Below are 144,179 nucleotides of genomic sequence, written 5' to 3' on the forward strand. Positions count from 1 at the left end.
TCCCGCCAGAATTGCCTTACCATCTGTAGGGCAATAATTGGATCAAGGCTTGATTACTGCAATGCCCTCCTCGTAGGGACCTCTTGTAGAAACCTGGCTAAGCTCCAATTGGTGCAAAACAACACCCTTAGGGCTGCCACGGGTACATCGAGGAAAGACCACATTTCTGAAGTGAGGAGGCAGGCTCACTGGCTCCCAGTCAAAGAGCGAATCATCTTCAAAACCCTCTCCCTTACTCATAAATGCCTCTATGATCTAGCACCACCTTACCTTGCCCAAATAATTGTTAAACACACATCCACAAGACCTCTCAGAAAGGGTTATTCTAACATGATTCTCATTCCCAAGACACGGAAAGTCCGTGCTGGGGGCTCTTCCCCACGATGGCCCCCTCACACTGGAATGCTCTTCCTTCTCATCTAAGAATGATCGAGTCCCACCAAGCATTCTGCAAAGCAATCAAAAACAAGCTTTTTGTCTAATTGCTTGTCTAATTCTTATATGCTCTATTATATCTGCTGTTTGCTCACCTGTCATGTATGAATTCACCTACCTTATTGCACCAGTACCCAAGAGACCTCCTTGGTCACCTGTATCAACTTAATCAAAATGTCTTACCAACCTCATGTAACAGTGCCTCGATTGTGCTAAACAAATGCACTTAAATAAATAAAATTGTGATGTTCTGCTGCTTTTTTAGTGATCTGTTTTACCAATGATATGTACATAAATATATATTATTTTACCTTGAGCTAGTGTCTGCCTGAACCATAGTAATTGTTGTCCTTTGTGTACCTTCTGACACTGCTCACTTTACTCTTGAGATAAGTCTGGCTGCTCAGCCATCGCTACCACTTTACGGTGTAGTACAGGCTTGTACCAAAGGTGAATTTGTACTGTTACTTGTAGTCTTAATTGTGTGTGGTGTTCCCAAAGGTTACTGCATATGATTCTGCCTAACAATTGGCAAAGTTAAGAGCCACAGGAAGGAAGCAGATCTCATGAAGAGACAAAAGGAGATGGAGAGGAAACCAACAGTAATAACACTAATGAGCACTCCTGATACAACACTGATGGAGACAAAGGCAAGCCCAGAGAAAATATCACAAGCGCAACTGATAGCAGAATCAATATGGCCGTCATTAGCCAGAGCCAGGATGGAAGCCCAAAGACCTGACAGACAAAGGAATAAGAGACTTTGTGAAGGCCAGCATTCATGCACCAGAAGGAATAACGTTTCTATATCCCAAGAAGCATAGAAATTATGTGGGAAAATGGGTTTACTGCAGCCAAATGGACAGTGTCAACTAATGACTTGGAAGAACACGTGAGAACAACAGGAAGTTTAAAAGGAGTCATAAAGATATGGGGTATCAGGTAATAATATCGCCATATATATGGTCGCCGTAAATAATATCGCCGGGAAAATGTTGTGACAATATTATTTGGGCGACCATATATATGGGGACAAGGGCAAAAAAAAAAAAAAAAAAACATTTTTTTAAAAAAGGAAAAAAATACGTTTGGGGGTTGTAGGGGTGTCCCCCGCATGTTCCATGCAATAATGTCGCCACAAAATATATTATTGCATGGCGAGATATTTGTGGCAACATTATTACATGGAACCAGATATGGACCCCAAAGAGACATTTCTTCAGACCATCATGTATAGACCCAGAAGATGAAGAAAGAATGGACCCAGGTGAAGGTGAATACAGAGGAACAAAAAAAGAAGGATACAAATGAAGAGATGAAAGTGGTTGATGAATCACCCAGAGGGAGGAGAGTAGAGAAGGTCCCAAGTACAGGCCACACTCCAACCGTCCATTTTGAAGTACCAGGAACCTTCACGCCAAAGTATGTGACGTATGACGAGCAAATAAACCAGCAAAGAGCCGCGCTGGGGCTCTGTCCAGTACCCATCAGGAGAACAATGCCTATTGAAGTACCGATACCAAGGAAAACATGGACAGTAAGGTACCCATTGAGAAAACCACATACACAAATGAAACGAAATGAAGATCATCTAAGTACAGTCCCTGAAGAAGCCAAAAAGGTCTTAATGGAAGACGAATGGTGACATCACAAGAACCCGGACTGACTCACATATAGAAGGTATGACGGCCAGAGAATGACATAATGAGACAAAACGCCATGGACAAGGGACATTGTGAACCTAAATCAGGTGAGCATGACGAAATGTTCAACCAGTTACGCAGGTACATATGCTTGGAACTGCAAGAAAGCTAAGAAAATTGTGTGGCTTGCTATGCTTAGTAGAAGACAGATTGCGGCAAGCACCACCTATACATATCTACCTCAAAAGAAGCATGTTATATATGTATACTTCCACTATGCACAAGAAGCAGAATCAACCAAAGCTTACTAGAGGCCACACAAGGAGAGCTTCATATTTAGCAAATCGAGAATAAGCAGCAGAAACAAAACTCAAAGAGGCAAATCGTGCCAAAGAAGCCAAGGTTGTATCAGTTAAATTAGACGAACAGTAGGTACAATTAATTGAAGCGAAGAACAGAATATCCTGCTTCAGAAAGGTCAAGATAAGAAACTGAAAGCAGGTGGTGGATAAAACGCGAATGAAATACACAAATTACATGAAGAAGAGGCAAATTCACAGTGTCTGAATAACGTGACCAGCCGAGTGAAAAGAAGTGAGACTTTTACACCTACGCATGCCAGTGGGCCAGGCGAAGATATCAGAACTTTCCAGACATGAGATGCAGTCTCGAGGCCAACCACAGTGAAGTAATTGACACATGGCCACTAAAGTGATAATTGATTGTAACAATAATTGGAGGAAGGCCGGGGGAGCTAGGGGGCACCCTGCACCTGGCCTGCCTTTCTGCATGCTGCTAACAAAGTGGAAAAGTATGAGTGGGGTTGGTGCCAACCCAATCATAATGGACCAAGTAATCTAGGGTCCTATAGTTAGTAGAACCAATGTGAGGTCATACTTTTAGTGACATCTACAGTAGCCATTTTGAAGGAAGGGCTTAGATGCCCCACCTGACAGTGTTTATCCAATCCCCTTACTCTGTTACCATATACAGATATAGTACCTATATTAAAGTTACTTTCTTAAAACCAATAGAATTGCATGGCAACTTTTAAGCGTTAAACGCCATTGATCAAAAGTTTTTAGTATAAATGTTATATTTTTTATGAAGTTTGTTGGAGTTGTGAAGCGAGAGAGAAGATCACGAATCCCCTGATATTCATATGACTCCCCGTTTTTGTACTTGTCATTAAACGGACTCCCTTTGCCAAACCGTTGAGTTGTCAGTATTGATTTGATGCTTGAGTATAAATCTGCATCCCCATCCATCTCACGGGTGCTGCTATTCCATCTTAAAGTGCTATTGGGCAAACCCCAGCTCTATGGGCTGGTTGGGGGTCCTGCTGCACAAAAGCACAACAACTGAATGTGTGTTGACGGCAAACAGAATAAAACATCAGCCAGATCCACAAATAATGACAGCCTGAGCATAAATAACACTGCTGGCAGGGGTGGTGAAGTCCCTGTCAGGTATGACAACATGACAGGTCTGTGCATGGGTGATGTGAGGTCAGTCAGAAAGGGCACAACTCACAGAGACAAGAGATGTGCGTTGCCACACAGAAACAGCAAACATGGGACACAACTGTATTACAGTGGCAGTGGTGGATCAATATATGAGAGCAGGCAGTGTGTGACTGCACATGCAGGTGGGTGTCTGAGCATGGGAGTGACACAGCAATAAAATTACAAATGTGCAAGTGATGTGTCCAGGCCACCCATCCATAGTGAGCCAACCTCTCACCGCAGCACCCACAATGCCAAATACACACTACAGTGAATAGATTGTGGGAATATACACAATCCCAAGTATGTGCAAATGGAGCACATGAACAACAGTGGACCTGAAATGAAAACAGTGCGAAAGCGTGCAAACACACATGAATAGGTGGCATTCAATCCACAAAGAGAGTAAAACCAAAAATAAGTAACAAATCCACACATCACTTCGACCATATCGTATGTACATCATCACACACACAACCAAACAGTCCATGTCAACCACACTGATGCAAAACATGCAGTGATGCTGCACATGTATTGGAATTTAAAAACATCCAGTGCAGCAACAAGTCGCCTGATGGTCTCACCCCCACATGGCAGACGCATGTGCATCCCTCCACCCTCAAACATCACAGGAACAACATGACACACACAGGCATCTCACAATAGACATGACCTGCAATGACAACATGCGCTGGGTGAAATGTAAACAATGAAATGTGCAGGCACACAAATGACCTGCATGAAGTGTAGAATGTAACCAGATAAAACCTGTATTCAACAAAACTATATACAACAACAACTGGGAAGGAATGTACCCTATACCTAAATAACTATATGCATGAAAAATGGGGAAGCAAAGTCACTGAAGTCTGGGGCAAAAGAAAAATAAACATAAATGAAACCTGTGGGGAAATGACTATATACAAAGGCTGAGGGCTACTGCTCATCACCGATATCTGCCAACCTGTCGACCAGGGCTGACTCAGACACCACATCCTCCTCCCTCAGGTAGGGCCTCCATTGTTTCCTGTAGGGCTTGCAGGTGGAAAACAACTGGTGTTCTGTGTCCCGCACTGACCTGCAAGCCACTTACAGAATGGCAGCCCGCCTCCTTGTCCGACACAGCGCCACCTCTGCCCTGGCCACCGTCACCAGTGCCTCCCTTGCCTGCTGCCTCTCTGCCAGCAGCAGCCTCTCATACTATCGGAACACAGAAGCTATGGTGTTCAATGCCCCCACATCATCTGCCTGCCTCATAGTTGGTATCTGCCTCCTTGGGGTGGGTTGCCCTGCTACAGCCTCCCTCCTCATACCTGGCACCTGCACCACTGTGCCCAGTGCACACTCCATCGGAACACCCTCCGAAGTGATGACAATTATCGGGGGCGTACGGCACCTGCACTGCACTGGCCCTCCATTGCCTTTTCCCCTGTTGGTGCCTGAGTAGGCATGGTGACCACCTCAGCTGACGTACTCTGGACTCCCACCTCATGCAAGGACGTTAGCTCCACCGGACTGGCACACAGAGAAGGAAGACAAAGAGAGGGTTGCAGCAGTGAACAGCCCATGGAGCCCACCAGAGGATAGGCCAGCTGCCAGCAAGGACATGAGACGGCACAGCTTATTGTGATGATGGGCATGCATAGCACGAGTAGCCTGCCCATCATCACTAATTAATGCAGTCCCGTCACATAAGCATGTTCCTGATATAAAATAAAATACACAATGAACAGTATAAACAGAGAATACCAACTTAGATTACACTCATTCTTGTTCAATTTAGAGACAATCACTGAAAGAAACATTGGAAATAACAACAGGGTTTATTAGGCTGAACACAGCCGGAAGTACTACTGCCTTCCCTAACCGTAAAAAACAGTAATGGTACACAAAAGGACGGTTCCTTGGGAGAATGAATATATGTATCTGCGGATAAAGGTCAAAACAAGTGATTGTAACAACTTTGGGATAACCACACAGGGAAACACAAGATAATGAGCTGTTATGGCCCTCAGAAAGGACACCCTGGCCCTAGCGGGGGTGCCTTTCCCTAGACAGCGGATAGTGCAATGCCTATCTAAGAAGGATAGGTCAAGACACTGTCCCTGACTCTATACAAAATGGACAGTTAATTGTGAATCAAACACACTCAATGTTAGAACAAACAGCCTAAAAAAGGGGGGCAACCAACGAAGGTTTAGGTGTCTACGAGAGTGTTATTAGATCTCGTAGTCTAAACCCGGAGTGCATCAACTAGCATGTGTTAACTGGGGTCATCGGGATTTTTTTGTATATTTAATCATCCTGATGGCTCCTACTCTCTGCATGCTGGTGGCTGTCAAAGCAAGGACGTAAAAGAAAATAAACATAAAAAATAGCATAAGAGAATCAAGTCTTCTTAAAAACACTAAGCCCAATCAGAACTATAGGGCTTGCTATAGAGGAAACAAACTATATGTGAGTTATAGTTAGTTTACACTGTGCCCCCTGTTTGTCTATGGGGTATCTGGTCGAGTTGTGGTGGAGCCACAACTAGTATGATCAACCGCTTTCGATGGTGCGCTGGTGATCATACCATCTTCTTCAGGACAACATTTCTTCCAATGTCAATCTAATGTATGTTCCTGCTGGCCTTTGAATCAGGCAGCAGCGGCAGGTTGCTTGGAATCCTGGAATCCTGGATTCATTGGTGTGGTCCAGGAAATGGCATCTGTTTGTCAAGAGGCAAAATGGTCAGATTGCAACCAATGCCTGGGGAGCTCCTGACGCAGTATCCGAGGATTGGTCAGCATCAGATCTAAAACCAGTGTACAACAATATAGGAACTAAATTGTTATTGCAAGGGCATATGCTCCTGACCTATATTTAAATGTACACTATCTACTAACATTCACCAGTCTGTCCTGCTGTGCTCTTGTCACAGCTTTATATGGGGAACCGTTTCCAAACTTGATGAAAATGTATTTCTAACCACTAATGCCCGCGTTGATTTGCGAAAAATGTTTTCGATACAAGAGATGATGTGCAGCAGACATTGTTTTTAAACCTAGCACTATAATTGAATCACCTGTGTTTTCTCATTTGTTTATTGTATTTCGATTCCTTTAACTGGAGAACAGACCTGAGACTTATGCTCAACAACTGTTTACAGTCACCTTTTCTTTATTTGTTGTTCTTTACTCTTCCTCTATACCGGGACACCGTAATTAATATTCAGCTCTCTTGACATGGGAAGTCGTGTGTAATAAAAATTGCACCATCAATAATAAAAATGGTTTCTCTAAATTATAGAGTATACCTTCACAAAACAATTCACTGGTGTTGTTTAAACCTCTAGGGGTTTCTAGAGTATATCACGAATATGAATTAATGGTGTATCCCTGATAACACCACCAATTTAAACTACATACCAAATTTATAGTATGCCTTAACTTTGCTAGGCGGCTACCACTATTGTGATAAACATTCCTTCGTGAGCTGGCTGCTGAGCACCGCAGAACTAATGTAAGAGACAAATTAGTGAAAACACTACAAGAAGTCAAAGAAGCACAATCACCCACTATTTGGCAGAGCAATCCCCCCATCGGACATTCTCTGTGTGGCAATTGTTCTATGTGCTCCCAAACAGAACGCACAAAGGAGATTGATCTTGGATTGAAGAGCCCCTGGATCCAACGACATTTAACCAATTGCAACACAGCAGGAGTAATTTACATCATTGTCTGCCCATGCAAATCGCGCTATGTAGGGATGACCACGAGACATATAAAAAAAAAAGGATGATCGAACATCGGTCCTGCCTTAGGAGTAAAAAACTAACGGCACCATTAGTTACATACTTTAGAACCGAATGACATCGTCCAGAAGAATTCAAGTGGACAATCATAGAAAAAATACAAATGCCCAGACAAGGTGATAACTATCATAATATCCTCCTCAAAAGGTAACAACATTGGATATTCAGACTCAATACACACAACAGAGGACTTAATGAACAGATCCAATGGAATGAATTGGCAGCACTCCCCAGATGAAATCCGAACCCCCAGATACACACGTAGTACTAGGAGATGCCATTCATATGCACAGGCATGATATGTCTCCCTTTTTTCCTGTATGAACATAGAGCGAGACAGTGCCTTAGAGCCACACACCTGCATACACTCTGGTGGGAGATGGGCAGATCAGTAAGTGAGGTTCTTCCAATCTGGACTCAACGGGGGAAAGGAAGACATCCTAACAGCTGTGAAATAACAACTATTATACTCTGTGTGCATCCAGTCACATAATGTCTGAGGGATCAAGATTCCTTTATATTATATACTGTTACAAAAATATCCTGTATTCATTCTGCACTCACTACATCTAGATGGAAACCGGAATATTAATATACACAAATTGGGTACTATAAACAAAGGTATGAAATTTTATGATTTCAGACGTATGCCACGTCTAAGAAAATAACTTTACAATTGTAAGGAATAACAGATATCAAATTACAATATTGAATTAGGAATTGTTCAAGCCACACAGGCCATGCAAGAGACTAGGGTGCCTTTCTTACGAGCCCCGCATCTATCCCTAACGAAGATGGCTGCCTAACAAAACAGGGAATTGTATCAGCTGGCCGTCTAACTGAAATGGCTGCCATATTCAAATAGGAGTATGTCAACACACACCACCATAGAGACGGCGATCTAGACTCGGCAAGCGGCTGTGATAACCTCTACCACGGTAAGGCAGCAATAACAGAGGGGGATAGAGAGACACCATGGGGGCACATTCACTCATGCGCGCTGCCCACTTATATGTTTTTGTATACCGCAGAGATACCAGTACAGAGCCCCCAGCATTTTGAAACACTGTGCATGTAGGATTGAAGCCCCTAACAACAACAGCCGAAAACAGACATCCCACATCACAAGTAAGCACAATGAGCTTGGTTTTCTTGCCGAAATGTATGAACAGGACTTTAACAGAAATAGATCTCTATAAATGTAAGGCACTGATGCTTTTCTTCCAATTCTAGAGGCAGGTCCCCCATGGATGGCACAGTCCTCAAATCCAAAACCATCATCCACGTTGGGATCCAGTGATTACTACTGATCAGTGGTAGGCACAAGTTGCTCCCTGCACAATCAGCTTTCCACACGGGTGTGGTGCCTGTTGAATTTAACCATAACAATGAGAGGGTTTTTATGCTAGTAGTGGGTGACATGAGATTTTCCTCCCCTCCCCTCTTTTTCCTTTTATTCTCACCCCTTTACCCCTCCTTCTTTCCCAATCATGCAAATGGCCAGGCGGATAAAGGACACATATAGGGTTACTTTCGCTTAGGCCTTCTTTACTGAAGCAAAAGCTGTATTAATACACACGTTTGTTTGGAACATAGCATGTTAGTGATATAACTAGTATGTCCCAACAGGGGGCCATCTGCTTACCCCTATCTGTTGTCTCTCCTCTCCTCTAGGGCAAGGAAGCACTGCAGTGGGCACAAGTGGGTTTCCACAAAGGGAGATGATTCACCTGCATTTCCGAACCATTTGTCCTGATGAAGATGACCACAGTTAGAACCATCAATGCAACCGGTCGACGCTATAGGGCATGAGCTGGACTCATGCTATTGATGATCTGTTTACCTAAGCAATTGTTACAGACATCACAAGTTTAGTGTGGCTTGACAATAACATCAGGCCTTTCTTTTTGTTTTTTAGGCCCCTTAGCAACAGGAGCCGAAAATTTTTTAAACACCAGCAAAAGTCAGTTGAGCTATCTAAAAGCTGATATTGCACTGGTTAATAAAAGCGCATACATTCCAGTTAATATTGAGCCTTAGTAACTCAAGATTCAGACATTATCTAATGTAGAATGTCTAGAAATTAGGTACTATTGACTTGTAGCTGGCCTTTTATAGAAGCATTTGTGAATAGGGAAAGTCTCTCCACTCTATCCCTCTTAGATAGGCGTTGCAACAACTGACCCCTAGGGAGAGCTTGTCAGCTCAGGGATAGGGAGAGGGTGTTCTTCTAGCAGGGACAGTCTGTATGTGCGTGTGAATGTATAAAAATAACTGGTTGGTGATACCTACACACTATGTTATTTCTATGTTTTCTCCAGAGACCATTATAGAGTGTTACAAAGTTGGATTTTAACAGTAGGAATGCAAGATAGACCAACTGGTCATTAGTCATACCCTTAGTGTTATAGCCAGTATGTCCTTCCGGATCTGCTTGCATCCTTCCTTACTGCGTTGCTTCGCTGGGTCGAAGAGGGCATCACAGTTCTCCAGGACCTGATCCAAAAGGATGCCAACTTCCTTGGAGCTGAAGTTGGCAGCCCTCTGCCTCACATCTGTGGGGTTGCCACTTTGGTCAGAGGAAGATGGTACAGATATGGTAACGGCTGAGGCAGCTATGGGTGGGCAAAGTGGTCCTGGAGATGGGCCATGGAGTACTGGTGGTGTAAAGGAATGGTGGGAGTCCGACAGGGCAGCTGAGGCGGTCACAGGGCAGGACACAGGAGCATAGGCAGTGGCTGGTCAGCAGGCATTCCCAACACAGTTCAGATGGGCAGCAGCCACTCACAAAGGACAGGCAGCAGTATATAGCAAGGTGGCAGGCACCACAGGGCAGGGGGAGGCAGGTAAAGTGACACAGAGGCAGGATAGTGGGTTTTTCCTTGTCAAGCTTCAAGGCAGCCAAAAACAGATTAAATACCTTAAGCGCATAAGTTAATGCACACAGCATTGACCAGGATATATAAGAGTTTGGATGCGCAACACAGTTATGGCACAAAGCAATGATGATGGACGAGTATCTTTGTGGGTGCTAAGCAAACCTTTTCCTTCAGGTACCACGTACCGTATTTTTCGTTCATGGTGGGTTGCCTCTGCGCTTGCACGCATGTCTCATTTAATTGTTTTTAGACCTACGGAGTGTTGCATATGCATTTTCTTTAGTCTTGGGCTGCCTCTGCATATCGCGTTTGTATATATTTCCTTTTCGGAAGCATTCTGCTATCTTGTATGCATTTTCTGAGTCTCTGGGTGCCTCTGTGTATCATGTACACCTTTTTATGCTCTTGGGGTATATTGGAGCCTGTCTGGAACACACATCTATGTCACACATCACATAGCGATACCCTTACTCATATTGCCCAGTACAATATCTTGGTGTGCCTTCCATTTTTCAGTCACACCTTACACATGAGTAGAAAGGCCCCAAGAGGAAAAGGGGACAGACTGGGTGGGGGATATGTGAGGACATATCTGCCACAGCCCCAGGAGAATCTGAAAGCCCAGGCTACAAGTTACCCGGCACCTGGACACCTACGTTCTCATAGACAAACAGGTGAAGCACCACCACCTAGGGACCCTCAGGACAAGGAGTCACACCCTGCAGAGCAGGAAGAGTCTCTGACTCAAGACATGGCACAGGCGACTGGTCTGGAGAGGAAGAGGTGCTTCACTTATGAGATCCAGATCCTCATTGACTACCTGACCGATCACTACTGTGAGATGTGCCAGTATGCGGGGAGCACCCATACACCTGCACAATGGATGGTGCATTGGCAGCCGTTCACAGACCAGATCCACACGATGGATATGGAGATGCGCACTGCTGAACAAGTTGTCAAGCACTGGAATTAACTCACACGTAGAACCAAGCACAAGCTCAGTGTCAACCTGGCCTCTGCACTGGCCACTGGAGGGGGGCCACCAGAGGAAGAGCAGCTGACACTGCATGAAGATTCCAAGAGTCAATTCATTGTCCTTGAGCAGGTGCAAGGCATTTGAAGCCTGAAGAACTATGGGGACACATCTGGTGAGTGGCATTTCTTGTGCATCATATGTACTGCAATTCATGTCAGACACACCATATATGTCTAGTATTACATCTGCCTGCAGTCGCAAAAAAACCTTGAGTGATGCATTTTTAGTAAAGCTCAGTCTCATGCCACATGGGTTTCAATCAGGGAGCCTCCTGTGTGTTGGGCATGTTTGGCAAATGTCAATGTATTGGTACACCGCACTACCTGCTGGCCAAAACAGCAGTGACAGTACATGCATGCAGGGCATCAATGTCAACTACATGTGCAATTTGACAGACCCCATGACGTACAGTAACAGTTTACATTGCATGAGATGACAGTGGCCGTTTCCTGACAGTGTCATCCAAGACAACTGTTGATAACTGTTGGACACTCACTCATGGCCACTCATCAACTGATGTTTCATATGACAATGTCATGTCATTAGCAATGTCATCTCAAACAATGTGAATATACAATGCTCTTTCATGAGTCTTGCTAGGCATACAGCAGGGTACTCACGTTGACATTAAGCCACACAGAGAGTACTGAGAAACTTGATGGTCACATTAATGTGACAATGCACATCGTAACAGCCATATCTGTGGTCACTTTGCTCACATGCACTGGGTGCACTACACTGAGAGGTGTGTGATTTGCACAGAGTACACATCTTAGCCGCACACATCTTACCACACACATTGTATATGTACTATGCTCGGTACAACAATGCATTGGGCCATGCTGTCCTGGTCAGGGTGAATGATTGCATAAAGCTGACATGTGGCAATGGGTGTGATGTAGTTTGGATGTGGTGGATGACAATGTGGAGGAAGACATGTATGATGTGTCCCAATGCAACCACGGGAGCACTTTTCAAAGGATTTGACAGTTAACCATCTCAGGCATGCAGCATGAGTATCGACTGTGAAAAAAGTTTGTACTGCATGCAAGTGTTCATTGACTTGACATGGTTGTCCACTTCTCAGTTGACATCTTGTCTTGTGTATCATGTTTTGATGGCAGTAGTATATGTGGACTTGCGTGGATCACTGATGACATGTGATGGCCTTCAGAATTTCAATGCCACATGTGCAGTACTTGTCCCTGGGTTTTGTGCTGCCATGAAAGCTGCATGGACCATCAGTCAATGAGTTTGGCAAGTCTGTATGTCAATGTGTCCACTGACAGCATAGACTGGACTGGGGGTTGTGGGGTGCTGAATGTTATCAAAATGCCATACATCCGTGGGTTAATGCTCATAGTGTTGCACCTCACATTGTTAGTTGCTTGCATGACCTGTCATTTTGTGTCTGTCTGCACTTGAATGAAAATTTGCATTTTTGTTTGGAGGAACATGTCTCACTGTGTCATTCTCTGCCCATGTGCAGTTGAGGATGCACCTGATGCTGTGGAGGAAGAGGATGAGCTGTTGGAACATCAGACCACCAGTGGAGGCTGTGGTTTAGTTTTCCCTCAGAACCCACTGGTGCTCCAGACCATCAATAGTCATGCAGTGGCCTCTTCGGACTCTTCTGACTCAGCTGACTTGGATGCAGAACCAGAAGTGTTTGCCTCACAGAGGCGAAAGGTGAGTGCCCCAACGGGCTGGTCAGATGAGGCCAGTGAGGCTGCAGCTGTGCAGCTACCTTCATGAGGCTAGTCAGTGGTGGTACCCACGTCCGCTGTGGTTATAGCTGCAAGGCCAACCTCCAATACATTGGCATCATGTTCTAGGGCTGATGACCAATGGAGGGTTGCAAACTTGCAGCCAATGACAGGGGCACCACAGCAATGGGCATAGTCCCTTGCATAAGGTCACCGTGGTCCCCGCACACATAGTTGATGTGTGCAGCCTGGAGAGACAGTATGGCAGCAGCATATGTTGCGTGCCGCCATCCCACATGGCAAAGTGTTGGACAGGATTGCAGAGGGCATGGATAAAATGGCTAAGACCATGACCCCATCAGTTGCCTGGGATGTGCAACGGCTGCAGGTCATGCAGTCCACAAGCCACTCCCACAGACTGGATGTGGATGCCAACATCAAGGGCTTGAGTGGCTGATCTTAGGTGTCTGCAGGACTCCCTGCAGCAGATTCTCAGGCACATAGAGAGGCCCTAATGCATGAGATGGAGATATCTCGTGTTACGCATCGCCAACAGATGGAGAACTTGAGGACTTGACTGCATGACAAACTATCTTTCACAAGGACACTGCCCCATGGGGAGATGGATGCCTCAAGGCAGACACTGTCTAAACAACTTGACGCCTCACTGGATTGATGATTTGTGCATGGCCCTATGGATTTGTGGTGTATCAGCCACTTCAAATCTATACTAATAGGCACATTCTCATGTGAAATTAGAATGGGAGTACAAATACTCCACTAAATGTATTTTCACTCAACAAAGATTGTGGAATCTTGCACTCTTGCTTTCACCCTCAGAACGACATTGATATGTTTTTCCCAGTGGTGCACATGGTACCACAGGTGTCCATTACTATTACAACTGCCTGATTTTGAGATGTTCACATGTCTCTGTTAATGTCCATATATGACTAGATGCAAAGGAATGTATCTTTAAAAATGTTAATTTCAGTTTTACTGTTTGCACATATTTGTCCTCACGTCTGCATTGCTCTCATTGTTTATGCAACTTATATTTTTCATCTATTATTTTGTAATTGGGAGGACAATACTCCCACTTGCAAGTCTTATGTGGAGCTCTGTTTGTACATGTAGTTTTATGTCTCATGATCACACACATTTTTCTTCGCCCAGGCACACTATCTCAGGGTGTAGTTGTGGGCACAAAGGAACGGCCCCAATTCAGTTGTGGTCTCATTCTGTGTACTTACCAGGGGCTTCTTTTTAGGTGAAGAATGATTGCACCACCTGGGTGTGTGCAGCCTCTCCACGTGCCCTTTGACATGCCAAGGCCATGGGTGGTGCCTGTGGGTGAGGGTGGTGTCCCATCTGCATTTTCGCTGATGCACCACACCGTTTGGCTACATTGTGCAGTTCACATGCGCCAACTATGATTTTACACACTACTGGAGGGGCATGAAGCAAGACCCCACCAGAGTGGTCAAGTGAGCGGAAATGGGACTTTAACACCCTGAATGTGCGCTCGACTATGTCCCTAATGACTACATGTGCAACATTATACCTTACCTCTGCTTGTGTGGCCAGATTCCTGAACAGCGTCATCATGAATGGTGACAGTCGTAGGCACAGTCCCCTAAAATAGCGTACATGTTTGTTTTTGGCAATTATTGTCATGGCCCGTTGTTTAGTCTGTGGCATGCATGCATGTGCATGTCAGCTCATACTCAACGACAAGCCATGTGTTACCATATTTGCCAGATGCCAGGGCCCGGTGAACTGGTGCCTGTCGGTAGATGAAGCTATCATGTGTGTTGCCCAGAAAAGTGCCATACACTTCCCTGATCAGTATATTGGTATCACAAACTACCTGCACATTGATAGAGTGCCAGTGCTTACGTTTGTGGTAGATGTGCTCCGTCAATCTGGGCGCCCATAGCGCTAAATGTGTACAGTCTATTACACCTAGTAGCTGGTGGAAGCGTGCTACTGCATAACATTCCTGGCACGTCTGTGTCTTTCTTCCAGTGTGTGTGGCATATATATGTGTCTGCGCAAACATCCACATGCTGTTATGCATGCCAATACCTGGTGAAGACAGGAGGATTGTGTGGCCTGCGATATCCCACTGACTATTGCTGTGGTTCACTGGAAGGAACCAGTAGTAAGGAAATGGAGGGCAGTTAGCACCTTCCCTTGGGGGGTAAGGGCCGGGGATCAGATGGTGGGTGATGCTAGGTCAGGTTCCCACTCCCTGACAAGGTCTAGGATTGCATGGGGGTTGGGGGAAACGGTACCTGGCATATGACTGATCATCAGGCATCCCAAAAAGCATGGTGCCTTGTATAAGAATCTGGGCCCTGGTCCTCCTCCTCCTCCGGTGTCTGTGGATGATAGCTCCTACTATTGCTGGGTTCATCGTAGCTCTAGATGTTGGTTTGGTGTGCATTGCGTGCTTAATACGCATTTCATCCCATGCACGTTCACCTTTACGCCTGCTTTCATGTGGCGGATGGATCACAAGGTTCGCGTGTGCCTTTTCCCGGCGCAAGGTTCTGCGTTATAATCCTTGAATACGGTTGGGTTTGCAGTGAAATGGGCAGGCGATTCCAAAGTTCCACGTTGATCTTTTGAAGGAACACCTTCTTCTTCTGCATGTTGCTCTATATTTCCTCCCTCCCTCTGAGAACACTCCCCATCTTCACGCCTCCTTAAATTCTCATCTGAAAGCTGTCTGTCGCACTGGCATCAACTCATCTTTGAGTGGAGACATTGCACAGTCTATTCTGGGGACTGAACTTTGGGACCCCTTCAAATTCGTCTTGGTTCAATTGAAGACCCTTGGTTAGTCCTTAAACATCTGCTGTTATAGTTATTCCCGAATGGTCTATGTATGCTGTCTAGCACTCGTCTACTGGCCCAAAGGCATGTTGCTTCCCGAGTTGCTCGCCAAGCTGTGCAACACTCAATCACCTAAAGACATAGTTATTCACCAAGTCTCTCATTAAGATGTCCACAGTTACAGAAGAAGTCGGTGGTGCTCAGAAGGGAACAATAAACATTAATGCATGACTACAAAAATGTCATTAAGTTAGAAGGAAAGCCTGAAAATGTAAGTACATAGACAATATACAACTGTCCTCTCTCAATGTTACTAATTTTCACAACCTTCTAATAATAACAGTCTGAGTGACAGGAAGTATATAGACAGCATATTAAGGGTGATCTTCTTAGATTTTTCCAGTGCTTTTGGGATGAGCAAATAAATTCACATCCCAATTTCCTTAAGACACCGAAGGGTAGGGAAGAACAAAAGGCCAGATGGCCGTCACAATGGCTGCTAAGAAAACCAAACAACAAGTTAGGTTGGGATACAAATAGGAAGCAAGTGCAGAACACGATGGCACAGGGTCGAGGTAGCAAGTCTGCAGAGGAAAGAATGAGTCCCACGAGAGAAGCAAGGCAGTATGGTTGTGGAACCAGAGCTCATCTTATCAACATGCAAATCCAAAATTCAGTCCATCGTGAGTTCATACACTATCCTCGTTTGGTGCACAAGGAGATAGCTCCAATGAAGAGAATCTCAGAACAACGAATGGTGACACAGTTCTGAAACACTGTTCACCAGCCCCTAAGGAATACATGGGAAAGGTCCAAGAAGAGGACCAGGTGTGGTACCCAGGTACGCTTTTGGGAAGATTAAGCCACGAAGAGAGGAGGTAGCTAAGGAGTGGCAGATGTGAGAGGAAGATCGTGGGTTCAGACATCAACTGAATTCACAAAAGAAGGGTCAGGAGCTCACTAGAAGTGCCAGGGGTCTCAGTGTGGATTAGGACTCATTGTTACTTCCTGGAAATAGATGCAGCTACATTTCCTATGCACCAGACCAGGGCTGCTGGCGAAAGAAGGTTCCTTCTTACCAGTTGCTTGATCAGGCAGCCATTCTGCAGTTTCCATTCAGGGTGCAAATATCTCAGGACGCTTGCCCTTTACAGGTGCAAAGGTGAAAGGGATGAACCTTGGCATTTTCTGACAGTGAGAATGTAAAGCCTGCATTTCAATCTCAATTCATTGAGCTATCACAGTAGAATTGGAAAGTGACCTCAAAACCCTAAGCAACAGAGCGACTGTAATGGAACTAAGATGTCATTTATGAATGGGTATATTGACCTACTGAGATATCTTACTTGAAAATGGGCACACAACCAGCCTTTCTGCACATATTACTCAACATGCGTTTAACATACTGAACTATCCCATTGTCACAAGAAAATGATATGCAGATAGTTGTATATGCACACATCCCTGCAGTTGTTTAATCAGTTAGGTGCCAGAGATGTTTATGTCACATCAGTGATATTTGATGCTTGACTGTATCCCCGCCTTGTTTCGCATCTGGCCTTTCCACAACTTACCTCACTCACTGAACTTGTTTGTGGTCTCCACAACCATCAATCTGGATTCAGAGCATCCAGAGGCACGGAAGCTGCTCTTCTGAACACCCGTGAAGAACTGCTCACATCTCTAGACTCTAACTCTCCAGCTGTCCTCATCCTCCTCAATCTCTCCTCTGCCTTCGATGCAGTCAACTATTCCATCCTCACAAAATGGTTGCATGATACCCCTGGTATCCCGGAGAGGGCACTGGACTGTCTGACCTCCTTCCTAACTGACCGTTCGACCCGAGTCATTTTGGACACCTTCTCCTCACCTACTTTCTTCTCCACCCGTGGTTTCCCCCAGGGCTCAAACCTCTCCCCCTGGCTCTTCAACACTTACATTGCTTGTCAGACACTCCTCATTTCCTCCTTCTACACCAACTACCAGTGCTATGCAGCTGGCACACAACTCTTTTTCAAACTTCCTGCTGACCCTCTTGCATCTTCCATCATCCCTGACTACCTATCTGCCATCCCGTCCTGGTGTACTTCAGCAAGGCTGAGATCACTCACATTAGGACCCCTGCTGCTTTTTTTTCCCCTCACTCTGGCCATCCTCTATGGGCTCTCCCCTCTGCTCCTTCATCTGAAGCCAATAACCTTGGAGTCCTCTTCGACTCCTCTCTCACTCCTTCCTCCCGCACACTCAGGACATTGCCAAGAGGTCCCACTTTCAACTCTTCCTTCTCAAACGAATAATCCCTTTTCTAAATTTCCCCTAGAAGCCCCAATGTTACCCATGCACTGGTTGTCTATACGCTTGACTACTGCAATAATCTGCTCCTCTATCTACCTTGTTCCACTTTACGACCCCTCCAGCTAATCCAGAATAGGGCAAAAAGACTTATCCTTGGCCTTAAGCCCAGGAACTGCCTCTCTACTCCCCTAAAAGCTATTCATTGGCTCCCAGTTGCGGCACAGATTAAATTCAAATCCCTCTGCATCATCCACAAGGCGGTCTGGGGCCTAGGACCATGCTACCTGCAACTTTCTCTTGCTAAATACTTTCCCTCTAGACCTCTATGGTCCTCTGGAACCAACTCTCTGCGTGTAAAGCATTTCACTAGCCAGAGGACCGGAGGCCGATCACTTTCTTCAGCTGGCTCCCTCTTACGGGACAGACTCACCCTTCCTCTTCATCTTGCACAGGACTTGCTCAAATTCCAGAAGCTCCTCAAGACTTTCCTCTTCACCTACTCCTTCCCTTCTTGCCTCCTCTGTTAATCTCACAGTCACTGTGATTGGTGACCAGGGCCCTTATGTATACTTCTGGGTCCTGGCCTCTCACACCCAATCACCCCAGCCTCTGCCTACCTTGCAGCACTTGCCTCTGCACCAACCAGCCTCAATCCTTTAGGCTTGCACGTTCTACCCATTGCGGCTCCAGGCTGCATGGCACTTACCATACTATGTACTTCATCTGCTGCTCAACCACGAGCATGGACATTCCAAACAATTACCCCCGCCCCCACTTACCCTCTTTTTGCTGCACTTGCACGTTCTAAATACTCACAAGACATAGTAGGTTCACCTTTATCTTCCACTGTATTCATTGTTTTCAACCTGAATGGGCCAGTGGTGGCCACTTCTGGCACAGGAATCCAGGGTTTACTACCAGACTAGTGTGACATGACTCTGCATGGAATTTTCCCTATTGCCCCATACATCCATGGGATTAGGATATCCATTAACCTTGGTGACTAGGTTTCTTATGGGGAGGTATTAGATCCTGGACATGCTGGGTGCCACCTGTTAAATTGTGTTCAGTATCACGGTTCTTATACATGATCAGGCTCGGACTGGCTGAACCAAAAACAGAAAATGCTAGTGTGGGCCAGTTTTTTGGGTCAAAGTGGGCCACTTTTTGACCAATGTGGGCCACTTTGATGAGCTACTTCACTATGCAGTTAGTAGTTTTGACCAGTGTTGCTGAATAAATATTCTTTAAAATGCACAATTTACATCAAATTTTATTTAAAAACTCCCACTTAGCTACTGCTCAAACAGAGTCACAGAAGTAATGAATAGCCATTTGTAATGAATAGGCATTGGTGCCTGAGAACATTTTATGGTCCAGTGCCACCCTGTCCATAATAGGGAACCTCCACCTTATTTCGTACACAATTTTACAATTCACAAATAAGGTGGTTGTTTGCAGCACAGGCATTCTGTGTTATAAATTAACACACAATCACACCGTATCATTCATCAAAATATTATACCATATTTAAATGTTCTTTAATTAGCCAATCTCGTTCTAATCTTCAAGTTGCTGTGATGAAATTACTCAAATCAATCTTATGAAAAAGAGATTTGAAACCAATTGTGCAGTTGTTTCCCATTTTATTTTTGAAGCAGTTGCATTCGTTTGAGCCCATAATTGCAAATGTACTTTTTTCTACCCCTTTAACCAATACATTCTTAATCTTAATATACATGGGGCCTCATTCCGAGTATGGCGGTAAGGGTTAACGGTCACCGTTAATGGTAACGGTGACCGTTAACCCTTACCGCCCTATTCCAAGTTCCCTTTGCGGGTTGGCAATAAAAACCAACCCGCAAAGGGACCTTGGAGTAATTTACGGTGCCGTAATTACCGACATCCCCATTCCCATTGAGCCCTATGGGGGCGAAAATGGGAATGGGGATGGGCTATGGTGAATGGGGAATTACCGGTCCCTTCAACCTTGGAATGGACCGGTAATTACTCCATTCACCATGCCGGATTTCCATGGAGTAAATAGCTCCATGGTTGCCAACCATGGAGCTATTTACTCCATGGTTACCGCCAGACTCGGAATGAGGCCCATGGTTCAGAACTATCTGTTTTTGGTCAACATTCCTCACTGTAATCAAAAACGGCCGAGCAGGAGTTAAATTATCTTCATGGTACATATTCTTACTTATTTGGGTTTCCCCTCTTCCAAAGTACATGCTAAAGTGGCATCTTTTGGGCTGAATACAATCCAAGCTCATGTACATAGGCAGGCTTAGTGTTCTTACTATGTTGTCCACACATGCTGTATAGTAACCTTTGATTGCTTATTCCTGTAACACAACTAATACAAGTCTATACGGCCAAGTAATTACTTTTGCAGGTTACTTTTGTTAAATTTTATGCTGCTGTCAAATAAACAAAACATAATTATTAGACACGTACTTTTATGATTGACTTATTTGATTTATTAAAACATACTACATAACTCACAAACCTTTCTTAGAAATGATTTGTCAGGTAATAGTTTTCGAATGCATCATCTATCCTCATGTATAATAAAAAATTACTCAAGATAATATTTTGTCACTATACAGCGTGGTTTCAAAGAAAATTATATTCTTATTTTGTTAAAGTTTTTTTTTTGTTTTACTGCTGATCCTTTAGCCTTAACTATAAGCATCCACATGCTTACAGACACTAAGGGAAATGCCAGTGACCATGCAATGTTGGAATTTACTGTAAATTATGATGAAAGCCCTTCACAACTCTATTATACACAAGAACAAATTGTGAAAACAGCGGGTAATAGGGTGGTAAAGTTTGAAAGGGGTGGTCAAACTATTGTTAAGATTTTGGATACTGCAATAAAAGAAAATATCAATCTGACCAGCAGTTGCAGGTTCACTGTAAACCGGACTCTTATGATGATTTTCTATGGGGTCTCAACTGCCCAATAAAGTCAATTTCGAAATCTAATAGGAAGCACAAACATTTTTTTTGACAATCAAATCTATGATAAAAAAAAGGCAGATAAGATTAGAAAAAACAAGAACTAAAAAAACAAGAAAAGACCCTAAAGAATATGTGAATCAAAAAAACGCCTAAATAACATCTATAGAAATTGGGCCAGAACACATAGCTTTATGATGTGTGAGAGGGATGGGGAAGAAATGCTTAAAGCTGTCACTCTGAGAAACTCAAGGAATTTTTGGAACATCATCAGCTCGATGCATACGTCCACACCCTCCCGGCAAGCCTCTGTAATTGAAGAAAAAAAGTGTGTAGACCACTTCCCTAAGGTGTATGTCCTATAATTTGTCGGGGTCGTTCGATTCAATTATAGTCAGACTGGTCAATATATTTTACAATGGAAGACATTGGCCCTCATTACGACCCTGGCGCTAAGGGGTTTGCGCCAGCGTTAGCTGCGCCGACCCCTTACCGCCAACTACGAGTTCCCATAGCGCCATGGTCATTTTTCCGCCCGCTTTTTGCGGGCGTAAAAATCCATGGCGCTATGGGACCTCGGTGTTAATTACGCCACCGTAGTGTACGGTGGCGTAATTAACACCTTCCCCACTCCCATTGAGCCCTATGGGGCCGAAATGGGAATGGGGAAGGGTAAATGGGTCAATGGGGACTTACCGCCCCGCCGACCTCGGAATGGGGCGGTAAGTCCGCCATCCGCCATGGCGTAAAGGGACTTTGCGCCATGGCGGAAAAGTCCGCCGATGGCGGAAAAAATACGCCAGGGTCGTAATGAGGGCCATTGAGTCTTTGGTAAAAAAATCTTCTATTTCTAGGGCAGCAGGCCCAAATGGTCTGTCAAACTCTATTCTTAAGAGTAATCCTTCTTTATGGGCAAGATTTCTTCGAATCTTGTTTGATAATATTATCACTAAAACATTACCAGAATCGTGGAGAAATGCGATCATAATCCTGATATATAAAAAGGGTGATCGGTTGGAGCCTACCAACTATCATCCTATATCTTTACTAGATGCAGATGGAAAAATCTTTTCAGGAATAATTTTAGAAGAACTAGAGAAATGGGCATATTCCAAGGGTATACTCCCGAAACAGCAAACCGCTTTAGAAGAGGGGTATCCACCTCTCTAAATACTCTGATACTTAGATGTATTACCACAAATTTGTTGGAAAAGGCTGGGCAACCTCTTTTTGGAGCCTGCATGGATCTCTCCCAGGCTTTTGACACATAAACAGGAACAAACTGTGGCTGAAATAAAAATATTGGGGTATACCAGACCATCTGTTAACTACTCTAATAGATCTCCATCAAGGCTCAGCCCTTAGAGTTAGAATGTCAAGATCGGGGCAGCTATCCCAATCAATCAAGATAGAAAGGGGAGTATGACAGGGTTGTCTACTTACCCCTTTTCTGTTTATTTTATTTCTGTCGGATTTGTCCCGGTGGTTGATGGAGAAGGGCCTGGTGACACCAAAAATAGGGAACAAAACAATTAACTGGTTGACATATGCTGATGATATTGTGGTCTTGGATCACTCTCAAGTCAGCCTACAGAGCGTATTAACTTCTCTGGCTAACTATGCCTCAGAAAACGATCTTACAATTAATCCTAATAAATCAAAGATTGTCATCTTTAAGCATCCACTGAGAATAACTAAATCGTATATGTGGCAAATGGATAATGTAATTGTTCCTATTGTCAAAGAAGATACCTATTTGGGCTCACAAATAGCGGCCTATCCAACCATTGCCCATCTTCAATCAACCATTGAGACAATTTTGATGAAGAGGTGTGCCCAAACGAAGAGAATATATACCCAATATTGTAGGTTCTCTTTGTTTCCCCTAATAAATTTCAATGTGGGAAAGGTTATCCCCCCAAATACCTTTGGCCTAGAATGAAATCTTCAAGCCTTAATTTAGATTGGGACAGGATTGAAGGAAAAATATGGAAAGGGACGTTGGCAATTCCCAACTCCATACCAATTGCATGTCTGCGGTATGAATTGGGGCTTACATCTCTGCTGTCAACGATGGAATGGAAGTGGGTTTCCTCATACAGATTAATCTTAGTTCCTCCAAAGCTGACACTATATGAGGAGGTCGCACAACAAATGAATTGTAAAAATATTTTTTCTCTCTTCCTTAAGATCTAAATGTAATGAAATATTGGAAATGTCAGAGAGCTCAGTAGATGTGCTAATCCACAATCCAATGAAGATAAAAGAGTTAGTCAAGCATATGGACTGTATAAGAACCATACAAAAAATGAGAGCGGCTAAAATGTTGGCATTATGGACTCAAACAGACATACCAATATCTAGTCTTCTTCAGTATTTAAAAAAATCATTGAATCCAGCAGTTAGGATCAATTTCCTAAGATTTAGGCTAAATCTGTTACAGACTATGGAATTTCGCCATATAAGAGAAAAAGAAAGATATCCAACAGAAAGTGCGAAGTAGGGGCAAAACAAACAGCCTGCCATCTTTTATCTGAGTGCACAGGTACATGGATTGTCAGAGCGAAAAGATTACAAAGATTTGTGCATGATATAAGAAACTTGAATACGGAAATTTTCTGGCAAAGATTTGTACAAGGTAGCAAGACATTTCTTACCTCTGAAGTAGTCCTACTTTTGAAAGAATTACAACTGATTAGTGTTAAGGTTTAGACAAAATGTGGCTTTTAATTTTCTGTTTGTGTTTAAAATTGGGTGTCTGTGTGGTTCTGACTCTGTTTTGTAATCAACTTTTCACTAACTATAATGATGTGATTTTGTACATATTTTTGATGTTTTACTCGTGATAAGAGGGTACTCTCTGTTTACACTTTTTTTCTTTTAAGTGGATAAACGGTTTGAAAATTCTTTCTTTTTTGTGTAAAGAGTCACAATGATGACTAAATCCCAATTAAAAAAAATAAGCATCCACACAGTGGAGTCCAGAAATGTTTTGGTGGGTTCTGTTAGGAAATACAAGCCTGAATTGTTATCAATGTCAGGTTGACAGTTAACAGGATACTATAGACTTGGGATAAGTGAGGTGGTAGTAGGTAGTTATTAGTTGTTAATTTCAAGTCCTGTGGGGTGGAGTTGGCTTAGACTGTACTTTTCCTTAATTATGCTGTCAGCCTGCAACAATTGTCCCAACTCAAGATGGAGAGTTCACTGCACAGCAATGATTGGTCCAGAGACTATTGTGAGGTAGTTTGGAAGCTCTGGAGAGGTTCTAAGCTGCCTTTCATTCAAGTTCATCTCAAGAGAGGTCACAGCCTTATGAAGCTCCAGTGGAACCATTAGAAAATTGAATTTAACTGAAGTTATTAACAACATTTCAAGAATACAAATACCAGGGAGTGTCAGAGAATCAAGACTCAGATAAGTGACTGAAATAGTTTCAAGGAAAATGCAATTTAAAAATAACAAGTCATGGAAAGTGACATATACCGTTTATCAAAGAATTGACTATCAGAAAAAGTACAGTAAGGTTTAGTCAGTATTAGTTGAAGAATGAGTATTTTTGTAAAAAATGAATTCAACAAATATTTACTCAAAGAAAAGTGAAGTGAATATGATTCAGCGTGTGCTCCATAAGAAGCTGTGAAAGGCGTATGCACTAATAAGGCCTTGCGCGTGAATGTAGAAGAATGGTAAGTAGTTAATGCGTTTTCGTTGCCAGCGTGGTATGCATTAGAATTGCGTTCGAGGAAAGGACCCAAATGCACAAGCCAGCGTCACATAAAAATAGACAAGGAACCACGTTGGGCATTCCTTTTAAACCTGCAAGCTGCGCAGAAGAAAAAAAACGGAGGCGGGCAAAGCTATCGAGGCAGTCGCGGATGAAACGGAAGCAGATGTCAGTTTCTAGTGATGCACAGAGGTACTACGCAGTGAGTTTTACAGTGCAAGGTACATTTTGGATTGTGTTTACTCTCGCTTGTAAAAGCTGTGTGTAAGTGATGCAGAGAAAGTAATAATTAAAAAAAACTCAAAGGTGAGAGAGAAATCACATTGATTACTGTCAGTTAGAAGAAGCAGTGAGGCTCAATGTGTAAATTCTTAGACTATGTTTCCAAGTTATGTGACCATGATTGGAGGATTCTTATGAAGATCTCTTGAACTAGGAGAGCGGGGACATTCAAAGAATGAACTCCAAGTATATATGTTTCAAGTACATTGATTAAGATCAGAGAAGTCAAATTAAAGCATCTAATAGTTGGAGCAGCTACAGTGAGCAGAGTTACAGTTGCACCAGGATTCCAATTTCTTTCCCTTTCCATGAGATGCCTCCAGGCTTGGGGCAGAGGTAGTTGGGTAATCCAAGGGAGATGGAGTAACATTTAAAGAAATTGTTTAATTATTTTAAGACGTTTAACCTTAGATATTTATTGCAGGTTTCCTGAATTCTGAGAAATCCTGGAGTTGGAGGTTATGGGAGGAGACCTGAGCTTTTGTTATTTTATCCACTTCCCCGTTCCCCCGGTCTGGTCTGCTCACTAGTTGTATAAAAAAGACTGCTGGGTGAACTTGTTTAGGGGTCTCTTGGACTATTCATCTGCTCCTGCAGGATTTCAGCACTGGAGACCTGATACGCTCCAATTATACTGTGCACAAAATTTCCCAAAAGTACGTCCTCCTTGAAGCTTGATTCGCATAGGTGCAATAGGCCAATCACTGCTGTACACCCCCAGGAGGGGCAGAATGGACACGAAGGCCCCTTCTGGGTCTCTTGGAACCTTAACACAGACTAGTCACATTTTGACTCCCTGGAGGAGTATTGGACTTGGCTCTTTGAATTCTTTTCTAGGTTGGTTCAGTCAACTGGCATCAGTGACTGGATCTCTAGATCCTGGGCATTGATCCAGTTGCGGCTGCATTCGTCTTAGAGCTCTAACCTTTTTGAGTAATAACTTGGGTTACAGGAGTAGTCTGTGAAGCCTCCCAGTTTTTTAGATACTCTGCCCTGGGTCAAAACAGAATATTTGCATCAATGGTGTAGCGTCACCCATGATCATGTAACTGCAAGACATAACAGCATGCAAAGTTGTGGTCAGCTGACTGATATTAATGTGAGCGTGTGGAGCGAGCGAATAAAGCAGTTTGGCCTTAACCCGTACCATGTGTGGACGTGTCTCTATGCAGCACGCACAACCAGGCCCACGTGTGCACCACACATGTCTGTGGATACATTACATTGGTGATGAGGTAAGCCCACGGCCACCACCCACGCCCCGGTAAGTCGACCATCTTGCCGTGGCCCAACACACATGAAGATAATTTCCTCCCCACTGGCCCAGAAGCGTACCAATGCTCGGAGAGGGGGCAGAGCCTCTGCTGACCCATCAAATCTCCCACAGTGCAGAGAAAAGGCTGCAACAGAGTAAGAGAACAGCCAGGGCCTCAGAAGTATCTGGCCACAGCCATCCCCACATGGTGAGAGGGAACCATGCTGACAAGTTGGGATATAATTTGATGGGCTGCTGTGTGGGCCCTCATTGCTTGCCATGTGCCAAAAGCAGGAATTACTGACCCAGTCCTCAAGGCCACCCAGGAGTCTGGGAGAGGTTCGGAGTCCCCAGGGATACTGTACTAGCACGCCCCTGCACACCACAACCTTGTTGGCACACCGTGGAAAAGGCCAGTGTATGCCTGCACATAAATGAGACACTAAGGGTGGACCACCATAACACACTTCCAGTGACATGTCTGCCCCAGCAAAAGGTCAGGACAAGGCTGCACTAGCTCCAAAGAGGGGGGATGCATTCCTGCTAACATCCCTGATGTCGTTTGACACAACAGACACCACCAGTCCACAGTGGACCAGGTGATGAAGGAATTTGATGCTTACCTAGACGTGGTAGGCACGCAGGATGACAAGCACATCATAGGATTACTCACCGTCACAGCTGGCCCAGAGGTGCAGGACATCACCTTTGCATTGCCAGAAGACGTGGAATACAAATACCAATACCTCAAGAAAATATTGAATGAACACTTTGCAGTTTATAGAAACGTTGACTATGAAAGGCATATATTCCATACCACGCCACAACTCCCCAGCGAAAGCATGGACAAATGTGTGACTTGTCTCAAATCCAGAGTAAAACACTTAGAATTTCACCTGTACAACAATGATGAAGCCATGAAATCCCAAGTCATTGTGGGATGTGAGTCCATAATACTAAAAGATCAACTACTACAAGTGCCACATATGCTGGCTGATTTCCTCACTAGCAAGAACAGATCAGCACTGGACCTTCAAATATTCATCTTAAGCAAGACCCACATACCTGCAGCACCGACTATCAAAGAAGAGGACATAAACAAACTCATGACACAATAACACTCTGCACAAGATACCCGGCAGGAGAAACAACAGTGCTTTCAATGCAGCTACAACCTCCCACAAGATGGCCATCTGCCAAATATGCTCTGCCTGTGGAGGTGAAGACCATTTTCGCACCATGTGCCAGAACCCTAATGCTTCAGAACCAGCGCAGGATACCAGAAATCGCACCGACACAAGTCTCCACCTCGAGAATACCGAGAAGACCGTACTGCACTCCAAGAGAGACGATCCTACAAGGAAAGACGTAACATTTGCACAAAGAACTCCCGATCTCCCAACAACCACCACAAGGGAAGAAATGGATGCATGCTGAGCTTCATATCATCCATCCAGATGGGACTCATCCACATACTGTACCAAATCATGGTGGACAAATTCTCTGGGAAACCTCTCTCTTTGTATCAGTTCAATTAGTCCTCTTCCGCTTGTTCATAAGTTCCCTCTTCTGAAGTTATATGCTTAATTCTTAACAATTGACTCAATGGGAGATTGTTTTTGAGATGTTGTGGATGATTACTGGTGTCAGAAGAAGTCTTAACAGAGGCATTGAGAAAATGTGGACTGAAAAATAGGGTTGAGTTACTACAACAACATGCAAAAACGAATCAAGAAGAACACCCATTAATCTACTTGTCTCAATATTCACAACAAAGTGCCCAGATCACAAGAATATTGATAAAAAACTGGAAAATTACGAGACTGGACTCTCAATGGCATATAACAGGGGAAGAACTTTAAGAGATTCATTGATAAAAGCGGAAAGAACAGATAAGTTGAAACAACGATTTCTTGCCAAACCAAAGAAAGGCACATTTCCGTGCCTGAACTGTTGCCATTGCAACAATGTACAGAAGGGTAAAACCATTAGACATCCCTACATAGGACAAAAAATTGAATTACAAGATTAGGCAACATGCAAAACTAAATTTGTCATCCATGCACTGATCTGTCCATGCAGACAATACTATGTGGATCAAACGTCCAGGAGAGTTAAAGACAGAATTAGTGAACATAAATCAAACATACGGACAAAGAACACAAAATCCCCAGTGTCGATCCATTTCTTAACTAAACATCACACCATTTCCCAATTAAGATTTGCAATCTTAGAAACTGTCACCAGACCATCCAGAGGGGGAAATTTACAAGAAATACTATCCCGCTGAGAAATGTTTTGGATACATAAACTAGAATCGTTAGAACCAAGAGGAATGAATGAGGAGTTTTCCTTAAATGTTTTTCTGTAAATGTTTTTCTTTTGACGGATTTTCTTTAAAAGTGTTTCTTTGAAAGAAATGTCTGCAAAACTGACATGAAGTGGGTAGTGTAACAATGATAATGGGCCTCATTACACGGTAGGAGGTAACCATGCCGCTATTAGCAGCATGGCTGCTCCATTACCGCATACCGGGTCCGTGTAGGCGGTATGGGGACTTACTGGGTCATTCCGATCCTGGAGGACCCGGTAAGTCCCCATGCCAAATACCATTTGCCATTCCCATTTGAGCTCCCATAGGGCTCAATGGGAATGGGGAAGGAGCTAATAACAGTACCGCAATTTGCGGTACCGTTATTAGCTCTGAAGTCCCTTAGCAGGTCCTGTCCTTAACACCTGGTCAGACCAGGCGTTAAGGATGGGACCCCATGAGGGACCTCGTAGTAGGGCGCTAAGGGATTACCAGCACCAGTGACCTTACCGGTACCGGTAATCCCTTAGCGCCTACCGTGTAATGAGGCCCAATGTCTGGAATATATTTTTGCGCAATACGACAATCTCTTTAGAAGATCGTCTTCACCTTATGAGAGCCAGCTACTATTGTTAGACTCTGATCCAACGTATGAATCTTATGGAAAGTTGAGTCATTTTTCAGTAATTTTTCAACAACAAAATTGTATATGTTTAGAATCCACGAGCCCATAGAATATCTTGAAGAATGTGCTCAGTTTATAATCTCAGAAGAATGTCAGGGTAAGTATGCAAATATTTTGTAAACATCAATGTGAAGTAGTGGGCACGGATACACGAAACATCTAGAATATTAACATGGAGTAATTCAGCATTATCCACACTGATGATCAAGGCTTAGTAGGGTATCATTGAAAAGAATATAAACATGATGCACCTTCGAGATCTACACTGTATATTAAGAGAATACGTTTTTCAGGCATTAACGGGACCACGGCATGACACTTCTCTGTTGGCTATCAACATGAAATAATGCACCACTCAGCCAGATTGCTTGTAATTGTTTGTAATCACAGGGAGCGCGAGTGAACATTTATTTTTATGTTTACATTTTACGTCATCTACAAGTATACCTCAATGGTACACATATAAAACACACCAATACATAATATTGCACTACAATTCCCAGCAACCTTATCATTGACATAAGGTAGTCACGTGGGATTACACGTCAATATATATTGGGGTTGCTAGGCAACGTCCAAACGTTCAACAACGGTGACCATTCGACATCATGACAAACAGGAGACAGAGGCAGAGAGCCCAATTTGCTTCATTTTTCTTTTCTCTTGAGTAAGTACTAAATCCGGTTCGGTCTGTTGTCTAATTAATATGATAGACTTCAGAGTAGATCTAGAAAGTAACACACATATCTTTCCACCAGATTCCACAAACGTGAGGCAATAGATAAATCTCTTGACTTTTAAAGAAATGTACTGGGAGAGCGCGAAATAGGTGAGAAGCTATTACCTTTAAATCTAATGGTGCAATACTTGTACGTTTTTCAAACTATAGACTTATATGCCTTCTCAAGTGAATTCACACACAGACACCTACATTTCAGGGACCAACAAAGCTAATTGAATCAATTAAAGTGAGTGGACACTTTTTGGTGAAGGTTCGGCTACTCGCCAGAAATTTAAAGTCGCAAGCATCAGCTAAATCAAATGTGTTTATTTATTTAAATAAAAAAGGGTGAAGATGAGTGTAAGAGAGTAGTGTAGTAATACAGCTTTACATATTCTTTCAGGTGATAGACTGGTGAACTCATCAACACATACCATCTTGTATGCCCACTACTCCACATTGGTTAATACATTGGAAATTGAAAAGCAACACTAGATGTTAGAAGAAATCAGCAATTTATTACTGAAAGTGAAAGTATCTCATCCTGCTCCTGAAGAAGAGAGTTATTTTCTCGAAAGCGTTGAGCTCAAACATTTTTGATCTCTTACTGTGCACTTTGTATTAAATTCTAATATGGTAATTGGAAATAATGATGAAGAATCGTGTATGATTATAAGTAGCAATGGAACAAAGACAAACTGAATACAAGAAATTCTAAATTAATGTTGACTGGATTGTCCAGTATAATTAGGTGCACAGGGGACGGGAGTGCTCATGTACTATTAGTTCTCCAATTCTTGCATTATTATATTGACTTTTGATTAAGTTCTAATATGGAAATTGGAAATAATGATGAAGAATCGTGTATGATTATGAATACAAAATATTTTTTTTAAATCCTTTTGAGAATCTTTATTTTTGCAATACATGGAATTTGAATAATTTATAAAATTAAGAAATATTGAAGTATTGACATTTGAGAAATGATTATATGACACTGAAGCATTATATGTTACTAAGCTAGACAACATGGAAATACTAAGTATCAATGGAACAAAGACAAACTGAATACAAGAAATTCTAAATTAATGTTGACTGGATTATCCAGTATAATTAGGTGCGCATGGGATGGGAGTTCTCATGTACTATGAGTTCTCCAATTTTTGCATTATTATATTGACTTTTGATACCAGAGTCATCTTTTTCTCCCCCACACCCTTAACCTTGGCTAAATCTGAGTGAGCCTTAGGAGCTCCAAACGAACTAGCAGCGTAACACAAACTCTGAGTGAACCACAGTCTGCTTTACCTTATTGGCGATTTAGGACAAATACATCTCCCCAGCTGAAAATAGCGACAAACTTTCCCTGACTCTTCAAAGCGATCGGAAAACTGAAAGGGCAGAAGATCCAGCTGCATATGGACCAAACCGTGAAACCAATAGCTCAACATTTCAGCGGTATCCCTTTCAATATTAAACACCATGTGAAAAAGGAATTACTTGTTTATGTGGAGGCCAACATAATTGAACCGGTATCTGGGCCATCTCCATGGGTCTCACCGGTAGTGCCAGTACGAAAGAAAGATGCAGATGTAATGCTCACCTGGTATCCACGGGGACGTCACTCAGCCTGTTCTAACCTCTTACGACCTCGAACCCTTCCCTGGAGTCTACTCGACTGGAGACTGGGCCTGAAACACAGGATTGGTAGAGTTTAACTCCCTATTGTCTCTGTGTGTTTGAACCCCTTCTTTCCCGGGGTCCAACCCTTCCCTTTGATCCACAGCTCACCTTGTTTTCTTGGAAAGTGTGCTCTCAATCTTGCTTCCAGCGCAGGGGCGCGTAGATTGATGCAGGCTTGTTGCTGGCCTAGTTACTTCACTGGCAAGAGTCCGAAAGGTAAGTATAATGAGTCTTTTGAACAGTTCTTTAACTTTGTTCCTTTCCTTCCTTAGATGATGGCCGGCGTCCGGGGATGGCGACGTGCTGCTGAGATGAGTAGCGCTGAAGGTGAGTGAGAGCGCGATGCGCGATGCGACCCTTTCGTATTTGTATTGAACTGAGTTCTTTTTTTGTGTCTTTTAGGTGCTGCGACGTTTTCAGCGTGGATGCCGGTTATGAAGAAGAAATGCGGTGACTAAGTGTGGTATGCAGTGCCTCTAGATGTTTTCACGCTAACCTGGAGTGTATTTTCCTTCTTGCAGATGGATGAGAAGTTCCGGAGACAGAGTTCTCCCAGAGCGACTGGATTCAGGTAAGCGTTTGAATCTCGTACAGTCTTTAAAAATAAGTGAAGATTTGCTGAATGCTTACTAATGCCTTTTTTCTGTTCTTTTCCCTTTTTCTTAGAAAGCAGCACGCCGGGATGGGAATGACACCGCCGAAGATGCCCGCAGAACAGAAGAAGCGATGAAAGATGGGCAGATGTGCCACAAGGTAAGGCTGTTCCCAACAGTGTTCTTGTTCTTGCAGGAGTTGAGTGCAGAAGAAAGATGCAGGCCTACTTGAGACCGATCCAAACACGGTGAGTGTCACGCTGCAGGTACAGAAAACACAAAGCATGTTTCTCAGACTGGGTGTGGCTTAAATAGTCTCAGGGTATCCCAGGTGTCTCTGGACTGAACCACACCCAAAAGACTAGACTGCACATGCATTTCTGGGAACCTTAATATGTGGGGGCATCCATCTTGTCCCCATCAATGCACTACAAGTCCAATTCCCCAATGTTATCCTATGGGAGTGAGTGAGTCTGGTGCCCCAAGCGCCAAATCTGACTCCAAGTGGGTCTTTGGAGGGATGGAGAGGCGCTTGAGGGCCATGTAGGTGATCGTGGCCTGGCTCCAGCCTGACATCTTGGAGGGCTGGCGACATGAGGGGCAGGAATCATGACAGCGGAAGGGCAAATGAGACTGTGTGTAGACATGCAGGCACCTATCCTAGCCATACTTAGAGAGCACCACCAGTCACCATGCATCACTGGCATGATGCATTTGCTCAACAGATCCAGAGATTTATGCTACCTAGACCTCAACAAAGGGTACCACCAAATTGAACTCAGTGAAGAATCACAGTACATTACAACCTTCACCACCCATCTAGGATTGTTCCGTTATAAATGCCTAAACTTTGGGATATCTTCAGCTGCAGAGATATTCCAAGATCCGCAAAATTATTTACCATATACCGCACTTTATCAACTACAGTGATGATATCTTGATATTTGGACAATCCCAGGAAGCCCATAATGCCACCCTAACAAAAGTATACACAGCTCTCAACAACGCCAACCTGACACTTGCGCCTTCAACAAGGTCACACTCAAGTTCTTCAGGCACCTTTTCTCTGAACACGGAATAAAACCTGACCCAGACAAGATCTGCACCTTGACAGAAGCCCTTCGCCCTACGAGCACCGCACAGGTGAGATTCTTCCTAGGCCTGGCAAGCTACTGCACTCATTAACTGCCAGATTTTGGACCACAAGTGCCCCTCTACGGTCCCTCACAAAACAAGACCATCCCTTCAAATAGCCCCATCAGAGCAGGAGGCCTTCGAAAAGATCCGGAGAGAAATTGCTGCAGCCGTCTGCTTGTCCTACTTGGACCCCAACATGCACACCGAAGTGACTGTAGACGCAAGTCCAATTCTTGCACAAAACTCAGGGAGTGACCATGCGCAAAGGAAAATGGTGAGGTACACCAGCAAAAGCCTCACAGAGACAGAACAACCATACTCACAAGCTGAAAAAGAGGCCCTATCAGTTGTCTGGGTGTACAAACATTTCCATCTTTTCTTATATGGAAAACCCTTCACAATCATTACAGACCACCAGGCCCTCGTCACCATTTATGGAAAACCAACTACCCAAATTCCATCCAGGATAGCGAGATGGGTATTTCTCCTACAGGAATACAAACATGTCATCGTCCACAAGCCTGGGAAAGATGAAAACCCAGTGGATTTTCTCTCTCGCCACCCACTCGCTGGGTCCCAGACATCAAACACCCGAGTGTATGGCTGCATTAACTACATAATTCACCACGGTGTACCCCTGCCATCGCAATGACAGAACTTACAAAAAATGCACTGCGGAAGATGCAATGCTGTCCCTCATAACCTCATGCATCCAGAACAGACAGTGGAACTCAGCCAAATCCTCTATATGGAACAACCAGGCATGCAATGGACACCTGTTCATGACCTCCGCCAGGTCCAACGACGAACGGTCCATGTCCCCATCATCCCTGGTACTCCAGGGGGAAAGAATAGTACCACTGGCTGCCCTCCACCAACTTGTGGTTGACATTGCACACGAGAACCACCATGGTATCATGTAAACAAATGCATGCTCCGGAGGAAAGTGTGATCCCCAGCATGGACAAAATGATCTAGACAATGCTAAAGTAATGCCACATATGCCTCAGCCTACAACCCCCACCTATCCCAGATCCACTACACATGACCCCGCTTCCAGAAGGGGTATGGGAGGAGGCCACAATCGACTTCTACGGCCCCTTGAGATCAGGGGAATACGTACTGGTAGTACTAGACAAACACTCAATTTATCGCAAAGCTGAGATAGTGTCGGCGGCAGCCGCCACATCCATAATCTCAGTATTAGACCGAATATTCTCAGCCTTCAGAGTCCCCAAAGTAATCAAGTCAGACAACGGCCTCCCGTTCACCATCAAAGACTTCCATAAATTTGCCACCTACTTGGGTTTCCACCAGCCGAGAGTCACACCACTGTGGCTCCAGGCGAATCCGGTTGTCGAGCAGTTCATGACAAATGTCAAGAGGGCCATCCGCATAGATAACATCACCCACATACCCACAGAGCAATCATTGTACCAGCTCCTATGAGACTATCAGACCACGTCCCACGACGCCACCGGAAGGTGCCCCGCGGAATTGATGTTTGTCCACCCTGTACGCTCAAAGCTGCACCAAGAAACCAAACCTCTGAAGGGGACGCAGAGGAACGTGAGGTGAGGAGAAGAGATGATCAAGCAAAAGACAAAATGAAAGCATACGCAGACCACAAGAACAGGGCTCGATAGTCCAGTGGTAGGATATCATGTCCTGGTACAGCATACACAGTGCCACGAGGACACCCCGCCATTTGACCCGCTACCCCTGACCATCACCCACATGAAGGGGTCCATGGTAACAGCTGAGCGAACCAGATAGACAGTGAGAAGGAACAGCACACTATTCAGAAAGGTATACAATGACAGGCCTCAGGTATTTCAGACATGGAGCGAAGATGATGTCTGCGAGAGGGGAAGAAGACCAATCGGATGAAGGTGAGCAAAGCCCCTGTGAAGGAACGCAGGGCAATGAGGGTATGTCACCCCAAGCCAAGAGCAGACAATGCCACACCATTCGGAAGTCGAGACGATGAATTGAAGAAATGGGGTAGGACGATGTTATTTTGGGGGAGGTGTAACGTCACCCGTAATCATGTAACTGTAAGACAGGACGGAACGCAAAGCAGTGGTCAGCTGACCGATATTGAGAGCTTGCAGAGCACGAAAATAAAGCAGTTTGGAGCTAACCCGTACCATGTGTGGACGTGTCTCTACGAGGCAGGCGTAGCCAGGCCCACATGCGCACTCCACGTGTGGCGACATTACATTACATAACAAGTGGCTCAAACACCAGAGCCCGAGCAGCAACCATAGTGTTACTAAATCCCTCCTGGGTCTTTAATTCAGATGAAAAAGGTAACTATTGCCCCATCCACACCCAGAGATCTCACACTTACATACCCTATCACCATGCACACTTACTTCACCTGGCGCACCTGCATCACCAACAGACACATCTCACGCTAGCACACCTTTGTCACCCAGTATACCATGATCATGCTCACACATTTAGAAACCGAGACACCAACAGCACTGTGCACACTTTCATTCCTTGGCACACTCTGCACACCCAAATCAATTCTCATGGCCAATAACCCTGCCAATTCCTACAGCACTACACTGATTTACAGCACTTCTCACATGTGTAGGACACCACACAGTGCTGGTTCTTTGATTGTGATTGACTGTGATTTTCTGTCCCTTAAAATGGAGCCAGATTTGATGGCAGCGGTATTCAAATTTTTTCATACCAAGCCAGCCCCTCCTCCCCCGTTGGGTAAAAATATTGTTTCTGCCCCATCCCCCACCTAGGGGTCGACCCCTTTAGGTGGCCCAATGTATTTCCAGGGGGGTTCCAGGCTCTGTAAAAGAGGAGGATTAAAGTGACTGATTCTAATAGAACATATAAGCAGTAGAATATATGCTTTTATATTATAGGAAAAACAGTCATCTTAAACCATTTTTTAAGGAGTCTTCCCCTCCAGACATCCTTCGGGCACCCCTGGGTGGGCAGCCCCCAGATTGAAGACAACTGATTTAGGACCTGAATCACTGGTGCTGATATAGGTATCAAACAACCACATAATAATAGTAATAATAATAATAATAATAATTATTATTATTATTATTATTATTATTATTATTATTATTATTATTGTTATTATAAGCTGTGCAATATTGTTATTACAGTGGCATTGACACTTCACACTTGCACAACTCTGTACACCACCAACTCGCAGCACACCAGCACCCCCTTGCAGTCATTTAGCACACCAATCACTTTGTTCTCAAACAATCAAACAGTCAATACTTCACCTACTAATATATGGAGCATCGCTCCCATATTCAAAGGTAAGTTCCACACTCACAGGTCTGGCATTTGGAGTTTAAATTGTCAGGAGGTCCTGACCAAGCAATGACAGATGAGAGAAACAGCAACAATGATCAGAAGGAGCTATAGGTAATGAAGAAGTTAATCAACAAGAAGTTGGACTGCTGTGAGACCAACAGGTCGATAGTGTTACTATGGCTTCATTCTGCTATTGGTAATGTTGTGTTATGTTATATTAAATGATTCTTGTTAAGCTCATAAATCACCAGCGAAGTGATATCCTGGTACTGAATAACTGATCCAAAGAATTAGAGTGTTTCAAAGACTTAGAATGCACAGTAAATTGTCAAGTCTTGCAGTTTGGAAACAAGTGGGGAACCAACCTATGCATCAACTCAAGGGTTGATATTCATCCATGCAACCCATGGCAGGCTTTCCTTGGCTGGAGAAGAAGGTGTTACTGGTTGTCACAATGTGAGAAGCAGGCTAGCTTGATTGGACCTTGCTTTTTGCGTACCCCACATGTTTCTTATGACCCAGAACACAGATTATGTGGTATTATAAGGGGAAGAATTAAGAATAACAGAATTTTCTCTCACTTTCTTTAATGGCTGTTGATGTGTGTCTATCGGCGTGGAGACCTCATTCTGGGCATCTGCTGGGCATTTGTTGACCTGACCAAGCATCAAAGTTGTCCAGAAATCTGCTCCATTCCACCTTATTCCCTTTTCAACCAGAACATAAAATCCAGGGTCATTGATAATACACGTAAATCCTAATGTGGATTTCAAGCTTTAGGACCAGCACCAAAACACCGAAATTTGGAGGATGTTCACACTTTTTGTATTAAGTTGAAAACTAGTCGATTAGTTTCTTTTGGATTTCCTCATTGCAATTATACTTGCATGGCTGGCTCAAGCTCATTCCCCTTCATTGGTATGAAATTGTATAACACAGTGGCAGATATCTGAAAAGATGTAAGTTAAAATGGAAGTCATCATTGTTGTACACATATACTAGGAGGGTTACATAATTTGAATGATTCAATTTACGAATAATGAACAGGCGTTTTAAGATTGTCTCCTGGAATGCAAAGTTCCCAACAGCCGTGCATAGAAGACAAATACCCAAAGTAGAACACTGTTGTTTATATTTTAGTTAGTGGTTTTATTTACATACCGGTGCATTTTTACACAGTTTCCAAAATGTTTTCAATGGTAATTACACTCTGTAATTGTCCAGCTCTATTGACTCCAAGATAAGAGGCATATACCTTAAATTAGCACATGATTTTGAGATGCTCAATGGTCAGGTGTCCACAGACGTGGAAGGCTAAATACTTTGCATGTAGATCAATGTTACAAATTAGCTACAGATTTTGTGTGCCAATACTGAATGCTGCTCCCAAGTTCAACAAAATGTAATGAGTTTGTTTTCAGTTTGTGCGGATGAATTAAAAGTTGCTGAAATGATCATAGGTGTTGACATTCAGATGTCTTTCAAATACATCTTGATAGATAGTCAAAAGCCTGTCGCCAAATCAGCAAGTTGGCATAACCTATTCTGAATGTTTTGCAATATAAAGAGCCTCATTACAAGTATGGCAGTATGCGGTAAAAGAGGAGGTAAAAGAATTACTGCCACTCTTTTACTGGACCGCCGAATCAGAGATCCATGAAAATGGTGGCTAATTCCTCTGTTGGATTAGCGGCGACAGAATTCCAACAAGAAGCAAAATGGTTCTTCCGCTGCATTACAAGTTGAAATACTGGCAAAATCCTGATGAGAATGGGTGGTAATTCAACCAAAAACACAATGCGGTTACCTCCAGCTAGGAGGTGGAGGTAAACACATACACATGATGGAAATCGAGTCACTGGTGAACCCAATCCACTCGGAAAGACTGCAAAACGGCCACATCCGACCCCAACACACTTCCCAAAACCATGCCGCCACTAGCTGTTGCTAATTGGGACATGCAGCTCCTCCTGCTCCACATTGAGTTGCAGAGGCAGGAATAGCAGCACAGGGCACATATCGCAGAGAGGAGGGATAAGGGATGCCTTGGAAGGTGAGCGCCCATTCTGTGGGTCAGTCTCTCATCCTGGTCATTGAATGATGCCCAGCTCATTACCCTGTACCGGCAGAACAGAGCGGCCATTGCAGGGCTACGGGCCATCACCTATGACAACTTCCAATGCAGGATCAATATCAGGACAGCCCTACCTCTGCTGCTAAAGCTTGTGTAAGTGCTACTTGTTTTGCCAGTGGCACCTTCCAGCATCCTGTGGGCATGCTGCATGGCATGTCCCACCCCACTTTTTCAGTTGTTCTCAGACAGGTGCTCGAGCTATTCCTGTGCCATGCATCCCACCATAAAATCCCTGCCCACCACTCTGGTAGAGATACATTCCACAAAGCCATTTTTCTACACAGTAGCTCACATGCCAAACGAAACTGCAGCACTTGACTTCATCTATGTGGTATTGCTTGGCCCCAAGCCATCCAAAGAGGCATACCACAGCAGGAAGGAGTTTCACTCCATGAATGTGCAAGTTAAGTGTGCAACGTGGACCTGACAGTAACACACTGCTGTGCCAGCTTTCCTGGATCCACCCATGATGCCATGGTCTGGCGTAACAGCACCCGGCCTGCGTAAATGGAGAGCCACAGAGGGCAACAGCCATGGATGCTGGGTGAGTACAAGTGTCATCACACAATATAGACTTGCAGCACCTGTTAAATGCCATGTGAAGGGGGGGGGTACATTACTACTACTGATCAATGAATGCCCTGTCAAAACCCTGTACATGTAAGACCATCTCTCTCAAAGCTCACATGACATGCACCAACCCACAGGAAAAGGGTCAGCACAGTTTATTTATTTATTCATTTATTGGTCATTTGTAAGGCGTTTATACATGAAGAAATTGAGTTTCAAAGCACCCACAGGGCAAAGTAAAAGGAACAAGGGAAACAGTAGGACAATGGAATATGATAACAGAGATGAGCAAAACATTGACGCAGTCCTACTATGCCTTGTGAACATTTGGATCATGAAAGTACAGCAAACTAGAAGGGGAAGGGGGTAAGTGCTAGAGGTTCAACAGAGGGGTGAAGTACCTGGGAGCCAGTTGCAAAGGCAACATGTAAGTGCCAGCACTGACCACTAGTTGTAGGAGAGGTCACCAGCCAATAGAATAGGTGCAGCATGTGAGACAACACAGGCCAAGTGTCAACTGAGCCAAGTGAAGGATAGATGGATGCTGCAGGAGCTTGTACAAGAGGCCAGGCCCACAAGGGCCCAGGCCAACTATCACAGCGACGGCAGCATTTAGCACGGGAGGGAGAGTGGGAAGCAAGAGGAGAAGAGGAGAGTCTTGAGGTATTTGCAGAACTTGAGGAGATCAAGCTCAAGAGGGAGAGAAAGGGGGAGGCTGTTTCAGAGAAGGGAGCCAGCTGAGGAAAGGGAATGGCCGACCACTCTCTGCTTAGGGACTGACAGCAATGCATAATGTCCCAACCAGTAACTCATGCACAGATGACTCCAGGAAGAGCAATGCTAGGGCACACATACCTGCACAGCCAATGCAACAGTTCAGCACTGCACAATGACAATGCAACACTGCCAGACATGTTGGCATGTACACTGCAAACCATGCATGAAAATCCTTTGTGGCAGGAATGCACACATCAAAAACGTGCACAAGAATAACAAAGTACCCAGCAGGCCTCTTCGTGACAGAACAACACACCACAGGCCCAACACAGATAACATGCAAATTTGAAATCTATCACAGGCCGTGTATGGCACAACATGTTTGTGAGCTGTGTGCACAGTGTATCTATAAGTGACAGTGTTCATGTTTCCCCGTAGTATATCACACATCATTGAATTACTGGACATGAAAATCATGTGGTACAAATGCAGCATAACTGCATCAAGAGTGTACCCATCAACAAGGCATGTAACATGCTACGAACACTCAATGCACTGTGACCGACATCTGTGCCCTGTTCTCTTGCAAGCGATTCTGGCTTCCCCCAGCTCCTCTGGCTGATGACACCTGTGAGTAATCCACGTATGCCACATGAGGTGACCTACAATCAGACACACGTCAGGACCCGACTCTGCATTGAGTGGACCTTTGGTCTGCTGAAGCCACATTTCCAGTGTCTGAACTGTACCAGAGGGGCCCTGATGTACAGGCCAGAGAAGGTTGGCCAGATATTTGTTGCTGTTGCCATGCTGCACAACATCTGCCTCAGGCAAAATGTCCCCCTGCCTCGTGATCTGGACATGCTTCCCCCAGCAGACAATGATTCACTGTCCGCAGCTGAAATACTGCTGCACATTGAGCGTGAGGAAGCCATGGATGGATGACTGGTGTGGCAAGATATAATTGAACATTATTTCTGGGCGCATTACGTTTCACATACTTCACATATATACTCACATTTTGAAGTATATCACCTTCACACAAAAAGTATTGTCCTTGCATTTCTTCTAGTGGACTTTCTTTTTTATTAACAACTGTGGTGAACACCCATCACCCAGCCCTTAACAACCCACCTCCCCAACCCGCAAAGCCCTTCACTCCCACCTCTGTCAATCCCAACACCCATGCCCTCCCACATCCTGCATCCCCAAAAACCATGCCCACCCACCTCCCTTGTGCCCAGTGACATACTGTCAAGAATTGTCAAAGCTAGGACCTCTTGACCTTGCCAGACTGTTCTGGTTGTGGATGGGCTGCCAGGCAATGACCCCTCAGTGGGAGTGACTGAGATGGCTAGGTCAGACTCCTGGCCCCAGAAGTACTGGAGGGTCAGGAGCATACTTATGTGAATCGATTCAGCAAATGCTGATATGCCCTCTGAGGGCTCCTTCGCCATCTGGCCCACAAAAGGTAGGGCAGCAGTAGCCACTGATGATTCCCAATCCTGCCGGTCCAAGGACCTTGCAATTCTTTGTGACGAGCCCAGCACTGAGTTACGGATGGCTTGCAGATGAAGCACCTGTGTCTCCACAATGTTCTCAATGTGATCTGCAACTGCTCTATTGCATCCAACCTCCTCCAGATTGCATCAATGGAATTCTGCTGTATGCACTGAGGTCTGTGGGGAGGGCTGGGGCTGACATAGGGGGACCCATAACCCCTGTCACCTGTGCCACAAGGTCCACTGGCATCAGTTTCAGACCTTGTAACCAGGTCACACTGCAGACGTGCCTGGTTGTCTGTCTCAGGTGATGACAGGGATTCAGGGTGCAGATGGGTGAGTGCGGGTGTAGAGTTATGGGTGCCAGTGGCTGCATGTGGCTCCTCAGTCACAACCACATGGGCTGGCTGTGGATTGGTGGTTGCAGCTGCTGGGGGTGCTTCACCTAAAGCTGATTCTGGTGTAATACTATCAGGTCCAGACGCATGTGCACTGCTGGTGGAGGGGCCACTTGGTACACTTGGGTGCATAGTGGCAGTGTCTCCACTTGGCATGGCTACCATGGCACTGCTGTGCTCTGTCACTGGTGCATTGCTCCTGCTCTTCCTCCTGATTTTCCCATGGCTAAGCAGTGCAGGCATGGAAGTCAATGTGCTTACACCGGTGAACGTTCTGGGATGTTGATGACTCTGCATCATAAGCCTGAGTAGACTGTGAACCTGTTTGAGTTGACAATGACATGCTGTCATCAAATAAGGTATACTTGTAGGTGGGCTTACAAGTCACTCATGCAACATGATTGATTGTCCTCCTACACACATGGGGTCTTATGGGTTGGGTTGATTGCAGGCCAATACATATGGCTAATGCAAGATGGAAGTAGTGCCTGTTGAGGGTCTACACCTAATATGGATGGACTCACTGCCTGTTGGACTAGCAATGTGGCTTGACATGTGGTGGCACTGAGGGTTCATTTTTGCTGCATGGGTGCTTCTCATGGTTGCATGGGCTCACAATCATATTTCCCCTACAGTACGTGTATATTTGCGCAGTCCCCCACCTTCCTTTGCACACACATGTTTGTTTGTTTGTTTGTTTATTTATTTGTATTGCGCACCAGACCCAGGGGTATTCGGGCACGAAGGCAAAAAGAGGGTTGTTCAACTTAGGTTACAGTTACATATTAAACAAGGAGGTACAGCTATGGTTACAAGGCTGTAGACATGTATAGTCAAAGAATTGCAGATGTATATACAGTAAATTTACAAGAATACACGTGTGACACATAAATAAAGCAAAACAGATATACAAAATATACATAATATCCCAGGTGTCAGTGGGTGGAGGTTAGGCATCATGTTCTTTTAGCCGTTGAATCAGATTGGATCTAAATTGCCGGTAGGGGAGATTGTTCCCTTAGAGCAGGGGGAAGGGAGTTCCAATATTGTGCTGCTTTAACAGCAAAGCTGCTCCCATCAGATTTAGTGAGTTTGAATCTTGGTACTAACAAAAGATTGGAATTAGCTTTTCTTAGGGGGCGAGAGGTTGTTTGTCTGGTGAATCTGTCTATAAGGTATTGCGGGGCTGCGTGGTTAAGACATTTGTGTGTGAGAGATGCTGTTTTAAGGAGGATTTTGTCTTTTGTGGAGAGCCAGTTGGTGGATCTCCTAAGGTCTGATATATGGGCATTTTTAGGGAAGTTTAGGCTGGCTCTCAAGGCATTATTTTGAAGTGTCTGTATTTTGGCGGTGATGTGTGTGTTACTACCTATGTAGAGGGCGTTGCAGTTATCTAGCTTCGACAGGATTAGTGCCCTTGCTAGGGTGACACAGTTATTGGGTGAGAGGTAAGGCTTGGCTGCTCTAATTAACTTGCAGGTGTAGGAGGTGGCTGAGGCCATGGCACTCACTTCTTTACTAAAAGCCAGCGTAGAGTCTATGTAGAAGCCGAGTGTTTTGACTACTTTGGGCACAGTAATGATATTATTGTCAATTATGAAGGAGTCATAGTTGGGACCTAGTTTTTTGATGTTGGATGAGGTGCCTAGAATGAGGAGTTCGGTTTTGTCATCATTCAGGCATAGTCCGTGGGAGGCCATCCATGCCTGGATGATGAGGTAGATGCTATTTACAAAGGCCAAATCCTTTTCATAATCTCCCGTCAACGGGATGAGGATCTGTGTATCGTCTGCATAGTTAGTGTAGGTGATACCTAGACCGTCTAGGTCATTGAAAAGGGGCTTTGTGAAAATATTGTAAAGTGTAGGAGATACACATGATCCTTGGGGTACGCCGCATGAAATAGGTGCAGGGTCTGCAGCTGCTAGAGGAGAGAAAACTCGCATTGTCCTGTTATTCAGGAAGGACTGGATCCATGCGACTGCTTCATGGGAGAAGCAGGCTGCCGTGACCAGATGTTTGCAGAGTATTGGATGGACGACCAGATGGAATGCGGCAGAGAGGTCAAGGAGTAGCAGGAGTGAAGTCGTACCTTTGTCTCTTACGGTGTCTATTTGTGCCTTAAGGTCTAGGAGTGCAGACTCAGTACCATGCTGTGGTCTGAAGCCGGATTGTCGAACTCCTAGGAGGTGGTTTAGTTCCAAGTGGTGCTGAATTTGTAAGTAAGCTACTTTATCTAAGATTTTCAGTAGGAACGGCACAGTGGTTATGGGGCGGTAATTGGTTGGGATGGAGGGGTCCAAGGTTTGCTTTTTGAGGAGGGGGAGGACCCAGGACTGTTTCAGGTTGCTAGGTATGGTACCTGATGTGAAAGAGGCGTTCATGAGTTTAGTAATGAATGGTGAGAGTTCGCGGGCGGCATCTTTTATGATTTGGGCTGGACATGGGTCGGTCGCCCTGGCAGTTAGAGGGTTTGAGAGTGAGGATGACTTTCTCGACTTCTTTGGTGGAGACTTTGCGAAAGTAGAAGGGAGGGATGTCCAGTGTGGGTGGTGAAGGAGTGGATTTCAGAGTTGGTAATGAGTTAGTAGTCGCCTTGGATGGGGTGCCTATGTTGACAATATTTGGGACAGTCATGGAAGCTTTTTTGTTATTAATCTTCGTCTGAAGCATTGTTATCTTGTTGGCAAGGGCATTTTGTATGCCTGTGCACCAGTTCTTATCCTTGATGCAGGAATCGGGGGCTTGGATAGGGGATTCTACTTCCTTTAGGATGGCAAACAATTCTTTGATGTTGGATTTGGCTTGGGTGATGCGGGTGTTGTAGGATGTTCATTTCGCAAGGATGATTTCTTTTTTGTAAAGGGTGGCTAAATTCTTCAGGTTATTTTTATTGATGTCTGAGGGGTCTGACCTCCAGGTTTTTTCGCTTAGGCATTTCTTTTGTCTGATGTCTTTCAGTAGGGGTGTGAACCATGTATTTAGGTGTTGGCGGGGTTTGCTCTTCCTAATTTTCAGTGGTGCGATAGCGTCCAGAGAGGCAAGCATCACTTCATTGTACTTTTCTTCCATGGAGGCAGGGTCGGACTGTTCTGAAATGGAGTTTAGAGTGGGGAGAATGAGGGGGATGAGATTTTCATGGGTAATATTTTTCTTGTTTCTGGTAGGTGCTGTGGGAGCTAAGACACTGTTGTTCATGGGTGTGGTGGCTTCTAGGGTGAAGGATATCATGTGGTGGTCAGACCATAACTGAGGCATTATGGAAGTGATAGTAGTTGGGCAATTATGTTTGGCAATCCAATCAAGGGTCCTTCCTTTGATATGTGTGGGATCTGTAATCTTTTGAGTAAATTCTAGTTCCTCAAGGGTGCTGTTAATTTGTAGGGCATTGGGATCACGTGAGTCATTGAATCCGAGGTTGAAGTCGCCTAGGATGAGACATTGAGTAGAGTTTTTTAAGTTGTCAGATAATAGGTTCATGAGGTCTTCCTCAAAGGAGCCTAGGGGGCCTGGCGGTCGGTATATCAGGTGGATGGTGATGGTTTGTTTGTTGGCAATGGAAAGTTTAGCTGTGAGGGATTCACAGGAGTTGGTATTATGAGGTGAGGAGAGTCTTAGGGCTAGATTATTTTGGACAATTATAGCAAGGCCACCGCCTCTAGACGTGGTGCGATCCATGCGTATAAGAGTGTAATTGTCTGGAATAGCTAGCATGATGGCCGGTCCTGCTGCTGGATGAAGCCAGGATTCCTTGATGGCCAGGAGGTCTAAGTTCTCGTTTTGGATTATGTCCGCTATTTCGGTGGCATGGGCTACCATAGAACGGGCATTTATTAAGCCACCTTTTATTCCATGTAGGGTAGATGGGGCAGAGGGAGGTTGGACTTTGTGTTGGCATTTTGGGGGGAGGTGGATTCTCTAAAGATTCGACTGTTAAGTTGTAGTCGGTGTTGGGCAATGTTATCTGTGTGTGTTGGAATGTTAGTGGTATGCATGGAATGCCTATTGTGGTTCGAGGCGGATTGGGCATTGGATAGAGAGTCCTTGCGCAGAGTCTTAAGTTTCGTTGTTGGAGGCTGCAGGATTTAGTGGCCATGTTGGCTTGCTCCAGGGATACACTTCCGTGAGGTAGCTGGTTCTGTGGTTGGGATAAGTTCATGTTGTGAAGGGTGGTCAAATAGAGGATGGTTCTGAGTAGAACTGTGTAGAATAGTGGTATATACATAGTCAGCTAATGTAGGTGGCTTGGACTGCTGGCAACCTAAACTTTGATCGTGCAGGCGAAGATAGGTGAGCGCTGTCTAATAGCTTTTGGGCATGTACAGGTAGCCTAAAGTGCAGATTTACTAAATCAGGCCAAAATAGGTAGGTTGGTGGCTAGTGGACAGATACAGGCAACCTAAAAGCAAATTACTAAAACAGGCAATCTAAATACGAATTTACTAAAACAGGCAAAAATAGGTGGGTTGGTGGCTAGTGGACAGATACAGGCAACCTAAAAGCAAATTACTAAAACAGGCAACGTAAATACAAATTTTACTAAAACAGGCAAAAATAGGTGGGTTGGTGGCTAGTGGACAGATACAGGCAACCTAAGAGCAAATTACTAAAACAGGCAGCCTGAATGCAAATTACTAAAGCAAACCTAAATACGAATTTGCTAAAATAGGCAAGAATAGCTAGGCATAGGCTAGTAGCTAGTGGGCATTTGTAGTCAGCTTAAATGCATATCTGCTAAGGCATGCGGGTAAACGCTAAGCATTGGTAGGCAATTATTATGCATGCACAGGCATCCTAAATGCAAGTTCACTAAATCAGGAAGAAGTCAGCAAAGGAGATGCGCATGTTAGCAGAGTGCTGCTTGGCTGTCTATGTATATCAATGGATGGATACATGTGATCTATTGGGTGGGCGGGTTGGTTGCACAAGCAATCTTACATGCGTTTCCGTGAAGTTTTACAGTTAAAAACACAGGTGAGTGGGCAGGGTAGTGAGTTAGCAATCTTTGTGCAATACTAGTAGAGAAATGGGCGTATGATAGTTAGATGCATCGGAGAGGTTGAGCACAGCAATATAGGCCACACATTGTATAGTCAATATATAATCACCATGCTCATACGGGATGAGCACTACTTAGGTACCAGAAGGTGCGTAGCGCTATATAGGTGACCAAGCGGCGGTGTCAGCAGATCTTGTAGATTGGTGAAGGTCCAGACTGATTTATGTGCAGCAGTGCGGATCTTTAGATACGTCCAGGGAAGGGGGCTGGCCCCACGGGCGCCACAGTGCGCAAACAGGGGCAAACAGGTTCAAATGGCCTTAAGAGGCCTTCGGATGGCCGCCGGCTCTTCCGCCTGCCGGCGGATGTTTATATTTAAATATTAATACAAACACACGTTGCCTAGCAACGAGGAGGCGTCTCAGCCTCGTTTCCATCCCGCATCGCGCCCGACATTTTTTAAATGTTGGATGTCGGCGCGTGCGGATTTTAGGCGATATTAGGGCCCAAGGGTGTCGGGGAGGCAACGGGGTGCCCAGGCAAGGCAGGATGTGGCATCAGCTGGTGTCTGCAGGCAGGGAGGGCGGGCTGCCACTCGGATGCAGCGTGCTCCTCGCAGGGTCCTCCTCGCAGGGTCCTCGTTCCTGGTGAGTGTGGGGGCTCCTGCCCTCTCCACGAGTGGGGACACAGATGTGGGGCAAACAGGTTCAAATGGCCTTAAGAGGCCTTCGGATGGCCGCCGGCTCTTCCGCCTGCCGGCGGATGTTTGTATTTAAATATTAATACAAACACACGTTGCCTAGCAACGTGGAGGCGTCTCAGCCTCGTTTCCATCCCGCATCGCGCCCGACATTTTGGAAATGTTGGATGTCGGCGCGTGCGGATTTGACATGTGGTGGCATTGCCTTTGCACACATTGCCATATGGTTGAACATTCCCCATTCATGCTGAGGGACACATTCATAGGATGGGCAGGCTCGGCTGCAGGCTCAGAATTCGGCACTCCCAACACCCTCAATGTCTTCTATATAGAGGATGCTGCTTGCTTTTTCCTCTAAATAGGGTCGGTACAAGGGGCTCCACTGTACCGCCTCCTGCGACAGATTTCTTACGTCAGTGTTTTGCCAGGTGGCTTCAGATCCTGGCCTTCAGGTCGTTCAATCACTTGCAGGAGTCCTCACTGTCCCATGGGACCATGCCCACGGCCACAACCTTATCCCAATTGCTAGTCGAGATGGCACACTTGCTCTGACCCATAGAGCCATGACCTCATCTGTGAGGACATGAAGCTCTCACCAAACTTCTGTTTTTGCAGCCTCATGTCTGGCACCTTTCCTTTGGCTTTCTCCTAGGACATGTTTTCTGGTACTCCTGTGTTTGGATAGCAACTGGAAATGGAGGATTCAGTGCACATTGGATCTTTAAAGATGGCCACCACCAGTATTCCCATTCCCACAATTATGTTATTTCTACTAACAGAATGTGTGTCGATTTGCCGGGAAGGTAACGGTAATTCCACCATAAGTCATCGGAATTGCTGTCTGAAGTTGCTTTTTGGCGGCAATTCTGCTGAATAGAATTGCCATTAACCACGGGTGTTGCTAGGTCTGGAAAAGATCCGGTGGCTATGCTAATATTGGGAATATCATAATTCGGGGCTAGCTAGCCTTTTGGTTGTAGGCCCTGAGCTTCTATCCGGAGCTACAACCAAAAGACCCGGGGCTATAGCCCGCTCAGCCCCCCCCATAGCAACGCCTCTGTCATTACCGCCGATAGCTTGTGCACACTCCCATCACTTTGTGATACAGCAGTAATTCTGCTAGACTCCATGGTGGTAAATGTAAATCCGCCCCACAGAATTACCTCTGTGTTCACTTGAACAAACTACAGGTCACACAGAACAATGCCCTTCGGGCAGCAATGGACCTGGGTAAACACACCCACATCTCTGAAGCTAGGAGATCTGCTCTTTGGCTCTTCATCATAGAGAGAATCAAGTTTAATACTCTCTCCATCACCCATCATTGTTTATCCAACCACGCACCGAATTACCTCTCCCAGAAGGTCAAAGGACAAGCTCCCATGAGGTCTCAGCGTGCGGCTTACAAACATTGCTTGGTCAGAAATAGATACAACCACAAAAGAGCAGGAGGTTCCAGTTTCCAAGTGCGTGCCTCTAGCCTCTGAAACAACCTCCACCTCTGCTGGGGGCTGAGCCATTATATCTGTCTTTCAGAGAGAAGCTCAAAACGCACCACTTTAATTAACAGCTTCTCTGTTTTTTCTCCCTGTTTTTAACATCTCTATGTAACTATCTCCCAGATGCCTATGGGCTTTGTACGCTGTTATAAATGAACAAATACAATTGCCAAACTCGTTTAACACCGCCCACCTGCAGGCAGACGTGGAAACACCGGCACCATCACGAGATGGTGCTGGTGTTTCCATGGTCCCCATTCCCATTGAGTCCTGTGGGACTCAATGGGAATGGGGATTTACCGAATTCCGCCTCAGGAATTCCCTCGTTACCGGGGTTGCAATGCCCCGGTAATTCTGGGAATCACGGAGGCAAAATGGTAAAACGAGTCCGGCAGTAAGCGAGCCGGAAAAACCGGCAGTTTACCGCCGGACTCGTAATGAGGCCGAGGTGAACAATACAATTCAATGGACACTGCACACTTCACTTTTGACTGACATGCATATTGTTCACCTTTCCAGAGATTCTGGTTTCTTGGCTCTTAACCATGAAATGGTGGTCCACTGCTTGATACTTTTCAGGCTTTGAGAGGTAATATTAGTGGATAAATACGCAAGTTTGCTATATATAAATACAGGTGTCTGAACAAAAGAACCTAGATTGTAAAATTCCTACAATGCTGAACAAAGTGTGTAAGAAATCCATTTACGAAGATGAGTTGAACTGAAATTCCTTCAGAATGCTCAGGCTAAGAGGCTTTTTGCATTACAGGGCTGCACTTGTTTAGATGGGCAACTACTGGCAGCTCCTTCTAGCCAGAGGGGAAAAAACAGATGTTTTTTTAAAGAGGATATTATCTCTTGTTGATAATAAAGGTTGTGCAATGACGAAGGCAGGGCTTTGAAGTGGGCTGTGATTAGGAGGGGCATAGCCCCAGCAGTATCCAGAAGCAGCCCTTTAGCCAGACATTCTGCAGTTCTCTGGTGGGCACAATAATAACTAAGTACACATCAAGACTCTGAGAGGGCACTTATAAACACACTATCAATATAGGATTGCAGTGAAGTAATGTGCTGCTAATGCGGGACAACCAACACCTGACTTCCAAAGGCTAAAGCGATCCAACTCAGTATATCTGACCAATGGTTTGCAGTCATGTTGCTGTTATGCTGTTATTATAAGAAATGAGAGGTGCAGACCAGTGCGCATTATGTGCCCAGAAGGGTTACAGTCATGAATCCCTGTCACATATATGTCAAATATAAAGATGCTGTATTCATTTGTATGTTACCAAAATGTTCTTTCATGTTATGCAAAGCAGCAAATTGCTTACATTGGTTCAATTTGTCATCATCCCGTTTCTGACAGGTGAAGATGTGTAGGTGCTCACTGGTAGCCAGTTTCAAAATGATGCCTGAGAGCCCTCCAACCCCCCTGCTGCTGCAGGTTTGTGGTGCATACATTATAATGCACATGTTGTGTAATGCCAACTCCAATGCATACCTTCGCTGTTTATAGCATTAAAATGGCATAACATGAGCCCCAATTTCAATTTAATTATTACCCAAGCATATTTCCGGCCCCACACCAAGGAACCTGAAGCAGTTTAAAGAGGTCTATCTTTGCTCAGCAAAAACACATTTAAGGTGACAGGGACTTTAGTTTGAGAAGACTGGTGCATACCTACTGAATATGCGTATACAAACAGCCCTTAGTTGTGCTTCATACTGTGGCAGATTATTGCAGATTATCATAGAACAGACTGCCAGCAAGGGAGCTGAATCCCTAACTGGGCATTTAAGAACAAATATTACTCACACCGGCCATCAGGAATTTATTTACTAAATGAAAATAATATACCCAGTGAATAAATTGATTACTTACGGTGTCCTCTTTGTAACAAACCAATAAAAAAAAAAGTAAATAATTTACTGACAGCAGTACATTTGAAACTTGAACCAGAGGGAGCTGTATTTATAGTATGCAGATGAGACAACCAGAAACAATGTTGAGTGACAAGAAATGCATCTTCGTAGGGCTCATGATGTATTGTTTGGGATAGGCGACCCTTGCCTAGGCCACCTGGTCCCCCTTTAGGCCACACACAGCACACTTTGGCTCTGTCCTCTTTCCAGAAAACTCTCTTGATTGTATATCCCACTTAAAGCACTGGAGCAAGGTTAGTGAGGTAAACTTGGCTTTGCACGTTATTATGAAAACTTTCTTTCTAAATGAAAGATGTGGCTAATTTCGATTTGAAGGTGTGCTTTGAGGGATTGGAACACCTGCCCCTTTCAATGGTTCAAGGGCCAGATCATAGAAATGTTGTACTGGTACAAGTGCAAAGTTTGCACGGTATTAGCACTAGGGCAAAGTTTGTTCTATTTTTAAAAACACTGGCACACATTAAAAAAAACATGGACCTTGACAGGTGCAGTTTGGCACATTAAATGCACCAGGGCTAAAAGTGCCCTTATGCTAAAAAGATACATTTTTGGTGCATTTTTTCACCTGTGCAAAGTTTACTCTAGGGCTAATACCATTCCGTATTAGCAGTAGGACAAACTTTGCCCTGGTGCAAACATGTAGTGAAAATGCATCTTTTTTGCACTAGGGCCATTGGTGCTTTTAATATGCCAAACTGCACTTGTCGAGGTGCAGTGGTGTTTTACTGTGTCCCAGTGTTTTCAAAAATGGGGGAAACGTTGCCCTAGTGCTAATACCGTGCAAACGTTGTACTTGCATCGGTGCAAAGATTATGTAATCTGGCCCCAAGTGGAGTGGAGGCTGAAAGTGGTGTATATACAATGGGCCTGATTCACAGAGCATTTTCCAATGGGATTGCACCACTATACAATGCTTCTGTAAATCAGGCCCAATATGTTCTATTTAGAAAATGAAAACGGAAAAAAGTCCGGGGTTAGACAGATTTTTACAATATTGAGTTTTTTCTGAAATGTATAGCTACTCCCTAACTGGTCTTGACTCCCATTCTTATTGACATTATGAACAGTGGGGTGTAGTTTGAACCCATGCATACCACCATGATCAAAACATGACTAATCAGCATGCATTTTGGAGATTAGAGACCTGGGTTTACTTTATCACTTCTAGCTTTTGCATTTTCCCCTGAGCAGAATACTTAACTGATGAACATCCATGCTATATATAAAAGGTTGTTCAGTAGGTTTAAGAGTAACTGAATTATAGGCCCATTCAAGGGCCTTTTCATTCCTCTATTTTCTGAGTCTTTTAACAACGATTTAAGGTAATTTGCTTTCAAGGCTGAATGATGCTTGAAATTGTGCCATAGTTTCTGAGATTGGTCATCGCACAAACACATTGTGACAGAATGCCATCTGCAGCTGGTAAGAAAGCCTTATCTTTTTTATGTTTTATTAATATAAAGGATGTAGGAGTTTGGTATTCGAGACCCCCACATTTTGAAGTGCTCCGTTCCACAATCGAAATGCAAACAGGTACCTTTCCTTAGCTAGTCTACTGACATGACAGCACCAACTCAGGTTCAAAGCTGACGGCAGAGGTAGCAATTTAAGTTCTGGACCTCTGATCGAAATCATAATAAGTGTCTGCCTTAATCAGTCTGGTGGCAGGTAAATCTCTAAATATAAGCCATGCCTTTTTGAGGCATGGTGACAGACAAAGATCACACAATTATGAAGCTACATCAATTTGCTGTCAACCAGAGTAAACTCTGTAATCAGAGTTTAACCATGACAGGTCTGATGTTTGTTGGTGTCTATGCTAAATGTCTGCAAAGCAGCCTTATGGGACACTTTCCTGGATGCTGCCTACTTTTTTTCTACAGTAGGGAGGAACAAAGATTCCCCCGGGAAATAGAAAATTCCCCCAGTGCACTCCTGCCAACGGTGCTTCAGAGGCAGCACGGATATGACAAATCCAGCCTCACCACATGGTGCTGATCACTGGAATGCCATTTACGCCAGCAGGCATGGCAAGGGGCTGGGGTTAAACTAGCCTCATGAAAGGCCCCACAATCTTGCTTTTGATTATGGTTCTTATCCGTTTCCTGTCCTCTCCATTTCCTACCAGCAAACCACTCTCTGTGCAATGTTATAAATCAAAGGGAATTTGTTAAAGAAACAGGGATTGAACCACCTACAGCAGGCTTGTTTTGGACAGTTCCCCTGTAGCCTTTTAACTTTACATAAAGAGCAGCACTTTCTCATTCTTTGTTTCATTTCTGGACTCTAACAACATCAAGAAGAATACACTTTAGGAACTCTGTTGGGAGTGCAGACCATTCCAGAGTCCTCTGCCATAGAAGTAAAGACAGAAGGCCTTCGAGGAAAAAAGGAAAGCTCTGTCACCTAATCATCTTCTGGGAACAGTGGATGTGAATTTCTGTTTGACCAAGGCCTCACTTTGGCTGCACTGGAATGAGGGCCATGTCACTGGAAGTGAGGGAGTCCATCAAGGTGCCAGCCAATTTCCGTGGATTGGAGTATTGGGAGTGTGCAGGAGTGTGTTTCCTGTTACTGGCAAGTCTGTTTGCCATTGCTGTTACCAGGAGGTGGAGCCTATCTTCAAAAACCCCCTTGCTACGCAGAGCGTAGCGGAGTGTGCAGGAGTGTGTTTCCTGTTACTGGCAAGTCTGTTTGCCATTGCTGTTACCAAGAGGTGGAGCCTATCTTCAAAAACCCCCTTGCTACGCGGAGCGTAGCGGAGTGTGCAGGAGTGTGTTTCCTGTGTTCCCTGTGGGGCCCTGGGCGGTCCGTGGCCCTCGGAGACCTGTTGGAGACTTGTCCGGGGAGTTTTGCAAGTCCTGCTTAGTCTTACACTCTACAACCTGGGTTCCTCCCGTGAGAGCACGGTAAGAGTCACCTGCGCGCGTTAAGTTTGTGCTAAGTTCTGAACATTGAGCGCGGCTAGAACATGAGGACTGGTACCACAGCGAACACTCACGCGCAAGTGAAACGAGGGCTGAACGCTACAAACGCTGTAAATGCGGCGCACAATAAGCACATTTTAAATGCCACCAAAAAAAAGCCACAAGATGAAGTGAGAACAGAAGCGTTACATGCCGCCCCTCCTATCTTACCACGCCTTCTTTCTGAGCGCTTGGCTTCCTTCGGGACTCGGAACTCGCAAGGGGGAGTGTGTTCTACCAGCGCGAACAGCAAGAGTGGACAGTGAGGCAGGCGAGGCCCGAGACATTATGAGTGAGAGTGAACGAGAGGAAGAGGACGAGGAAATGGAGGAGGAGGAGGAGGAGGAGGAAGAAGAGGAGGAGGGGGAGGATGTGAGGGTAGGAGGTGGAAAAAAGCTGGCCTCAGCAGAAAATACACCCACGCCTGAAAAGGAAGCTGAGGCAATGGTGAGGAATAACTCAGGCGGGGCTAGAGGGGCTAGGGGTTTGGCTAGCGATTTAGCTGAAGAAGTGTGTTCTGCGCTGATTCATCGTGGCCAGGCTGAAAGCACGCCTACCTCCCTGACCTCTCTAACGCCCCCAACCTGGTACGAACAAATGTCCAAAATCCCCACAGAATCATCGAAGGAGCATGAGAATAACAAGCTGGAACCAGAACAACTCCATGCACTTCCAAAAGTCCAAAGGAGGCAAATAGACAATGAGAAGCAGAAGGAAAAAATGTCAAAACCCAGGAAAGGGGTGCCGAATGTAGATATGGATCATGCAACTAGAGATGCAAGGGAGAGTAACCATCAATTGGCAACAAAGAACATCTCAGAAAGTGACACAGAGGATGAGGACCCGCCCAGAGATCTGCAAATGGCGCATGTTCCACTCCCAAGGAGCGTGAATCCAAACAGTGAACCCCTACGCCAAGCATCGAATATGGAAAAGCGAATACAGTCCGGCCCTTCATTAAAATTACTGGCATGGCTAAGAGTTGCGGAGATGCACAAGCCAGAGCCAAAAAAAAAAGAAAACGGTGAATACAAACATAAAATCAGTTGTCCAAACCCCCAATGTGATGCGGGCTCTGGTGGTAAGCCCCTCCCAGCCAACAGTGAATGAGAGATCCAGTTCTGCCTGCACAACGGAAGAAATAGTGGAGGTCTGGGCGCGTTCTGAAGGATGGAAAGAAAGAATTGCCACTCAAAATGCCACCAAACCAGCACGTCTAAGAGACTCACTAGCATAGCCGATCAAGTACTAAAAGACCTGGCGGAGATGAACTCTAAATTAATGCAACCGCAAAGAGCCTCTCAATCAAGCGCTTGCGGAAGAACAATGCCCCAAGCTGAGTGGTTATACCCTAAGAATAGAAGTATTTGCGAAGTGATGAATCTGGAATCTAACAACCCGTCCTTTGAGACTAGAAACGAGGAGATTGGGGTGTCACAAAAGAGGATTAGACGAGCAGCAAGTTCTGAGTCTGAAACTGAAAGTTCGAACAAACGCTTTAAGGGCTGGGTGAAAAGAAGCAAAAAGGGTAGAAAAAAAAGCGGATGATACACTAAAGCCTAACAGGCCGATTCATGGAATTAATGTGCGCTGAAAAAATCGGCGCACGCGTGCGAAAACAAGCGATTCGCAGTGTTACTTGAAAAATAGCAGTGCAAGTGCGAATATCGCAGGGAAACCAGCGCACATCTATTCATGGAAGTCCGTGCGCAAGTAAAATGTGGGATGTGCGCTGAAAAAGTGCACGGCCCACGCCAGCGCACAGGTCATCTAATGGCGTGCGCTAAGGCCACAGCGAAATCGCACATAGCGCGGCGCACATAACAAAAGTAGGCGTTACACGGGCGTTACACGCAGAATGGGGAACAACTCGTGAAAATGTGGGTGTCACGGGGGAAGTACAGGAGGCAAGTGCGCGGAACGCCCACACGCTCACCTACAACACGTATTCATGGAATCGAATAGGGCAAACCAGCGAACGGGAAAAGACGCGCACAGGGCCATACACGTCCGCCACACTAAAGCAGGTGGTAGCGTCCCTGCGCAGGGAAAAAATGTGCGCCAAAATGTGCGCTAACAAAAAGCACGTATATACAGCTATGATGAATGTCCCATACTGTGGCCCTCTAGGACAAATGACGTGCAAAGGGGTACGCAACAAACACAGACACCCGCTGTGTCAAAAATAGCGTGTGCGTGTATTCCTGGCATGCACGGGAAGTATTATATGCAATCGGGCCTGGGGGAGCGGGTACGTGTATTTCAGGGGTGCGTGAGAAGTTTTACACGCGATTGGCCTGGGTACGTGTATTTCAGGGGTGCGCGGGTGTATTGACACACGCGATCTGGCCTGGGGGAGCAGGTACGTGTATTTCAGGGGTGCGCGAGAAGTTTTACACGCGATTGGCCTGGCTACGTGTATTTTAGGGGTGCGCGGTTGTTTCCACACGCGATCGGGCCTGGGAGAGCGGGTACGTGTATTTCAGGGGTGCGCGAGAAGTTTTACACGCGATTGGCCTGGATACGTGTATTTCAGGGGTGCGCGCAAAGTTTTACACACGATTGGCCTGGGTACGTGTATTTCAGGGGTGCACAGGTGTTTTCACACGCGATTGGCCTGGGTACGTGTATTTCAGGGGTGCGCGTGTGTTTTCACATGCGACTGGCCTGGATACGTGTATTTCAGGGGTGCGCGGGAAGTCTTACACGCGATCGGGCCTGGGGGAGCGGTGTACGTGTATTTCAGGGGTGCGCGGGTGTTTCCACACCCGATCGGGTCTGGAGGAGCAGGTACGTGTATTTCAGGGGTGCGCGAGAAGTTTTACACGCAATTGGCCTGGGTACGTGTATTTCAGGGGTGCGCGCAAAGTTTTACACGCGATTGGCCTGGGTATGTGTATTTCAGGGGTGCACAGGTGTTTTCACACGTGATTGGCCTGGGTACGTGAATTTCAGGGGTGCGTGAGAAGTTTTACACGCGATTGGCCTGGGTATGTGTATTTCAGGGGTGCGCGGGTGTTTTCACACGCGATCGGGCCTGGGGGAGCGGGTACGTGTATTTCAGGGGTGCGCGACAAGTTTTACACGCGATTGTCCTGGGTACGTGTATTTCAGGGGTGCGCGCAAAGTTTTACAGGCGATTGGCCTGGGTACGTGTATTTCAGGGGTGCGTGCAAAGTTTTACATGCGATTGGCCTGGGTACGTGTATTTAAGGGGTGCGCATGAAGTTTTACACGCGATTGGCCTGGGTACGTGTATTTCAGGGGTGCGTGCAAAGTTTTACACGCAATTGGCCTGGGTACGTGTATTTCAGGGGCTCGCGCGTGGTTTTCCACGCGATCGGGCCTGGGGGAGCAGGGTACCACTCACCGTCTGCCTTGCGTGTAGAAGAACGCGTAGCCAACACCCACCCGCTTTGAAGTAATAGCGGGTGAACCCCAACTCCTGCAAAACACACGCACCGCACCCCACGAAAAGCACTTACAGAGCAATGGAAATCCACGTGGGATCCTCAAGCCCTGCCAGGGCAACGCCCGTGTGCGATACGTCACAGGCGTGCTTACACGCTAAGGGCCTTTGGTCCAATGGAATCGCGTATGCGTGCTGACGCGCTTACGCGCTAAGGGCTTTTCCTCGAATCACACGCTGACGTGCAGAATTTTCACGTGCCAAATCACTCCGTATCAAGCTGGCCACGCGTAAGCACATGGAAGACCACACTCCTGCCCAAAAGGCCGAATTACTGCCCCCCAGAACCCCGAGCAGCCTCCCACGAGCCATCTGCTGCTGCCTGCCTGCCTGCCTGCTGCCACCGTGCCCTGCCATTTGGTGCCTGCACATCAGCCATCTGCAGGGGTCCAGTTTCTGTGTCCACCCCTGCTGGAACAGAAGACTCCCGACTGGGATACCATCGCTCCACAGCCCAGCCCCAGGACCCAGTTGCCCACCCACGCCTGCCTCGGGGGTCGCCATGTCGGGGCAAACACCATCCGAGACCAATGACGACCCCCAGCCAGAGGGGCAGAGGGCAACCAGCTTCAGTCAGAAGGAAGTTGGTGTCCTAGTGGAGCATGTCCTGGGGCATTATGATGCCCTCTTCGGATCATCACGCGCCGACAAGGAAGGACGGGACAGGATCTGGGACGGACATCGTGACTGCCATCAACGCGGAGGGGGTGGCAGTCCGACTATTCTATCATGTCAAGAAGCGCTGGGAGGACTTCAGGTCAAGGACCCTCAACAAGGCCCGGCCCCTCTTGAAGGCAGCGGATGCTAAGGGGCGCCGTGGCCACTTGTCGGAAGATCAGATGAGGGTCCTGGAACACATATACCCAGCGCTCCACGTCCAGGTCCTTGAGAGACAGACCCGTCTGGAGTCGAGCGGTAAGTGGCCAAGCATTGCTGTGTGAGACAGGGCATGTTGCAGTGTGCTGGTTGTCTGATACCTGCCTGTATGTGTGACATAGGCCATGTACGCGTGTGTGTGTGCAGGGACATCATGCTCAGGCATGTGTGACCAGTAATGTGTGAAGCACATGGTTGGTGTATGTGTTTAAATGCTACATGGGGAGCCCTATGCGGAATGGACACATGAGAGCATGCCAGTCTCTGTTCCTGGACATGGGTGGGGGTGAGGGATGGGTGATGATGCCATGTACATGTATGGTGTCCATGTCTGTGTGTCTGACCTGCGTGTCTGTGACTTGGCAATGCCATGGATGCATGACACATGTCTGTGTCAATGTTCTGATTCACTGATGCAGCCTAGCTATCCTTGCATCCACTGTGTCTCGGGTGTACGAGTCCAGATGGATGAAAGTACGGTGAAGTGTGTGAATGTGATAGGCATGACCCATGATGCATGTGAGATCCAAAACAACATTGTATGTTTCAAGAGTCCCTTGGACATGTTTGCTTATGTCCATAGCATGCGCCATGCCTGTTACTGCATATTTTTTGCCTGCACTGACCCATGTGTTCTGGAGGGACATGATGGAAGTGATCTTTGACAGTGCCACTCATCTATTATTGCTTCCTGTCTAGGGGACCATTGTACAGTACCCTGATGCTTGTGTTCTATGTCTCCCTCTACACAGCGCAAAGTGAAGAAGAGGGCGGAGACAGCGCTGTGGAGCAAAGCGGCGGGGATGCCCCCACGGCTGCAGCTGAAGGGGTGGGTGAGCCCCCACATGGGCTTGCAACGGCGGAAGACGGTGTGGAGCCATCCAGGCTGGTGGTTCCCACAGAGGAGGAGGAGGCCGCTACTGAGCCGCACATGGGGCCTGGTGGGGGCATCCCTGCTGGTGCAAGTGGTGCAGTCCAGGGCCAGGGGCAGGAGGCAGCACAGGTCAACGTGGAGGTGCCTGTGCATGTCACTGTCCCTGACACTGTGACTGCACCACCATGCACCAGCAGGGATGCCCCATCCCAGGCCCGTCCGCAGGTAGCGGGGATGTCCATGTCATCTGACTCCCCTCAGTCGAGGGGACCCCTGGCCGTATGGAGAAGGTCCTGATTGGTGTCACGTTGCGCACGGGTGTCATTCGTGATGAGGTGCGTGCTTCCCGGGGGAGCACGCACGTCATCACGAAGAGCACCGTGCCAACGTGGCCCAGTTGGGAGCGGTCATGGTCGGGCGTCTCGTACATGTGTTGGGCACTCTGGCGACCCTCTCCTCCTCTGTGGAGGCTATGCGCCAGTCGTACTCCATGCCGTCTTCCGGCCCAGATGCCACCAGGGCACCCTGTGGACCTGCCCCGACCAATGCAGCCACCTCGGTGGGGATCCCATCCCTGCCACAGTCGGGAGTCGGAGGTCCAGCAGGGGTGGACACACCAGCAACTGGACCCCAGCAGATGGAGGATGTGACGGCATCATCGGGCAGGGCACGTGCATGACGGCGTCGGTGGATTCCATCAGCCTGGATGCCGTCGTGCTGGCACAGGCAGTTGTGTCGGAGGCAGCGGCAGGCTCGACGTGGGAGGCATCATGGTTCGGGGCCATCAACATCAAAGGTGCAGGAATCGGCCGGAGGGCAGGAGAACTCTGGAATGGGAGTGGCTTCCGTGTGGGAGCAGTTGGGCCAGCAGATAGGTGCGGAGCGGCAGCGGGCAGAGGAGGAACGGCTCACATTGGTCAGGGCGGAGAACTCCATGCGGAGGGCGCTGAGGCGGGCTAAGTGTCTTCGCAGGGAGTTGGTGCTGGACACTGCATTATCCCTGCGAGACCTCGGGGCCGGGGAACATGCCCGCCTCCAAGCCATTGAACAGGAGTTCGATGATGCCCTGGCCCATGACAACAACCAGTGAGCCGTCGGACTAGCCTGCTGCCCTTGTAAATAGTTATGTAGTTAGTGTTAGGTTTCCTTTGCTTTTTTATTTATTTTGGACCTTTTGGACAATGGACCACATTTTTGTATATAGTTTTTTTATTAGGTAGTATTTTTAGATAGGTTTCATTTCTTCAGTTGGGATCATGGACCCTGGATGGTTTATCTGTATATAGTTGACTGTTGGATTTTAGTTTTTTTTTGGGATTTACCCATGGAGCAATGGTTTTCGGTTTTGTTTTTACCTTGGATTTACTTTCTTGAACTGTGACTTTGGATACCTTTCCTTTGGATTATGATTTGTGGTTTTTCATTATTTTACAGACATGCTGCTTTTGGTTTTTGATTCCCATTGTCATTTGTTTATTTTTAATTCCATTTATGCTGCTTTTAATACATTTTTTTCATCAAACTTCAATGTGTAGTATCATCTCATTGGTTTCATGCATATCATGATATGGGCTTTGACATTCACTTACACACATTGTGTGTATGTGAGGGACATGTGTTCATTTACATACTTGCCATTGGGGTTGTATCATGTAATTGGCATTTCTAAGTGGGTGGATGCAATACTTGGGTGGGTGTTTGCATGTGGAGGCTGCCCATAAGGGACAGGGATCTAGATTGTGATGACGTGTTGGCTGGGGGACATGTGTCAGGGCCTGCTGGCAGGTGCCCCGCAATGCTGGGGGGTGGGGGTACAGGGGGACATTAGTGGGACATGAGTGGGGGCCTGCTGGCAGGTGCCCCGCAATGCTGGTAGGTGGGGGTACAGGGGGACATGAGTGGGACATGAGTGGGGGCCTGCTGGCAGGTGCCCCGCAATGCTGGGGGGTGGGGGTGCAAGGGGACATGAGTTGGTGATCAGTAGTGCAAGGAGACATGTGCCTTTGCTGGGGGGGAGGCCCATGTTGGGTGGGCTGCCTGCGGGACATGACCAGGGATGCAGGGTAGTCCCCTGTGGTGTTGGCTGCCTGCAGGGGCCATGGAGGGTGTACAGGGAACACCTGGGAGGACCCACACTGCCAAATCACATGTAGGACTCCCCGGCACCCCCGAAATACACGTACCCTGCTGAAATCGCGTGTGAAACTTCCCGCGCAACCCTGAAATACACATACCCAGGCCAATCGCGTGTGAAAACACCCGCGCACCCCTGAAATACACGTACTTAGGCAAATCGCGTGTGAAAACACCCGCGCACCCCTGAAATATACGTACCCAGCCCAGTCGCGTGTGAAGACACACGCGCACCCCTGAAATACACGTAGCTAGGCAAATCGCATGTGAAAACACCTGCGCACCCCTGAAATACACGTTTCTAGGCAAATCGCGTGTGAAAACACCCGCGCACCCCTGAAATACACGTACCCAGCCCAGTCGCGTGTGAAAACACACGCGCACCCCTGAAATACACGTACCCAGCCCAGTCGCGTGTAAAACGTCCCACGCACCCCTGGATTAAACGTACCTAGGCAAATCGCGTGTGGAAACACCCATGCACCCCTGAAATACACGTGCCCAGCCCAGTCGCGTGTGAAAACACACGCGCACCCCTGAAATACACGTAGCTAGGCAAATCGCATGTGAAAACACCTGCGCACCCCTGAAATACACGTTTCTAGGCAAATGGCGTGTGAAAACACCTGCGCACCCCTGAAATACACATACCCAGCCCAGTCGCGTGTGAAAACACACACGCACCCCTGAAATACACGTACACAGGCCCGTCGCATGTGAAAACACACGCATACCCCTAAAATACACATACCCAGCCCAGTCGCGTGTAAAACTTCCTGCGCACCCCTGGAATACACGTACACCGCTCCCCCAGGCCCGATCGCGTGTAAGACTTCCCGCGCACCCCTGAAATACACGTATCCAGGCCAATCGCATGTGAAAACACCCGCGCACCCCTGAAATACACGTACCCAGGCCAATCGCATGTAGTACTTCCTGCGCACCCCTGGAATACACGTACACTGCTCCCCCAGGCCCGATCGCGTGTGAAACTTCCCGCGCACCCCTGAAATACACATACCCAGCCCAATCGCGTGTAACACTTCCCGCGCACCCCTGAAATACACGTACCCAGGCCAATCGCGTGTGTAACTTCACGCGAAACCCGTAATACACGTACCCGCTTGGCGTTTGCTGTTTGGCAGTCCGGTAAACTTGTTTTGGGTTGTCGCAGACCTTTGCGCTGGATTGGGGATTTTGATGCATTTTCCTTGCGGGAGGGCGTTCTTGTGGGCGTAAATGGAGCTGCTGCAGGGTCGCTGCGCCACTCCGCGCCACGGCTGGTTTTGGAGGCTAAAATCCATGAATACGCTGTGCACTGAAATGGATTTTATCGCACGCGGATGGCGCAGTCTATTGCACGGGAACACTGTGCGCCAGCCGCCTGCGCCACTTTTGTGTGAATTTCCATGAATTACCCTGTAAGTGTATACTTCGATCGTCATCCCCTGAGTCAGAGGACGATGACCGCACACCAACTACAAAAAAAGAGAGCCGACAGACGGCCCAATCTGCAATTCCGAGAGAGCTAAGAAACACTGAAGACATCTCGGCTCTCTTAGAGTCGATAATCGCAAAGTTAAGTCCTGTCTTGATGTCAGCGACTACGATAGCCGTGGCTCCTCTGATGAAGTTATACGAGAACTTAAATGAGAACTTCCGAGACCAAACTACTCTGATTGCCCTACTCAACTCTAAAATGGTGAAATTAGAGGTTGACCTGAAGGAAATGACATCACAGGTCTCGATGACAAGAAGAGGTAATGATATTTCGCTAACAGCTTTGAAGGAGTCCTTAAAAAATAATTCTGAAGATAAGAGACTCCTAGCAGAAGTCACGAGACAAGCTCTTATGTTGTTACAGAAAGAACGTGAGGGCAAGAGTGATTTGGACCAAAAATGTACTTCTCCCAAAACCCGACCTCCTATGAATTCAGTGATTGACTTAGATCCAGCTGAAAACCCAGAAAGATCCAGAAGAAACAAACAACAGCCTGCGAAAAGGGCAGAGGCTCATAAGTCGAACTTACATCAGAATTGCTGCTACGAAAAGGATCTGGTAATTAACCCAGAGGACATTGATAGTTCAGTGAAAGAGACCTCTGATGAGGATATATCCAAGGAATCATGGATGCCCAAATCCATCACAACGAAGACGGTCCCAGCAAAAGTGGATTTACCAGATAATCCTCAAATCGAAGAAGGAAGTGAACATCTGCCAACTGACCCTATTCCTGCACAGGAAATCAATGATGCTCGAATAGCGACACCGGAAAACAAATCTGTATCTTCTGCGACAAAGAAAAATGATGGGGAGTGGTTTGATATATTTGAAAACCCAAAATCACAAGCAGGAGCTAGCAAAACCAACAAGGTGAAACTGAAACAGAGTAAATGTAAAAAAAAACTGAAAAACCAACAAGTTCAAAAGAATAAGAATCCTCAAAGTTCAGCAAATTTCTTTAGGAACATTAAAGCGCTGAACATCACAGTAAACAATACAGAGCAATCAGAAACACAAATGAAAAACGTAGCGAGGATCCTACGGACTTGGTTGGAAAGGATCAACCTGAAATTCAATACGAGGCCAATAAAATGCCAAGGGATAACATCGCTCCCGTGGTGATCGAAGTCGAGGACGATGAGTCAGAGGAGTTACTGAATATGTCAACTTACAGTACACCCGTCGATGACGAACTTGGGGAAGGAAATGTGGCAGATGCAAATCAGAAAATTGATGGGAACACTGAACAGGGTGAATCCGAAGTGGTCACAAATCTCGCTCGATTACCTACGCAAGAACGCGAGAAAGGGAGAGAGGAGAAATCGACAGGTAAAATAGTGTTTTTATGGCCTGAAACACCAAAAAAAGACCAGTCTTCAAATAAGAACATAAACGAAAAAAAGGCGGAAGAACCTCAAACCTTCTACACTCTAGAAGAGAAATGTGTGATTAGCATGCAGAAATCTCAAATTAAGTTCAATAATTGTGCTGAACTACAGAACACACCAAGGGAAGGATTGCCGAAAAGTAATTCGGGTGTCGAAACTTAGAAAGAGAAACCGTGCACTTAAAAAAAAACAGAAGGGGCACTCAGCAAAAAGTTAAAAGTGCCCGACCACCAGCAGCATATCCCCCCGAATACTAACATCAACACACTGGCAAGGCCACAATCTTATAGAGTACTGGTGGAAAAAATTGAACAAAAAAAAAGCGATGCCCCTCTAAACAGATCATACTACAGCTATTTCAAAAAATCCCGGTAAAGAGCCCTCAAATTGATCGGGTCGAAATTATAGCCGACATGAATCAGAAATTTGTGCTGTTACACATCAATGACAAGAAAGATGTAGAACTAGTCATGATGTGCGAGAGACAGCTGCTGGACGCTGGATATCAAGTGTATGAGGTCGCCAATGCCTTGGTGGTAAACGAACATGAAAAGTCAAAAGACAAAAAAACCCCAGCAAAAATGGGTAAAGAATCCCTGTTGAATGAGTCACCAAAAATGAGACCAAGATCAGAGTCTCTGAAATATGACAAATTAAACCTAGAGGACTGTGATGTGGAAAGATATTGCTCAAACAACGAGATAAGACAAAAGAAAATTAAAATAACAGTGGAGAATCTCCTGTATGTGAATCCAAAGGGTACAAAGAATGTGGAACCGAAATCCTGCGAGGATGAGAGTAAAAATTGGGCATGGTTAGCGAAGTCGCTAAATGCACCAATGAAGAGCTAACACCATGATGAGAGGATAAAATTGGTGATAGCCTCTTGGAATACGAGAGGCTTCTCCCATCTTTTGGGAGCAACGCCAGAAATATTAGCAAAGGAGGACCTGATATGTATGGAAGAAACATGGCTCACAGGAATGCCATGTGTTGAGGGCTTTGAAGTTGCAAAAAATCCAGCTATAAGCAAAATAAAAGGGCGCCCGAAGTCGGGCCAATTGATTCTCATTAAAAGAAATTGCGGCCTGAGAATCAAGTCAGTACAGAACTTATCCCCCTTTCTCCTGGAGGCTTGTATCGAACCAGTGAATCAAACGGCGATGAATGCTCAAATTCTCCACTTACTAAACGTGAACTGGAACACAACTCTAAAAACTCATCAAAAATTTGAGGATGACCTCTTAGAGGCTATCGACAATATACTAACAGATGACCCGAAGGCGCCGATTATACTGTGTGGAGATTTCAATATGAAACTAATTGAACTTGAACAATCTAAAGCATCGACAAACCACAAAGAGAGATACAAAAGCAAATGTTGGTTGGAAGAAATGACACACAGAAACTTAACAATGCTGAATGGAGTAACAAGAGGAGACATCCCTGCGAAGCCTACATGGGAAAGAGGTTGCCAAAAATCCATACTGGATTATATCTTTGTCTCGGATGGATTATCACAAGAAATAGAATCATTCAGAGTTACCAAGTCCAACCAAAGCGATCATAACATTGTGTCTATAGAATGGAACAAGGGCCAACCTGCGCAGCGTAACCAGTGGAGACAAGAAATTTCGGTGGTACCTGGTCGGAATAGATTACGACTAAGGAACGCCGACATTATGGCAGTATCAGAACTATTGAAATTGAATCAGGAGAAGGGTAGGACGGATCCAATTGAATATCAGCAATTCCTAGAAATTTACAAAATCAAAAAGAGGAATTATCTAAATAGACATAGTTACCAAAAACACCAGTACGACCCTGAGGTGGTAAGAAGAAAGAGAGAGTAAAGGAAGACTCTAAGAGGCATTTGTGCGTCCCAAGCGTTGGATGTCAAAAGTTTGTCAAAAAAAGCGAAAAACAAATATAATAATTGGTGTAAACAGCACAGAGCGATGATGGAACAAAGAGATGCCGAGATAATGCTGAAGGCCTTAAATCAAAGAAACATTAGAGGATTCTGGGCCATAATAAATGAATCTATGAACTCTGAAAAGGCTATATTATCAAATATGGTAACAGAAAATGACTGGGAAAGTCACTACACAAAACTATTTAAAAAAAGAAAAATCCCATGTATCACAAATCTTCAGCCAAGACATCATGGGAAATTAAACTAGATTGAGAGGATATTCGATCATCAATCTTAAAAAGTAGTGCCTCCAGAGCAGCAGGGCCTGATGTCCTTTCCAACGCTGACCTAAAAGAGAACATTGAAGAGTGGTCGGAATTCTGCGACATCCTGTTCCAATCAATAATAAAAGAAGGACGGATCCCTTCGACCTGGAAATCGGGGATTATTGTGCCAATATTCAAGGAGGGAATCCGTACTGATCCTGCAAATTATCGGCCAATAGCCTTACTCGACGTAGTGGGGAAAGTGTTTGCAACCCAGCTACTGGCACAACTCACAGCATGGATCCGAAATGAGGAGATCTACAACGAACGCCAGTCCGGGTTCGTCAAAGGAGTAGGTTGCAGCATAAATCTCCTTATCTTGAATTTGTTGAAAGTTGAAGCCATCAGAGCAGGCCAAAAAATCTATTTAGCAATTCTTAATATGGCAAATGCATTTGATGGAGTTGACAGAGAAATGCTTTGGTATAAACTCAAGGAAAAGGGGTGCAGCGAGAGTCTAATCCACGCCATTAAAGAACTTTACTCTGATACCTACATCCAAGTACATCTAGACAGAGACGGAAATTTATCAAATCCAATACCTATTAAAAGAGGTGTGAAACAGGGGTGCCCATTAGGAGCCACCCTGTTCAACTTCTATATATTGGAAGTAGGAACAGCTCTTGCAAACGTGACATCATTTCCACCGCTTGTGAATGGAGTTCACTTACATCATATCTTGTATGCAGATGATATGGTTATCTTAGATCGCACACCTATCGGCCTACAACGAAAACTGACAGCATTAAGGAACTACACAGAAGACCTCGGATTGGAGATTAATGTGGCTAAATCGCAAATCCTAGTTCTGGAAAGCAAAAGAGGAAGGAAGTTAAACAAGTTCAGATCAAGTTGGTCCCTGGGGAGGAAGAAACTGAATAAAGTGCCTTATACAAGATACTTAGGTACAATCATCAATTCCAACAGAAATGATGAACCTATGATGAAAAAACTCCTGAACAGCTGCAAACAATTGACCTCCCAAGGTATCATAATGCAAAAAAAATATGGGAAATTCTCGTGTGAGCCGGTAAGAAAATTTTACCAAAGCAAAGTCACTCCAATTCTAACCTATGGAGCAGAGAATATGTTCGGTTGAGACCACAAGATATGGTCACGTTGTGAAGGTTTGTTTTGGAAGAGAATTCTTCAGATCCCGCAAAGCACGCCGACTGCCTGTGTTCTATACGAAGTGGGGATTTCCACTCTGAACACGAGAATCACATGGAACAAACTAGCGCTGTTCAGAAAGACATATGAAGAGGCAAATCTGCCACCCCTTAAAATCCTGATGGAAAGGAAGCTGCAAAGAAAATCTGCTTTAGATGAATGGAAACAACAATGCAAGGAGATCTTAAATCAACTGGGGACAGAAAAACTAACATTATGGTACAACCCAGAGTTAGTGAAAAGAAAATTACTAGATCTTGACTGGATCGAAATTGGAGAGAAAAGATCATCCCAAAAATCCATGCAAAACTTCCCCACAGAAGCAAAAAAACGCAATACGCTTCCGAAATATTTGATTATTTCACCCTGTAAACGCTTAAGAAGACTTTACCTAAAGTTCCACTTGAACATCTTTGAAACAAAGGACATTTTGAGAAATCGACGGCTGATTCCATCAGAAAATGTAATGTGTAGATTCTGTGCAAAGGGATAAGAAAATGTAAAACATCTTGTTCTGTGATGCACCGAATTAAGATACCAACGCGAGAACTGCCTAGGGAGGGTGATGAAACAATTCCAGACTTACAATTCTGAAGAATGGTGGAAACAAATGCACATCAGTGAAAACAAAACGCTGTTAATTGCAATGATGAGATTGCTGGATCAACTGAAAATTCAACTGCAGTCGACTTCAGCTCACATTAATAGAGAGGATTCTCCGGATGTAGGAACGGAGATCTGATGTACAGTGTAAGAGTACATGTAAGAGTTAAGCGATACAAATCGCATCCTCATCGAGTAAAGCGTTTTTGATGTAGTGATAAACAAGTGAAAAAAAGAGAAAACTCTTTAAGGACAGAAGTAGAATAAGTAAATGTGATGAGTTTTTTATATATCAAAAAGTTTGTATAAACTAAATGAAATAAAAAATAAAATAAAAAAAGTACAAGAGAAGGACTCACCTTGTCCTAGATCCTCTGGATTGCAACCTCTTTTCCCACAAGTCGATACCATAGCTGATTAGTGCTGCATCAGTTGGACCTGCTGCTGCTGATTCACATCTAATGTCAAAAGCGTCTAGACTTCAGGTCAGATGGTAACATGCCTGGCTCGATGCTGTTGATCCCCAAATACAAGAATAAGTTACTGTCAAGAGGATCTGTCCCCAGGACACACTTTTCAGACATTAGTGAATGTTAAGCCCCCCTCGTTTCTGCATTTTTATGAAACTACATTTTCTGAACACTGACATTGTGCCAGTTGAGTGCCTGACACCCTTGCTTTTCTGCCCAGTGTGATATTTTCGAATGGCTTGCATTTACTGTTTTTCTTTACAGGTGTGGGTTTTTGTATGTGTTTTACTTTGTCATTTGCATCTCTATTTTATTTCATTCTAATTGATTTGTGTAACTTGTTTTCCTAAATATGGCAGTAGTCTCCTGGTAAGCGCTGGGTGTTAGTTATTTGTTTTGCCATGTTGACCACATTTACATGGTATCTAGAGCCTCCTGACTCTTTCCCAGCCCACTGCCCACCCTCCTGAAGCAGATTGGCTGGTGAGCCTCCACATGGGACTAGAAGGTCTTTGGATAATGTCTTGTTTTTGTAAGTTGAGCAGAGCACCATCAGGAATGTTAACTTGCTATACTGAAAGTAGATGCAGCCTCCTGGTAAGGGCTGTGTGTTAGTTATTTGTTTTGCCATTTTGACTGCATTTATACGGTATGTAGAGCCTCCCGACTCATTCCCAGCCCCCTGCGCATCCTCCTAAAGTAGATTGGCTTGCAAGTCTCCACATATGACCAGAAGGCCCCATTTCTGGAGATCCTCCAGGACAGCCCCTGTCCGGGCAGCCAGTCGGAGAAGGGCCAAAAGACAAGGGGCAGCCCCTGCTAAGCAGCCCCACCAGTGTTTGCCCGTATTTGCCTAGGACGCCTGAAGCAGACTACCTACAATGACTGCTAAGGTAAGTCATCATCATCAACATTATTACGGTTAATCAACCCTAAAAGTGCATATGCATAAAATGAGAAAATGGAGTAGGACAATACATTAATTTAAACAGGATAAATTAACTTCAATACAACTGTCCTATCACAATTAATATATCAATAAAATACAGTACAATACATCTAAAAACAGAGATAAAAATCTGCAGCAAAATGCCTGAACATAATATGATTAAATCAGTAATTATGACAATAGATAAAACAAATAGAGGAGAGTCAACAGCTTCCAGCCTCACTTTCATGACCACAATAATCTCGAATAATAGCTGACAGTTAGGCTTCAGACCTGGCTCTGAGCATCCATGCTCTGTGAATATAATGTTCAGTTGCTAAGGTAAGTGTGCTGTGGGTGTGGAGTACAGCCATTACTCTACTGCAGTGATCCCCAATGTGTAGCTCAGGAGCAACATGTTACTCGCAGCACCCTAAATTGTTGCTCACCAGTTGCAGTGGGTCATGGTGTGGAGGCCTTGAAGGAGGTGCTCAAGGGATGAGACCTCAGTAGCAATATAGCCAGGACAGAGTCCTGGACTGTGCGAGCATGTTGGCCAATGAGTCTGCTATGATTCCAGATGACTTATTTTTAAATATGCAAGATTTGAGTTTGTTGCCACCATGCAAATTATGTTTCAATTAATGTTTTCCTACTTATTATTTCAGTGTCATTGTTAAAACCTTGTCCTGTGATACCATGCCAAGCTCACAAATCTATTAATGAGCAAAAGAAAAATGAAGTGTGTTTGTGTCCTGGATAAAATTGTCATATTCTGTTCTTTTGTACAGCTAGTAGGAGCATAATGGACAAATAAGTGGCATCCATGCCCAATTTACCTTTCATAAATAATTTGCATGCATTGTGTTTTGTACAAGTGAGTTTTTTGTTTGCTGCCACCATGCATTATATTTACTGTAAATATTAATTTTAGTTTCACCAATATTTATGTTTACAGTGTCCTAGTGGAAAAATTGTCATAGTTAGATTCTCTGCCCATCTAGCATGTGGATAATGGGCAGATAAGGTAAACAGCATGCTACATATTTCATAATTAATTTGCCCTATATTCAAATCTGATTAAATAACTGTTAATACTGTTAATACATCATAAGTGGCCTACTACCTTCAAACTGAACACCCCCATTCCAGCTCATAAGGCGCTACCAGGTGTATCTGCAAGGAGACTTGCTATTTGGTACAAGAATTTATTTTTCAACCCCTTCAGGACATGACAGTTTGAACCACCCTAGATTTCGCTGCCATAAGAATCATGGAACAGACCTTTGGCATACATTCCTCTAGGAACTTGTCTAATCAGAATGCCACAAACGTGAAATAAAAATGTAAAAAAAAGTCCTTTAATCCTTAATGATGCCCTTTCAGCTGTCTTCTTAACATGATTGACCCAAGTACTTCTCTTTGAGAAGAATAAGCTGAAATAAAAATGAGACTGCCACCTCATCTCTACATTCATTTAAAGACTAGCTACAAGTTTTCACCCTTTTCCCAAACACAATCATTTTTGTTTTTATCATATCAATTTCAAACTATATTTCCATAGTCATTTGTGTTTAGCAGGCCCTGTTTGAGACCTACCAGTGTTACGTCCAACATAGCCCTGTCTTTGGCATAAAGAAACAAGCTATAAAATGTACCCTTCAAAGAGAGAGTGGATTAAGAGAAGTACTAGAATCAACGTCTGAAAGGAATACATTGCGCCCAACTGATATCCCTGCTTTTCACCTTTATTGATGGGGAAAAACAATGTATAATTCTCCGTTATTGCATATCGGACATATGCTGAGATGTCTGCGTATGATAGTTGGATAAGATTTAATAAACCATCAGGGACCACAATAAAAACCATTAGGGACCACAATAAAATGTAAATTCTGCCACAGTACGTTTTTATCAATCAAATAAAAAATGCTTTCTTCAAATCTAAAAAAAGGCAAAAATAATCACCCTCCCTTAACGTTAACGTATTTCTCCATGATGGTGCTCAGAGTGAAGCAGTGGTCCACTGTACTAAGCCATCCCCTGAAACAAGTTTGGGAGGGCTTCAAGATATTGTTACTTTGAGTCCAGTCTGAGCAATACACAGTTTGAGAATACCTTACTGGCAATTTCCAGTAAGGAAATGGACATATAACCATGGAGGGCTAGTGGTCCAAGGACTACTTCTCCAAGAAGATGGCACAATGCATGTCTCAAAAACTGCATTAAACATAACACTATTTGGTGTCCTTTAAAGATGCTCCCATTGTTTCTCAATATTTTCTTTTTTTGTGTGTCTTTTGGCCATTTTTATATGCCATTTTGAAACTATAACTCTTACCATCTGTGTACACACCACTCATTAAATCATGGTTTTCTTTTTGAGATTCTACATTCTGCATCAAGCCATGGGGCATGCCTTTCTATAACCTGTACCACCTGAATCTGAGGATACTGTTTGCCAACAGCTCTGGCCGGATAGTTCCAACCAAAGACTCAAACTAACTGACACTTTCCTCTGTGGCCACTGAACTGTTTAACAGGTTTAAGAAAATATCTTACTTTCTTGTGAATTACTAATTCTTTACAATGCCTCCTTGTTGAATTTAGGCATCACCAACCATCTGATCTTGTATGCTTGGGAATGCAAAATGTTGCACTAACTATCCCAGAAAATCCCTGGGCAGAATCCTAAAGTACACCTGGAATTCAGTGCTCCATTTGTGACCAATTTTACTGTCCAAACATTTGCACTACATTTTCAGAAAATATTTCACTCAAGAACCTGAAACCCCCGGTAATGTTTATTTGGTCCTACTGTATTTTTTAACAACTTGACTGGTCTTATGTGTAGAAGAATTTCATACTGACCACTCAATTTCCTCAACATTTCCTGTAAACAACCACTTAATGTCAAATTAAGTTAAAGGCCTCATTATATTTCTAATTTGTGTCGCAATAATTTTTCCGCCAACTGAGCGCTGATATGTTTTTTTAAAAATGGATGTTGCTCAAAATTTTATTTGAGGTACACATTTTGCTCACTCCTCTCAAAAGGGTGGGGACCCCTGCTCTATTTCATTAAAACCCTACCACTCTTACTACCTAATACCATTTAGCCATGTGCACCTAGCGTAACTAGTCATCGTCACTCACGTAAATGTTATCTTTCCTTAGGTGTTTTTCCATTAAATGGGCCAAAGTTAAATCTAGATGTTTCTGTTGCTGTGCAAAAGTCATATTTGAGTGTTTTCATTTGCTGTTGCCAAAGTCAAATCGAGGCCTTTCCCATAGCTCTACCGAAGTTAAATCTAGGTGTTTTCCTTTGCTGCTGCCAAAGTCAAATCTTAGTGTTTTCGTTTGCTGTTGCCAAAGTTAAATCTAGGCTCTTTCCCTTCACTCTACCAAAGTTAAAACTGAGTGTGTACCTTACTGTTCCATAGTCAAACCTGCGTGTTTTTCTTTGCTGTTGCCAAAGTTAAATCCATGCATTTTTTCCACTGCTCTTTCTAAGTTAAGTGTAGGTGTCCCTAGTGCAGTGCCAAAGTTAAATCTAGGTTGTTTTCAACTCCGTCGACCTAGTTGAATCTGAGTATCTGTAACGCTCACCTGATTCCCGCAGAGGCGCCGGTCTTGACTGGGTGAATGCCGTATCTTCAAAGGTGATGTGTAACACACGGTTGGCTCTTTGGGCTGGACCTCTGTGCACTGTATGTCTGACTCGAAGAGTAAGATGTCTTAGGTAAGTGAACGCCGAGCTCTCCATCTGCCTCGGGGCAGGGTGCCGTAAGCAGTTTCTTCACTGGATAAGGGTGCAGGCCTCTTGACCTCAGAGGACTGCTGTCCGTCGTTAACTGCACGAACGGTAAGTTCTGGGCACTTCAAATGTCTTAAAAGTCTTTTGTAATGATATCTCTTGTTTTGCAGGGTTCCGGCAATGGCGGATGGCGGGCTGATGAGAGTTGAAGATCGAACCCGCGTGAGGAATAGAAGCGCCTGGAAGCACGTAAGTAAGCGCTTGTAGCCTGCTTCACGATGCGCACTAACTGTCCCTTTTATCTTGCAGGTACAAGTTCGGAGCTTTAGAGAAGCTGAAGGGTGCTGGAATACCCACTGGATTCGGCGCGGGAACGAGTAATGGCACGTGAGTAATAAAGTTGCCCAATGTCTTTAAACGCACCTTCTTTTGTCTTTCAGATGCGGGATGCAGCGCCGAAGGCCTCGGGAGCGTGCAAAGAGCTGGTAAGCTTTTGTCTTTCAGATGCCGGAATGCAGTGCGAAGACCTCCGGAGCATGCGAAGAGTAGGTAAGCCTTTGTCTTTCAGATGCCGGAATGCAGCGCGAGGCGTTGGTGACAGCCGATGGACCAGGTAAGAGATGCGCTGCCACTGAAGACCGTAGTGCTAACCTGTTCTTTCTTTGTCTTTACAGGTGCTGCTGAAGACTGGATTCCAGGATGGTAAGCCTTTGTTCCCTTAGGCCCAGGATCAGAAGCAGAAGACACAATGAGCGTTCTGCTGCAGAGAATGCAGAATAACGCAAAGCAAGAGTCATCCATCGGGTGTGGTTTAAATAGCCTCCTGTAGTGCTTAGGTATCTCCTTCCACAGCCACGCCTAGGTAAGAAAAGAGTTCCTGCTTTCCAGAAGAGTTCCAGTGTTCTGAACCTAGGGAGTGGCTCCTGCCCCACCCAACAGGAAAAGTAGTCCCAAACAGAAGAGGATCAGGGGTTCAACTGGCAGGTAAGTAAGCAGCATGGTCTGTTGCAGGTAAGTCCACCCAAGCATTATGAGCCCGGCGCTTCCAGCGCTGGGACTGGGCATCTTTATGAGCCTGGTGCCACTGGCGCCAGGACAGGGACCAAAAGGTCCCAATTGGGACTGGCTGGCACTCGGAACCGGGGTTATGGGTCTGCTTCCAAGGGAGTCGGGCAAGTCCTGATCTTTTGGAAGCAGAGATCATGACAGTATCTTTCCATTGCTGTACCAAATCTAAATTGTTACCCAATTTGAATCTAGGTGTTTTCATATTTCTCTACCAAAAGTTGAATCTAGGTGGTTTTCAACTCATTCGAACTAGCTGAATCTGAGTATCTTTCCATTGCTGTACCAAATCTAAATTGTTACCCAATTTGAATCTAGGTGTTTTCATATTTCTCTACCAAAAGTTGAATCTAGGTGGTTTTCAACTCATTCGACCTAGTTGAATCTAAGTATCTTTCCATTGCTGTACCAAATCTAAATTGTTACCCAATTTGAATCTAGGTGTTTTCATATTTCTCTACCAGAAGTTGAATCTAGGTGGTTTTCAACTCATTCGACCTAGCTGAATCTGAGTGTCTTACCATTGCTGTGCCAAATTTGAATCTCATTGCTGTGCGAAAGTTGATTCTAGGTGATTTTCCATCGCAGTGCCAAAGTTACATGTCGATGTTTCCCATTGCTGTGCCTTAATTAAATCTGAGTGTTTTCCATCATTGTGTCAAAGTTGCATCTGATTGTTTACCATTGCTGTGCCAAAGTTATTTCTAGGTGTTTTCACACTGTTCTACCAAAGTTCAATAAAGGTCATATTCAACTGCTTCAGAATAGTTGAATCTGAGTGTTTTCCCTCACTGTGCCAAAGATATTTCTAGGTGTTTCCACTGCTGTGTCAAAGTTGATTCTAGGCAGTTTTCCATTACTATGCCATGTTAAATCAGAGTGTTTCCCATTTCTCTTCCACAGTTGACTTTGAGTCATTTTTCATTGCTTTGCCAAAGTTGAACCTGAATGTCCTTTGACTGCTGTGCCAAAGTTGACTCTAGCTGACTCTAGCTTTCACTCCTCGCCCTGCCATCCCTGCCCCGGGTGTACCACACCCATCCCCACTCTTACGCTTTCCCCACCCCAAATGTCTCCCCTCTCTCAGCAGCCCCCTCATGCAGCTAACATTTCATCATGCCAAAGATGACTCAGGAAGCTCCCTAGTGTACCGCTCTCTAGAACCCCTTCAGTACTCACCAGCCCCTACTTCACACAACTCACCCCACCTGTCCAACACTACCCCCAACCCCGCCCTACACCTGCACAGAAATAAGGCAGCTCGGGCAGCTCATTGGCACGTGACCCCCTCAAAGCCCATCTTTACACTGCAGTATACATTTCACAAAACAATAGCACCCACCTTCATTGAACCCACCCTCACCCATGGCAATGTTGCATTGCCCCATGGCTACTGCATCACTGCACTCCATCCCACCCACTCGGACACCTAACTCTCCCTTCTCCTCCCTCAGCACAGCACTAGCCTCCCTGGCCAACTGTGATGCTGGAAATGCATTGGAGGGACAGGGCCTCCATATCCTTGTCCTTTACTGCCTTTTTATCGTGTGTTCTGTCGTGTTTTCCGCGCAGGAGTTCATGTGGGACTCCTGGCGGTGCAGCTCTCTTTCTTTTGGTTTGGTGAACAGACCCATGGGATACCCTTTACTGCACCCATAGGTGGGGGTACAACCCTGTGTCTCTAGTGTATGTTTTTGGGCACCTGTGGGTGGCCCGCAGAGCAGGGTATGGGCTGGTAGCAGCTCCATGCTGAATTTGACAGGTGCTCTGAGTATCCTCCATTTTGGGATACCCAGGCCCTGCCATTGGAATCAGTTGATTCCTGATGGAAAACAAGATGGCCCCTGTGGCCTCTTGCTTTCTATTGCCTGTTACCTTGTTTTCCCAAAGTCCTGGGAAGCCCTGACTCTGTCCCTTCCCCCTGACTGGCTGTTGGGTGGAAGTTCCATACATGGTGTTGTTGTGAAGTCCAGTCCAGACTGGATGGAGCCTTCCCAGTGACTGTATGTTGTGGGTACGCCCTGTGGGTGGGACCTAGGTGAATGGAGTGTGTGACCAAAATGCACTTCTTGTTGTGGCTGTCTGGTTTCTGGTATGAGAGACAAAGACTGAGACAGCCCTGCCCAAAACTGGCCTGAATGCAGTGTGTAGTATTGAATGACTGGGTACTTGTCCCAATTCACATTCCTGGTTGTGAGTGTCTGAGAGGGAGGAGGATGGCCTGAATGCACTGTGTGCCTGATTGGCTGACTGACTGCATGAATGCCCTTCTGTAGGATGGGCTGCTGCGTGTGACCCAGCAGTGTGGATGAGAGACAGGATAGTATATCTGGGGACCTCTCACCACTGGAAATTGTTCAGAAGCTGTGTCTACACTTGAAGAGTAACTGGAACTGCTGATCCTCAATGCCCAGCTGGAAGAAGAAGACTTGCTGTTGCAATTGCTTCATCCTGATTTGAAAGTTGCCGAATTCGTCGAAGACTGATCCGAGAGAGGACCTGATAAGGCACACTCTTCCCGTGCTCCGAGGGACCATCGAGCACCGCTAACCTTCGCCGAAGCTCCCTGGAAATCAGACCCTCGAAAGGCTGCTAACCCGAGATGGGACCGCTGAGGAGGACGAAGCAAAGCACCCGGACTTCGTCGCTGTCGAAGTCTATTGCCGTCGACCAGGGTTTGCAAGTTTGTGTAACAGCTGGAGGCCCGTCGAAATTGTGTTGCCCAGCCGTGGGGACCACTTGACGCCGTGCCACTGACGACCAGAGCCGCCCACTCCTTTGCCTATGAACATTTGAATCGAAGGACTCCCTTGTCCGCAACATCGACCGCTTTGTCCCGCCGGAGAAAGTCAAGGACGACCAACGCGACAAGGAGAATCCGCCGGTGGGTTTCCCGCCACCTGAAGGCCACAAAGACTTTGATGACTCGACGCCCTTGTTGGGCCACAGTACCTCTGAAACTCTTTGCGGTCCTGAACAATCCATCGCCGTGTTGCCCCGCACACCTCATCCTTGCAGGACGTCGCTGATTCGCACGGCCTGGTTCAACGTCGTGGTCTCGGCACCCTTGAACTTCTCATCGCCGCCGTCGACGACAAGTTCACCTTCTTCGACGCCTCTCGATGATCCGTGGCTCCTGCTTTAAAGGGAGTCACTCAAGAAGGATCCCTCGACGCGTCTTCGAAGAACTCTATTGCACCAGGTACATTGGGGGGGTAAAACATTATAGGATGAAATAAGACTATTGAACAATATATGGACTGGGCTTGTGCTATATATCTTTAATTTACAGGTTGCCCAGGTGGGGGTTCTCCACACAGAACTGTGTCTAGTGGTAGGGGCCAGAAATCTGCCTATTGTTTCAACCATCTGGCGTTCCTGCCTATCTCTATTGCTGGTTTCCTCGTTATTGATCTGTGTGACATTTTAACCGTACAGTTGATGCACTTTAATGAGATTTGATAACACTGGTGGTACCACTTTAGAATTGTATATATTTATCATTGTTGATTTCCGAGTACAAAGTGCGTTATTGTGATTGTGTACATACCTTTGAATATTAATTATATAAAGACTGTGTTTTCAGTAATACAGTGTGTGGACATTCCTTTGTGGGGGTTCGGGGACTACACTGTACTTAAGAACCAGCCCGCATCACCTCCTGAGAAGCTAGGCCTTGATTGCTCGTCCATTGCTACCGCTTGAGAATATTGGCTGGGGTCCTCTGTGCCTCTCCTCTACCATATAGAGAGCGGAAGTACAGGCACCCCCCACCAGTATCCTCACACCAACACAGCCCCATCAGCAAACCCTCCTACCCTCTTGCACACTCATGTGCCCCTCAAGAGCCCCAGAAATCACACAGGCCATACTCATCACAGACCACCACCAACACATTGCTCTCCCCTTCTTCACCCCTGAGAAACACCTGCTCCCCAGCCCTTCTCTCCCCAGCCTTCCCCGCACACTCCCAACCATGTCCTCGCCCTTTTCACCTCCCCTCCAAAACGCCCTTCCCAGACCAATATTCCTCTAAACATCTCTCCATCTGAACTTCTCACCATGCACTCAGACATTTGTACCACACCCAGCCCTCTACCACTCCCAAAACCAATCAAACACCAGACTTCTCTTACACTATCCTGCGTACTCATCAACGCCAGATTGATCGCCAAAGATAAACACAACATATTTGACCTCATAGCCACTGAAAACCCAGACATCCTATTCATCACTGAAACCTGGTTCACTGATGACTTCAACCCCATCACAAGCGAGGCCTTTCCTCCCGACTACTCCCTGCTCATACATAGCAGAGGATCTAGCTTTCTTCCACAAACAACACTTTTCAGTAATGTCCACCGAGAATCTACCTTGCAACACTAAATGCGGATCTTGTCTCACCAAGTAACACCTCAGCCCTTCCGTCACCCAGTTGCCTTCTTTGAAATAGGACTCCCAGCTACGACTGAAATTTCACCAACTCTCTTTGCGACTCACTCTCAACCACACTTATCCAGCACCCAGCGCTCAAGAGACTTCAACATCTGGTTTGATGTTCCTGCCAACCCCATGACCCGCTCCCTCACTGACAATCTGCAGGATCCTGCCTTACACAACTGATTTCCCACCTGACCAACACTGCCGGACACACCTTCGATGCACTATTCTGCACATCGGGTCTAGTCTCCCCATTCCTGCCTCAACGCCTCATCTGGACTGATCACCATGCTATACCGTTCTCACTTCAACACCACTCCCCCACTTCACACACTACCTGCTCTCTCTCGCAAGGAAGGCCACCCCTCCATCGACCTCTTCAGCAAATGGCTCTCCAAAGCTATAACCCCCTCCCTACAATCATGCCGACAGCAAAAGTGGTACACCCCTTCCCTAAAACCTCTGAATTTGCTCAAGAATGCCCAGAGCAAACTTGGAGGACCAACTCTACCGCACAAACAAAACAGCCTTTGCAAGACTGAACAGGTACATAGCTGTACAAAATCAAGAAAGCCAAAAAGAACACTATGGAAACAGAATCTCTAATTCCAATAGTCCATGCAGGGAAATCCCAAAACTCCTAGGGGAATGTATTTATTTATTTAAGTATTTATTTATATTAAATATTTATTTATTTATTTATTTATAGTAGTATATACTTAACAATGTCAGCATTCAATACTTCACAGTTATGAAACAAACTTCAAGCATCAAACATACAAGAGACACTTACACCTTCAATTTCAGCCTACCTTGCATTGGCCAGTAGCATTGGCCAATTGAATTCCGTTAGTTGCCTACCCCCTTACCTCTACCTCACAAGCTATCTGCGATGAATATTCCAACCACTTTCATAATGCTGCGTTTAAAAGACATTTTACCATCACCACAAGACTTGCTTGGATCCTGCCATTTACCTCAGGCCCTTTCCCAATCCTGAACCCTTTGTCACCTTCCCTACCAACTTTCTTTTCATTCACACCTCTTTCCCAGGCCAATGTCTGTAACCTACTAGCATGTACCAGCACTTAGCCAACCCTCAGGCTTGCTTGGAGATCCTTACTCACATATATTTTTTTTAATTTTCATTTAGATTATTTAGTTTATTACAAACTTTTTGTTAAAAAAATGGACAAGTTTACTAGTTATGTTTTGCTGATTCCTTCAGTTTGTTCGTCAGGCCGCTTCCATCATTTTACTTTCGATCTGTTTCAGAAATAATGTAAGAGCGAGTGTCAGCATTTTATAGTTGCTGCTGTGCATACATGACCACCATTCTGAGCCCAAGTATTTGGATCTTTGCACTTTTAGTTCTGAGCAGAACAATACCAAATGTTTCAGTGTTTCATCTTCTTTTTGGCAAAAACAGCATTTGATGTCAGCCACTAGCAGGTTCCTTCTATGTCTTTGGATTTCTCTTGTTTCATAGAGGCTTAACCTGAATTTTAGATAATTTCCCCTTAGGAACTTGCACGGAAATGCTTCCATATATTGCGATATGCTATTAAATCTCTTTGCTTCAAATGGCGTGTTTTCCATTCATTTATGGGTCCTTCTCTTCTCAGATATTTCAATCCAATCAAGTTTGAGTAGTTTCTTTTTTACTGCATTCGGATTTGATGTTAAAGTCTTTTCATCAGAACCTATGTGATGTAGGACTGTCTACAAGTTTGTCTCCTTTTTTGTAGTATCGGTTGATTCCTCTTTATTTCATGCTCAGCCAATAATTCAAATTGTGGAGACAAAATTTCAATCGTTTTGCCAAATAATGTAAGCATGTTCCATATTATTCTGGCGTTCAAGGTCAGCATAATCACTTCATATAAGACACAAGTGGTTGGGCAGCCTTGGGGAATTTGAAGTATACGCTTCCAAAACATGACTTCACACCGAGACCAGATCTGGTTTGAGCAGCCAAACATACTTTCTGCGCCGAAAATTAATGCTGGTACCACCTTACTCTTATAAAAATGTATGACAGGCTTATATGAACATTTCCTGTATCTTCTTTGTATTGTGGCGGCTTGTGCTGTCAGTTGTTTACATTTGCTTAACATTTTATTTACCATAGGTTCGTTGCTTATACTTGAGTTGATATGGGTTCCCAAGTACCTGCAGCAATCAACTTGCCTTAGTTGTTCTGCTCCTAGAGTCCATCGAAATTTTCCTTTGTTGGCAGACCTTCCTTTTAAGTTTTCTAGCACCAGGATCTCGGATTTAGCTGTGTTTATTTCTAACCCAATTCCCTCAATATAGGTCTTCAGTGCATTTAGTTTCCGTTGTAACCCTATTGGAGTCATGTCTAATATGACTATATCGTCCGCGTATAGGATCCAACTGATTTGCGTGCCGTTCAGCTTTGGTGGCGAGGATCTTACTCTTTCTAAGGCCTCTCCAACTTCTGAGATGTAGAAGTTAAATAGCGTCGCACCCAATGGGCACCCTTGTTTCACACTGCGGGCTGTTGGTATTGCCTCGGAGAGATGTCCTTCATTGTCTAAGCGGATCTTTACATTGGTTTGCGAATACAGTTCTTTTATGGCCAATATTAGACTAAATGGACATCCTCGTTTTATTAATTTCGACCATAAGGTTTCTCGATCCACGCCATCAAAGGCGTGGGCTAGGTCGATAAATGCCAGGTAGACTTTCTGGACTGCATGAATAGCATCCATTTTTAGGAGGTTAAGTAGGAGGAGATTCAGGCTAGACCCTACTCCTTTTACAAACCATGAGTGTCTTACATCCATTGCTTTTGTTGATCTTATCCAGTCTGATAATTGCGCTAATAACAGGCTTGCAACTATTTTCCCCACAACATCTAACAGGGCTATCGGCCGATAGTTTACTGGGTCCATTCGGCACCCTTTTTTGAAGATGGGTACTATTATACCTTCTTTCCATGTGGTGGGTATTGTTGCTTCCTGTATTATGTTCTTAAATAGGATGTCACAGAACTCTGACCACTCTTCGATGTTGTTTTTCAGAATATGGTTAGAAAGGCCATCCAGCTCAGCCGCCCGAGATTAGCTACATTTTTGGATGCATTTCTTAATGTCTTCTCGTTCTAGTGTTAATTCCCACAGTTGTAATGTTGGTAACTGCGGGCACTTTGAGGCAATTTTTTTCTCGAACAATTGGCTGTAGTGGGCTACCCATTGGTTTTCATTGACCATATTCTTCGTCTGTACTCACATACTAAAAAAGATCCTTACCTCCACCTGTGCTGGCAGCGTAGCCTGCTCCATCATGATAAAATCCTTCTCATCTGGAACCTTCCCAGAGGCTTTCAAAACCTCTCATGTGAAGCAGCTACTGAAAAAACCCAGCCTCGAGCCTCTCTATGCATCAAACTACAATAAATGAAATGTGGCACATAAGCAACTTGGCCTCTTCACAGAAGCCAACAGACTCCTTGACCCAGCAAAATCAGGGTTCTGAGACCTCTGTAGAACAGAATCCTCTCTAGTCTCAATCTGGGATGACCTAAAAAGAACTGCTGATTCAGAAGGGTGTGCTGCACTCACCCTCCTGGATCTATCCACAGCTTTAGATACCATTGACCACACTACTCTGGAACAGGCTCCTTACCCTAGACATCAAATACTCCACCCGTAATTGCATTGCCTCTTTTATTTCCAATCGCTCGCAAATCATTCTCCTTACACATTTCACCTCTCCCCCTCGCCAAGGCACAAAAGAGGGGGCCACAAGGAACCTCCCTTTCTCCCTCCTCTTCAACCTCTACCCAAGCCTTCTGCCTGCTTGCATCCACTGTCACAACCTTACCTGCTACAATTACGCAGACAACATGATTATTTTCAAAATTCCCAAGACTCCAGCCTCGCCACTTCGTGACCTTGGCTCTTGCTTCTCAGATATCGACCTATGAATGATGACCAACCACCTAATCCTCAACCCGGGCTAACAGAATTCCTAAAATGGGTGAAAACTGCTCTGATTTCCCAACATTTACCATACCCAATATCCCTTGGCACCTCACCTGCCAACTCCACCTCCTTTAAAAACATTGCATCAAACATGGACAAATACCTATCTCTCTTCAAGCACATCAACTTCATATCCAGAATCTGGCACGTCCACTTATGCATCCTAAAACAAATCTTTCCCTACCTCTCCTACCTCAAAGAGTCTCTGCAATACTGGCCATCATCATGTCCCGCCATGACCAACTCCCTCTGTCTCGGTGTCCCAGCTTGCCAGCTCAGGAAACTCCAACAAATTCAAAACTCAGCAGTCAAACTGCTCCTTGCCCTCTTGCCCAGAGAACCTATCACCCTTGCACTCAGAGTACTACACTGGGTCCCTTTATGCTTAGAGTGACTTTTAAAGCCATGTGCATCACACAACAAGCCCTTCATAATACAGGACCGGAGTTCCTTAGAAATAAAATCATAAGCTACCAACCCCCCAGCAACCTCAGATCGGACCCAGCTCTCCTCCTTACTAGTCCCTCTTACCACTACACCACAGTTGGTGGCTTTGCCTTCTCTATCCCGGCTCCCATCATTTGGAACAATCTTCCTCTGCACATCCGCCACACCGAGAACTAACTTTCCTTCATAAAAGTCCTCAAAAGCGGGTTATTTGCCACATTATTGTGAAACCTCTCCCTAAAACTTCCAATTCCTGGTTCCAAACAGAGGAACACTCACCACCAGCAACGCCATCTGTATTTGTGGCAGCCCTGGCCTCGCATCACCTGGTGGTGCCATCCATTATCGTGCCACCCGGGACTACACGCACTATTAAACACAAATCCTGACCCTGGTTTCTCACAAGCACCACCAGCTGAAACACAGCCCTTCATATCTTTTCTCACACTCTGAAATGTCACTGCACCTGGCATGTAGGGGAAAACAGGCAAATCACACTCAAAGTGGTTGTGACAGAATCACCATCATCCCAATCAGACAAATTGGGATGTACTGCAGGGAATTGTCATGGGAGGAATTGTGCAATGGTCATGTTTTGTGCCAGAAGGCCAGGTGGGAGTTTATCGTGCACTACTCCAGGAAGGCAATCAAGAACTAGCCCTGAAATTGCATTGGAAGGACTTGTGGGCTTTATTTATTTATATTGCGCTGAAGCTGACAGGTATCAAGGTGCACAAGGACACAAAAGACAAAACATTAAGCATGAGACACAGCTGAGGGAAAGACGTATGCTGCTGATGTGTATGTGAACAAAAGTGTCTTCAGATGGCTCGAAAACACAGAAAATCGTTTTCCTGCCAAAGGGCCACGCTAAGGGTCAGGTGTCACAAGCTTTAGGGGCTAATGTTATGAAAGATCTTCCATTTCCCATAGTCTGTCTGACTTTAGCACACATGGGTAACCAGGTTCCTAAGGACCTTAATGTTCTGCTAGGTTCGTATTTGATCAATCTCTCTGAAATGTAACGCGCTGAACCATGCACACACAGTATCAGGTAATATAATCCCCATATATATGGTCGCCGTACATAATATCGCCGGGAAAAGGTTGTGGCGATATTATATGGGTGACCACATAAATGGGGATAGGGGCAGCCAAAAAAGGCTTTGGAGGTTGCGGGGGTGTCCCCCGCCTGTTCCATGCAGTAATGTCCCCACAAAAAACGGCCATTTTTTTCGGCGATATTTTTGCATGCCGATATTTTTGTGGGGGACATTATTACATGGAACCGCACACACTTGTGTACCAAAGAGAATGGGCCTCATTACAAATGTGGCGGTAAGGCAACAACAGCGCCGGTAGTGCTACCGGCGCCGTTGTTACCATACCGCCACATTACAAGTTCTGCTCGCGGATGCCGCTCTGCACGCCAGCTCAGACCTGGCGTGCAGAGCGGCACCCGCGAGCAGAACTCGTGATTGCATCGGCACCTATGGGGCAGAATGGGGATTGGGAGCCCGCCCACATCGGCACCCGCGAATGGGCAATTACCGGCCCATTCATCTTGTAATGGGCAGTAATGGCCCATTTGCGGGTGCCGGTGCAAGTAGCGAGTTTGGCGGTAGCCGTGCCCTTAATAAGGGCACGGCTACCGCCAAACTTTATGAGGCCCAATATCTTGAACTGTATATGAGATGCAACGGGCAGCCAAGGCAGCTCTTTCCACAATTTAGAGACATGAGAATTACGCTGCTGGATATTTGCAATCCGAATTGTGGAGGACTTGTACTTTTTTAATACTGCTTTTTTGCACCTCCCAGCAAAGCGTTACAATAGTCGATTCTTGTAGAATAATGGCTTGCACAATAGATATGAAGTTTTTTCCGAAAGAAGTGGTTTTATTTCCCTTGGTAATTTTAGATGGTAATGAGAGCTTTTTAAAGTGTAGTTAACATGGGCTTCCACACCCAAAGATGCTCCCGGGATAATTCACAAGGTTTTCAGTATATTGAGAACTGAGATCGCACAGTCCTGCATCAGAAAGGTGGAATAATCTGACGAGAGCTTAGTCCTGGATTGGTGAAGCCAAGTACCAACAGCTCTGTCTTGTTATTATTAAGGCACATCCAATTACCCGACATCCATTGTTTGATGGTAGCATATATCGACTGAAGGTTGCATACATTTGCCTCATTGGTCCCTTCTAGCTCCAATAGTAACTGGATGTCATTGGCACAATTGTTAAAAATTCACGCCCCTATCATCCAGAGTATTACAAAGTGGTTTGATGTAAATGTAGAATAATACACATGAATGGACACATTTCTGGACGGCTTGAAGGTCAACAGTTTGATTCCTGAAAGGGTCAACACACCCTTTCACCCTTTGCTAGTTCAATTAAAAACGAAAACCAGAGGGTTGGACATTGGTAAAACTGATGCAGCAGCTAGTCAGAACATACCCTCTATTAGCTATTTTTGTTCTACAAATACATATGACTACTTTGGAACTATCACAGACCTTTTTAGATTCTGCAGGAAACTCAAGTTGAAAAAATGCTTTCTACACAATACAGGCAAAAGGAAAGTGACCCCTGCAGCTCTCTGTTCAGAACTTTCATTGCAACATGTGGAAAACACCATTAATCTTCTAAACTTATCTGAACAACAAGATACTCACACAGTGACAACTTTTGCACAAGAACAGGATATTACTTTAGGCCAAGCCAAACACTCCAAACTCAAACCTCAATCTCGCTTCACTCCAATTCTACCACTAGATAACATTATAGATATCTTCCAAAAAGCAGTCCAAAGTGATTTAAGGCAACTATATCTAACTAACCAGAAAATCAAAATAAATCACAACCTTAAGCTACAACAAATGCAAGCTATTACGAAATTGAAGGAAAACTATGACATCACTTTAAGAACTGCCGACAAAGGAGGGGATATTGTTCTTTTGAAGACTGATGATTATATCCAAATAGCAATGAACCATTTAAATGATACAGAATGTTACCAACTACTTACAATGAATCTCATAAAAAAACTAACAGCAGATTGGAAATGAATGAGCTCACACTGGCACGAGAAAGGTCTACTATCAGATGAAGAACATGAATATATGAATGTTACGCATCCAGTACTCTCAACAATTTACTTCATGCTCAAAATCCATAAACCATTTACTGTTCTACCACAATGTAGACCAATTATTAACAGCGTTGGATCTATCACTGAGAGGATTTCTGAATACCTTGATCATTACTTACAACCGTTGGCCTCCAGTCTGAGCTCTTTCATTAAAGATACCACACATGCTCTAAACCAGTTGGAAAATATATTTTGGGAAGACAACTATTGGTTTGTAACACTTGACGTAACAGCATTATATACAAGCATTATTCATGGAAAAGGAATTAAAACAACTGAACACTTTCAGAAAACCAGATCCGTTTCACTTCAAGAACAAAACAGGATGATCTTAAAAAAGATTCATTTCACTCTTAACAATAACATATTTTCCTTTGGAGACAGAGGGCCTTATTACACGGTAGGCGGTAAGGGTTTACCGGTACCGGTATTTTACCGGTACCGGTAAACCCTTACCGCCTTACTACGAGGTCCCTTTGCGGGTTGGGGAATTTAACGCCTGCTTTTTGCAGGCGTTAAAAACCAACCCGCAAAGGGACCAGGGAGCTAATTACGGTACCGCAATTTGCGGTACCGTAATTAGCGCCTTCCCCATTCCTATAGAGCCCTATGAGGCAAAAATGGGAATGGGGAAGGGCAATGGGGGAAGGGGGAATTACCGCCCCACCAACCTTGGAATAGAGCAGTAATTCCCCTTTCCACCAAGACGGTGCCGGTATTTTACCGGCATGGACCAAGGTGCTAATAGCACCTTGGTCCACCGCCATCCGTGTAATGAGGCCCAAAATCTTTAGACAAACTCAAGGCACAGCAATGGGGACACAATTTGCCCCCGCCTATGCTAACCTTTATATGGGCCATTTAGAAACTCAATTTGCTTGGCAACACCCAGACTTCACGATCAACAATAGAATTGCTTTTTGGGGAAGATACATCGACGATATTATCATCATTTGGAATGGATCAGAACAACAACTGCTAGAATATCATGAGTTTTTTAACAATAATGAGTATAATTTGAAATTCACTATCAATTACAACCAGGATGCCATCAAATTTTTGGATCTCCATCTATACATACAAAATCGGACAATTCACAGTACATTGTATACTAAAGAGACAGCTGTAAACAGTATTCTACACGCTTCAAGCAACCATTCCCGTCATATAATCCAGAATATTCTGTTTGGTGAATTTCTACGTATCAAACGGAACTGTACATCAGACCTGGAATGCGATAAACATCAATCAGTATCTTTCAAAAAAATTCAAAAACCGTGGTTACAGTCCAAAACACTTAAAGGCAATTCTTCAAAAAACTAAGGACAGATCAAGACCAATTTTATTACAAGAAAAAGATACAACTAAACATTTTTCAAGAAATACCTAGGTTCATCACTAACTAGAGTACAAACAACCACTGTATCAAGAAAATTCTACAAAGGAATTGGAATATTCTGAAAACTGATGCAGATCTAAATATGTTTTTGGATAAGAAGCCTAAAAGTATCTTTTACAACTGTATCAATCTTAAGAAAATAATAAGTCCATCGTACTTTGATAACAAAAAATATGAGAAATACAAAAGAGAATCTCCAACACACACTCAATCCTGGCTATTAGCCCCCACCCAAGGGATCTACAAATGCAACAACTGCCAGATTTGCCCACACATGCTCAACGCCATAAAGGAATTTGTGCAACCAAATGGCAAATTAACAAAAATCAAAGGACACATAAACTGCAACAGCAATTTTGTTATATATACCATCATTTGCGTATGCAACAAACCATATGTAGGAAGTACAATCAGGAAATTCAAAGTCAGAGTGGGTGAACATCTGAGAGCGATAAAAAACAAGGACATGACATCCCCTCAGGCATTTCACTTTCATCAACATCATCAAGTATCAGACTTAGCAAAAATTCAATGCTATGGGATCGAAAAACTTTCACCTCCAAAAAGAGGCGGTAATTTGGAACTGAGTCTTCGAAAAAAAGAAGCCTACTGGATTTGAGCTATGGACTCAATCCATAGCGGGCTTAACGTTGATCATGAACTACACCATTTTCTACACTGATTCAAACATGTTTTGTCTATCAAGACACACATTGTGAGCCTGAAAGTGGCGAACTCTATTCATGCTAATCAGACAATGAGTGTTTCTTTATGTAACAAATTTGAATATGCATTTGTTGATCTGGCAGTGTTCTCCCAAAATTGTATTGTTCTACTGTTATTTCTTTTCTGTGTTATACTAGAGCCAAGTGCTTTTTGAGCATGACGAGATATCACATCTGATCTGTTTTTGTCTACCTCCATATCAGCAACCTCTAATTGCAAACAAATATTGAATCACTTAGCCTTATAAATAACACACAACCGAACGCAACATGGGTGCTTGTTTAGGAATTTTGAACCACTAGTCAATTGGAGACAAACTCCTGTCCATATACAGTTTTTTTCCATAAGTCATATTCATCTAGTTCGAAAACTGAAAGAAGACCATTACGACACCCCATTTTGCATATGGTGTGCTAACAAACACACATTTGCAAATGACTTTGTTTCTTAGGCACATGGATATTTTTCGAGACCTAACTTATTTAGTTCTCCATTAACACTAGGCAATTTACAACGCAGTTCGAATAATATATATTATATTCATCTTTTTTGTAATTTTGAATAGGTGCATCACAGCCCAGTACGATTATATATACTATATTTATCTTTTTTGTAATTTTGAACCACGAAAAATGGCAAAATATCTATGTATAACAAGATCACTACTGCACCCCATTCCAACATGGTGTGCACTCACACGTATACCTTTATATACGTATATGCGACGCTCACGCCACAGCGTCCACTCTCTCTTTATACTTCCGGGTCATAGCTCACGACACTGACACACGGCAATCGGACCGAAGAATGGACAAAAATAGAACGTTTTGAATACTCCGTGCAGCATACGAAGGTAAGAAGGTCCATCTCGCAGGTATTTTTAAGCAGTTTAAAACTTTGTTATGTGCGTACCTCAGAGTATGCTACTTTCTGCCCCATATAAGAGGTACCACTGACATAGAACGTATATATTGTCTTTACCCAGGGATTTCTCCGAAAGCAGCAACAAACAGCACTAACAGTAGACACCTCGAACGCTTGATACTTCACACGGGCAGCTTAAGTAAGTTTTATTTATGCACTTAGCGAACTGTATTTTTCACATTATATCTCCTACAATCACCCATTTGTTAGTGGTTGAGTAAAAAGTAAAAAAGAACTAACAAAACCGAACAAACAGGATATAAGAAATTTGGGAAACCATTATTTTGTCTTCTTAACAAAAAGTAATTTTTCTTTCTTTTGGTTTGACTCTCATTTGGTATCACAGCAAACCTACAATACTATCGGCAAAACTCAACACAAGCGAACTAGTAACTCCTTATTTTTCTTATATATTTCTTTTCGAACTATTTTCAATTTAAAATCCCCTGATGAACCGCCAGAACACCAGACGGTGAAACACGTGTCGGGTTCAGATTTAGAGGGTATAGACTTGCAACAACTACATTTATGCAGCAACAAAACTGAATTGAAAGAAACCAATGTTTCAGATTTAGAGGGTATAGACTTGCAACAACTACATTTATGCAGGAACAAAACTGAATTGAAAGAAACCAAACTGTGAAGCAACAGTATATATTTGAATACAATCTGTATTTAAACAATAACACATTGGATTGAATGGAACTCACAAGGAAATGTAATTTGTGGTTCAACTTAAAAATGTATAAAGTCCACAATACAATCAAATACGAACTTTGAGAAAAGCTAAATTCTGTGATGCAACAGTTTTTGCTTTGAATGCAATTTATAATTTAACAAACCCCCTTTTTTTCTTTCTCCTGTTTTGAATAAAACAAAGGCTAAGAAAACAGAGAAACCATTTTGATTCAAGTTATTATAGAAAAAGATTTTGAAACCACTATATGAACCATCTTTTCTTGACAAATAGCCTTACTCTTAGCAGAGCGCTAAACACTACAAGGTCTAAAGGGTAGTTGTACAGATTCATTTCCCTTTACAGTCTAAGGGTAATAGACCTTTGTTTCGCCGCTTTGCAGTTACTTCAATTTGACATAGTGAGGAGCGCCGGAATCAGCTAGAGACTGTTTCAATCAGATGTACAAGTTCTATTTAGTGCATGTTTTTATGATATTTGGCAAATTGTCACTTTAGTCAAAATTGATCTGCCACTGGTTTAGGTTGACAATACTGTGAACCTTTAGATCATGATGTGTTGCTAACATAAAGTATAGTCCCATTCGTGAAACATAATTGGAGGCAATATGTGAACACACTGCATGTCATGGTAGATGCTCCTCCCCTCAGGAGTGTTTTTAATAAGGACTTCTAGGCGCTTTAGTCCACAAATATTTAATTTCAGAATTTCTGGATTATTTGCATGTAAAATGACAATATTCCCAGCTTTCTGACGGCCGCAACCTTGACTGTCTCTCCCTCAATTCACACATATATCCATATTTGCTTAGTCCAGCTAACAAGGAGATGGGATATGAGGATGGAAAGACAGCTTGTGGGTGTTGTTTTTTTGTGGGTTTATTTACACACCCATTCAATGCTTGGGCCATGCTAATCATTGTGGCAATTTACACCATTTCCTGTCCCTCCTTACCCAATTTCCTGTCCCTCCTTACCCAAAACCCAACCTCCTGGGAACTCTTTAGCTTGCTTTTTCAAGAAATAACATCAAACTTTGTGTTGTAATGGCCTGCCAGTGTTATTTCAAAGCACATCTATATCCAAATGTTGCTTGTGAAAGAGCGACTGTTGTGGCAGGCCGCCAGCTAAATTTGTGACTGGTGTAATAAAAATGTCTTAACTAAGTGTGCCATCAACCACTTGAATTATAGACCCCTTGAATCTGTATAGGTTTACTTGCACTGAAGTCCTGTTAAAAACAAGCACTGGGAAAGCCAACAGTTTTGACATTGGATAGATATTTGCCAAGTACTTCTGTTATGTGCCCAGGTTCTAGCACCATTTGGCAACTGCTACCATGTATGCCCTGTTAATACATTATGGACGTTTCCGGTAATTGCCTACCCAAAAGACGAAAATGTTGTGTTTTCCAATTCTATATTTTTTTAATGTTTGAAATGTCACCAATTATTGGGCTTCCTGGTCACTATGGAAATAGAAAAGGGGCTCCTTTGAGCCACATTTTCTTTTTAGTTTGGACTGTTAGGTGTCACTTGTGACACCTAAAAGCCAAAACCATTGCGTTGGAGTACAGATAGGAAGGAGTGGCATATGAGACTCTAGGTGTTGTTTGGTAATGTGCCCACCCATTGCCTGCCCACGGCCATGCTAATCCCCAAAGCCATTCCCACCCATCCCTGCATCTGCCTACCCACAACACCAACTCATAGTATCTCTTTAAGCTTGCTTTATTCAAGCCTTACCGTCAAGCTTTACATTCAAGGTGCCTGCCAGTGTTTGTTCAAAGCGGTTTTCTGAGAGTTAATGACTAATGGAATTGTAAACATGCTACTGGTATAATAAAAATGTCTTACCAGGCATTCCTTAAGCAACTCGATGTATAAACTCTCTGCATGTCCCTCACTGAAGTCCTGTTACAAACAAGCATTAGCAAAGCCAACGTTTTTGACTTGTATATAAGTTTTAAGTTTTTGCCAGGCATTGCTATTAGATGCCCAGGTACTTGCACCATTTTGCAGCTGCTCCCAACTATGGGTAGTTAATATCACTATGTCTGTGCCTTGCAAGTGCCTTTCTATTGCCTATACAAAAGCCCAAACTGTTGGCATTGCCTATGCTTGTTGAACCTCTTGTTCCATTTCGTGCCTGATTTTCCTCCCTGCTAATTATCCAGAGTACTGCATGTTTATAATCTGCATTTCTCTATTTTCCTTTATAGGGGTGGTTGTATGATAATATATTCGACAGTTAAGTGTGTACATTATTCATGTAATTAAAGTATACTTTTTTTATAGAACCCCGATTGGAGGTTATTTGATGTTGGCACTGTGTACTGTTGCTGTTTGGTTTGCTAATGGGTCAGATGCACACCCCTTCTGAGAGTATAGCCTTTCCTCAGCCAGCCCACCTTACACAAAAGGTGAAGGAGGTGTGTCTCTTACCAGTGCCTGTTTAACATTTTATGATTGAGATCACTGCTGTTTTGTAGAAATATGGGGCTGAGCATGCGGTTTAGCCACTTCTCATTCGTTTACTCCTGCACAGGAAGTCATTTCAACACAACAATGCAACAAGACAACGGTTTGTCAGCATTATAACTCATTAACAAATGCATGTTGCATGAAAGATGTGTGCTATACCAACTTAAGCTGCTGTTTCTTATTTTGCAACTACTTTTAACCTTTACAATATATATTATTTAAAATTGCTTAAAGTTAAGTTTTGTTGAAAGGGGGTTTTCAAGGAACCTGTGATCGAAGCTAGCAAAACATTGAACATTTCGGACGTAATAGCAATTCTATGGAAAAACAAGTAATTCACATAAAAATGCTCAGAGAACTAGCCTGGTATTTTATCTTTAATACATGTACTGCTCTGCGGTACACCTAACATTGCCATAGAACAAAATGTTTCTGATTCATAACACGAAATGTCCAGAACCACGTCAATTAACTCACCCAGATTGTCTTGCTCTGCAGCCTGAGATCAATGCAGACCCTCGGATTTCTAAGGCCGCCCTTTTCAATTCTTTGACCGCATCTCAAAGAGGGCACCGTCAGCATGTTTCCAAATCCGAGCAGCCGATTTCATTTTTAGAAAAACACATGAAGAACTGATTTGCATTCAAAGTGCTGACACTGGTGAGGGATGTCATATTGCAGGCTTTCATTACATAAAGTATGTCGAGCATGTTTGAAAAAATGCGAATTCCTGCCACTTGCATGATTTATTCATTATTTATTTCTTCAAACATGTATTGGAACGGGAGCTGTCCTGTCTAAAGTTTTTAAAGCAAACGCAAAATAATTTCCACTGGCATATTGAGAGTCTGACATCACATCTTCGTTGATTTCAATTGCATTAGATTCCAGAGCCAAGGGGACAGGGTTGGTGGATGAGATAAATATCGGTGCAAGCTAATCTTCCCTACACTCTGAGAATACATTGAAACAGATTGTCCATCATGTAATGTGTCCAAACACAAATGTCACACGATAACAACACAAATCACGAATGGTGAATGCCCGATCTGGGGACCACATTGTCACCAAATATGTATCCAATCCTTATGTATTCAAAAAATAAAAATTATAAATGGTAGCCTAGAAAAAGACCTGTTAGGTCGAAACACGTGTCGGCACCACCTGTTATATCATCATTTGATGAATTCCAGAGAATAAAAGATTGGAAGCAATGAAAATTACAAACCTTGTGGAACTGCATTTTTCGGCAATGGGGTAAATCCCAGCATAAGAAATCGTACACGCGCCCAATGAGCGGAAACTATAACAATTCTCTCTGGTTCCAGTACACTGTTTCACAATTATATGGCACCTTAGGCAATTAGTCAGAACCATTGCCTGCTCTTTCTAACCTCATTCTTAACATTTGTATGAAGATTCAAAACGGAATATGATAGCATGGTAACAGTTTACTAAGAAGGAGTTTGTGGTTCTCCAAACTAATAATTACTATTATAACCTGGGGGAGTGTTGTGGCACTAAACCATTGTCTATTTTCTGGGACATAATAGCAGGTATGGATTGCAAATCCAAAAAGACCGAAAATTGGCCAATGCATGATTCCCCCAACCACCACCACCGGCAAGGCTCTCGGTCTTGTGTTCAGCACAGCAGTGATAGCCCCGGTGCCCACCCTACTCCCCTTCTTGTCTGGGCTGCACCTAACAGACCCAGCCCTGTCACCAGAAAAACACTAACCCCAAACCATTCTCCTTACCATGATGGGGCTGGGGCAGATGGCTCTGCTGCCTGTCTTAATCTTCGCTGGGTTGTACCTCGCAGACGGGGCCTGGCTTCTCCCTTTAACGCCCCACATCACCTCAATTACTTTACTGGGCCAGATCTGGCAGAGGCACCCTGGCTGTTTACTAAGCTCCGCTCTTCCCTCCACATCACTTTTCTACCTGGCTCCTGGAAAATAGACAGTTTCCAGCTACCACTCCAGGTGATTGTTTTTTTTTATTACCCCCTCATCCCATATTTGCACAGGTCATAATACCTTTGTAGTCCTCGCCCTCGGTCATACGTGGAGATATTGGCCCGTAAACCTTGTTAAGTGGTTTTGGTGCGTTCAGACCTTTACCTCAGTCTTCGGGCCCATAACTTACTGTGGCACTCCCCATTGGCTAATTTAAGGGCCAATACGAGCTGGAGGAGAAAAGAACATGTAAAGAGGAAGGCGAGATAGAGCAGAGAGAGAGATAGAGGAACTAGGAATATGGAGGGGGAGCAGAAAGAGAGAGAGCAAGATAAGGCAGAGGGAGAGAGAGAACAAAGGAGGAGAAACAGAGTGTGTGAGATAAGGGATGAGAAAGATCAGAGAGAGAGGGAGATAGAATGTGAGACTATGGAAACAGCATCCTAACATCATTGAAACCCACATTGGGGAAACAAATTAGGGAACACTTAGGAAGTCCTGGAGGAAGTAAGGTGGATAGGCTACTACGGACTTTAAGTTCTCATTGAAAGACCAAAGACTAGGTTAGAAACAGACTATAGAGGACGACCCAAATGCCTCTACCGGTAGTCCACCCCCCAAATTTGCGGTGCCGTAATTAGCACCAAGGTCCCTTTGTGGGTTGGGTTTTAACGCCTGCAAAAAGCAGGCGTTAACTTCCCCAACCCGCAAAGGGACCTCGTAGTACGGCGGTAAGGGTTAACGGTCACCGTTACCATTAACGGTGACCGTTAACCCTTACCGCCGTCCATGTAATGAGGCCCTATGTAATCATAAGCCTGGCTATATGTAGTGAATAGATTGCAGTGGGTGCTGCCAATATATACATATGTATAGAATCTTGATGTTCCATGTCTTGTTTCAAGCAAATTAGGACCCCATGAACAGAAGGGGTGAAAGTGTGGTGCAGTAGAGTAGAAAAAAACAGCTGACGATGAGGGAAGATTTGAGAAAGCTTGTCGGGCCCGGTGTCAAGGGTTGGTGTAGCCAAGAAACTGGTAATCTATTCAAGAAGATACGATGAACGTGAGAAGCAAGGCGAGCTACTGTTGAGGTGTAATGGAAAAAAAACTAGGGGCGCCAGGTTTTATTAATTTAATAGTGTTTAATAAGAAAGAAAGAGCTCAAACATGGTCTCCTGTCACATAGTCAAGATGAAAAAGAGACTTTGGGCAAGCTGCACTGAGACTTGAAGACCATGTTCACACTCCCTTCTATTCTCAGGTGCAGTGATACTTTGGAAGGCCAACTTCAAAGACAATTTGAATTGCAGACAGCAGGAGTGATGATGGATGATGGGCTAATTGGGTGGGTAGGTATGACCAGCACCTGGGGTACCAGCTTGCGTGCTGCTGGCGAGTGGAATATTCCAGAAAGGTACAAGTGTGCCAACCAATCATAGAGGGCTACATAGTGATGAGCCCTATAGTTTGAGATCCAAGGAAACATTGTGTATTTTATGACACAGAAGATGACTTAAACTAGGGGTGGGCATAGCTGTCCACCTGACCTTAGAGACCAAATCACAATCCTATCCCTCATAAAAAGTATACCTAGATGTTCCCCTTATGCCTATCACAACGACAAGTAGGTTTTCTTATTTTGCCGTGTAGTATGATGTCTGTGATGACACATTTTTGATATATAAATATATTTTTTTATGAAATACTTTGAGAACTCTTGAGATCGATTGAGCGAACGTCCGTTGATGTCCGTTGTACTTCCTGTTTTAGATAATTGCAATTAAAACAGTTATGTTTTTGGCAACTTCCTGAGTTGGTCTTATTATTGGTGTAAGAGTAAGATCTGCATCCCCATCCATCCCATATTGCGCTACCTCGCTTAAAGGGCCCACGGTTTTATGTGTTAGCAGAGGGAAGATGGTTAAAGTGCCCATCGACCAGTAGGTTTCCAGTGCCTTGGAGAGATCGCACACCCTCTGTCATCTAGTCGGAAGATTGCAAGGTTTCCTGTGGAGAGTGGCTGATATAGAAAACTTGCAAGAAGATTGATACAGGTGGGTCGGTTCCCTCTTTGATGAAATCCCTCCTTGTTTCCTCAGGTGCTGAGCATACGGAAGGCGACGGTGGTTGATTGGAGGAGGGGGGACCATACCAAAGATCTTCAGCAGAAGGGCGAATGGTGAGTAGATTGCGGGGACTAGCAAAATAAGGGGATGGGATTGTGGTCAAATAGAAAAGTAACAGGGGGTTGTCTAGTATAAACGAGGAGCATTTTATAGAGCCTGGTTTCCTACCTCAGGGCAGGTTTAGAAGGAGTCATTTCAAAACCCCAAAGGAGCAAATAGGCGGTACATAAACAGGTTTATGATAGGAAATGACTCAAACCCCAATCTGGGTATTTTAGGGGCTGGAAGAACAGGAGTACCATGTTGTAAATGTGGAAAGTCGACTAGTCTGTGTGTTTGTGTATTCTGTAATTGAAAAGAGGTGTCGAAGAGCGGCGAAAATAAACTGTGAGTTTAAAGAAGAGATAAAAAGTTATTGTCTACTTTATGTCATTGTCGGCACCAACTGAAAAGGTAGATTGAGATAATTGTGAAGTAGAGGTTTTGAGCGGCGAGGGTTGGAGCACGCTCATATGTGTTGGTTTTCTAAACCGTATCTGTGTAACTAATGGTAAGTATTGACAGTCAATTGAGACTTGTCACAATGGGGGAATGTCACTCCACTGATGCATCTGTGCAAAACGTTGCCAAAACATGCACCCAAGCTCAAACAGTATAGTGCGGAGTGGGTAAAGGGCACAGCAGATACAATGTTCGTGGCATGGCCACAAGGGGAATCGCTGTCAAAAGCGGTATTGCAACACATGTCCACATACGTGCATGCTGTGCACACAGGGAAGAAATTGGAGAAGAGGTTAGCTATTTTAGAGCTCTGGAAGATGTACAGGAGTGTGGGAGCATCCGCTGCCTGAGGATTGAATGCTTAATCAGTGTAAGGCGGAAGGTGCTGAGCCTTCTGCTCCCCTTGCATCACCTGAAGTAAAAGGTGTCAGTATAGAAAGCAAAGTATTGTATCCATTGAAGGAACTGAAAGCAGCAGCAGGGTATGCTAATCCAATAAACAAACCGCCTGCTTATAATAGTGATGATAGTCCAGAGGAGACTAGGAGAAGAGACCTTTGAGGTCATACAAAACAGGGATGAAAAGAGTGAACGACCGAATACATTAACAGAGAAAGAACTCCATGAGAATAGTATTGAAGAAGTCAGGCAAAGTGAAGATCAAGACGAACAGGATAAAAAGAGAGGGAATGAGAGAAAAGACTAAAAGAAGATGAGCATAAGAGAAAGAGTAGGCAACATTGAGAACAGATGTGTCAGGAAGAACAGTAAAGGAAGGAATAAAGGGCAGAGGAGCAAAAGAAGTGTGAGAACACCAGAGAGCAATCGAAGAATGCAATAAGCAAGAAATGAAGAGAGAAGAGGAGGAAGCGCAGAAATTAAGGGATACAAGGATACAAAGACGAAGGGAAGAAGAAGAGTGAAGGGCAAATGAAAAAAGGAAGCAGAAAAGACAAGAAGAGGAAAGGGTTAGATGGGAAGCGGGAAAGCAAAGAGAATTAGATGAAGAAATTGAGCAAAAAAGAAGACAAAGGGAGCGGGATATTGATCGCATTCAGAAAGAATTAATGGAACAGAGTCCAGTAATGCCATGGGGCAATATAGAGGAGTTCCTCCCATCACAGGGAGCAATGACAAGACTGTCTAGAGTAACCCTAGAGGAGAATTTCGATATAGGGAGCATTGGGGAGAGGATCAATAAGGCCTATCAGGACCAGTGATCAAAGTGAGCGGGAGCGATTGGGAGCGGTGCTCCTCTACTTGTTTAAATTAAGTTTTACTGTTCCTATACTTTTATTTTGAAAAGTAACCATTCCAGAATGGATTATTTTTAAAATAAAAGTGTAGGAAGAAGTTGAAACATGCACTTTCAGTGCCCTACACAGAACGTCCCCTTAAACAGCATGTGCATGTGTTTGGGGGTATGTATTGTGTGTGGGGGTGTGGGGTGATGGGTTTGTGGGGAGCGGGTGCAGGCCAGCAGTGAACATAGCTCCACTACTTATTTTTGGACACTTCAACCACTGATCAGGACTTAAGGGAAAGCAGCAAATTGGGTAGCTGAGGGAAGGGAGAACAATCCCTTGTCCTCCAATCACAAAGCGAGGAAAGAGACCTGTTTAGTCTTGAGCATAGTGCCTTGTCCTTAGACAGGCTGACTTTAGATAAGGGTGAAAGAGAAGAGAGCCATACTAGTTGGAGACTTGATATGTCAGACAAAGAGAATCTTCCAAGGGGAAGAGGGAGAAAGTGCATGCGGTCCTGAGGGATGTCTGCAGACAGACAAGTAAGTAAGCTAGTCTGATCTAGAGCAGCCTAAGGCCAGGACGCCAGATCCCATGGCATATCCAGAGTGACCAAAAGAACAACCGCATAGCGAGAAGTAAGAGTAGCCACCATATGTGAGCAGGCTGAGGTCATTGCCAGGCAGAAGGCGAACAGGAATCATTGTCCCCACTATGGATAGGCAGACAATGGGAGCCAATTGCGGATTTGGGGTCACACGGTTCTCTTATTGGAGAAAGGAGGGGCCAGACTGCAGTAATTCCATGGCCTCAAATGGATAAGGATAATTTAAGCTGTAAACTTCCCAGTTTAACGGCAGGTGCAGCGAAATTGATTATGAGCTAGAGAAAATGACGGTGAAATACGTTAGCGATAGGGGACATTAAGGGTTTCCCAGTAGCCATTCTTGGGGAAAGGGCTGATGACATTTGGACAAGAGCAGGATATCCTAGTGTCATGGCACGGAACACAGCACACGATGGAGTGCCATTTAACAATTGTCGAGCAGATGTCTAGAGAGTGCTTAGGGTGCAGTATCCATACATGTCAGATATGGGTGCACCTATGGCACATAAGATGAATGATGTTGAAAATCCGCTTGTTTATATTCAAAGTATTCAGGAATAGTGGACTCTTGAAATGAGGGAGCCGTGGGGAAAATCAGTGGCAGTATTCTACCATATTTTATGTCAAGAATTGCCAGAACATGTACAGAGACAGCCCAAGAAACTAGAAGGAATGGAAGCAAAGCCATGGGCAGAAATAAAGATGACCATACTGCATCACTGTTGGCTGTTGAAAGAGAAAAATAAGAAGAAGGAAGATGCTAGAAAACTTGAGGAAGCCAAGTTAGTTCGGAAAAAATTGTCAAAGTGCGCTATAGAAGCGGCGGTACTGAAAAGTGGAGAAGGATTGGGAATGCAGCAAGTGGTGGGTGCATCACAGGCAAATAATCAACGCCAAAGGAACAAGGAGAGAATGGGTTTATGCCACGAGGCAGAGGAATTAGTTACAGAGGAAGGGGAGGATTTCAGAATAACCTAGGCAGGTTTCAGAATATGCAGAATGATAATCAGAATGTGCAAGGAGGATTCAACCAAGGGGGACTTGTCAGAAGAGCTCCTCCTGTATGTTGGACATGTGGGATGACAGGGCACATTGCGCGCACATTTGGAAACCCAGGGTATGTACAGAATGAGCAATTCTTAAGAGGGGGGACAGCTTATCCTCCAGCATATAGCTCACAGGCTAGGGATAGGTTTGCCCAAGATCAGACAGTGTATCAAGCACAAGCGCTACAAATACAATAGGTTTTGCAGCCACAGCAAGCACCATTGAATCTGCTGCAAGGGCAGTCACAACATGCACCCATGCAGATACAGCAGAATGCAAACCCGGGGCAGCTACTGACACCTAGAGTAGGGGGTGTTACTGTGGTGGTAGGAAGTCCTTTTATGGGTTTGGGGATAAGTATGTATCCACAATAGGACAGCTCACAGGGCGACTTGATGTGTTCAGTACTATCAGTGACACAATACCCCCAAGAGCAACCAAGGTTTGATGTGACGATAGGAGGCAACTATTTTTCTTTTCAAGTAGACACTGGGGCTACTCGTTCATGCATACGAGAGGGAAAATATCCAATGTCGGGAAATACCATTAATGCTCAAGGTTTCTCTGCAGCTACAAGCAGAGTTCCTTTTACTGATGAATTACCTGTCTCTATAGGAGAGTGCGACTTGTTTGTTCCATTAATGTATTCAAAAGCCAGACATTGGTAAATATTTTTGGGTGAGACTTAATGACAAAACTTAGCATGACAATTTAATTTACTGATGAAGGTATAGTGTGTTCGACTCCAGAGATACATTATATGAACATGGACAAATTAAAATTGCCATTTACAGAGCAAATGGCTCTGCAAAGAATGCCACTACAGCCAGATGTCTTTCTCTATGGGGTATGCAGTCTAATGACATGGCTACCCGGCTTAGTGGGAAAAATTATGATACCTGCTGAGTTATTGTTCACACAACAGATACTTATGGACGAAGGGGGGGACATAATATTCCCTTAGAGGTAAATGCAGCCATAGCACATGGGGAAATGCCCATGCTCGAAGGAACCAATGACGAAGGAAGGCCATAGAGGACAGTCATTGCCATTGGGGAAGGGTATAGATTGACTGATTTCACTGACAAGGATATGTTCAGAGATGATCCATCAGATGATGAAGTGATATTCGAGATGAGTTTTACATATTGGATCCGAATACAAAAAAGAGAGATCCCACGGCGAATTAGGACAGTGCAGCAACGCCCAACATTTTTCAATGAAGATTTGGAAAAGGTACCAAATTCTTCATGGTCTACAGGTGTAACGCTCACCTGATTCCCGCAGAGGCGCCGGTCTTGACTGGGTGAATGCCGTATCTTCAAAGGTGATGTGTAACACACGGTTGGCTCTTTGGGCTGTACCTCTGTGCACTGTATGTCTGACTCGAAGAGTAAGATGTCTGCAGATAGAAAATATGGGATTAATGAACTGGGGTTATTGGGTGCCTCTCTCCTCTTCCCTTTCTCTTCTCCTGTAGAACCCCAAAGGTTAACGCCCTCACCTTAGGTAAGTGAACGCCGAGCTCTCCATCTGCCTCGGGGCAGGGTGTCGTAACCAGTTTCTTCACTGGATAAGGGTGCAGGCCTCTTGACCTCAGAGGACTGCTGTCCGTCGTTAACTGCACGAACCGTAAGTTCTGGGCACTTCAAATGTCTTAAAAGTCTTTTGTAATGATATCCCTTGTTTTGCAGGGTTCCGGCGATGGCGGATGCCGGGCTGATGAGAGTTGAGGATCGAACCCGCGTGAGGAATAGAAGCGCCTGGAAGCACGTAAGTAAGCGCTTGTAGCCTGCTTCACGATGCGCACTAACCGACCCTTTTATCTTGCAGGTACAAGTTCGGAGCTTTAGAGAAGCTGAAGGGTGCTGGAATACCCACTGGATTCGGTGTGGGAAGGAGTAAGGGCACGTGAGTAATAAAGTTGCCCAATGTCTTTAAACGCACCTTCTTTTGTCTTTCAGATGCGGGATGCAGCGCCGAAGGCCTCCGGAGCGTGCAAAGAGCTGGTAAGCTTTTGTCTTTCAGATGCCGGAATGCAGTACGAAGACCTCCGGAGCATTCGAAGAGTAGGTAAGCCTTTGTCTTTCAGATGCCGGAATGCAGCGCGAGGCGTTGGTGACAGCCGATGGACCAGGTAAGAGATGCGCTGCCACTGAAGACCGTAGTGCTAACCTGTTCTTTCTTTGTCTTTACAGGTGCTGCTGAAGACTGGATTCCAGGATGGTAAGCCTTTGTTCCATTAGGCCCAGGATCAGAAGCAGAAGACACGATGAGTGTTCTGCTGCAGAGAATGCAGAATAACGCAAAGCAAGATTCATCCATCGGGTGTGGTTTAAATAGCCTCCTGTAGTGCTTAGGTGTCTCCTTCCACAGCCTCGCCTAGGTAAGAAAAGAGATCCTGCTTTCCAGAAGAGTTCCAGTGTTCTGAACCTAGGGAGTGGCTCCTGCCCCACCCAACAGGAAAAGTAGTCCCAAACAGAAGAGGATCAGGGGCTCAACTGGCAGGTAAGTAAGCAGCATGGTCTGCTGCAGGTAAGTCCACCCAAGCATTATGAGCCCGGCGCTTCCAGCGCTGGGACTGGGCATCTTTATGAGCCTGGTGCCACTGGCGCCAGGACAGGGTCCAAAAGGTCCCAATTGGGACTGGCTGGCACTCGGAACCGGGGTTATGGGTCTGCTTCCAAGGGAGTCGGGCAAGTCCTGATCTTTTGGAAGCAGAGATCATGCCAACAGGCCCCTATGTCATAGGCCTATTCAAGGGCATAGGGGAGGCTAAGATTAAATTGAAACCCAGGAGCAATTTTACCTCGAGCAATAGCTGCTGCAAGGCTTTACCTAGTTACATGCAAAGGGTAGTGCAGCTGTTCGAAGCGCTACCCTTAACAAGGCTACAGGAATCACCGGCTTTACAGTGCTGTCCTGTTGCCACAATGTTTCAGAGGGGGATAAAGAACACCCCTCTCTGCTTCCATGATTCTTCTTCCTCTTCCTGTGGTGCAGTGCCTTGAACCAAAAGTTTTGAAGACCTGACAATAAAGAGAATCTCCCCCCTGCTAAAACACATTTTCCTTTGCGCGCAGGACTCCTCATAGTTAGCGGAATCATGCACATGCTCTCCCTCTACCACAGGTTTAGCTACAAACTAGGCAGGGTTCACTATTTTACACTTGACTATTTTGATATCTGGATTCAATATAACAACCTCATATGCAGAAGCCCTCTGAGCTGTCAATGCGTAACTTCACAAGGAAGTCACAAGATCTCTGTTTTAGTGGTCCCTATATTGTTGCGAACATTACTCCCTCAGGAGTAAAAGTCCAAGAAAGACACGCCTGGATCCACTTAAACAGCGTAAAGCCTTATGCTGGTGAGACCGACGTAACCCCAACCATTGATTCAGAAGCAAGACAAGAAGAACAAGTTCAGTATGTGCAGACCCGATTGATGATGAGGAAGAAGGACACTAAGGTTGCCGATTAAATAAATGCAAGTGTGCATTTGGACTGTGACTCACCACAAACACTCTTTATAGATATTATAGCAGTAGTGCAAAAGCTAAGTTCTGAGTCACAGGAATCTTTGATTTGGACTTTAGAAAGTGTTGAAGCATTACATATATGCCAAACCTAGAGTTCACATTTGACGACTAGAAACGTGAACAGTTTCCAGATTCATTCCTCACTGAGTTTCTCTTTGGTTAGTTCAAATGGACCTATCTGATGTTGATGCCCATAGTATCCTTCTTGCTGTTTTTGTTTACATATTTAGAGCTTACCCTGCTCTTGTTGGGAATAGTACTAATATATGTGTTTTTTCTGAAAGATCCTAAAAACGGCCCTGCAATTAGTAGGCAGTTTGTGGCGATAGTTGAACAGATCCTGCAGTTACCTGACCATTTAATGGAGTTGCCTGATTAAAAAGGTTTTGTCCTTCCTTAAAGCAGTAGAAAGGCATAATGAGGACTGTCCAGAAAGGCAGAGTTTTGGAAAAAGAGCAACTCAACGATGAGTGGAAAATCATAAATGGTGGGGATTAATGTACTGGTGCATAATTTATGCATGCTCAACATGTATTATTGTTTTTCTGATTTTGCTAATTCATACTGTCTACTTCATTGGCCCAAGCAAGGCAGAAATCCCTTTGATTCTTCCCACTCCAGTGATTTTTGCAGATATATCAATTACTGAAAGGCCAAGACCATTTGTGATTATCCCTACACCAGTGACACATGTAATTTACCCATTTCTCTGACAAGGGTTCCTATGATTTCCCCGGTAGGATGGACCGTTATTGATATACTTCATTAGCATTTTGCATGCACCATCCTTGCAATAGAGAGACACCGGAGAAGTGCAAGGGAAGATGATTATGAATTAAATAACTATCTAGACAGTACATCACATGTAAAAATTAGGAGATATAACCTCTAAGGAGAGTTGCTATGTCTGTGCTCACATACCTTATGACATGGGGAATTCTAAGATATTCATAGCTATAGAAGTAGCAGTCCAGAAAGCTCATTGCCTGATGCACCTAGCACTCTGCATACGAGAAGTCAGTTCCCGGGTTGAACAGCATCCTTGCCATGGGTGACCAAAAATACAGCTCCAGAAGAAGATGATTATGTGCAAAATTTAGAGACAAGAGAGAGAGCCCATACCAGATATCATGTGATAAGTTATGAACACCCTGGAATGAATGGAGCAGGAATCAGATGGGACGTAAACAAAAAGCTCATTTATCAAGGAAAGGATCCTGAAGAAATACTAAGATGCAAGATAGAGGTCAGCTGCAAGTCAAAGGAACACTGCTTACTCCAAATGTTGGATGGAAGGCCTTATTGTGTGTAAAGCACCAGCACTAACCAGACAACCGGAAGAGATTGTGAGGCTTGCAGAAAATGAATGTAAGCATCATTGGCCGAATATTGCAAAGTTGCTGACATGGCTCGATGATAAAGGAGGACTGTTGCAAATAGTACCTCTAGCAAATGCATCCTTGTGTTTCAGAAACAATGGCACCAGGAAGGTTGTAATAAATCAGCAGTGTGGCCAAATTTTCAATGTACCAGGAATGAAACATGGAACAGTAGCGATAATGGACCACTATTGAGCCTGCGGATCCAGAGCATACATGAAGTTGCTCAAGGATTGGGGAGGAATGTGTTCGATAGTGACGGTCCATGTTCCAGCATTAGTGATTCCGAAGAGTGATCTAAACATTGGAAAGTTCCCAAAAGCAGATGCTCACCTGAGAAAGAGGAGATCAGTTAAATTTCTCAATCGTACAAAGAGGGAGAACTACTTTTCAGCTAAATCGATAGAGGCCTTGGAGTCCATTTCGTATGAACACAGGTTGTTCAGTCAGACTTCGGCAATATTTGCAACAATCTTTATGCCAGGAATCCAGATGATGGTGAATGCCAAATGGGTACTTATCACCAGATGGGAACTCCTGCAGATGATCAACACTATCATTAATGGATTCAACGTGATTCAGGAAGAATTGAAAGCCATTAGATGACTCTCCAGAATAGATGTGTCTTGCACATGATTACAGCTATGGATGGAGGTATTTGTGCCAAAATCGGAGAATCATGTTGCACATTCATACATTCTCATGATGATGAGAATGGAACCTTGACAGAGGCCATAACGATGATGACGAATCTTCACATCAAAATGGAAGACGAAGAAGAAGACATTGCAGAGGACAGTTTGTTTGCATCAATGTTCTCATGATTCCACAATTCTGTGTGATCAGAATAATAATCACACAGTGCAAGAAGACAGCAAAGAAAGCAGTAGGAACGAAGATCATGATTGATGTTGAGTCTGGGCCTGGACTGAAAGAATTGAAAGATGAAGAAATCAGAAAATATATAGAGGCCAGCTGGCAGCAGCCACGTTCGCAATAGAGAAGTCTACTAGTATTGTGATGGGGTGTTCTATGACACTATTTGTTGAACATGGTTGCTTGCCATTTTGGAGAATCCTAAGGGTACATTGATATCTCAGAGGGCTTCTGCATATGAAGTTGTTATATCGAATCCAGATATCAAAATATTCAAGTGTAAAATAGTGAACCCTGCCACGTTTGTAGCTGAACCTGTGGTAGAGGGGGAGCATGTGCATGATTCCGCTAACTATGAGGAGTTCTATGAAGACATCCTGCGCGCAAAGGAAAATGTGTTAGTAGGCGGGCAGATTCTCTTTATTGACAGGTCTTCAAAAATTGTGGTTCAAGGCAGTGCACCACAGGAAGAGCAAGAATCGGGGAAACAGAGGGGGTGTTCTTTATCCCCCTCTGAAACATTGTGGCAACAGGACAGCACTGTAAAGCCGGTGATGCCTGTAGACTTGTTAAGGGTAGTGCATGAACAGCTGCACTACCCTGTGCATGTAACTAGGGAAAGCCTTGCAGCAGCTATTGCAGTGGACTGGTTTGAACCGAACCTGTTAAAAGATATTGGCCCTCATTACGACCCTGGCGGAGATCGTGGTGCAATATGCACCATGGAGCACGGCGGAAAGCTGCCGATACCGCCATGGGGGTTGGCGGATTTACCGCCCCATTCCGACCTTGGCGGGGCGGTAAATCCCCATTCCCCATTTTACCCTTCCCCATTCCCATTTTTGCCCCATAGGGTATAATGGGAGTGGGGAAGGCGTTAATTACGCCACCGTAAAATACGGTGGCGTAATTAACAACAAGGTCCCGTAGCGCCATGGATTTCTCCGCCCGGAAAAACCAGGCGGAAACCGCTCCATGGCGCTACGGGAACTCGTAGTAGGGCGGAAGGGTCCGCCGCGAATACCGCTGGCGTAAACCCACTCCGCCAGGGTCGTAATGAGGCCCATTGCATTTTATGTAGTAAATTGCATTGTATGTCAAAAGCTTACTGCTGGGCGTACACTGTAAGTTATTAGAGAAGTAATTCCTCGACCGAACAGTCCTTTTCAGCATTTATATATCCATTATGTTGATATGCTGCAATTATGTAGCCGACATAGGTGTATGATAGTGGTGGTGTGTCCCTTTTCCAGGTGGATCCTTTACACACCCTGATGCCACTTGTGCAGTGAAGTTTTTAGTCTGAGAAGTCTTTCCCAGATGGGTAGTATGTGAGGTGCTGAGATCTGACAATGGGCCCCATGTTGTTAAAGTAGTATTTGAACAGATTAGCATATTGCTTAGTATGAAATATAAGTTTTCTTCTGCTTATGAAGGGAAATGTGAGAGACGCAACGGTCTCCTTAAGGAGAGAATTGCAAAATGTAAATTGTCATTGAAGAAGGGATGGCTGTACTGCCTGCCCCTTTCATTATATGCATTGAGAAACCAGACTGGGTCGGACCATCACCTCACACCCCATGAGTTAGTGAAAGGGAAGCGAATGAGAATGCCTTTGTCTCCTCCATCGAGGAGCAGAAGAGATGCCCAGAAGATTGCAGAAATGTTAGGAAATGAGTTAAGTGCTTATTTGAAATGTATGCCCGCTAGTATTTCTGTCATTTCAGATCAACTAAAGTGCAAGGGACGGGCGGTCTCAGGACATAGATGAAGACCATTCAGCAACCATACCTCAACAACTTTTCCTTTTACCCAGACTCTTTGTTGGTTACGCAGTTATGGTGCATAACCTCACAAGGAAGTGGCAGGATCCCCGTTTTAGTGGTACCTATATTGTTGAGAACATTACTCCCTCAGGAGTAAAAGTCCAAGAAAGACGCGCCTGGATCCACTCAAACAGCGTAAAGCCTTACGCTGGTGAGACAAAACGCAACCCCAACCATTGATTCAGAAGCAAGACAAGAAGAAGTTGTACAGTATGTGCAGACCCGATTGATGACAAAGAAGAAAAACACTAAGGTTGGCAATTAAATAAATGCAAGTGTGCATTTGGACTGTGACTCACCCCAAACACTCTTTAAAGATATCATAGCAGTAGTGCAAAAGCTAAGTTCTGAGTCACAAGAATCTTTGAATTGGACTTTAGAAAGTGTTGAAGTATTACAGATATGCCAAACCTACAGTTCGAATTTGACGACTAGAAACGTGAGCAGTTTCCAGATTCATTATTCACTGAGTTTCTCTTTGGTTAATTCAAATGGTCCTATCTGATGTTGATGCCCATGGTATCCTTCTCGCATTTTTTTGTTTACATATTTCGAGCTTACCCTGCTGTTGTTGGGCATCGTAGTAATATACATGTATTTCTGCAAGATACTAAAAATTGCCCTGCAATTAGTAGGCAGCTTGTGGCGATCGTTGAACAGATCCTGCAGTTACCTGACCATTTAATGGAGTTGCCTGATTAAAAAGCTGTTGTCCTTCCTTATAGCAGCATAAAGGCATAATGAGGACTGTCGAGAATGGTAGAGTTCTGGAAAAAGTGCAAACTCAATGACAAGTGGAAACTCGTAAATGGTGGAGATTAATGTACTGTTGCATAATCTATGCATGCTTAACATTTATCGTTGTTTTTCTGATTTTGCTAATTTATACTGTCTACTTCATTGGCCCAAGCAAGGTAGAAAACCCTTTGATTCTTCCCACTCCAGTGACTTATGCAGATGTACCTATTACTTAAAGGCCAAGACCATGCGTGATTATCCCTACAGCAGTGACACATGTAAGGTCACCCATTTCTCTGACAAGTGTTCCTATGATTCCCCCTGTAGGAAGGATCCTTATTGATATACTTCATGAGCATTACGCGTGCACCCTCCTTGCAAGAGGGAGACACAGGAGAAGTGCAAGGGAAGATGATTATGAATTAAATAACTATCTAGACAGTACATCACATGAAAAAGGTAGGAGAGAGAACCTCTAAAGAGAGTTGCTATGTCTGTGCTCTCATACCTTATGCCATGGGTAATTATAAGATATTCATAGTTATAGAAGTAGCAGTCCAGAAAGCTCATTGCCTAATGCACCTAGCACTCTGCCATATGAGAAGTCAGTTCCAGGGTCGAACGGCATCTTTGGTATGGGTGACCGAAAAGACAGCTCCAGAAGAAGATTATGTGCAAGATTTAGAGACAAGAGAGAGAGCCCTACCAGCGATCATGTGATAAGATATGAACAGCCTGGAATGAATAGAGCAGGAAGCAGATGGGAAATAAACAAAAAGCTCAATTATCAAGGAAAGGACCCTGAGGAAATACTAAGATGCAAGGATAGAGGTCAGCTGCAAGTCAAGGGAACAGTACTTACTCCAAAGGGATGGATGGAAGGCCTTATTGTGTGTAAAGCGCCAGCACTAACCGGACAACCTGCAGGGATTGTGTGGCTTGCAGAAAATGAATGCAAGCATCATTGGCCAAATATTGCAAAATTGCTGACATGGGTCAATGATAAAGGAGGATTGTTGAAAAATAGTACATATAGCAAATGCATCCTTGTGTTTCAGAAACAATGGCACCAGGAAGGTTGGAATAAACCAGCAGTGCAGGCAAATTTTCGATGTACCAGGAAAGAAGCATGCTACAGTAGTGGTAATGGACCACTACTGGGCCTGCGGATCCAGAGCATATATGAAGTTGCCCAAGGATTGGGGAGAGCTGTGTTCGATAGTGATTGTCCATGGTCCAGCATTGGTGATTCCGAGGAGTGACCTAAGCGTTGGAAAGTTCTCAAAAGCAGATGCTCATCTGAGAAAGAGGAGATCAGTTGAATTTCTCAATCATACAAAGAGGGAGAACTACTTTTCATCTAAATCGATAGAGGCCTTTAAGTCCATTCCGCATGAACACAGGTTGTTCAGTCAGACTTCGGCAGTATTTGCAACAATCTTTATTCCAGGAATCCAGATGATGGCGAATGCCAAATGGTTACAGATTACCAGATGGGAACTCCTGCAGACGATCAACACTACCATAAAGGGATTCAACGTGATTAAGGAAGAATTGAGGGCCATAAGACTGATGACTCTCCAGAATAGATATGTCTTGGGCATGATTACTGCTATCGATGGAGGTAATTGTGCCAAAATCGGGGAATCATGTTGCACATTCATACATTCTCATGATGATGGGAATGGGACCTTGCTCGAGGCCATAACGATGATGACTAATCTGCACATAAAAAGTGGAAAACGAAGTAGAAGACATTGCAGATGACAGTTGGTTTGTATCAATCTTCTCATGGGTTCCACAATGGATGGTGACTATTTTCCAGTTTCTCTGAGCAATGTTAGTGATGATAATGTTTGGATTCTGTTTGATCAGAATAATAAACACACAGTGCTAGAAGACAGCAAAGAAAGCAGTAGAAATTAAGATTATGATCAATGTCGAGTCTGGGTCTGGATCCAAAGAATTGACAGATGAAGAAATTAGAAAATATATAGAAGCCAGCATTCTAGCAACTGAGGGAACGAAGTTCCTGTATCCGAGAAACCACGAGAAGTATGTGGGAAGATGGATCTACTGTAGTCCGAATGAACAATATAGCCACATGACATGAAGTTTTGATGAACATGTCAAATCAGCAGGATCTCTAAAAGGAATAATAAAGATATGGCCTCCAAAGAAGCACTTTTTCAGACGTGAATGTCTGGATGTGAAGACTGATCGGAGAGTGGTCAATTAATCAACCAGATGGGGGAGTGTAGAGGAGGAGCCAAATGTCTCTACCAGACGTCCCGCCCCTATTTTTCTTATATGTTGGAAACCAGAAATTGCAACATGCACAATACCAGTAATGGTTCCTATACCACAAGGAATCTTCAAAACAAGGTATCCATTGAGATAGCCCTATATGATGTACCCGCAGAGAAATGACAGTCTGTTAAAGGAAGTTCCAGAAGAAGTTTGAAGATGAAGGAAAGAGAAAACTGGTGACGTCACACGAAGCAGAAATGACGCACCCAGCTGAGATGCTGAAGAAGAAAGTACATAGACCTTATAGAATCTGATGATGAAGTAAAGAGTCGAGTAACATTTCATGTGCGACAATGAAGATTGTGCGTGTGAAGAGCACTGAAGAAAATGCAAACACTCTATCACTGTACAGATGCTGCAACACAAGTAGACTAAGTAATCATAAGCTGGCTAAATGTAGTGAATAGATTACTGGTGGTGCCGCCAATATACATATATATTTATAGAATCTGGATGTTCCACGTTGTGTTTTAAGCAAACTACAACCCCATGAACAGAAGGGCTGAAAGTGTGGCGCAGTAGAAGAAAACAGCTGATGGTGATGGAAGATTCGAGAAAGATTGTCTGGTCCGGTCAAGGGTAGGGGCAGCCAAGAAACTGGTTATCTATTCGAGAAGATACAATGAATGTGAGAAGCATGGCGAGCTCCTGTTGAGGTGTAATGGAAAAACACTAGAGGTGCCAGGTTTTATTCATTTAATAGTGTTAAATATGAAAGAAAGAGCTCAAACACGGTCTCCTGTCACATTGTCAATATAAAAATAGAATTTGGGCAAGCTACACCAAGACTTGAAGATAAGACCATGCTCGCACTCCATTCTATTCTCAGGCACAGTGATACTTTGCAATGCCAACTTCAAAGACAACTCGAAAGACAGACAGGAGGAGTGATGATGGATGATGGGCTAATTGGGTGGGGTGGTATGACCAAGCCAAAACCTCCAGCACCTGGGGTACCAGCTTGCGTGCTGCTAGCGAGTGGAATATTCCAGAAAGGTACACGCATGCCAACCAATCATAGAGGGGCACATAGCGAAGAGCTCTATAGTTTGAGATCCAATGAAACGCTGTGTATTTTATGACATGGAAGGTGACTTGCACTAGAGGTGGGCATAGCGGTCCACATGACCTTAGAGACCCAATCACAATCACAATCATATCCCCTATAGAAAGTTTATGTAGATGTTGCCTATCATAACCACAAGTAGGTTTTCTTATTTTGCCACGTAGTATGACCTCAGTGATTACACATTTTTGCTATATAACTGTCATTTTTTATGAAAGGCTTTGAGAACTCTTGAGAGAGATTTCAACGAACATTCCGTTGATGTCTGGTGTACTCCCTGCTATATATTGGAAGATTGTTGTATTGAAAAATGGAGAAGGCCAAGGGGGTGATGAAATGGAGGAAGAGAGTTTGTAATATAGGGTATTGGTTGGACTGGCTTACTACGCATATATACAAAAGTGGAATTACATTGTTCAACTGGTTTCAAGTAGTCAATTAGAGTCTGTCACGACTATCTCCCTTCCTGATATAGGTCAACTAAGATTCTATGTGTACTGTGCCTTGGCTAACTTTTGTACGGCCCTCATGTTTCTAATGCTTTTAGTTGCCTGTGTGATAGTCCTTCTATGATACCCTGTCACTCATATTTAATTCGTCAGTTTAGGGGTCTATCTTCATTGATGTTTGGTGGTTCTGCCACCTTACTATATACTGAACGCTGATTTATTTGTTCATTTTGAGGGTGACCAATGGGGCTTATCTGCCAATTATGGCTGTGGAGAATTCTCTACTTGTCATATATTCAGTCATTTTGTGGGTTGTAGTTAGGATATTATAACATGAAAATGTAATGTAGTTTTGCTGATGCAATCTGATTTTATAAGGTCTTGCTTTCATTACATGTGTCCTGTTCTGCTTCTGCTTTGCTCATCTTTTCTTTCTTTACTGTTTGGATCCTAGCTTTATTTTCCTCTTCTCTATTATGTTTTAAGATGCAGTTGTTTGTGATCCTGTTTTATTTTAATTTTTATTGATTTATTTATTTATTTTCTTCTCTCTGATTTTTATTTTTATGATTTATACTTAGTGGAAACATTGTTCTGTTGTTCTTCAGAATGCTTTGGAATGTGCTTCACTTTTGCTGATTCAATTTGGAAATATGGGGAGAGTTTCAATAATACTACTACAATGTGGATGCAGGTTTCTGGGTGGTATGGTTAGGATTTGGCCTACGTATGTAAATACTTTTTCTTTTAAGGGGTTTGGCTTTAGTCAGACCCAGTTGAATTGGTATGTGGAATTGTTTTCATGTGATGTCCTGTTTTGTTTTGTTTGTCTGGGTTGGGGATACTATTAAATTGTTTATTCTGGCTCTAAATGTCTGTGTTCTCTGATTGTTCATTCTATACTTTTTAGGGTTGTGTGGTCCTTTTTGGAGGTTTCTGATACTCGAATAATTTCTTTGCCATGGGATTGATTACGGTAGGAGCATGGAATGTGAAAGGGTTGAATTGCCCAATTAAGAGGAAAAAAGTGTTGTCTAGACTTTGGAGGGAGGTGATTGATGTGATTTTTCTTCAGGAAACTCATCTTATGGAGGGTGCAGAGAAACTTCTTACTAATTCAAGATACACGAAAGTGTGGCTGAACTGCTTCTCTTCTAAGTCGAGGGGTCTTGGGCTTTTGATTCAGAGGGGATTGGGCGCAAGTGTGGAAGGGGTGGCAATGGATGACGTGAGTCGTGTGATTCTGTTCGATTTGAAATATGAAGATAGAGTTATTACTATTGGATCCGTTTATGGCCCATGTGTCTGTGGTGATTTTTTGGATTCTCTGACTAAGCTGTTGAGTGGTATGAAAGGGGAATTTATTGTCTTAGGAGGGGATTTTAATTGTGTTCTAGATTATAAATTGGATAGGTCTTCAAAATGTCATTTTACTGGCCAGAGGTCTAGTAAGGAATTTCAAGAATTGATTGAAAAGTTTGACCTGATTGATTCTTGGAGGACTTTACATCAAGGGGAAAGGGGTTTTTCTTTTTATTCTCCTGTTCATGACTCGTTTTCCAGGCTTGATTATGTGTTCATCTCTGACACTTTAGTTGAAACTGTGGTGGAGGCAAAAATGTGTGAACAGTTCCTCTCTGATCATTCAGTAGTTAAAGTCAAACTGCATTTTGGGATTTTGAGACAAGAGTCTGGTAGATGGAGAGTAAAACCTTTCATTTTGGAAGAGGATGATGCTTTACTCTCGCTGAATAGATCTATAGTGAATTTTTTTAATGAAAATACTGGTTCCGCTGATAGCCTAATAGTATGGGACTCTTCTAAGGCCTTGATAAGAGGGGAGCTGATGAACAGGACTGCTAGGATTAGGCAGAAAGGGGAAAATAAGTTGAAAGAGCTGGAATTGGAATTACGTATACTTCAATCTACTTTTGCCCACACTAGGACTACGGAAGACCGTATTAATATGGATAAGGTAAGAGAATTGTTGAAATGTGAAGTGGAGGATCAGGCTGATCGTGGTATCTTCTATTCAAAGCAGTGTTTCTGGGAGAGTGGAGATTGTAGTGGTAGGTTGCTGGCGAGATTAAAAGGTTTTACTGAACGCTCTTTCATCCGCAAGCTAGATAATGGTTCAGGTGATATGTGTTTAAGAGGAAAGATATTGGTGAGTGTTTTCGTTCCTTTTACTCTACTCTATATGCTGAGGGCTATGGTCCATCAGTGGATGAACTTGAAGAGTTTTTTGATAAAATTGACATTCCCTGTCTGTCTTGTGATGCTAGGGACTTTATTAATTCTCCGGTAATGGTTGAGGAGGTCCTACGAGCTATCCATGATTTAAAAATTGGAAAATCTCCGGGACCGGATGGCCTGTCGACTGAATTTTATCAATCTTTTAGTGAGCTGCTTGCTCCAGAACTTTGTGAACTTTATAATAGATTTTTGATGGAAGGTACTCTATGTCCTTCAATGAGGGAAGCCATTGTTACTATAGTTCCAAAAGTAGGGAAAGATGCATCAAAGTTTAGTAATTATCGTCCCATCTCCCTTCTGAATGTGGATATGAAGATCTTCACTAAGATCCTGACTTATTGTCTTGATAAACATATTGGTGCTCTGATAGATAGTACCCAGGTTGGTTTTATGAAACGGCGCTTTGGGTACGATAACATTAGAATACTATTAGATGTTTTGAATCTTTCTGGTGCAGAATCTGAAAATGTACTTTTTATTTTTTTTGATGCCGAGAAGGCTTTTGACAGTGTAAACTGGACCTTCTTGAATTTTACGCTGATGAAGATGAGTTTTGGTCCATTGTTCATTAACGCTGTTGGGGCATTACAATTAGATATTAGTGCTAGTGTTTGGGTGAATGGGTTATTGTCAGCTTCCTTCAAATTATTCAAAGGTACTCGTCAAGGATGTGCTTTATATTCGACAATCTCAGAACCTTTCAGGATTTAGGATGGGAGAAATTGAGATTAAGGTATTGGCTTACGCTGATGATGTTACGATCTCCTTGGTAATTCTGAAATGGGTGGTAATATACTTCTAGATATGGTTGAGGAGGTGGGTAAACTCTCAGGGTATAGGATTAATTGGGAAAAAACTATAGTTTTCCCGGTCTATGACACTCCTCTATGTGATCAATTGTTAAATTGGAATTGTAAATGGGAAAATAGTTCTGTGAAATATCTGGGGGTATATCTCGCTAGAGATATGAAGAGGATGGTTGAGTTCAATGTTGATAAAGTCATTGAAACCCTTCGGAAGGACATTTGTAAATGGGAAAATCTACCATTGACGGTTTGGGCTAAAGTTACTGCCATCAAGATGGTACTCTTACCTAAGGTTTTATACATTATTCAGTCTCTTCCATTAAGATTTTCTAAAAAAAACTCTTGGTCAGATAGATAAAGTATTTCAGGAATTTTTATGGGGTGCTAAGAAAAGGCCCAAGATATCTAATGATTCGGGGGACTTCTGAAGGTGGTTTTGGATATCCCATCCTTGAGAATTACTTCAATGGCTTTCTTTTAAAGAAATCGGCTGTGTATTTCTCTATGAATAGTCCTGTGGTTCCGCTTTGGGCTCGAATTGAAGAAAATATATTGAGTCCTTTCCATATTGGAAGTTTATACTCTTTTGGTAGGTTGCCTAGGCAAGTGGCTAAATTGCAATCTGTGATGGTCACTAAAGATGCTATTATCTCTCTGATTACCAGTGGTGGACAAGGATTATATTTATATGAGGAAGCTTCTATCTGGCAGAATCCGGGTTTGCAGATTAATAATCGGATGTTGTGTTGGAGAAGCTAGATTAATAAGGGCATTTTACTGTTTCGAGATATCTGGTATGATGGGGGTATGAGGTCTTTTGAGGATTTGAAGGTTATGTTTGATTTGCATCAAAAGGAACTACAGAGATATAATTTGTTGGCTGCTTTAATGATGGAGAGGAGTCAGATGATTGATTTGCCTCTATTGCAGAGACCTGAGAGGTGTGATTTTCTCTCTATTGTTCCTCATGGGATGTCTAGTTTTTTAAAACTCTTTCCGACTGAAAATCGTTCCCTAGTATTCTGGGATGAATTGAGATGTACATGGTCTGAGGAACCTGGAGAGGTTATACCTTTGAATGATTGGGAAAGTATGTGGAAGGTTCCTATTAAGGCAAAGGCTGATTTGAATTTGCGCTTTATTCACCAGAAGACTTTAGGACGTCTTTTTTGAACTCCTAATAGGATGTTTAAATTGGGACTTGGTGATACTGATAGTTGCTGGGGTTGTTTGAGAGATAAGGGTACTATGCTACACATGTTATGGGATTGTGAAAAGGTAGTGGGGTTTTGGAAAGAAGTTTTGGATAGGGTTGATTTGGTGTGTGAGATTGCTTTTCCTAGAAACCCATTAGAGGTGATATTGAAATCTTGGAGTTGTGTGAGACATCTTGAATATCTGATGTTGTGTTGGATTAATAAAGTCTTTCTAGTTGCTGTCAGACTGATATTATGAGTCTGGAAGACTAGGAAAAAGCCATGTGTAGATGATTGGTTAGTTCAGTTGCAAATTGTTTCTCGTTTTGAGAAATTGAAATTGGGTAGATTACACAAAGAGGAAATTTACAATGAAGAATGGAGTAAATTCAATGAGTTTTATGACTGATGCTTTGTCAGAATGTGTTATTTATTTATTTTTATTGTTTTGGGCAGTGGGTGGTGGGAGGGGAGGGTTGATGTTTGTGGTGTCTTTGATGTTGTATTTTTGTTAGTTAAGTGTAAAAGTGCTGTTTAGGATAATTGGTTAGTGGTGAATTGGCAATTAAGATGTGTAGAGTTTTTGTTTTTCCTCACTGTATTTGCCTTGATTTAGTTATCACAATTCATATTTTGTTATGCTCTATTTGTTCCATTTTTGATTGCCTGTTCTGAATTGTTCTTATTTTTGAATAACTTAAATAAAGAGTTTAAAAAATAAAAATAAAAAAAAAGTTATGTTTTTGCCAACTTCCTGAGTCAGTCTTATTATTGGTGTAAGAGTAAGATCTGCAACCCCATCCATCCCATATAGCGCTACCTTGCTTTAAAGGCCCACGGGTTCAAGATAGTAGGGATTATCTTTCTCTAATTATTCATCACATCCTGTTGGAGAGTAGGGATACTGAGTGGGGATGCTTTGGCTACGGTAGTTGCAGCTCAAGAAAGAAAGAGAGTTAGGGTAGAAACCGTTAGTGTAGGCTTCCTACCATCATTCAATACTTGAGCCATGGGCATCTAAAAAGAACTACCTAAACATTATATCTGCATCCTCAAACTATTGAAATCATTGTGACAAGTGGTGTCAGCATTGGATCTGTTGACAGGTAGACAAATAGATCATTCATACTCACTGCCCCTCCCCCACCTCAATATCCCACAGGTGAGAAACATTTCTCATTAAGGCGACCGTACTGCCCTTATCCCAGGCAGGTGCAGCAGTAAATTGACTTAATGTAACTAAGGATGGTGGGAACAAACAAGGTCACAGTGAGATGACATACATCTATTCAATAGGCACAGAGCAAATATGCACTCACCATGAAGAAACACAGATACTAGGTTAAATATGCATTTATACACAAAGAATATCACGTGCAATCATAAAGACATGTAGAATATAATATAAGCAATGTATAAGCTGAATGTAACATGAAGAACACACGTATTTAGCTCATTAACATAAAAAAGAGATAGTACTGAGCAGCAGTCTTTTTTCAAAATGGAAGCAGCAGCACGCATTGAAATGAATGAAATGCCTGGAAACTTCATTAAACATTCAAACTGGTGAATTTACTGAAATACAGGCCAGGGCACATACAAAACCTATGTGGACCCAACAAAGGTTACTGAGAAATTAGGGAGGGTTTGGACGGCTCAGAGAGAACATGAGATAATACTTCCCATGGCACAAGACATATTTTTCAAAGATTAATTAAAGAACAACCAGTCTTTGAAAGGCAGGTGCAGGACAATTACAAGCCCAAAACATTCATAAGGAACGGATCGATTAAGTCTCTAGTTGTCAGGAAAGTAATAACACTCATACTTATATTAACTAAAATCACAGTAAATGCAGGATGAACTAATTTAAAGCATTGTCCTCTCACACGTGGACCATCATTCAACAACACAGTCTATTCATTAGCCTTGGACACAGATAGGGCACCTGACTTGTCTCCCCACATAGTTTCAGAAAATAGGCACCTTAAAAGGTTAACTACAAGGAAGTCAATCTGGCTCATCACCAAGGAATAAGGGATAGCATATTTTTAATTGAAAGGAAAGCTGTTCCTGGGCATCTCTTGTCCTACTCCTGTCTGGCTCATGTGTTGAAAACCTGTCAATTGTCCAAAGTTGGTCAGTAATATGCCAATTACCCTCAATGATAGGCCACCCCGTGCATGTGGTTCTAACCTATCGCATATTGTAGAAGTGACATGTAATCATTATTATCAGTTTAGAGGTGGTCTCATGTGGAGCCATCAGATATGTTATGTCCAATTTGAAGACTAACCCCTATATAATGCATCTATAGTCAATCCTTTAACCATTCCCATAACACTGTATGTTTTGTAACCAAGGTTGTACTATGACATCAGTAGTGATGTACTTTTGTTTCATAATCTGTTGTTTTGCATGAGAGCTCTGAGAGATACGATAATTCAATGCCTGTATGCTGTCCCTGCTTTATGCTGGATTGTTAATAAAGCAGGTTTTGCCTTTCACTTTGACTATTTCCGTTACTGAGTGTGGGATTTCCCGGCCTCTCATTTCTGCTTAAAATTTGGTTTTCCAGGCCATCTTAACAGAATGTTAAGGCCTGATACACAGCACAGCACACCCATGGGGAAAAAGACAGACTGTAAATCAGATGTTGAAGAATAATGGGTCAATAAAGGTACTGAGCCCCTTGTATAAAACATTCTGGGAGTTGTGGGAAGGCTGAAGCCTGTGAGTCCAGACGAAGTGACACTGTTGCATTCCAAAGTGGAGAGGTCCCGACCTACGAGACAAGGCCGGAGAAGACTTCAGATTTCCCTTTGGACCATCGGAGGAGGACTCAGAAGCCAAAGGAATAGAACCAGGAACCCAAGTTATGCAAGATTTACTGTAAGCCTTAGTCGATTTTTAACTGGTGATGAGACAGCAATACCAGGAGATTATAACGGCCGAACAAAGAAGCAGCACTAGAAGACAAAGTCAGTTAGTGTTTCCTTGGGAAGAGCCCACCACCTTCTTTATAAACCTTGAAGGAGTAACTGAGACCACTGAAGGGCATCAAGATAATTAGGCTTGCTGCATAGCAGCCTTTCTTACAGCAGAAGCTCAACTGGACTTCCAAGCACTAAACCCAGTGGCTGATACCCACTATGAAGACCTGAAACACGGAATACTGGAGAGAAATGGACATTCCAGAACCAGTATTGATTAAGACTTGAAGCAGCTGGCATAATGAGTGAGGGACATGTTGAATAAGTGGCTTTGCTGAAGGACATATGAAGAAGTCATAGAGATGATTCATTAATTAATCAACTAATTTCCCAGACACCTCCAGATGGTAGTGTATCAGCTCCATGAGACCTCACTCTAGGAAGCAATTCAGAGTTCAAATGCCTACCAATGAGCAATGCACTCCAGGGATCCTCCCATCAGAATGAGAAAACCCAGGGAGGCCAAACCTACAATCCAGACAAGAAAGGGGCGTTTCGCAGGAGAAAGGGTCAGCTCAGCACACACCTGCATCACAAAGCAAACTGAATTCCTGATCCAGGATGACCAGACTAACTTGAAAACAACTCCGTAACTAGAAATCCCCTGTGTACCAAATGCTAGTAACTGGCTCCACAGTACTGCATAATTCCACTGTGCATAGATTAAAATGGTGACTCAGCCCACACACCCACATCAAAATCCCCCTCAGCAGCAGATATTTGTCAGGATTTTGTCGTGCAGAATGGAGTGCCTTACTCCCTTAACAAAACAGTAAGTAGAATACATTATATCAATGCACTACACACGTTTGTGAAAAATAAAGTGCATATTCATTGCCCTGTGTTTTAATGGAAGCAAAAAAAATTGGTTATTGCTGGAAGGTTCTGAATCAATTACAACCTCTAACATTGCTCTGGGCAACCCTCCAGACCATCACTTTTCAGGCTGCCATACCATCACAGAAGGAGAAAGTCCATATGAAAATCAGTCTTGGTGCCGCGCCAAAAGAGGCAGCCCAGCCTGAACTGCTGTGCTTCACCTGAACATATTGACGCACACGCAAAATGGCTCAAATTAGTTTACTTGTGCCAAACTGCACAATGCAACCATGTGCGGTAGTGGGCTGACGTGGGCTTGTCTGTCACACAGCAGCATCATTGATACAGTGACTGGAATTATAGTGTTCTGGGAGCTGGCAATTAATCCAACAACTTTTTACCATGCACGTTAGACAACATTTCTCCCAGGAAGAGCCTAGTCTCCGCATTCAGACAGTTTTGGGTCCCTACCTTTCGAAGATTTCTCAGTAATGCAAATTGCTCTCATTCAGTTGAGATATCCTTAATCACACACCACGAGACACATTTCTGTCCCTGAGAAAGTTCCAGCAACCCACAATAGCACCGAAACGTGCCAGGCTTGGGCTTGTTTCTTTAACTGTCCATTGTAAAATTGGACTTTGCACAATGATGTACCACATGACAATGTTGAAAATTCAATTCATCTTTGTGACTGCATTGTTTGCCTTATTTATTGCATGATGTGCATTTGTTAAAACCTATGATATGGTTTTGTAAATATTGTCTCTTTGTTAACGATATAATTGAAGTATTTTCTGTTGCCCAGAGGTCTATTCTTTTGATTTTGATTCTACTGAAAATCGTGCATTTTACGGCCTTTTTATAGATATTGTGAGTTGTCCATGTTTGCACCCCTGTGTGTTTTTTTCTTACACGAGTGTGTATGCGTATCATTGGTCTAGTTGAACCCTTGCCTGTAGTTGCCCCCTTTATCTTGTTTGATTAGGCATGTCTTCCTGCCAGATTGTATGGCACCACAAATGAACAGCCTGACGTACAATAGCCACCTACATCCAATCAAGCCAGTCGTAATGCCCTGCTGTGCACCAAGTACTGCTACCTGGCAGTATTGCACAATGTCATGGTACAGAGATTAAAATGGCGGCATAGTTATGCACCTCAGCTGCACCCCATGCCAAATATGTGTCACTGTTTGGCCAAGCATCATGGAACAGCATGCTACCTTTGGAAAAGAGTAAGAATATATTTAAATGCAGCAAATAGGTGCACTACTCAGGGTAAATTGTAGGAGCTACTACTGGCAACATTCTTCAACCATAGCCTCAAATTACACAGAGGCAAGTCTTTTACAAACTAGTAAATGCTTTGCACTCAGAAGCTGTTATATACACATTTTTCAAGGCGTTTCGGATGTGTTCTTCGCATTTCACATTTGTCTTCTTTAGCTTAATCAGCTGTTGTATTTATTTGTTTACTTTTACATTTATAAATCACGCTTAACCTGACGGCATCTAGGCGCTTGTTGCAGAACAAAAGCATGGTCAGAATGAGGAAGGTCTGGTGACAATATGAGCAGTCCGCTCATATAAAGAGCCACGTTTTAAATGTTTTCTGGGTTCTATGCGATGTCCTCGAGATTTTTTCAATGATGGAGAATTCATTTTTTTTTTTGTAGGACATTTTACTGCAAATGTATGCAGGGGGAGACCCCACACAACCTCCCCCTTCTACTGCCTCTATCTTTTTGTGACCTTGACTCACCCCACACATACATGGTGGGAAAATGATTTGAAAAGCATTCAATGATTTCACCCTCAATGGAAAAACCCGGGATTGTATCTACCTATCGTATTTTCTTAATGTCCAGTAAGACGGTTCAGAGTGAAGGGTGAGCAGCAAGGAATTCCAATGCTTGCTTCCTTAGAGGCAATGGCAGAGAATCTGGAGCCACCTGCACTTGTATGCTTGAATCTGGGAACAGTGAGGCAGTGGCAGTTGGATGAGTATGCATCTCTCAGTTGTGGGAGTGATGGGAAAGGAGAATGGACATTAGAGGGGGCGGGGGGCATCATTGATAACTGCAAAGTGTAACCTATGTACCATGTGTGCAGGTGCAGCTAGAGAAGTCTGGTGGAAGATTGGGGCAGTGCAACCCAGGCAGGCATGCAGGGATATGGATTTGGGGCAGGGGATGAAGTGGTAGTACAGTATAATATGAACCTCAGAACTGTCATTTTGGGGCATTGGCTGCAGGTAAGTAAACCACTTGTCTTTGCGAAACTCACATGAGTTTTTGGGCAGACATACATTCCTCGAGCACTCAGTCCTAGCAGTGTGCTGGGATAATGTTGAAAACAGGAAACCGTAGTCACTGGGAAATGGGTCCAGCCATTACTTTCGAGGTCAGCGAGCCAGGCACCTGGGCGCTCACTGGGAAATGAAGGGATTCAACTAAATGAATACAGGCAAATAGGAGTAAAATCACAGTGGTGTAAGCAGTTTCAAATCTCCCCTTGGCAGATGGGCTCGGGAAGAGGTTTGTGGGATGAGAGGGTGAGCCGGGAAAGAACCAATCATTGAGAGAGTTTTGGTGTCCTTGCCGATATCAGCGGGGAACCTCATTGGTTGGATGCCATGTGAATGTCTCCTCATTGCCATGCTCAGGTTGTTTTTGTGTCTCAGGAGAACTGGTCACTCACTGGCAGAATAATAAAGTTCCAGTTGTCAGCACAATCTTGTAATGTAATGAGCGTCATTTTGGGGAGGTGTGGGAAGGTACGGCACACAACGAGGGGTGGTGTTGGACAGCATGGTTAAGGAGGGCCTGCTCCAATCATGAGTAGGTAATGTATGTTTAGCTATGAGGGAAATTATGTAGTCCTTCCAATAAGCTTTGTAGGATGGTTTTACTAACTGCTCCTATTTCTGTTATGTTAATTATGTGAGCAATGAATAAAATGATTGCCTGCAGTAGGTGGTGTTGACAGCTCCCTTCATTCAGTTCTGTTCCGCCGTTCACTCAGTGCTGTTTGAATTGTGCTCTCCCAGCTACGTCTGGGTCTGTAATACACCTGCATTACTTCCTGTTGGTGTACACTTCTTTTTGGATTACTTTGGTGTTTCAGTCATTACTTGCCTCTGGAGGAGCCATGATACAAGTGTGCGGGCCTCATCAAATATTTTTTTTCGACGCTTTTTGACAGGTATATTGGGGCTGTGTAGGGAAAGCATTGGTGGATGATGAAAAGGGTATTGAATGTAATGTGTTTGCGAATTGGCAGCCAGTATATCTTTCTTCTGATAATTGAAACATGATCTTGTTTAGAGAGATTGAGGGCAGAGTGGAGGGAGTTATTTTGGATATGTGTCAATGTGTTGACATTCCTTTCACTGGTGCCTGTGGGCAGAGCACTGCAATAGTCTAATTTAGACCCTGTGATAGCGTGTGCGATAGTGATACAGTTGTCGATGGAGAGAAAGTGTTGCTCGCATTTATAGGTTTCATATGTGTGCAGTTGGAGATGCAATAGCACTTACTTGTCACCAGGGGCCAAGTCCTAAAAATGTAAGTGGGGGGACTGATCAACAACATAATGGGGTGTGACGTCATCAGAAATTAGCATATCAATATGAAATATGCACATTTAATTAAATTAGCTTTGCATAACCACCCCAATTGCACAAGACGAGTGGCATTTGCCTTTCATAAAATCAACACACACACAAAACCAAGAGAGCATATTTTCTTCTAATTTTGTTTTTGAAAACAATAAAAGGTGTGCATGTTTTAAACTCCAGAACCAATACAAATGTTTTCCCTGGAACTTGCAGGACCGAAATGGGACATTTCACCTTTAGCTGTTGCAATTTTTCATCAGGTAATATAGTGCAGTGATCCCTGAGGTTGGGTTTAATTCATAAATTCAAAGGTGATGTTTCTCATTTTAGTTGGGGGGAACTGAGTCCACCCTCTGAAAAAAGTTGGTGGACTCCGCCTCCCTGCGTGTACCCTCGACTTGAGCCCTGCTTGTCACGTCAAGTCAAGGGTGGCGTCAAGGTAGATTCCCAATGTTCTTACTACCGGTGAGATTGGAATTGTAATTACGTCTATCTCAAGTGATCGGTAGGCTGGGCAGGCTGGGTCTAGCTTGTTGAGAACGGTTTGGGTGCCGACAAGTAGGATTTCAGTTGTTTCATCATTTAGGCATAGCAGACGAGATGATCTCTTAGATGGTGTTGAGTGAGTTGTCTACTGTGAGGGGAAGGAGTATTTGTGTGTCAAATTCATGTATGTGATGTCAAGCGTATCCAGGTGATCAAATATAGTTCTCGTGTTAATATTATAAAGTGTGGCCATCATGCGAGCAGCAAGGATCTGAGTCCCGTGAGCTCCCTCTGGCCGCCCGCGATATCCTGTTTAAATATCCTTTCAACGGACCGAACCGGCCTGGAAAGACACCCGAAGTGACCTAAAGCGGTCTAGCACCCCTGGGGAAAATCCTGACCCCCGGACGAAATCCGCTCGGCATCTACTTCGACAAACCCGGAGGCCCTCTGAACGCGAGGAAATGCCCACCAAAATAGCCGCCGCGACCAACGACTGAGGAGGACACGGGCCGCCGGAGCACTACAAAGTGGGGAGGAGGGACCCAGAGCCAGCTCCTCCGTGCGGGCCTGTGGAACACAAGCGTACACTGACCCGGCGGGACCCTAGCCTGCCAACTGGACCTCTGCAGTGCCGAGAGGTGTGACAAGCGTTGCTGCCCCGGACACATCCTGTTGCACCACAACCCTGTATGGTGCTTCCCCACCGTGTGAGATGAGCAGAGGGTACCATGGGCAAGGAGAAAACCAAACGGGGTACCACACAAAGCACCATGGACCAATACGCAACTAGCACCCCCACCACTGCAATGGAGGTGGAACCACCAACGACCTCATTGCCCGAGGCTGGAGACCTGATGCTAAAGGACGTGATGGCCGCCATCTCTACTTCTCGCTTCTCAATGGAGAAAAAAATGGCAGCATCTCAGCAGAGGTCTCGTTCCTCCGACACAACCTCCAAAAGCTATCCTCTCGCACAGGGGAAGTAGAACAGAGAGTCTCAAACGTGGAGGATGATCTTAGTGGGGTCCACCTGCAACTATCACAGGCAATCACACGTCTAAAATCCCTGGAGGCACGTGTGCAGGAGGGAGAGGGCAGATCACGCCGTAACAATATTCGCATCTTGGAACTGCCGGAAGGAGCAGAAGCCCCCAGTATGGAGCTCTTTCTCGAGCAATTGCTAGCGGACCTGGCGGCACCGAAATCCTTCTCCAATTTCTTTTCAATAGAGAGAGCCCACCGAGTACCATCAGAGCGTCCAATACCTGGAGCCCCCCGAGGACCATCATCGCAAAGCTATTGAACTACCGAGACAGAGACGCGATACTGCAGATGGCCCGATCCGGAGGCCCGACTACATACAATGGCTCCAAAATCGCGTTCTTCCCGGATTACACCCGGGAAGTGCAAAAAGCCAGGCAATCCTTTGAACATCTGTAGAGGAAACTGCACTCTTTGATCGTCAAATATGGACTGCTTTTCCCGGCACAACTCAAGATCCAGCATAACGGCACCACGGTGCACTTTACGGACCCAAAAGGGGCCTGGAAATGGGCCGAGACACACATCACCGGGTACTTGGACTCGGGGATCCCGGACCCTGGGGGCAGGCCCAGACTCCCGGGAGACAGAGGACGAAGAGGGTGGCTCCCTCCTCGACCGGAACCGAATGTTCCGGCTCAAGGAATAGAAAATTGATGCATTAAACCAGGATGTATACCCAGCGAGGCTACACCAGGGCACGCGCCAGATACGCATACAAAGGTACTGTGAAATCCTGTCCACACTTGGCCGTAAAACTGTCAAAGAGACATGTTGTAAACAGCGGGCCCCTAAGAGCCACCACCTACGATCCCGAACTCTGTGTGGATTGTGAACAATTTGGGTGGTGTGGCAGAACGAGTAGAGAAAAGAACATTAGGTAATAGTTATTAGTTAATGAGTTGACTGTCCTTTTGACAGTGTGTTGAATTTGTTATATTGGGCGAGAGATGCTTCAAGTCGGGTGGAGTATGGGGTGGGGGTGGGGGGCTCAATGTTGTAATGTTAAACGCTACACCAGTTCCAACACATGCATGGCACCAGCTTCCTTACTAACAAGCCACTCAAAACACAGGAGTACATATGTCCCGGCAGATAACCACCTTACGCACGACAATGACCAATCACTGAACGGGCCGCTGTATCACGCGGCACCTCTAGACACTCAACACAGCCTCACTATAGTCATACAGCTCAAATGGCAGTGACCCCCAACATGAACAGAAATAGAACCATCCGGCTGATGACCTGGAATGTAAACGGGCTTAGTAATAGCATCAAAAGGCGACTGGTCCTGCAGGCACTGAACCGAAATTCCCCAGACATAGCTTTCCTAACGGAGACATATCTCGCTGGCACAAAGTGCACACTATTTAAACGCTCGAACTATAGATTGGCACTACATGCCGGTTTCACAATGGGATTGCGAGGGGTATTAATCCTAGTACACAAGAGACTTCCATATGTTCCCATCACTGTTACACAGGACACGGGAGGCAGATTCGTACACACAACAGGAACCCTCTGGGAACGCACGGTATCCATGACCGCTGTATATGCACCACCCAATCTGCTAACCTCTCTGACCAATGACATTACGCCCCTACTTGCTACCAACTCTGCAGATATCACACTAATTGGGGGAGACTTCAATGAAGTAATGAATATAGACATTGATAGAACGCATGTAAGGTCCAGAAACCCAGAATCGCGCACTAAACTCGCCACATTCACTAATGCTCTGGGGCTGCAAGAGGTATGGAGATCACTGCATCCCAACGAAAGAGAATACTCGTATCACTCTGGAGCACATGCCTCACTGTCCCGGTTAGATTATTTCTTCCTACCATTAAGCAATATACATGAAGCATGTGAGGCACACCTACTCCCCAGAGGCATATCGGATCACTCTCCACTCACAATGACGATTAAGACCAACAGATCAACTCCCCCACCCAGTTGGAGATTAAATGGTTACTATCTAGGATTCCCAGAACTGGTAGAACATATTCAAAAGGTCACCGAATCGTACTTTGAATTGAATACTGGCTCTGTAGATAGCCCGGTAACACTATGGGAGGCTCTAAAGACGGTATTAAGAGGAGAGATCATAGCCTGGACCTCAGCCCACAAAAAGAAACATCTAGAAGCAATACGTGAAGCCGAAACAAAGGTACAGAATGCTGAAATTGAACATATAACCCACGACCAACCCGCGACGCACTGAACGCTACAGTTAGCGCAAAACCAGCTGCAACACATAACTTTAAATAACGCTAAACAAGCACACGCAGCGATGCGAGCAAAGGTATACGAGACAGGGGACAAGGCCGGGAAAATACTAGCATGGCTAGAACGTAGGGAGCTGGGCCTTACCCAAGTCAGGCAACTAATGACAGAAGGACCAGATCCACTGGTAACAGACCAGGACATAGCCGAGGGGTTTGCAAAGTACTATACAGAACTGTACAGAGCACCATCCTCACCGCTATCGACTGACATTCTGGATGAAATCACTCTCCCTACTTTAACTGTGCAACAGCTCAACATATTAGAACAAGAAATCACCAAGGAAGAAATAACCCAGGCTACGCCTTTTTCAACACTCACATTCACTGGGTTGCCTGCCCCCAGACCTTAGACCAAGATACTTGCAAAGGTACTGGCCAAACGACTACAGCAAGTTATACACACACTGGTACACCCAGACCAATGCGGGTTCATGCCGGAGAGACGAGACAGAATATATACAGATTACATATAGCACATAAGGCACTGGAAAAAATACCTGAGCTGCAGAGCCCCCTGGCCTTGCTTGCCATACATTTTGAAAAGGGTTTTGACTCTGTTCACTGGGAAGCAATTTGGGCAATTATGCAATGAATGGGCATAGGACCGTACTTTATGAGCTGGGTCAAGCTGCTATATCATCTTCCTGAAGCGGTAACCAAGGTAAACGGGCATGTCTGAAATCCTTTCCGGCTATGTAAGGGCACAAGACAGGGTTGCCTTCTGTCAGCTTTGATATTCGCATTAGCGATCGAACCTTTAGCAATCCTAATAAGGTCCACACAAACATGGAGTGGATTCAGATGGGCAGAAAACTGGGAGGACAAGGTGTCCTTATACGCAGATGACCTACTATTATACCTACAGGACCCATGTGACTCTTGCCCTATCGTGACGCAGCTGCTAAAAAGATGCGGCAGGTTCCGCGGCCTCCGTGTCAACTGGTCGAAATCCATACTGTTCCCAGTGAGGCAGATAGACCACGCAGTACCAGATGAATGCCAATACCGCATAGAAAGAGAGCAATTTAGATAGCTAGGCATACAAATTACACATAAATTGTCAGACTATGTGCCCAAGAACTTACTCCCTATAACGTTAAAGTTCAAAGATGATGTCCAACATTGGATGTCCTTACCACTTACATTATTAGGACGGGCTGCACTTTTCAAAATGATGGCCCTCCCCCGCTTTCTTTATATATTGTAAAATGCCCCACTGCCTGTTGCGACCAGTGAGTTTCATAGAATAGATCAAATACTCAGGAAATTGCTATGGAAAGGGGGAAGCCCACGCCTGTCACTCACAACCCCACAAAGATCCATATGGGAAGGCGGAATCGGACTCCCCCGTCTGCAAACATATTACTGGGCCAGTCAAATGGCAATAATAAATGATAAACTACACGGGGACACCACACTACTGCACAACAGAATGTCGGATTCCAACCCACAAGAAAGACCTATCATGAAATACCTCTATTGCCAAAAAGACCAGGCTGCAGCCCCATCCATGCAGACACATATAACTCTAACATGGTCAGATACTCATAAATACTTAGGCTGGGACGGGAAGCTAACCCTAGCACAACCACTATGGAAAAATAAACACCTCCCAGAAGTGAACAAGCTCCCTAAATGGCGCTCCTGGTCCCAACTAGGTATTATGAATATAGGGGACATAGTGAGAGAAAACAAAATAATACCATTTGAAGCTTTAGCCACCACTTTTACGCTTCCCCCCAATGAACAATACCACCATATGCAACTTAAACATGCGCTACAGGTCCATCTCCCCGATATGATAGACATGCCAGACTACTCTCCGCTGGAACGCAACCTGTTCCCAGAAATAATTAGACACAAAGTCACGTCTACCTTATACAGTGCCATAACCTCCTTCTCCACGAAAGAACTATCAGGTTTAAAGGCCAAATGGGAGAGGGATGTGGGTGCCATACTTCCTGAGGACTGGGTGGCTGCATTAATGTTCCCGAGAGAGGTGGCTATCTCCTCCAGGTTCAGGTTAGTACAACTGAAGGTACTGCACAGAATTTATTACCCAAGGGTAGCACTATTCAACTGGGGGAAAACCACCGACCCGCACTGCCTGAGATGTAAAAGGGAGGTAGGCTCCTACTATCACATACTGTGGGAATGTACCGTCATCAAACGATACTGGCAGCAATTTTGCAGCGAACTGTCAAGAGTAATGGGCAAAAGAATTCACGTGAGCCCCAAACAACTACTGTTGGGAACAGAAGAGGACATCGAGCTAACACGTTATGAAAAAGCATTTCTATCTACCACCTCTGCAATATTGAAAAGAAATATAGCGCAACTCTCGGACTCTGCAACAGCACCGACTTATGAGCAATGGTTAACGGATGTGGACATTTGTATTGCGATGGAAAAAAGAGTGTATACAGCCCGGGGGTGTCCTGAGAAAGCTCAGAAAATATGGCAAACATGGGAAGACGCACACTGAACAGTAACCTGCATGGACAGACTGTGCTAAAACCCAAGGATTCGTAAGGGAATCAGTTTGCGTAATATTAATGTGGTTAAATGTCCAGTTGTACCAAGCTCCTCTGTAAGTGGAACAAGATGTGAAACTACGAATGGGCGGGAAAGGGAAACATTGGATACCCCGTTGTTCGGGGCTGTATGTTTTTCTTTGTGTTTTTAAAAAAACAATAAAATGTTATATTAAAAAAAATATTATAAAGTGTGGGGGAGATGCAAGAACCTTGTGGGACATCGCAGGCGGCTGGCATGGTATGGCTACAGATTTATCGGCGAAGACTCAAGAGCTTCTGTCAGCAAGGAAGTAGGTGATTCATGTTGTTGCCCTGGGGAGTTGATGGCAGCAGTATTCATATGGTGGCAGAGGGTCTGGTGGTCAATGAGGTCGAAGGCAGCAGAGAGGTCTAGTAGAAGCAGGAGTAGGGCAGCTTGCCAGAGTCTCTGATGATATTGAGTTGTTTTTTTACGTCTAAAACGGCTGATTTGGTACCATGTTGTAAAAGGTGGTCGGGCTCTCTAGTAGTTACCCCAATTATATGAGAACACTTGAGCCTATCAAAAACTCCCCGCCACAAGAACGGAAGACTCAGCCAAGGGGCAAAGTTAATGTCTTTTATTAGCAAACAAAATGACAGGGATCACACCAGAAAAACCAAAATTCTCCAGAGCTCTCATTTTCTAAGCATGTGTCATCCGGTTTTAGCCCAGTGTGACATCACAAATTCATGCTCCAACCCAAAATCAGCTCACTACATTGGTCAGTTTGAGCGGCTTACAAATAGAGAATATATAGGTTAGTCCAATGATTGGATAGCCATGTCTAGGAGCCCCTCCTAAAATTTCCCCTACTATCAATCTACAATGTTGCTAGGTAGCAGAGAGTCCATTGGCCATTGCAACAAATTATCCCCACCTGAAAGATTAATCTAGATTGGTCAAAGTGTGTCCTCCTATCCCTGGGACTCTGGATAGTTACTAGACTGAGTGTACCTTTTCAAGGCAATGGGAATGAACATGGAGGTGCAAAGTGTCCCCTAATGTTTCCAATCTCTGATCACCTAAACCTGTGAGATTGCACTCAGTTGAACACCCAGATGCAACACTTGTAGCTTCTTCTCCCTTCATTTCGATGGGAACGGCTCTCCTCGACTACCTTGTTTGAATCTGCATTGTCCTGCTCAGCTGGGTCACGTGTGCTGAGACTACAAAATGAAGCCCCCTCACCTGTAATTATGAAGATTGTATCCCAACTTTCAGCTGGTGGCTTATTGTCTTGGTAACTGGAACTTTTCTGTCTCCACTTGTCCTTGGCTGAGTGCCTTGTTTCTGCTTGCTTCTAGCTGTGGCGATCGTATCAGCCTTTCCATGTGCTCGAGGTCTGTCTCTCCTTTGCCATCCATCTCAGAGACCTATAGTTTCTGTATCATTCTGTATGGATTCTCCATGTTAATAGCAGTCAGGCATGTGCAAGCTAAAATTATGAACTCTTTGTATCTTGCAGTTTCATCTTTGGCGAGAGATATGAACACAACAATATGTACATGTATCTGTACTCTTACCTACATGGGTCATAAGCATGTGCTTCGTGCCTATATGCAAAAAACTTGTTAATGGATGAATATGTACTTCATGTATAATGCAGCTATGTTTTTATGTCAGTGATGATGTCATTAATTTCAGGCTTTGCAGTCAGTCGACTTGCTAGATCAATGTCATTTTCATATCGTCCAAGTCATCGATTGGGTATGGGCTGAACGGTTGTCTGAGCGAATGGCGCTTCTCACACCTGCGATACAATGAAGTTTGTGGTGATGGGCCTAGAAGTGAGGCACATCTGTTGTTTCTCTGCCTTCGTGTTGAAGATCATGTGGGGGACATGAGAGTTAGATTTGTCCCCCCATCTAGAATGTCCTGGGTGGCAGCCCGATTGGTGGATGCCAAGGATGTGTTTTTGTGATAGATAGTCTTGGATCTGGATGCAGGCTGCTCGAGCCACCATTTTTAGGATGAAGGGAACAGTGGTAATGGGACCGTAGTTAGTGGGGATGACCTGGTTGAGCAATGGCTTCTTGAGTAGGGATAGGATGCTGGCTTCCATTAAGGCTGGCAAGTACAGAGGAGGAGTGGAAGGAGACATTGATGATGGTGGTGATAGGAGGATGAAGTTCTCTGCGTAGTCCTTGATTAGTGGGGCAGGGCAGATGTCTCCTTTACAGCGTGATGGTTTGAGGCCTTTAATGAGGTGGGCTAATTCCAATTCAGATAATGGGTAGAAGCTGATGGGGAGGTGAGTGGCAGTGTGGGGGATTGTTGAAGATGAGTGGTGTGCTGGGGCTTGCTGTGGATGGCGGCTCGGTTTAGGCAGAGATTTTCCTGTAGTGATGTGATTTACCTATAAGGGCATCTTGAACATTACCGCACCATGCATCATTTTTGTCGAAGTTGGAAGGTGGTGTAGTTGGGGGCTCAAGTTCATGCAGGATTGCAAATAGCTCTTGTGTGTCTGATTTTGCATTAGCAATTCTGTCATTTTAGATGGAGGCGTTGGCTTTGTGTATGGGCACCACACCGGCCCAAGGCTGCAATTATGCCACCGTGGGCAAGTCATCTGGGAACCAGCATCCACCCAAACCTGCTAGTGCACCCGAGAGGATGATCACCTGTAGTCAAACTACCATCAAGCACAGCACACAAACAGCATGGGAAATACTTGATGGGACCATCAGCCACTGTGACAATTGCCATTGATGGTTGACAAGCACAAGCGCTTCTGGATAGTGGCTCACAGGTAACCATGGGTTATGAGCCGTTCTACAGAAAACACCTGGTGCATATCCCATTGTAGCTCATGACTGGGCTTAATCATCTCGATGTGGGAGACAACCCTTGCAAATATCTGGGGTATTTACGGGTCAGACTACAGTTTCCACGCGATGTAGCTGGAGTCAGCGCTCCTATTGACACCCTGGCTGTGGTCTGCAGCAGTTAGAGTGAAGATCCCACAACACTGGTGATCATTGGAACCAATTCCTCGATGTTCAAAGCTCTGGCAGCATTATGTTGGGAGATAGCTGGACCACGATATGCCAGCACGTTGTCCATGCACCCCATGTGTCAACAGGCATATTTGCAGAGAGAGAGATCTGGTCCAGAGATCTGCTTGATGGACGCATTGGAGATGTTCGCACCACCCGGTTCGGGCAGTTCACAATCCCAGCGCACGCCACTGTGAGGGTTTCTGGCTGAGTGCAGCTCAGCAGGGAGCAATGACCAGGACGTCTGTTGATGAAGGTACCATAACATGGAGAACTCAAAGGGGACTTACTGGTACAGCGACCCTGGTGACAACGAATGGAACAGACCTGTAGACCATGAAGGTACTGGTCATTAATGTGACCAAAAGGACCATCCGAGTACTAGGATGCTCCATCATTGCACAGTTCCACCTGACAGCATCTGTAGCCCAAGCGAGTGTCACCACCAGCTCATCCGAGACGGGGTTGGATCCGAGAACCTTGGACTTTGGAGACTCTCTGATCTCAGGGAGTGGCATGGAGCACCCGAGGGAGCAGCTTGCCCTGTGCAGTGAGGCATTCTTCACAAGCCCCTGGGACATCGGCAAAGCCCATGGAGTGCAACATTGAATCCGGGTGTCTGGTGACAATCCCTTCATGGACCACTTTCAATGCCTGGCCCCGGGAAACTTGGAGGATGTATGCCACCACCTGGATGATCTTCATCAGGCAGGGATTATCCAGGATTCCAGGAGCCCCTACGCTACTCCCATTATCATCACCCAGAAGAAAAATGGGGATGTCCGAATGTGCATTGACTACCGTTGACTCAACAATCGCACTATTCCAAACCAGTACACCACAACCCGGGTAGACGAGGCGCTGGACTGCCTGACTGGGAGTAAATGGTTTTCGGTCCTGGGCTTGCAGAGTGGCTAATACAGATCCTGTTACATCTGGTGGATTGTGAGAAGACTGCTGTTATTTGTCCCCTTGGATTTTACAAGTTTATTAGGATGCCTCAGGGGATAGCCGGTGCACCAGCAACTTTCAAACACCTTATGGAGAATACGGTCAGCAACATGGACCTCCTAAAAGTACTTAGATTATATAATTGTGTTTTGGAGGCCCCTGGAGGAACACAACAGGAGGCTCATGAAGGTGCTGGGTCACCTGCGGGTACAAGGGCTAAAGGTCAGTGTGGACAAGGGCCATTTCTGCATGACAAGTGTCAAGTACATTGTGCACACCATCTCTGCGGATGGCATTGTCATGAATCTGGCAAAGATGGATGCCCTTCTCACCTGGCCAAGGCCTCAAACCCTCAAGGAGTTACTGAGTTTCCTGGGATTCTCTAATTACTACAGGAGGTTTGTCTCAGGATAATCAAACATTCATCGCCCAACCACTTGTGGACCTTACCAAAGGGTACCCATCTACCCAGAGGAGCCGGAAGAACACTGCTAACTCTGCAGACCATTTATATCATCCACAGGAGCCATTTGGTGAGTGTTGGACTGACCGATGCCAGCAGGCCTTCGAGGAGCTCAAGCAGACCCTCACCACAGCACCAGTCCTGGCCTACGTTGATCCTCAGTTACCTTACATCCTGCATGTGGATGTGAGTCTGGAGGGATTGGGAGCTGTTCTCTACCAGGAGACCAACGGTGAGGTGGGACCTGTCTCTTTCACCAGCCGAGGCATGTATGCAGCAGAAAGGAATTACCCAGTCCACAAATTGGAATTTTTGGCATTGAAGTGGGCCATTATTGAGAAGTTTCTGGATTACCTCTACGGTGCCACCTTCACGTTGAGGACGGACAACAACCCCCTTACATATGTGTTGATTTCGGCAAAGCTGGATGCTACCGGACACCGTTGGCTCACCGCACTATCCACATACAACTTCAGTCTACAGTACAGACCTGGGCGCACAAACATCAATGCCAATGACCTCACTGAAAGGCCTCATGCCAAGCCAGATTGTACAGCAGGATCCAACTTGTGGATAGAGTTGTCTATAGCAGGTGTCAATGCTATCTGCCAGGTTGCAATTCAGCAGGAGCCAGACAGAGTCAGGGGCCTGTATTTCTTGGGATCCTCAGCTGAAGTGGTACCCGCCGTCTACTGCAATATCACCAATCTGGAGGAATCTGAGCTACCACATCTGTCCCAAGATAAGATCCGAATGTCACAGCTAGTGGATTCTGGCATTGCTCTTTTCCTGAAAGCCAAGACCACAGGAATGGATGTGTCCAGAGACGTCCTTTATGAGCCAGAGAAATTTGCAATGCTGAAGGAGTGGAAGATGCTCATGCAGAAGGGTGGAATCCTGTACAAGGAAAGCAAAGTTGGAGACTGGCTACTACATTGCCCTGTTTTTGCTGAGCTGTATTGTATGCACTCCATGACCAGCACAGGCATCTTGGCAGTGACACAACCTTCGATTTTGTCCGCTCAAGGGTTTTCTGGCCCAGACCAGCAGCTCATGTCGAGCATTATTCACAGCACTGCACCATGTGTATCACCAGGAAGACCAGGGTTCATCCTGCAGCCATCTTCAGCATCTGCAGAGTTCTGGGCCCATGGACTTTGTCTGCATCGACTTTCCCAAGCTGGAGATGGACAGGCGAGGAGTGCAGAACATCATGGTGGTGACTGACAACTTCACTCGGTACGCGCAAGCGTTTCCCACCAAATATCTACTGTGCCATCACTGATGCCTGCATGTTGTGGGGAGAACACTTTGTGCACTACGGCTGGCCGGCCGGCCAGGAGTCATTCCAACCAGGGACCATACTTTGAATCGACCCTCATCAAGGAGATGCTGGAGCTGGTTGGCATCAAGAAGACCTGTACAACTCCATTTCACCCTCAGGGGGATGCCCAAGTAGAGATCTTTAATCATACCCTCTTGGCAATGCTGGGCACCCTGATGCCAGAGGAGAATAACATATGGAGTCAGCATGTGGCCACCCTGACCAATGGTTACAACTGTACAAAGAATGATGACACTGGGTTTACACCATATTTCTTGATGTTTGGAAGGGATGCTAGGCTGCCTGTTGACCTGTGTTTTGGAGTGTTCAAAGATGGAACAGGCAGTGCGAACTACGCCAGCTATGTTAAACAGCTCAAGCCTCAACTGGAGCAATCATGTCAGCTCATGCAGGCTGCCGCAGAGAAGACGGCAAAAGGGAACAAACGCTGCTACAACATCAAGGTCAGGTTTCATGCTCTTCAACCTGGCAATCGTGTGTTGATCCATGGTCTGGGAAAGAGAGGATGCAACAAGTTAGGTGACAAGTGGGAGCCTCAGCTTTTCATCATAGAGCATCAGCTGGGAGAGCTCCCTATCTACCGGCTACAAGAGGAAGGACGCCAAGGAACATCAAGACCTTGCATTGGAACCACCTGCTCGCAGTAGGAGATGAGGTTGAGCTGACACCAGAGATGACTGATGAAGAACCGGCCAAGGGGCCAGTGACGAGACAGCAGCAACTCTGCACTGAAATGCCCAAATAACATTCTTCAAAGGCTCTATCCGTGGAGTCTTCTCCAGCTACTGAGACTCAGAGATCAGAAGGGCAGCCGGAAGCCAGTGAAGACACTGATGCCGAGAGTTATCAGTTCGCTGTCTACCCAGACCAATTGTTAGATCAGACACTAGTGTGGGTCCCTGCACCTGCTGATCCAGATCCCACTCCTAGGGAACCTGAAACCCATCCTCAGAGTATTCCTTCCAAGTTTGATCCCAATCCTGCTCCAATGGCTCCTGTCATGCAGGACAAGTTACCCAGTCTACCACTGGAAGATAGGGTCCCCGACTTGGTGCCACATGCTCCACCAAGTTCGGGGGAAAAACCTCCCTGAGGCTCCGGCTGCTCTCTGTTGTACCACTAGAGAGGGCAGACCTGTTATGAAATTAACATATGATACACCAGGAGTCAAGTGTGAGGTTCCAGTCTGTTCCTCTCCCTCTTCCATCCCTCCTTCTCTAGAGCAGGTGCTGGGAGTTCAGGGGTACTGGGGCAGGTGCCTGAGATTCAGGGTACTGGATGACAACCGGTGGCCTGTCTTAAATCATGGCTGAATAAATTAACTGACCAGGCCAAAGCTATCCTCAGGGCCTATAATAATTCAAAGTGGGAGAGCATGTAACCCCTGTGTTGGGGATATTAAAGAAAGGATCCCCGGCACGTAATACCACGCCGGGGATCCCAAATGGAGAAAAAAAGATTTGATCTCTGGTGTGAGAGCCGCGCCAGAGACCAGAAGGTTAGAGTAAGGGGCTCTTGTGCATGCCCATGCGAGGATACCTTGACTGTAGAAAAAAAAGAAATAACACATTGGGAGAGGGAGCAGAGCACGGGAGGTCTGGTGAACCCTTCAACAGGGTTATGGGCACTCTGCTTGACTCCCGACACTGCTACTGCACAAGCCTTTAATTTGGCACTCCCGTGACAGGCAGGTGAATGCCTCAAACAATCACTGCTTGCCCCCAGGTAGCTCCATCCTCACTGGACCCCAGGCACCTCCTGGGGGTGCCCAATGTATCCCTAGACTTCCTTGGGCTGATTTTAAATCAGTGGGCCACCTCCCCCTGACAGGTGGTCCCCCTGAACTCCCTGGGCCACACTTGGCAGATGTGGCCCAGTTTGAGAAGCGTTTGCGGGGGGTGTCCCACGCTGCCTCTGAGTGCTGGGCTGCATCTGACATACACATCCCAGCCCATATAAAGACTTTGAGGCCCCCACACACTGTTGATTCTGCTGCCTGCCGCCCACTGCCAGAAGAGCCACCATCAAAGAGTGCAAAAGAAGGAAGATCAGGAGAGCAGCAGGGACCTTGAGACAGCCCTGGCCAGGTTGTCTTGCAAGTAAAGTCTTTTAAAATAGTTTTTCAATAAAGTGTACTGTATAGACTTCCATTTTTAAAGACATTTTATATTTTTTAAGGACTGTTTTTATACTTTTATGTTTTATTAGTAGCGCTGCTGCTTAGGAGTAACTTAAGTCGTATATAGTGTCTTGTGCTCCGTCCCTTTTTGTAAAAAACTCACAAAATTCTGCTGGTGTACTGGAAAAGTATATAATTTAACTTTTAACAACTAAAAAGAACCATATAACAGCATCCAGAAGTGCCTGCGAAGTGTGGCTGTTGGGCTGTGTTCGCTGCTTCGCTGCCTTTTGGATCTTTTTCCCCGCAGTGCCGTCGGCAAGAAGAAGGACTCGATTTGAATTTTGCGCGTAACGCGCACCTTACTGGGCTAATGTGGACCTTCACACTGGCCACGCCCCCCTGAACCCGCCCGTTTGCCCACCCACAAACTCACTGACCACTTCCTTAATTGCACTCGGACCCGCGCATCCGGCGCGCGCATCCGGAAGTGCCTGCGAAGTGTGGCTGTTGGGCTGTGTTCGCTGCTTAGCTGCCTTTTGGATCTTTTTCCCCGCAGTGCCGTCGGCAAGAAGAAGGACTCGATTTGAATTTTGCGCGTAACGCGCACCTTACTGGGCTAATGTGGACCTTCACACTGGCCACGCCCCCCTGAACCCGCCCGTTTGCCCACCCACAAACTCACTGACCACTTCCTTAATTGCACTCGGACCCGCGCATCCGGCGCGCGCATCCGGAAGTGCCTGCGAAGTGTGGCTGTTGGGCTGTGTTCGCTGCTTAGCTGCCTTTTGGATCTTTTTCCCCGCAGTGCCGTCGGCAAGAAGAAGGACTCGATTTGAATTTTGCGCGTAACGCGCACCTTACTGGGCTAATGTGGACCTTCACACTGGCCACGCCCCCCTGAACCCGCCCGTTTGCCCACCCACAAACTCACTGACCACTTCCTTAATTGCACTCGGACCCGCGCATCCGGCGCGCGCATCCGGAAGTGCCTGCGAAGTGTGGCTGTTGGGCTGTGTTCGCTGCTTAGCTGCCTTTTGGATCTTTTTCCCCGCAGTGCCGTCGGCAAGAAGAAGGACTCGATTTGAATTTTGCGCGTAACGCGCACCTTACTGGACTAATGTGGACCTTCACACTGGGTATTTGTTGAGGACTCTGCACCCCATACTTTGGTGTCCGCGGGTTTCCCGCAGGTTTTGTATGTTGGGCAACCCATTGACGCTATTCTCTTCTCTTTTCCCCTTTAGCCACGCCCCCCTGAACCCGCCCATTTGCCCGCCCACAAACTCACTGACCACTTCCTTAATTGCACTCGGACCCCCGCATCCGGCGCGCGCATCCGGAAGTGCCTGCGAAGTGTGGCTGTTGGGCTGTTAGGCGGTAAGGTGGCTTGGTGGTAGGGTTACCTTTTGTGCCCCTAATATAGATTGTCAAATATTGCTTGGAGGGGGATATAGCGAGCTAAAGTGGTGTGATTGCATTGCCCTTTATTTCCTAGTCTATAATTGCAATCAGAACTGTTTTGGTCATGGCAGAGGGGCTTCGCAGCATAAAAAAAAAAGAGTCCCAAACTAATCCTAAAAAAACAGAGGCGGACTCTAATGTAGTAAAATCGTCCGCTGCAATGCCCTTAAATCGGCCTGAAAAAGAGACAAACAAAGAATATAAGCCTCTGCTTGACTCCAATCATAGCAGTACATTGTTGCCTGAAAATCTTACAATGGCCCTAAAATCAGAAAGCAATGTTGAGAATAAAGTTATTCTCACACCTGCCTCTTTTGAGTACAACAAAAATCAGGAATGGAAAAATAGATTGGATTCTAAGAAACCTGCTTCTTTGTCAACGAAATATACGACAGAGAATTTTCACTGTGATGATTTACAGAAATCTAATAAGGATGCCCCTGTCGATATAACCCCTGAAGACCTTGAGGAACAAATTCTCCTGAAAAAACGGTCGGTGTATATTGACTGTGAGACTCCTAAAACTACTTTGGCCGGAAAAAACATGGATTCCAAAATTAAACCAGTATACATGTCGGTCAAAGAAGTGAATGAAAGCTCCTCAAAGGATTGGGAAATTGTTGATTGTAACTCTGATCAGAGTCTTGACAGAGATGAAATAAAAAAATAATGGGAATTGAGCAATTTGATCTGCGTACTGCAGATGTCTCCATATTAGCCCTGGCAATTGAAATAGAATTAGGCAAACGGATTCGTCTATCCAACAAACCCTCAACTCCAGTGAATAGAAGTAAGTATGGGATTGAGAATGTGTTCCTATTTAATAATCCCCAAGCATACACCTATTCTGTACCTTCACACTTTAGTGCACAGAAGGAAGCACGTATTCTTGGGGGAATTAACACTCCGAGTAATAACAACATAGGAGGGCCCTCCTTGATGGTAAATAGCTCCCGGATACTGGAACAACCAATGATCCCTACTTGCCAATATCCTTCTAGTCATGAAGGAAATAGAGTACCTAGTCTCGATTCCAACGAGTCTACTCACTGTAAGATTCATCCACAGCCTAACTGTCCTACCGCTGAACAAGAAAAATGCAGCACTCTTTCGAATCTTTTCCGGTCATGACCAGAATTCTTAATTTACTTGATAAAGGCCATGAGCAGACTCACGAGGCAATAAAATTCCTACAGATTCAAATGTCTGACCTCACGAGTTCTCTTGGCAAAATGGAGGGCATGTTATTTGCCTGCCATATGTTTTCTTCCATCTTAAACAAAAAAGATTTGATGGCCCATGTTCAAACTATAGGCACTCAAACTAAATCGTTCTCAGAGGTAGTGACAGAAGAACCATCTATTAAATTAGAAAACAGTAAGGTTGTGAACCCAAAGGTAGTGAACTTGGAAAATACCAATGAATCTAACCTTGCTGTCTTGACTACCCTTGTAAAGGAAATGGCAACTAATCTTGCCACACTTTCCAAGTCAATCATCAAGGAACCGCTGACGACCCCGTGTGTAGAAGAAAGTGTTCCTCCAGACAGTCCTTCAGCTTTAACTGATCTTATTGATCTAACTGGAATAGATCATATCCCTCAGGAAACAATAGAAACACATGGTATTGAAGAGGTGCATTATCAAACTCCTCCCATTGCCCTTACTAGAAAACAAAGAAGGGCTTTGGCTCGGGCTCAAAAGAGAAATCTTCTAACCAAACTACAAAAGGGAAAACAGGAAAAAAAAACAAAGAACCAATCACGTGACAAAAATGATACTCATAACACACATATTAAAGATATTTGCAATCTTTCAGAGGGAGATAATATCATTGACTTAAATCAGTTGAGCGAGGAATCTAAGGCCCTGCTGAATCTTTCAGAGCCAGATTTGAATACTGCAACAACCAAAGCCCCCTGCAAATCTTTACTAAAAAACAAAAAAATTAATGAAAATGAGGACTTGTTTAATGAACCAGCTTGGCAAGAATCTAACAAATCACGATCTAAGGCAAACAAGGGAAAGGATAAAGAGGAGAGGGGACATTTTGACCTCGGGGTGGTGGCTAACTCAACTGCAGGGCCCCCACACTGCGTTCAAACTGACGTCTCCAAATATTATCCAATGTTGAAAATTAAAAAAACTGCGAAAGTGATTTTGGGTAAAGCTAATGGACAAAGAGAAAATAAAATACTCACTTGTCTTAATAATCCAACTGAATCCCAAAATAAAAATTTGGAGGGTGTAAGTTCAAGCGAGCCGGAAGAACTAACCTCAGATAATAATGTTGACCCTAGTAATCAATTAATTACTCATAAAACTGAGAACTTAGTTCATCAAAGTACTAGCCCAAAGTTACCAATCTTGAGTTTGCAACGTCCACAAGTCAATGAATGCTCTAAATTGACCAATCTGAAATCCAATACGGATAATCAGGAATCCCTGACTAACCATAATTATGGCGACCTAAAATCTGCTATAATTATGGGCTGGGAAAGCGATGAAGCTCGCTATGGTAAGGCTCGCTTGAACCGCACCTTTATGATGACTGTTTTTCAGGATATCCCTGCCCTACGAATTATTAGATCTGACGACATAGATTGGGTGAAATTGGCTGATATTAACAACAATCGAATGATTTGTAAATTTATGTCTCCTTTTATTATGAAGATGTTATGGGATCACTCTGATGACTTGGCATTTATTGGTTTAACTGCATCATTTTTTTCATCTTTTGATGATGCACAAAGTTACCTAGAAACTACTCCTCTAAGCGTTGAAAGTGTCACTGATAATGTAACCCAGGGTACCTCTGCAAATATTGATGCTAATACTATGAAACAATTCATGTCATTCATGTCTGCTTTAAAGGAGATGTCTTGGAGGGACCCAATTAACATCACGCAATCAAACCAACAAAAGGCAATGAAACATTCGTAGCCCACTCCGACTCCACATTATTTCGTGGAATTCTTGTGGTATAAATAACTTCAAAAAATGGTATCACCTAAATCAGCTCAATCGACCTGATCTCATTTTCATTCAAGAGACCATGAATCAATCCTCCTTCTTTATAGACGGATACTCAGCATATATTCAGATTGCAAGGCGAGGCAGCGATGGTCGTCCTTCTGGCTATATTGGTTAATTCTGCCCTTCAATGCTCTTTGGAGAAGATTAGTAGTTCAGATTCCATCTTAACAATCATCATGAAAGATGATTTGGATCCCTCTATTATTCTTTTATTGGTCTGTATTTATTGGAATAAATTGTCTACACAAATTGAGATCATTATTGAGGAAATGCACGATGTATTAGAAAAGGGACTGATTTTATACCCCACGGCGAGAATTATGGTAGGTGGTGACTTCAACTGCTACTGCTATGAAATAGGTGTTCATAAAAATGCAATTAGGGAAAAGCACTCAATTACTTCCCAAAAGCTCGGAACTATATGGAATTCTTTTTTCCTTGAATGGGATATTCAAACTCCTTATTTCGCTCTAGACGATTATGCCTATACATGGACTAGAGCAAGCCTCAATTCTCTTATTGATTATTTTTTCATCTCTTCGAGTTTATATTCGAATATAGATGCCCTTAAAATTATTGATCCATTTCTAGGAGACCATATGATTATTTCCATGCAGATGAACATTCCTTTGGCTCGTTTCAAAGACAATTCTTTTCTATCTCTGGTAGAAACTGACCGGCCTCACTATACAGTAAGATGGAATCCTAAAGTGTGTGCAATCTTTATTCGGAATCTAGAATGTGATCCTGGTATCTTCTCACATTTATCACTGTCCAGCTTTTCACTTATTCATTTAGATCGTCTAAATTCTACTAGAATTCAAATCCATCTAGATGCTATGCTTCATTCAAGGGATAAGCACGAAAAAGCTATCCAGGTTCATGCGCACAAATTTAACAATCAAGTCGCTCACTTAAAATCGCAAAAAAATCACGAAATTCGTCAGATTAATAGAACCTTTCTCTCTCACTTCACTCGTGATAAATTGATCAAAGCAGTAAGACAAAGATTCCGTAATAAACTAAAATGGTTAAAAAGACATCTTCTCTATGCAGATAATCAAAAA

The sequence above is a fragment of the Ambystoma mexicanum genome, chromosome 9, assembly GCF_040938575.1.
Source record: "Ambystoma mexicanum isolate Mex_15411 chromosome 9, UKY_AmexF1_1, whole genome shotgun sequence".
Classification (NCBI taxonomy): Eukaryota; Metazoa; Chordata; class Amphibia; order Caudata; family Ambystomatidae; genus Ambystoma; species Ambystoma mexicanum.